This window comes from Larus michahellis, chromosome 3 (assembly GCF_964199755.1).
Source record: "Larus michahellis chromosome 3, bLarMic1.1, whole genome shotgun sequence".
Taxonomy (NCBI): Eukaryota; Metazoa; Chordata; class Aves; order Charadriiformes; family Laridae; genus Larus; species Larus michahellis.
In genome coordinates, this window is record NC_133898.1 from 11,665,377 (window position 1) to 11,807,299 (window position 141,923).

A 141,923-nucleotide genomic window follows, 5' to 3' on the forward strand; every position below is an offset into this window, starting at 1 on the left:
TGGATTTCCTGCTGTTACAGACAGGATACATACATTGAACAGACCCATAGTGACAGTGAAAAACGTGATACTTATGGGAAGAATTTTTGTTAATTTAAAGGAAGCTTCCTGGTTGGTGTCCGTTTCCCAAACCCATGATAACTGAACTGCAATTTATTTCTAAATCTGTATGCTATTAAGCTTTTTTCACTACCTCTTGAACAGCAGGATTTCTCTTTGTTATCACCGTTATTAAGCACTGGGATAATTATTATCTCTTCAAAGAGCAGACGTACAGATCTGATATTACGATCATAACAATGCCATCACAAAACAACCCAAGAAAAATTGGCAGTAAGGAAAGAAAATTACCTTAAAACCCCATTTTTTTTACTTTTTTTATCATTGTCTTGCTGCCAGAGCATTTAGTAGGTAAAACTGAACTATGCCTTGGACGCTTGAGTGAGAAATTCCTTCGAAGAAACAAGCCTTGTATTCTTCACAAGAGGGATTAGCAGTTCCTAAATGCCTGACTAATTTCCTACACACAGTCCATGTTGCTATAAAGGAAACTACAGTACTGCTAAGGCTTCACTGTTACATGCTCCCACTTAACCGCACCAAGACAGAGGTGGTAAGAGAAAGAACGAACTAGACAGAGCGAAAGCTCTGAGCTCGGAGCAGAACAGTTAGGAAGTCAAGTCAATCTGAATCGTTTGCCAGAGCGTGTATCCAGGGATCAGCTATGAAATGTTAAAAAAAAGCCTCACAATCTGGAGGCGCGTCAGTCATCTTCAATGGAGCTATGGATGAATTGGGGGAAGTATCAAGGGTTCAGATGCTGGTAATTTGGGTCAGAGGTGACTCGTGTGCCATTTCCAGCATTAGTACTTGTGCTCTCTGCAACAGCTTCTGCTTTTCTGGCAGCTGCTCTCTGCACGGCCGTGCTCCACATGCATCACCCAGGATGACAGCTTCGGCTCCAGCAGAGATCTCATCAGAGCCACAAGACCTCTTGATACTTTGAGATAATGAGTATTATTAGCGCCAACACCCCGTTTGGGTGACTGTCAGCCTAAACTATAGCACAAAATTGGCTATGCTCGTTTGTTAATTAATTTTGTTTGTAAAATACTCCTCTGAGGGAGAGGGAATAAATGTTACCATTAAGGACTTAAATAGGCTTTCAGATGAAATACCATAACCAGCTGCAGGTCAGCAACAAACCATTCTTTGTTAAGGTGTTTTCCTTTTACAGAGATACAGACTTAACAAGCTGAATAATCTCATCTTTTTAAGGTAGACTGTTAAGGTGGACTACTGCTATGATCAAAAATATCCTATAGGTCATACTAGCAGAAAGGAATTGTAAGGAATAGATTTCGAACTATTCATTATTCTAGTATAGCAATTTCTCAAAAGCCCTGTGAAAAGGGCTACAATATTCTTCTACTTACAGGTAATATTTTATACTTTGACCTGTTACTAATATTTAAAAGTAATAATCTTAAGGAAAAATAAACCCTTTCTGGCCCACACAAGAATTATCAAGCTGAAATCAAGGTCCGTATACACAGAAATCGTAACTGTAATCTTACCTAGGTTATTTAAAAAAAATTAAACAAAATAATTTTAGCAGATTTTTTATTAATATAAGCATTAAAAAAATCAGTATTGTGTGAAATTGCCTCATGATAGATTAAAAAAAAAAAATCTGACATCTCGGTAGAAGCTTGAAATTACAGGGAAAAATTATTCTTTTGCCAAACCATCCTTTGACCTTTAAGCCGTCAGCACACTGTGTTATACTCTTAACTTAGATGACCTTGGAAATTTTGTTACGCAGCAGTATGTAAAAAAATCCTAAAGAATTTCACTATTGTATGACCACCTTAGGAAAAAAGACAGCATTTTATAGGTATATAAAGCTAGCAAGAAAAATCCGCCCAAGGAAGGTATTTAGACACTGGAAAGGAATATACAGGAAACAGCTGCTGATATGGCTGACAGTGGTTCAGAAAAGCCTCAACAAAATGGCCAAATGTATCACTGTAGGTTTTAGCAGAAGAAAAACTAGCTGTCCCAGAAAAATACTTGAATAAAAATTTTTAAATTGGGGTAGATTTGTGTAAAAAATGGTAGGGTAAAAATATCAGAAAATAAGAGAAAAGCAAATAGCTAAGAAATTCAGATTTATTAACATGTGATAGTGGTCACTGTTTTAATTGCTTCTACTTAACAGTGTTTTTCCATTTAGCATAATGGTAGCTATCACCCTGTAACTGTACACATAATAGGAACCTTGGAGTTCCTTCTCAAGATTACTTCTAATAGACTATAGAAAATAACCTAGGTATTGCTATTTTATGCCATTAGCTCATTCAGTAGATGTAATAGAAGTGAAGATGACATGAATGTGCCAGTAATTGTGCGCTACTGAAAACAGCCCTAGCGTTTACTGTGATTCACTAAACCTGCTCTGAACGAATGCATTGGAATTTTGAGGTGCCTTTACAAACCTTTATGGTTTATTTTCCAGAGGTGAACAGGCATAGGTCAGCATTCCAATTTTGTGTTCATCTCCAATTAAATTGAATTCACAATTAAAATGGTATCACCGTGAACCAAACCATCTGGACATAATGCAAACAAAGGGGTCTTACCGTTTACGGTGGCCTCTGAAGGAGGCATGAATGGCAGGCTGTTCCCAGTTTTAGATGGCTCCTGACCCACGCTCTTGCAAGAAGCTTAATCAGGAATGCTATCTAGTAAGTGTAATTACCATTTTTTATTCAGCATTAGTTATTTTTTCTTGACCTTTATTTTTGTCAATTCGTTAGTTAAAATGTTTTAATTTTAGTCTTTTTAATGTAATGATTTAAAAGAATAATTTGTGTTTTCTTGCTCTACAAGCTTGTTGAAGGATTTTCCCAAAGGTAAAATTGGGATTTCTTAAAAGCTTTTAATTGTTTCACTATATTTCATAGAGGAAAAAAGCTGTTGTCAGATGTAAATAATTTGACAAATGACCGGGGTAAAATCACATGTGAAAATTAATAGATAATCTTGAGGGAGGGAGCTCAGAAGAACAGAGATTTGAACAGAAATTATTCTACTACAGTTATATTCTTAGTGCTGTGTATTTTTCATTCTTCCTGTGGGCATAAGTGAGTCCATGTCCACAAACTGAATCTCAAACACAGAAGTGTGCTCCATCCAGTTCATTAGTTACTGACCTTGGGAAGATCCTGAACACCATCTCCAGCTGGTGAGGAATGCCTCTCTAATGAGACACGCTAACATCAAAGGTGATGCAGGGCTCTATGTGAAACGGAAGCTAATAACCTCTGCTGAGCTTATGAATATGGGTTTCATGCCAGCATTGCCCAAGCTACCAGGGTCAAGTGACATCAAGACTGCAAAAACATGGATGAAAGTAGGGAGGCAAGAGCAAGAGTCTGTGGCAAAGGATACGGAGGCAATTGCCAGTAACGTGGTGCTGTGTGAAGCAAAGCAAACTTAATGTCATAATGAAACCGAAGCAACTGGAGTTTGAAGAGGTAAGCAAGTCTCTCACAGGCAATACAAAACCTCTTTTGTTTCGTTAAGGTGAATGGCGAGGGTACGCTGTACTGAAGGAAAATGCTAGAGAAGACAATCAGCTCAACATTTCTGTATATTAGGGATCCAAGATGGCATAGTGCTGCTGATGCAGTTACACTATCTTGCTTTTCTAGCCACCTATCTGCATATACACAGCTAGCTGTAATTGCTGACAATTAGCAGACGGGGCTGCACTCTGCTCTGTGTCAGAGGAAATGCATAGCGTGCCCTATACTTCATCTTTCCGACCCAGTTTGTAAGAAACACTACTCATACTGGCAGGAACTTGTTTGACAGAAGGCATGTCAGCAAGAGCTTTTGCTCCGTCTCACTCCACTGGCCACAACAGAAGTCAGTACCGAAGCTAATGTCCTAGAAAACTGCTGTTCTTGCTGTAATGTTTAAGGCTTGCTTTTATTAAAAACCAATCTATTTTCTTTGTATGCAGCAAATACCAAATGGAAGTTCAAAGACAACATTAGTAGACAGTCTTGTATACCATATGTATATCATATGTGATAGGATATTGTATATTATATATATCATAAACACAGATAAATGTTTTATTGGCTAAGCAGGAAAAGATCTGAATTAATTTAATACTAAGTTCAAATTAATTTCTTTGTAAGACAGTATTTGTCTGATGTTCTCTTAGGACTCTAAGCCTATGGAAATTTTTAGGAATGGCTACTAAATTTAAAAATCAAAATAGATACTTTGCTGTTTACTTCTGATCACATCAGCTGACTTACCACAGTAACATCCTTCCTGCCAGTCCAACTGATTGAAAAGGAACAAAAAGCTGTAAGGCCTCCCTCTTCAGAAGAATAGCAGTATTAAATACAATACTTTCGCCAACTGTTTCACAGTTTAAATCAAATGTAGTTCTTCAAGCAAATTAAGACTTGTCATGTGATATAGTAGGAGCTAAAATCTGGCTCTGCTGTTGCAGTTCTACCCCTGTCAATATACTGTATTGACTTCTCAAGTTGAATATGTATTTTAAAAGTATAGTTAAGTACTTAAAGTTAGAACTTATAATCAAGTAATTGTTTACTTTTAATGACAAAAATTATTATTGGAAGTCACAGCTAGATTTGTGTGAATCTGCTAGCTTGGACTTTTAATTGTAATTCAATTTAAAATGGTGGATTCAATATCCACATGGCTAAAAAGGAATCAGACTGATGTGGATACGTTAGCTAGGCATGGCTAGAAATGGTTCTTGCAGTCAGCATTCTGCCTGACAGGAAATTCTGATGCATTTGCATTGATGCTGATGCAGAGAACTATTCTGCATTGCAGATATCCATACAGGATACTCCTTGTCTGCTGTCACTTATTTCTTCCTACTTGGTATAATTGGACATAAACGGTAAAATGTGTGGGGTCAGTTTAAAAAAAACCAAACAACAAAAACAAAACCACAAACCAACCAACCAAAAAAAAATCCACCAAAACAAGCAAACAAACAATCTTAAATGGACAACTTCTCCCAAGCTTCTGCTGCTTTGTTCTTAAATTTTCACTCAAAATACTCTCATTCTGAGGTTACTTACAGTTCTTGCTCAGAAAGTTCCCTCAAAGTTGATAGGGAATTTTGGTCACATCAGAGCAGATGCAGTAGCAGGGAAGAAATCTTCAAGAATTGCTGTGGAATTTCCACTGCATTATTCATGTTACAGAGGGATTTCCCCTGCTCTCAACTCCTGCTAGTCTACTGTGCTGGTGGGACCTTTGGGAATTCCTAGCCGTACTCAACGATTCAACTGCTCAGTGCCCTTACTCTTCCCTTTATTGCCGCACCTATTCCTGTAGCCTTGGTTTGATAGGGAAACAGGTTTCTGGGAGCAAACACAGGACAAGGAAGATGTCTGTCCTTCTCACTAGCTTGCAGTTTTCACCAGCCACTGTCCTGTCAAGTCAGCCCATATTCAGAAAATTCTAGTTTCGACTGTGCTTTCATAACCCTGCTGTGGATCCCAAGCATCCACACTTGGTTGCTGTTTTGCCCTCTTCTGAAGTTTTATCAGTCCAGGCAAAGGCCTAGCCACCCAGAAGCGCAGATCAGTAGGCAAAAACAGCAGCAAGAGCTTTCTCTGCCACCGCTTTCCTCTGCTTGTGTAGGAGAGGAAGAGAAAACCACCGTCTCCTGCATCAGCTAAAGATGGGCAGATCGTTTATACTCTCCTCCCAAAGCAGTCCCCTCCCTTGGCTCACTGTGGGCAGGGCTGACCAGAAATCTTCTGACAAACTCTGACGAGGTAAATGGGGCCGCACTCAGCTATGCTTTCCTGCTGGCTGCAGACTTAAGGCATCGCTTTCAGTTCTAGTGATTCTTTTCCAATTGTTATTTTGCAACAACGGGCACAGGAAATTATGCTATGAGGAAAAACAAGTTAAAGTGAGATCATGAAGTAATTCTGTAATTTGCAGATCTCGGGTCTAGGCACAGATTGTTTATAACTTCTGTCTCTCCTGTATAGAATCTTTGTGGTACCAAAGGAGGTGCTTTACCTGTAGAAGAACAAACGCTACACTTCAAATAACAATGTTAATCTCTAAATCTGGTCTTTCAGTAGTAGCAGGTCTTTCAGTAGTAGTAGGCCACAAACTGTATTAAATCCTGTCAGGTCTGCTCCAGAGAACGGAGATGCGAAAGAACAGGACTGTTCTCTGTGCAGTTTTCAAATTATAAAAAGGAGAGTATTTTAGTTCCAAAATAATCCTGAATATGCATTCCTAGAATAGTTAAAACTACTAAAACTTAAGTTTAGTAATAAAGTTTCCGCATTTTATTGTTTCAAAGTAAAACAAATGTTCGAACTATCTTATCAGTTCTATTATAGCTAAAATACAGTATTTTACTTTCCAAGGAGAAGATAGAGATATAATTTCAAGCTGAATCATACCATTTAGGAGAGCTGCATATACGCTAATGAAATCTGAAAGCTAGGAGTGTGACCTTTAGGAGGGTGTACAGTGCTGGTATTATGAGTGGAGGAGGAAAGACGGGTTCTTACCATCTCAGGTGGCCCGCTAGTTTGCTAACTGAGGACGTAGTACTGGTTGAAGTGTGCACCTCACTAGACACCTGCGAATCCAGATGCTCCACCATGGGGGCAAAGGAGGGGAGGGAGGAGGATTTCAGTCAGCTCGTGCTTTGAGCCACAAGGAACCACTTGCTATGAGCCTTTTCTACTTCTGGGTCCGTTGATTCAGTGAGCTGGTTCAGGAGAGCCACAACCGGCCAGGCCTGGCTACAGCAGGAGGTACCAACGATGTCCCTACTGGGTGTAGGTATCCTGCCGGTGCCTACAGGATGAATGCTAAAGGCAACTGCACAATCTCTAGCTTGTCCAATTTCTTCTAGCTATTACTATCTTGTAAATGGCTACCCTTTCAGCAATTTGTTCTGATTGACATCCGTGTTAGCTACAAAAACTATATAGTTTCTTCACTGGTCTGGGGGTGGGAGAGGGAACCCAAGCCCAAACTCATATGACTGTTTCTGGATATCTTTTCTGAAATTTTCTCTTGTACTAATATCCAACTCTAATAAGGAACTGTAAATCATTTGAGATAAAAACAGCTCACAATGAATTTCATAAAGGTATTATGCATCATGTATCTAAAATACAATAGCCTTTCTGCAGGAAGAGTGACCAACAGCAATGCTGTGAATGCATACATGGTGCGGGTGAAAGTAAAAAACATCTAAAAACAGTTAATCAAATCTTTATCTCAATGTTACAAAATCTCAGTATAAAATATTTGTCAGGAACTCATGAGCCAGCTGGTGTTATTAACAAGTGACTACTACATGGGCTATCAACTTCTACTAGACAGTCTCTACTTCCTAGAAATTGCTTTCTGCTACAGTCATTACTGCCTAATTAGAGCCCACAAGAAACAAACTGATGAGCCAGGGAAGTTCCATAGTACTGCATGCACAATTGCATATTATATAGTGTTGCCAGATACAGGGAGCTTAGCGGTTGGTTAGTCAGGCTTTTACAAAAATGCTTTTGTAGTTGTCTTTAAGGGCTGGTAGTTTATTGGCAGTTATTTCACCCATGGATCACCAGATTCTTACTCGTATCCACATCTCCGGATTTTTCCCTTGCTCTTTTTTATTTCTTTTGTTTCACAGGAGGACTGTGAGCTCACTCTAAAGATCTGGTTTGGGAGGGAAAGACTGTTTTTTTGCTGAAAACGTATAATTGTGAGACTCAAACCAAAGTCATTTAACTATGCAACTTAGTTTAAAAAAAAAAGTAAATCACTGGAATACAAATTATATACTAATATTTCAAGGTCCATAATTTATTTTTCTAATCTTTTACTTAGATATTGTCTTCAGTTTCACATAGGGGGAAAAGGTCACGACTGGCATTTTTTTCTAATCTCGGACCATTAGGACAAATACTATATCCAGTATGTGGGTTACAAAACCTAATCTGTTTAGCTGTTACTGTGATGTTTTTCAAAAGGACTTAATTTCAGTCACTTTTACCGTACTGTTTTGTGCGTTGTTTTTTTTTTCTTTTACTGTGTGTGTAAAAACTAAAGGTACTGCTCCTGCAATGCAATTTATACTACACGTAGAAGAACCTGGATTTAGTTTGAGATTTCGTAAAATGCTGTGTCAATAAACTACATAATCTATTAATCGGATACGGTCCCGTATGTTAATGCAGTATTTGAGATTTAAAACACAAGTGGCTAGAGATAGCTTAAGGACAATAGCTCAGGCGAGCAAATTGCTTGTCATCGTCTGCTGTTCTGTAACCAGGTCGCCCCCCTTCCCGCTACATCTCTCCAGAAAGCTGGATTTTGTGTCACCGTGGGTGTGTCTGGACTTCACCTCCTCAGGAGGAAAACCTCTCGTCCCCTGAAAGGCAGCAGCCTGCGGCTGGGGTGCGGATTCTGCGATTCATCCCCCATTTTTCCCTTCAAGGGCGTCACCGACTCCTCTTCCCCGCCCTTCTTTTTCCCCCTCTCTCTTTCTTCCCCCACCAGGAGATTTTTTTTTTTCCCCTCAGGGGCACCTTTTTGCCAAGAGGGAATACAAGAGCATCCTCCCCGACACCGCACCCCGGGGGCAGACCTCCCTGTGCCAGGCCCCCCGCCCCGCTCCTCCTCCTCCCGGCGCTGCGGGGCCGCGGCCCCCCGCCTGCCTCAGCCGCCCCCCTCACGCGCCACGGCCGTTAGGGCTCGCGCGCCGCCGTCGCCGCAGCGCCCGTGCGCGCGCCCTGCAGCGGTTCCCCGCTCCGGCCCCGCCCCTTTCTAACTGCGGGGGAGGGGGGAGGAAGGGGCCCGGGCTGGCGGAGGGATCGCCGGCTTCCGCGCGCACTGAGCTGGGGCGGAGGGATCCATACGCTGGAACCGCCCGCCGGAGAGGGAAGGAGGGAGGGGGCGAGTGATGCGGAGCGGCCGGGCTGGCTGATGCGAGGTGGCCGTTATTTGGGAGCGGGGGGTAGGAAGCGGGGCTGGTGCCGCCGCAGCGGCCGGGCGAAGGGCTGAAGCCGGGCGTTAGAGCTGGGGAGGGGGTCGGGGGGGGGAGGGAGCTGAGGGGCGAGCTGAGGGGAGGGGACGGGGGAAGGGCGAGGTTGCGGGGCCAGGCGGCGTGTGCTGGTCCTGTCCCCGTCTCGCCTCGTAGTTCAGTGGAAAAGGGGAAGGGGTGAGAAAAGGGAACTGGTTTAAAATAACCTCTCGTCCCTGGTTCCCCCTCAGTGGGCTGCCCGGGCCGTTGCGGGGGGGGCTGAGGGACTCTTGTATGCAGAAGCAGACGGGGGGGGGGCGGCTCAGCGGTGAGGGGTGGGGGATCTCTGCCCCTGTCTGCCCCCCCTCCTCCGGGTTTGCTTTTGTGGGGAAGGGGCAGGATGAGCTTGCGGAGTTTTACTGGAATTTCTTCCTTGCCGAGGAGCTGCCGCTGCTGAAGCAGATTTTTCCTTCCTTTCTCTCTCTTTTTTTTTTTTTTTTGTCTGATGCAGAATCCCAGTAGCTAGGCAGCCTCCCTCTTTTCTCTCCTTCCTTCCTTCCACCCCTGCGGTATGTAGGAAGGGAGAGGCATCAATGGAAAGGCTGAAATATGCGTAGATGGACGTTCAAATGCATTTTTTCTTGAGAGAGGAAGATAAATCCCAGTTGCCAGTACACTGACTTTTTTGTTGCTGTTGCATTGCTTGGTAAAAATGGGGTTCACTTACTCCGACTAAATCCTTGGAGCGTTTCAGAGAGTTGCTGCAGTGAAGGACTTCTCATATTTTTTGCATCAGAGGAGCTACATTGATGTTAACCATTTTTTTGTAAAATGGAGAACGAAATATTCACACCCCTTCTGGAGCAGTTCATGTCTAGCCCTCTTGTCACCTGGGTAAGCATTCATTTTTCCTCACACATTATTCATTTATTTGCTCATTGTTTGAAGATAAATGCCTTGCTGCAGAGAATGAGGTGGAGTTAGTGTCACGACGGTGATGATTATGTTTTAGGTTAAGACATTTGGACCGTTAGCTGGAGGAAATGGGACCAACCTGGAAGAATATGTGGCGCTAGTGGACGGCGTGTTTCTGAACGAAGTCATGCTGCAAATGTAAGTGTGTGCAAGTTGTGCCTTGCGTTTATTTTTTGCTGTTGTCTCAGTTCTCTTGAACATTTGGCTTTCTTATGAAAGGTCTTTTTTCCCCCTCCACATTGACCTTGGCAAATTTCTTTCTTTTATACTTGAAGTAGTCATGTGGTCAGTTAAGAGGAGGCTTCGGAACATAGCAGATACTCTTTACAGTTTAATGTCTGAGTGATGTATTTGCAGGATGTATAGTGTAATACAGGCTGAATCATGATATATAGAACTTACTGGAAAATGGGATGACTGTAAGTAGCTTCCTGGATTTCCACTGAGAAGCGTAAAGGTTCATTCTACTGTAAGTCATGCTCATAAACAAAATTTTGAATTTGCTTAGCTAATAAGATTCTAATACATATCTTAATTCATATGGCATACAATTTAAGGATCGTATTCAAGTCACATAATGTTGTTGACTGAGCAAATGGACCGTCCTTTAACTCCTTCCACTTTATCTTTCACAGTTCCAAATCAGAGTAGGTAGCAGTTGTGCAGCAAAGCTGGTATTTCAGTTGAGACATAGAATTCTTTCTGGCTGTGAACCACAGAAGAAACACTTTTACATGGTTTTATAAATTGTTTATTGAAAACTCTGATTGTTAGAAAAATTTCTTTATAATTACAGTGTCTTTTTGTTAATCATAGTTTTGACTGGAATGTTGCCCACTGTTGTAATGCTAGAGAGTAACACTTTTGTCACTAGGGGAAAAAAATTCTTCATCCCTTTTTTTCCCGATATTCTAAGTCTTCAGGGAGAAATATGTCTTTTGTTTGTATAGGTATGAAAAAGTGTAGGCTTGTGGATGGCTGGATAGACACATCAGTGTGTGAGCAGCTTGTGATGACAGCTGTTCCTTAGGAACAGTGCTCAGTGGTGGGCATCCTTTTACTCTGTTTATAGCTTTTAGTCATATTTAGTACTTCAAAAGTTTTTAATGTTGGCATTTAAGTTGAATTCATATCCTTTTGAAACCAGTATTTTCTTTGTTGCCTACTTCTGTGAATTCCTAGTATTTACTTCTGTAATATTGAGAAACATGGAAAACTTAATGGAACTGAATTTTTTTAAAAAAAATCTTGAGTGTATTTCTGGCATATTTTAATAAGAGTTTTAAGTGATGCATTCACCAAAGCATACTATTTTTATTTTACAATTTATTTATTTTTCACTTGGATTACATATAAATTAAGTAGCTTGTCAATTATGGCCACGCATTTAAAATGTAGAGCTTCTACTTGGTAAAAATATTTGACAGCTGGAAGGCATATTTAGTACTGAACCTGGAACAAGGTGATTTTGAAGAGTATAATCTTGAAATTAAACTTTCTCAGCAAGTTTTTGGAACATTAACCATATAATTTGATATCCGATACATTATGTGGGATACATGTGTGTTGAAATGGAAAGCTGCAGGGAGGGAACATTCTCATGGTTAAGGCACTGTGTGTAGAATTTGGCTTTGTCTTTGCATGTGCATCTTTGACCCCATACCGTGATTACTGCAGGAGGAGTGATTTCGAGGAGTTGTGTGTGCATGTATAAAAAATACACGTGGGAGATGTAAATTTAAAATAAAATTGGTAGTCAGAACAATTAAAAACTGCCTTAAACTAGAGGTGCGTGTAGGAGGACTGGTGTACAAATAACGTTCATATTACAAATATGTAACTACACTGGAACGTGTATCTTATTTAAAATAACATTTTTGGGGGACTGAAATGTGTTACGATTGATTATTGCTTAGAACTGACGTTTCCAGAACTGTGTTCTGATTTTGGAGCGGTTTTATTTGTTTTGGGTTTTTTGCCAGGATTGAAAGAGGAAAAAATGTTTCATGTTTTGCGGAGATTCTGTCTCTGATGAAGTCACTGTAGAAATCTGTGTTAATTTCTAGTCCTGTTCGCTTTGAATATCCACCTATTAAATCTCTGTCTTCATTTGCAGAAATATTTAAAAGATGCAGCTCCAACTAATCATCAATATTACTTGTTTTCAGTAATTTCCATTTTATTAGTATTTCTCTTTTTTCCTTTCTGTCTTAACTACCATACGAAAAATTTGTATCACATGGCTTCAAAAGCAAAATTTTTTTTTTTTTTTTTTTTTTAAAGCTCTCAATGCCTTACTTCACTTGGGAACTGGAGATCTGTGGTTGGGAGCTAAGGCACTCTGTCACTCTTAGAAGCTATAGACAAATGTTGTTCTTGCGGAAGTCACCAGGAGTGCCATTTGTAGCACCACTAGTTGTTGGTTTGTTGGTTGTGTTTTTTTTTTTTTTTACATGATTTGTGTTATATGGTGCTTGCTTTTTACTCTAGTTCTGAGTTATTTGAGGCTGTTAATGCTTTAGTGTGAGAATACAGCCAGTGTGTCCATGTCAGCCGAGGACTTTGTGATGTGGTGGTATTGTAGGTTAGTTTCTATGCTTGGAAGGCCATTGCAGCATTAGATACTTTAAGGGGTGTTAAAAGCATGAACGAGTGGAGGCTGTTAGAGGTGCTGTGTTCCTGCTTTATGTATACTTTAATACTTACTTTATTGTAGCCAAATGTTGAAAAAACAAATGCCGTGACCATAAAAGTGAGTGTTAATATTGGATTAGGCATGGTTTGTAAACAGTTAGACAATCAAAAAAGTGGCTTTGTTACTTAGAGGTTTTTTGTTCAGTTAAAAAAGAGTTAATCCTGCCCTGCATCAGTGACAAGCGAGAGTTTGTTAATACATTTGTTCCTCCTTGTGCTTGTCTAGACCAAATTTATTTTCAACAATTGTCATGATTCAAACAGAGGAAATAGATGTCAGCATTGGAATAGTTGCAGGATAACGGTACCGAGATGGTTGGGTTTTATCAGCATTGAGTTTATTTGTACCTCATACGTGAGAGACGCTAATTCATTACATTCCTTGTACGTCTTTTGCTTTTGACTTTTTTGATGTTTTAGTACATGTGAAAATTACACAGATTCCATTCAGTGTCAAGTTACATCTCTTCCTTTGCTGGAGGTGCTACAGGCCAATCCAGGCCAATCATCTTCTTTTTTTTTTTTTTTTTTAAATTTTATTTTTAATTAAGGAGAGTTCCAGTGTTGTTATACTAGCTTCTAACTTGAGAGAATGTCTCTTATATCCTGTTTAAATTTAGGTCCAGTTCTTCAAAAGTATTCGGTTACCTGCCTTCTGCTGGGATCAGTCAGTATCTGATAGCTCTGGATAGAAAACCATCTGTCTTTCTAAATCTGAGCCTTTATCTTTGTGTTCTTTGATACAAGAAAGGGGTCATGCTTCTTGGAAATAAATCAGAATGCAAGAGATTGCCGCAGTAGTTCTGCTGTGGCAGGGAAGTGGAGGAACATACCAAGAATAGTTCATACCTTTGCTATACCTCTATAACGTAATACTTCTGACATTATGAAGTGCTCATATACTTGAGTAAAATATGTTGTGTATGCTACTAAAATAAATGAAACAGTATAATTCAGCAGATTAGTCACCTGTAGCACGTCTAAATGCAATTACAGTAAAATAATAAATAATACTTAGTTTTCCTAGAGGTATTTTTCCAGAACCTAACTAACAACACCTCATTCATTTTTATTTTTTTTTTTTAGTCTTAGTGTTGTACTGTTTGTATACTTTTTGGATCCAGAAAGTTCAAAGTATTCTTATAGAAACACTCATTTTCTGACTGTTTTTATTTTAATTTCTGATAGGTCTTGTTCTGTGGTGTTTGTTAATTGAATTCTGATAGGAATGTGTAAGAAATGCTGAAAGTCTTGTAGTACGAACTGTAGTTTCCAAACTGACAGGAGTCTTTACTAGTTCCTTTGAATAAAAATAGACAGCTGCAAGTAATTACAAGATTGGGACTTTCATTACATTTAGCCACCACCATTAATATTTGGTCAAGTAACAAAGACTTGAAACTGTATTTTAGTTTTAATTGCTTTATTTTACTGTGCTTTGTATTTGTGGAAATCGATCTGTTTAAAAGGAACTAGTGGACAAATACTGTATGCAGAATCGGTAATTTATAGAACCAAACTCTGAAGCTGAGTTCATTTATTCCACCATCTGGAGAACCTGCCTCCTTTCATCATGGTGTTGCATTCATAACTTTTGCCTTAATTGAATATATTAATCGATACTATCCATATCAGTTGTTGCATCTAGAAATGCTGAAAACTACTTCAAAGGATGAAGTATTTTACTGTTGTGCTGGATTTTCTCCCTTTTGCTGTTCTCCAACTGTTTTTGCTGATGGGATTCACATGCAGGACTTTCGTGCCAGTAGAATTTTCCAGGTGGACTGGCTGACTGTTTTCTTCCACCGCTCTGGTGGTGTGTGCCTAGAATGTGTAGACTGCTTCATTGACTCCTTTTCTGAGCTCTTAGTTGGTAGTTGTGCGCTTTTTTTCCAAACAGTGGAGCTTGCCAGCCCATACTTCTGGCTTGACTATATCTTTCCCTGAAAACTGGACTCCATCTCTAGTGCTTGAGCCAGCTGCCTGGCTCTGTGAAAGAGTGCAGGAACACACACTCCAATCCAATTTTAACTCTTTCTTGTGAAGAAGACCAAATAGCAAGAGGCAGCTTCAGCCAGTTTCTGGCTGGGAAGGGAAATGGAAAAAATTTTGGGGAAAATTAAATCGGTGAGTTTGGCAGTGAAAATATGAGCACGTATTTTAGAAAAAAGGCAAATGTTATGGAGTGTGCACCTTTCTCACTTTCTTGACGTGAATGGGTTTGATTCACACTTTTCAGACATGCTCTCTCAGGCTTCTACAGATGCAAGGTAGATACTATAGTAGTTTCTGAGAGTTGTTGCTCTTAAGAGTGATTCTGCAGTAGTAGGGCATAGATTTTTCATAAGGAAAGCTGAATTTATAACACCCAGTTTTTTGTAAAGAAGCAAATTCTTTAATAAATGGTCTGGCAGAATGTGCACCATGATCAAGATTGTTGGAATAAAAACCTTTTGATTACAAAAAAGGAAAAGATAGTTCTTATAGTGTAATGATGATTAATTTTAGGCTTGAACATCTGCCTGCCATGGGCCTTGAATTGGGCAAATGAGGTGGACGTAGGCTGATACCTGTATTTCTGAGGTGCTTGGGTTTTTGATAGCTAAAGGGAAAAAAAAGCCTGGCTTGGACATGGAATGTCTAAAATGTTTGATCTTCACTCATGTCTCTGTTTTACTAGGGTTTGTTTGTGCTTTGTACCCTTTTCTACAGTTGATATCCGCTTTCCTTCATCCTGTCTACTCTGATTTATTTCCATGCAGTAAACTATTCTGTGGTTCACTCTTGTTTCTTGCAGTATTTTGAAGATAGGAAGTAAATAATCTAATCTTTCTCTGCATATATACATCCACTTCTTTGCCTCCTTCTTCATGTGCTATCTGCAGTATCTTCCTTTGACTGGCTCATTATTTTGGTATTGTACTACTTACCCCACCCTTCGTCTGGGCTAGTAGCTGGGGCCAGGGACTTAAAGGCTGAGTTAGAAAACATTTCTTAATACATACAGAGGTGCTCTACTGAGTCTACCTACCTGTTCCATAGATAGCAATCCTAGTTGAAAGGTCTAAAATCAAAATAACTCGTTTCAGCATTGAAAATATTCTGGCAAGGAAACAACTGATATTCACTACAGCTTTGCAGTTTTATTTTCAGAGTATTTTGCATTTCACTCTGATTCTACATGCTGTTTCAAAGCACTCCGTGAAAATAATGAAATAGACTTACAAATAGCTTTCCTGGCATATATTCTGTGTTTCATTATCAAGAAAGGTAAGTAAGAGTGTACTGACAAACTGTCTCCTTCTATGACATATCTCAGTTAAGAGTGTTTTATATGTAGAGACACGTGTATGTGACACTGAAGACTGCAGAGCGGAGGTGCCTGAGAGAGGTAATGGAGGAGATAGAGCCACAGTGCAGCACTAGTGCATAGAGCTGCCCTTACACAAGGCAGCTTCAGCTGAAGTCAGAGGACTGTGTGGGGATGCCATGAGTGTCACTTTGAGCCAGAGGAAGACATATCCCGGACTTGCACTAGTGGCCGTGCTGTGTGCTTCAGTGGTTCAGGGATGGTGGTCATGTAGCTCATCTAGGCATCATTTGCCCTTAGCAGCAACCAACGTTGTGCGGTTGGGTGAGCTTTCCAGTTCCAGTCATGGCTGAATGTAATATTCCCTGTGTTGTAAGGAAAGACAATACACAACTGTTTTGCTCTAATTGTTATACCAGAAAAGTCAGTTTGCCCAGGTAGCTGAGATGCATTGAGCCACCCTACAATGCTGCCATAATTGCTCATAGTATAGAGGCAGTAAATTCCAGAGATTTAGGTTAGCTACAAATATCTTACCTGGGCTGATCAGCTTGTGTCTTTCACTGGCAAAACTTTATACTTTCACTGTATTTCTTCAGATTCTATGGGTAGTTTGGGGATCTCTATACCACAAACCTTTGCAAAGTGTTGCCGTGCTCTCATCTTTCTTTCAAAAACTAATCTAGTTAATTGACAAATTGGTTGCTAAGTCAAGTACATCTTAATCCTGTGCTAAATTTGAGAGGCTTACTTCTAGATTTTCCTCATTTGTTTCTTCTCTTAAGAAGGGGCTTTTTAGCTTTGTGTTCTTTCATATGTTCCTCTTATTTTTGGTTCCTCCTCCTTTTTCTCTAAATACCAATTTGTTGCCTGCCTTGTCTTTTGTATGGTAGCACTTTTCCCTATGTAGTAATTATTTAAGGATCAAGACATTTTTTTGAAATGCTGCTTTGTTCGAGCACATTACTTCAGTGGTCAGAGATTATTTGGTAATAACTGTGTGGCAGTCTCTGTTTCTTTGTTTGCTTTGTTTTAGAGTCTGGTATTTATGTTTATGCCTTAAGATGCTCCAAAGAGAAGTGGCCTCTTAGGCAGTTGTTATTATTGAGCAGTATTTACAAAATGCTCCCCCTTTGTTTCATTGGACTAATTGGTGTTAAGGCATTGAATCGAAGCAGGGCTACTCTTGACCCAAACTCGGATGGTGTGCTTACCCATTGGCTCACTCTGAGGAAAAAAGCAAAAATTATCTTATATTGTATTTTTGGATTGGGAAATAGTAAGGGAAGAATTTGTAAGCGGCTTGCACTTATATTCCTGTCTGTTGAGTGAATCTTTGTATCTGTGTTGCAAATTTAGATATACTTAAAAACTTCCTTCCTTTTCTATAGTGATAGAGATGGAGTCCACTTAGGTTTATTACAGAATTTGATCTTATTTGAAGCTGCGGGGAAATATTTGCTCTAGTTTTGTGTGTGTGGTATCTTTGTTTTTCTTAAATAAGCCCTTGGGCAAAGATGCCTGGTGTAATTTCCTGGTAGCTTGGGATATACTTGCTGTATAGAGTATTGTGTATGCCAGACAAAAATAACATGCAGATACTAGTTGATGTGTGATAGAATGTAGACAAATGTCATACTTACAAAGTGCTGTTTTGCATCTTAGGAAGGATATTAATATTAATGTTTTGAGATGAAAAAAATGCACCTCTTTTACAGGCCCTTATGTGTATGCTTATCTTGTAGCTTTGGGTAGTTAGCAGAGGTAAGGTCCTTCATGTACTGCTCTATTTATATCTAAATCAGTAGGGGGTTGTACATGTACTGATGTGCATAAATTTGCAATACGTTTCAGTTAGTGTGCTGAAGCAATGAAGCTGCTCACGTGGATAAAATTTTTACAAGAAATGAAACTTATTTTCTTTGGCAATCCCCTTATATCCAGGAGCCTTGCATTTGAATTTGTCTCATTCCGTGAAATAATCTGTAGACAGGGCTCAGATCTGTAACTTGGAAGTCTAAAAATTGGTACGGAAAAAGATGAAGATGTATATTTTATTGTTATTAAATTACTTATAGAAGGTTTATTGTACTTCATGAGAAAGGGAAATTCTAGAGTCATAGTGTTCTAACCAAAAGTACTAAATGGAAATCTATGTGGCACTATTTTTACAACGTAAGATCTTTCTAGTCACTGAAGCTGCAATGTTCAGGTAACTTTGGTGTCACCTCACTAGGCTGATCTCACATCAGTATTTCCTGCATTTTTTAATACTCAGTGTGCGGAGATGTTTACCTATGGTCAGGCTATTTTGAATCTGAAGTACTAACTAATTATTTTAAAGAATTTATAGACTCATGGAAGTTCAAAGTAAAGAATAAAATGAGTGAGCGTTTTTTCCGAGTCTTCCAAAGGAGAAATTTTTGTGGTGTTATGAGTATCAAATAAAACAAAGTACGTACTGCTGTGGTGTTGGAAGTTGGTTAGGGTAGAAGAGAAATAGTTGTATATACAAACTTAATAATCTCTTAAGAGTTGGTTTTTTTTAAAGCTTAAATAAGACTGCATAAATGTGCATTGATTTTTAAATCTTACTTAAGTTATTTTCACTTATATTAATATTTTAAATATCTTAGAAAGCATGTTAGCTCCACAAATGTCATCTGCTAAGGGCAGTAAGTGTTTATTTGCTCCTTTTCTGTACTGCATGCTGCTTCCTATCTGATAGCTTTTCTGGCCCTATTCTGCTTTTTTTATAACTGTTTCTGATGTTTCTTCCGAATGACTCTGTATGTTTGCAGAATGTTCTTTCCATGGTAGAGTGTAAAAACATTTTCTCACTTTAATGTCCTCTGATGTTTGGTATCAAGTCATGCTGCATCTTGTGATCCAGATCTGTGAGTGCTTACTTACATAAAGCTAATCTTACTGTTGTCACAGGATTATTGTGCGTGTAAACGTTTGCAGTGTTTTAATGGTCAGTTACATTGAGGTGTTAATCATGAAGTCAAATAGTTTTCAGTTACTCTGTTAATTAGTATTGGACTGAATACATCTTAAAATTTAAACTCATTTGAGAAGTAAACATCGACTCTGAGAGGGAAAATAACACACAGTGCTTAAAGTAGAAAGCAAAACTTCAGTATTCATTATCCTCAGTACTTTGTTTCTGTGGTATGTCTGTCATCTTTTCTGCATGTTGTTTGTAGACTGTATGCTCTTGCATCCTGTGCTGCCTTTTTGTTTTAGTTTAACTTGGAAAGCAGTATAGTGCAAGTACTACAGCAGTATAATTCTGCCTTTTCAAACAATATTTGCTACTGGGCCTTTTGCAATTAGAAAAACACCTCAAAACAAACCCAAGCAACCAAACACACAAAAAAAACCCAAACAAGAAGACCCTCGTAAGATATTTAGATTTGTTGAAGTAGTAAAGTATACTTGTCAGACTTCTGGTTCCCGTCTGTGTGCTCAAAAAAAGTTTTGTTTGTGAAGTTTTTTCTTCCAGGAATTCTCAATTATTTAATGCCCAGGAGTGTTTATTTTGTGTGACAGCGTTAAGTGTTCTGTGATGCTCTGAATCCTATAGGTTTTCCTTTCCATCAGTGAAACTTTTCAATTTGGTGGAAACCATCTTACGTTTCGCTAGCTGCAGAGCAGAGGCGGCTCCGTGTTCTCATTCATTGTTGCAGGGAGCTCACCCAAGTTACTCGGTGTGATGAGCAGTGATTCACTGTTTTCAGTCTCTGGTGGAAAGCTGGTTTTCTTTTTTTTTTTTTGACATAGTACCTTTTAGTATGATAGGAAAAGAGTACATCTGATAGTCAAGTTGAACGATAGTAGTAAAGCTGTTTCATACTGTGTGATGATAAAGGCAGCTGTTTCTCTGTAAGTTTGGAAGTTAGAGATTTTTTGGCGCTGTTAATTCAGTGTTGCAAGTTTGTGCTTAGTAAGTGACAGGTGAACTGTTTTATTTCCTCTTGTATTTTCTCCTATGTCTTGCTCACCTGCATGCATCTTCCTTATTACTATTGAGGGAAACGTAAGCTGGCAATATGTGCTCACAGCCCAGAAAGCCAACGCATCTAAAGCAGTGTGGCCAGCAGGGCGAGGGTCAGGATTCTGCGCCTCTGCTCCATGCTGGTGAGACCCAATCTGGGGTGCCGTGTCCAGCTCTGCGGCCCTGAGCACAGGAGAGACATGGACCTGTTGGAGTGGGTCCAATGATGCTGCAGGGGCTGGAGCACCTCTCCTATGGAGACAGGGCTGAGAGAGCTGGGGTTGTTCAGCCTGGAGAAGAGAAGGCTCCAGGGAGACCTTATTGTGGCCTTCCAGTATCTAAAGGGCCCTACAGGAAAGATGGGGACGGACTCTTAATCAGGGAGTGGAGCGATAGGGTGAGGGGTAATGACTCCATGCAGAGCTACAGGCTTGGGGAAGAGTGGCTGGAAAGCTGCCTGTCAGAAAAGGACCTGGGGGTGCTGGTTGACAGCCAGCTGAATATGAGCAAGCAGTGTGCCCAGGTGGCCAAGAAGGCCAACAGCATCCTAGCCTGTGTCAGCACTAGTGTGGCCAGGACGACCAGGGCAGTGATTGTCCCCCTCTACTGGGCACTGGTGAGGCCCCACCTTGAGTGCTGTGTCCAGTTTTGGGCCCCTCACTACAGGAGGGACATTGAGGGGCTGGAGCGTGTCCAGAGAGGGGCAACAGAGCTGGTGAGGGGTCTGGAGCACAAGTCTGGTGAGGAGCGGCTGAGGGAGCTGGGAGTGTTCAGCCTGGAGAAAAGGGGGCTGAGGGGAGACCTTCTCGCTCTCTAGAACTCCCTGAAAGGAGGGGATAGCCAGGGGGGGTTGGTCTCTTCTCCCAAGGAACAGGCGATAGGACAAGAGGAGACGGCCTCAAGTTGCACCAGTGGAGGTTTAGGATGGGTATTAGGAAAAATTTCTATACCAAAAGGATTGTCAAGCATTGGAACAGGCTGCCCAGGGAAGGAGTTGAGTTGCCATCCCTGGAGGTATTTATAAAAGACGGGTAGACATGGTGCTGAGGGACATGGCTTAGTGGTGGTTTTGTCAGTGTTAGGTTAATGGTTGCACTCAATGACCTTACAGGTCTCTTCCCACCTAGATGATTCTATGATTCTAAAAGAGGGAAGTGCAGGGCAGCCAAGGGATCAGGGCCAGCCAGCACGGGTTTAGGAAAGGGAGGTCCTGCTTAACCAACCTGATCTCTTTCTATGACCATGTGACCCACCTTCTGGATGCGGGTAAGGCTGTGGATGTTGTCTGTCTGGACTTTGGTAAGGCCTTTGACACCGTCCCCCGCAGCATTCTCCTGGAGAAGCTGGCGAATCACGGCATAGACAAGTGTACTCTTTGCTGCGTTAAAAACTGGCTGGATGGCTGTGCCCAGAGAGTTGGGATTAATGGGGTGAAATCCTCTTGGCGGCCGGTCACCAGTGGTGTCCCTCAGGGGTCAGTTTTGGGGCTGGTTTTGTTTAATATCTTTATCAATGATCTAGATGAGGGGATTGGGTGCACCCTCAGTAAGTTTGCAGACAACACCAAACTAGGTGGGAGTGTTGATCTGCTGGAGGGTAGGAAGGCTCTACAGAGGGACCTGGACAGGCTGGATTGATGGGCCAAGGCCAACTGTATGAGGTTTAATAAGGCCAAGTGCCGGGTCCTGCATTTTGGTCACAACAACCCCAAGCAACGCTACAGGCTTGGGGCAGAGTGGCTGGAAAGCTGCCCGGCAGAAAAGGACCTGGGCGTGCTGGTGGACGGCCAGCTTAACGTGAGCCAGCAGTGTGCCCAGGTGGCCAAGAGGGCCAACAGCATTCTGGCTTGTATCAGGAATAGCGTGGCCAGCAGGAGCAGGGAAGTGATCGTGCCTCTGTACTCGGCACTGGTGAGGCCTCACCTCAAGTACTGTGTTCAGTTCTGGGCCCCGCTGTACGAGAGGGACATTGAGGTGCTGGAGCGTGTCCAGAGGAGAGCTACCAGGCTGGTGAGGGGTCTGGAGACCAGGTCATATGAGGAGAGGCTGAGGGAGCTGGGCATGTTTAGCTTGGAGAAGAGGAGGCTGAGGGGAGACCTCATTGCCCTCTACAACTACCTGAAAGGAGGGTGTAGAGAGGTGTGTGTTGGCCTCTTCTCCCAGGTGAATAATGACAGGACCAGAGGAAACGGTCTGAAGTTGCGGCAGGGGAGGTTTAGATTAGATATTAGGAAGGATTACTTTACTGAAAGAGCGGTCAAGCACTGGAACAGCCTGCCCAGGGAGGTGGTTGAGTCACCATCCCTAGAGGTGTTTAAGAAACGTCTAGATGTGGCACTTCAGGGCATGCTCTAGTGGCAGAGATTGTAGGTTGTTTGGTTGGACTTGATGATCTCAAAGGTCCTTTCCAATCATGAAGATTCTATGATATAGATTAGGTATTAGGAAGAAATTCTTTGCTGTGAGGGTGGTGAGTCACTGACATAGGTTGCCCAGAGAAGCTGTGGCTGCCCCATCCCTGGAGGTGTTCAAGGCCAGGTTGGATGAAGCTTTGAGTAACCTGATCTGGTGGGAGGTGTCCCTGCCCATGGCAGGGGGGTTGGAACTGGATGGTCTTTGAGGTCCTTTCCAACTCTGACTGTTCTGTGATGGTCCAAAACTGATCAAACAGTACAGTGGTGAAGGCCAATAATCCTTTTGTCCCATATGCAGAGGTGCTTCTGATAACTGCATTGCCTCAATGTACTGCTTTATCTGGTGTTGCTTCAAATTTTTAAAGCAAATTTGAGATGATCAGTTATTCTCCAGTGAAGGCCGTGATTTTACTTTAACTTTCACAGTAAAAGGACACTGTATTAAATTTCTTTGTAGAACACATTTTGTATGTGTTTATTATTTTCTTGCTAATGGTAAATAATGGAAATGCTGCTTTATTATTTGAAATGTATCAAAAAATTATATTATCTGTAATTATTGAAATATTTGGCAGGGAGCAAGAGTGAGCTTCAGTATTCCGATTAAAGGGATTTTGCAAAAAATATAACTTCATTAGACAAGCAACATTTATGTGTAAAAGTGAATACTGTAAGCTAAAACAGGCAGAATAACAGTCAATATTTATTACCCTTTGAGATGTACACTTGTGTAGAATTTTTTCCAAAGTGCTTGTTTCAGCATTTCACTGTACGTAACAAATACATTCAAAGAATGATATATTTAAAATTAGGGTACATTATAATACTAGACTTAATCATTAAGTACCATCAAGGAACAGATGGCAAGAGAGGACACAACTGGTTTGCAGTCTGCATAGATTTAAGCATGAAGCCATTAAGCTATCACATTCCCATTTCTGATAGATTTTGGTCAATGAAAAATTAAAGACACATAATCCCTGATTATATGAGGTCTCAATCTGCAATTCATGACAATGGTAGTATTTCAAAATCACTGAAGTTCTCTCTAATCAGTAGTTTTAAACTAATGCATTATTGGGATAGATGTTCTTGTCTGTTTTTATTGCTATTGAAATTAATGTATCTTGTCGTAAGTAGGTTGCTCTTAAATGTAAAATTGCTTAAGGGTGTCTTTTACTGCTCTGCTTCCCATTGACTTCTAGACAGATTTGCCCTATTTTGCTAGGCTATTTGCCACTGAAGCAGTTCAGTACCTCCACCTAATAAAAGGCACAATTCAGACTTCAGAGCATGTCTTGCCTCTGAAAATGTTTATAGTGTAACTAGCACAGTAACCACTAGAATCTTGTTTTTAAAAGGCTGTTTTTTAAAGCTCTCTTTTACAAAGGTCTATTTTAGAACAGTTTTATTTTCAAAATTACTTTGTTGGCATCTCGTTGTATTCCCAGCAGCATGTACTAGTTTATTCTCATGGTATTGGACCAAATGTGTTCTAATAAGCAGAATTGTTTAGTATTAATAAAAATGTAATTATTATAAAAATTTTCTTGGCCATAAAAATGAAACAATTCAACATATTGATACAAGTAGTTTATTAAAATCTGTAATAAATTAGTTGCCAAAAAAAAAGTAAGCCAATTTAAAGATGTATGCTCTTGAAAGCAATACACTTTTTGGAGATTTATTTTTAGAATTTTATTTTTCTGTATGAAGAACATTTGCACATTATATGTCAGTAGTTTTTGGTGTTAGTTATTTCAAATGCTTGATAAGAAAATTAGTTTGCCTGTTCCTGACTTTGACCAGTCTGACGAAATATAGTTATACGAACAACATATAATGGAAAATGTGTAGCTAACATCGTGTTACGTTATTTCCTCTTTAAGAGGAATGAGTTAGACATCAATACTTAAACTACCTTTCTGAGAAGATGGACTATAGTGACTAAATAAAGAGTATTTAAAACGGTGTTTTGTGGATTAAGGGGACTACTGAGCTTTAAAGTTGGTGGCTTTGAGAGAATGAGGCCTGGTTATCAGCATTGGGAATGAAGGTGGGTTTATTTTTTAAAATAACGAATCTCCTGCTGAAGGAGTAATAGTGGTAACAGTGTGTTGTGCGAGAAGGGATCTGTCAAACCTTTTCCTGGCTGTTCAATATACTTTGCAGGTCAAATCTGACAGTTCAAATATAATCTGAAAGCTAGAAATCAGTGACTGAACATTAAGGAACACTGGTAAACACAAAGCCTCAAGGATTCTTCTACCAAGTGGCCTCCAATTTAAATGTTTAAGTTTGAACATGTGAGTCACTCTAATAGGTAGCCTATTAATATTCTGTGTTTATAAAGTATAATCATATAATGACATAATGTAGTTAGAAAGATTTAAATTACTGTAGTACAGAGATAAAGTCCCATTTGCACTGGAAGGTATTGAGAGCAGGATTTAACTCCCAGAAGAGTTACACACAATTTTTTTCCTAGTAAAAGTCATTCTAGTCATCGCTAACGTGTGTTGATTGAGAGCATCAAAGACAATTTACCTCCTTTGTTTGAAGAATAATGACCCAATACAACAATCTTTACAAAAAAGTGACAAAATCAAAGAAATACAGCTTCCTACTAGCTGTAATGGGTTATTGAGGCTACATGTTTAATTACAGTAAAAATTATTTGTAGAGATTAGTTGCATTAATAATGATATTTAAGTAACTTAATTCTATCAATCGTAAAGAGCAAGGAGTTAAACTTCTTGTTACTGTAATCTGTTTGAAAGTTCTGCAGAAAAATGGTAAGAGAACTTTGGGTTTTAGGTTTCTGTTGGGCCTGTGGCCATAATCTCTTAATTGTTGATAGCCTGCCCTAGCAGAGGATCATATAACTGGACTGTGAATTTTTTTCAACCGGTAAAGATACAGTTCCAGAGCACATCTGTGGCCCAAGTTTTCCCAACAAAATTCACAATCTCAGTGAACTGTTTCCTGCAATTCATGCCAAAAAAAGTTCAATGCCTTCTGTTTTAAGATACAGGAATGAATCATTTTGACTCAAAACAGTGTAACTTTTTTTATCAAAAAAGAAGCCTGGAATTCCCAGAAAATGTAAGGAATGTGTGTCAGCCATTGAGTTGGTCTTGACAGATGAAGATATACACCACATTAGAAGTAAATAAATAAATAAATATATATATATATGGGGAAGAGGGATACATGGGGTGAATTGGTGGAAATAAAGGAATGCTACTTTACTTTCAACAGTAGTGTAAGGTAACAATTAATAAAATCTTTGTTACATATCAACATTAAATTTGACGCAAGACTAATACCACAGAATTTCTGATTATCTTTGTTAATGCATAATTTGTCAGAGTGGATCCACACAGTGTTGGATTTCTAAGGATTAAGAAGGAGAAGATGGAACGTAAGAATGATTTGCTGTAGTACTGTTGACAAAATGTCTGCTAAAGTCTTCTAAAAGTGCTCAATTAGTATCTGTTAGTGCATCATTTGAGAGATGTGAATTATTTATTTTTGTACTGTGAGGAGAAATGCTGGAATTCAGGAGCAAAGTCCAGGTACCGGTATAATGACACCCTGCAGTTCCTGATCTTGTCCAGGTGTTGTGACTTCTGATTTCAAAAGATTATTTTCATGTAATTTAAACAATAAAACAGGAAGCTCACGTGTTGCATCTTTGATGGATGCAGGTCCCAGCAGTAAATATTGTCCTGCAAAACATGAAGATGGCAGTGATGACAAAGATGTGAAATTAAGAATTCGTGTCCTAAGAAATCTTGGGCTCTAATTGTTCATTCTTTTCCCTCCTCCACATGGGTATCTTGGGTCATGACTGTTTCTGCTGCTGTTCAGGAATTTTTCATTTGCGTTAGTTTCCCCTTTGTTGCATTGGGATAGTAATGATTTTTTTGTCTTTAAAAGTGTCTAAAGATTTATGTTTGCATACCTTTATGAAGGCACAGTGCCACGCAAACATTAAAGGTTTTGTTCTTACAAGATCTGTCTAAAGTGTCTAGTACAGCTTTTGAAATGAGAAAGTGTAAGCCTGAGCTTTTATGACATTTGTGTTTTGAATTCTTGTGGTTGCACACTAATTTTTGTGTTGATACTAAAATAAGAGCTATTACGACATCCAGGAAACTCTAGTGCCCTCTGTTTTGGATGCTCTAAAGGGAGATTCATCTGAAATGTATGGCAGTAGAAATGCTGGTGAAGATGATGAAAAAGCCTGGAGATAATCCGACAGTCATTAAGATTAAAGATGAAGATTAAGGTCCCAAATCGGCCTTTTGGAGATATGGATGTAGAAATAGGAGCCTTCAGCTGATCTCTGTATGCCATCAGGTCAGCAGGATTTATCCTGGATTTTCTCCTCTGATTTTAACAAATTTGCATGAATTCAGTTTGGAAAGGAGTTCAGTTCTGCACATCTGCAAAGCATAATAATTTTTAGCCCATTTAGTTCATTTTGCAGCTACAGGTTAACTGAATTAATAAACCCAAGGTGACATCTTAGTCACATAGTTTTGGCTAATGTATTCTAAAATGTACTTGTTTATAGTATTTTTAGAAACATTGTGATGAGCGTTTAGGAATGAGGCAGTTACCAGTGTAAGAACCAGTGTCCTCATTTTCCTACATTTATATTCATATATATGAGAAGGAAGATGCTATGCTTACTGCTTTTCTTTTAAAAATGATTGTGTTGGAGATGCATTTTATATACAATTTGACTTTCCCAGCAGCATGGATTTTTCTGCATTATTTCCATTCATGCTCACAAACCAGGAAGTTCTGGTAGCAATGAAATGAAGAAAAGACATAAATATATATTTTTAAAATTATAACACGCTAAACCCCAAGAAAGCTGTAAAAGGCAAATTAAAGTTTAAGTGACTTGTATTTATATGCACAGCCTTCAGTTTGTGAGCGTCAGTAGCATCTGGCTTTCAGGTTGCAGGTCCCGGGTGTATCTTCCTGCCAAGATAATTGATGCTGACCTGTGACTTGCTCCGTTCATTCTCCTGCTGAGGAGCTCTGTCGCAGTGCACGGCGGTGGATGTGCAGGTCCCCTTCTGCAGGGGCAGATGTACCTGTGTGTCACTGGCAGTACTCTCGGACACCCGAGAAACTGAGGGAAGGCCTGTGACGAGCCTCTGCACGCTGCTTAGAACCCGGGTGATTCACCTGTGGAAAAAGTACCAACGCAGACCTTCCCTGAGGTGTTCCTCTGTAGTGATTGAAACATCATCTGTACCATGCATCGAATAACCACTGCTCTTTTAGATAACACTGTAACACTTGTACTAAAAAATTGAAGAATGAGGTGTTTTGGTTTTTTTTTGGCAATGGCATTTCTTCTTCCTTAGTATTTGGTTGTACTCAGGCCATTTTTGTATTATAGCAAGTTGCTCTCTTTCTGCATTTGATTCTTGAGTATAATCCTTTGCCTGTACCTGTTGTTACTGAATTCTGTTATACTGCTGTCACGCCACTTTTGTGTTTTATCAGGATCATCCTCAAATGCCATAGTGTTCTTTGTAGCTTTTTTTTTTGGTAGGTTTTTTTTTGTTGTTTTTGTGTTTTGTTTTTTTTTTTCCATTCCTCCCAATTTTTGCCAATGGCAGTTCTGGTAAGTGTATTCTGTATTCCCTTGTCTAAATCATTAACGACAATGTTGAACAAAACCAGACCAGCAGGCACACACCCCCTTGCAGGAACCTCCAGTTTGACAGCAAGAAGTTGGTAGTTTCTTGTTTGAGTGCAGTATTCCAGCCAGCTGTGCATTTATATGACAATGACATCATTAAACAATACAATAATACAATTCAGTATCAAAAGTTGCATTGTGCAGCTGTATCAAGTATCTGTGTAAAAGTTAAGAAACTTCGCATTAGCCATCTCTTACGAATTCTCTCAGACTTTTACAGGGTGTTGTGGGGAGTTGCATTGGTTCTGCATTGTTTTCCTTGAAAAATCACAATGAATGATTGTCATACTGCCTTGTATGTGGTTAATAACTTGGTATGTTATGAGGTATTGAAAAAGGGTGACTCATCTGCATTTCCTCTGATCCTTTCTAGTTTGTGAAGGAAAAAGGGATTGATTTCCTCTCTGAAGCCAAGAAAAATCTGGTAGTATGTGAGAGTACATGACAAAAACTCCGATTAATAATCCCTTTGTTGACAGATTTCAGTTGCCTGTAAATAACTTTAAAATAATTTAGTGTGTGTTAGCATGATATATTTCATATTCTTCATTGTTCTAAAAGTTAAAACTCGCATTCTGGTTTTGTCCCTCGTGATATTAAAATAGCATCGTATACTTTTTCAGTGTATAGACATTTGTTAATGTAGCCAGTCTGAATTCCGTTATTCGTAATTGTCTGCATCAGCAAGAATGATTCCCGATGTCTGCAGTGTGTGCTGGAATACTTACATTATAGCTGTGTTCTGCCTTCTGTATCTGTCAGGGATGGGGCTGCTTGTGGAGAAGTGCAGAGCCACAAAAACTTTCCTCTTGTATTCGTTCTCTGGTGGTTGTGATGGGTGCTTCTGATTGTATACTGCATTAATAGCCAAAAAGGGTGCTAATCTGACTAGCTCTATCAGAGACAGATGTTTCAAGTTACTTTTTTCTGCCTTTGGCAGTCACTTCCACAACTCCTTTATTTACTTGCGGAGGGGGGAAAAAAGGCATGGTAACCAAGACAAGAAGTTGTTACGCTAGTACATTAACTATATCATTTGCTGTATAGAGAGCTTTAAAGATTAATGTTCAGTGTGTTTAATTTATTCTTTCTTTTGTTTTGTTTTGCAGTAATCCAAAGTCTGCTAATCAGAGGATAAACAAAAAAGTAAACAACGATGCATCATTAAGGATTCAAAATTTGTCTATTTTGGTGAAACAAATAAAAACTTACTATCAGGTCAGTAATTATTTTGTGTATTATATTTTGCCTAGAATGTTTTTAAGTGTTTTTTTTTATAATTATGCCTTTAAGGGTAACAAAAATAAGATGAATATTTTGAGATACTTGTATTGATGGTCTCGTTTATAAATCTGGTCAAATTTTTTATCCCTATCAAACTTACAGCTACAGTAGTAGTCTGGAAACACTCGTATGTGAATGATGGTCTGCTTATATAATAGGTATTCTGCATGTTTGATTACTTATATAGTACATTAAGCAGCATTGGTTGGTATTTTCTGAATCGAAGCAAGTTTTCTGCCTAAGAGAAATTAATATAATAGGTATTCTGCATGTTCGATTTACTCATATAGTACATTAAGCAGCATTGGTTGGTATTTTCTGAATCGAAGCAAGTTTTCTGCCTATGAGAGAAATTATTACGTGTGCATTTAGTCTGTCAATAGAGTCTTTGTAAGGAAAATGGGATGAAATTGATTGATTTTAGAATTAATTTGATTTTCAGTAGGAAAAAAAACAGTGAGGTGATAACAATTAAATGGGATTTTGTAGTAAATGTGTTGATAGGCTAATTTAGAGCTGTGAAATAGCCGTTGAATTTGTGTGTGTTTTGTGTGGTAAGGAAGAGCTTGTCCTATGCCTTCTAGATGCAGAGCCTGGACAGAGTGGTGTCGAAGTACACATGGACACGCTACAGTAGGACACTGCAGATATCTCCCATGTCCCTAATAGTGTGTCTTCTAGTGTCCTTCCATGCTTCCCTGAACCTTTCTGCCAGGAGAGTCCCGATCTGGGAGAAAATCTCTTGATTTGCCTCTTACAGCAAGTGTGTCATGGCAGAGCCTCTGCTGTTGGATGCTTTTCCTCATGTGTACACACATAGTATACGTTCTCAAAAACTCTACAGTGCAATGAAAATTCCCAGCTGTCACTTACTGCCGTGGTCAACCACCGTACATCTTTTTAGCTAGCGCTTTGTGCGTGGGCGTACTTCACACTGTTCTTTTCTTGGCAGGTACTGTATGTGGGTATAAATGCTGCCTGCTAAGACCGGTATGCTTTTCCGTTTCCTGATGGTAGTCATTTTTGACTGGGCATTAGTGTGTCACAACTGGTGCAACAGAAGGCATAAACACTGACTTTATTTGAATTCAAGTAATTCCCTATGCTTCTCTGGCCATACAGTGTCAGCCTGTTCTAATGCAACAGTGCCAGGCAGAATCATTTGCGTTTTGGTAGTTTACCTTTAGAACCAGAGAATGGTTTGGGTTGGAAGGGACCTTTAAAGGTCATCTAGTCAGACCCCACTGCCATGAGCGGGGACATCTTCAACTAGACCAGGTTTCTCTGAGCCCCATTGAACCTGACCAGGAATGTTCCAGGGATGGGGCATCTACCACCTCTCTGGGCAACCTGTTCCAGTGTTTCACCACCCTCAGCGTAAAACATTTCTTCCTTCTATCTAGTCTAAATCTACTGTCTTCTAATTTAAAGCCATCACCCTTTGTGCTATTGCAACAGGCCCTGCTAAAAAGTTTGTCCCCATCTTTCCTGTAGGCCCCCTTTAAGTACTGAAATGCTGCAGTAAGGTCTCCCTGGAGCCTTCTCTTCTCTAGGCTGAACACCCCCAACTCTCTCAGCCTGTCCTCACAGCAGAGGGGCTCCAGCCCTCTGATCATTTTTGTGGCCTCCTCTGGACCTGCTCCAACAGGCCCATGTCTTTCCTGTGCTGAGGGCTCCAGAGCTGGACACAGTGCCCCAGGTGGGGGTCTCATCATCTTTGTTCTTCTCTAATTACAATTGTGTCTTCTTTTTCCAAGGAAGCTTCTTTACTTCTCTACAGCATCACGAACCTTTAGCTAGGTCCCAAATCAGTCTTTTGAGCCTACGCGTTTCCTGGCAAAGTAAGATTGTGGAATTGTTCTCAGCAGCTGGTCAGAACTGATAGCCCTTTACGTTTTGGTGGACTTGAGAGGTTTAATACAGTGAGCTCCCATGACTCCCATGGGTGCTCTGTCAGCGTCATTTGACACATGATGTGTGAGTCTTTAATAAAATAAATGCTAACAAACTCTAAAAGTTTTGAACACGCGAGGCAGAATTTTGTAAATAGGCTTAGTTTATTTTTGCAGGTTAAACAACAGTTAAAAGAAATAAGTGAATTTTGGGACACATGGGTTCCAGTTTCAGGTTTTTAATAGAAGCAGTAATTTCAAAAGTAAACACAAATTGAGAGCAGTGGCACTGAGCTTACTGATGAAGTTAACACTGTGTGACAGAAAAGGTGGTAGACATCTTTGAAGCAAGGTAGAGGTGTTATAAGAAAAGAGGTAATAGTGTCATTACTCCATAGAGGACACGTTTCTTGGCTACCCCTGCTTGGACTCTGCTTCACAGTAAGAAAAGCTTTATAATAGCATCATGGAATTATTTGAGCTATTACAAAAAAACGCACAATAAAAAAGCCACCAAGCCCCCACTTTTTAAAGCATGTGATTTTCTTTTGTAGTACCTATAAATACTCATTGAATTCCTTATATTTTATCTGTTCTTTACTGATTAAAACCTTCTGTGGTATACTTCATATATTTTTTTTTTTTATTTGAAAATTGTCTGTATCAAGATCTCAGAAGTACAAGAGTCGTAGTTGATTGAAATTCATGATATTTGAGTAGGTCTCTCCTTATAATTTATCTTAGGCATGTACAATGAGAGTATTAATCTAGTCTTTTGAAAATACTTCAGTCTAGTATTAATCAATGCAGATAGAATTTTTCATGTCCTATATTAACTGGTGAGAACTTTCAAGAATAGCTATAGCTAATAGTTTCCACAGGTGTTTTTCAAGTAATACTGTCATTTTTCAAATTTGACATAAAATGAATTGACTTACGTTATGTTTTTAGCTCACAATATGACACCTAGCATGTACCTTTTGGATGTAAAGTAGTGATGGTTCTGGAATACGTTGCTTTTGAGTATGAACATTTTATGTATTAATGAATGAATCTGTCCCTGTGGGCAAGCAAAAAACATGACTCCAGAGCTGCTGATAGGATGGCATCTGCTGTGAATAAACATCTGGGAACAGGAGGAAGACTACTCTGCTTCAGAAGAATTAGGCTCTGTCTAGACTGGGGATTTGACCTGATTACAGCCATTACTGGCTGACAGAAACTATCCATTGATACGATCTATAGAATAGATAGGCCAAGCTGCGGCTCGGGTGTGTGGAACTTACCAAACTAAAACTCTGCCTGATGATGCAAATAGGATTTTGTACCTTTATACTCAGGATTGTCCCAGCATAACTGCGGCAGAAAAACCTGTAATTTTCACAACCACATTTTGGTGAGGCCACCGAGACTATGGACATGAAATAGAGGAAATTGATCTTTTGTAGTATAAATGCAACTTAGAGCCAATAAAATAAACATCTATCAATAAGCTAGTCAGAGAAACGTGAACACTTATAATTTAAAGGAGTTTTGCTACGTTCTGAGACACTGAGGATCTAGTTAGCTTAAAATCCATAAGCCAGCTCATTGCCATGAGAGGATTTTACTACGTTGAGATTTTACTGTGTTGGTCTTGCAAACCAATAAAACAAGGCTTTTATGGAAGTAATTCATACTTGTATGTTTTTTTTAATTGGAGTCCAAATAATTTAAGTATTGAACATGTATGTATGAAGACATGAAAAATTTTAAACTACTCATGTAATACTAATCTCTCTTTAGTGGTGGTTAGCATTTGATGTTTGCTTTCATTCAATACATATGATTTAAATAATATTTTAATTGACTTTTGTAGGAGAGTTTGCAGCAGTTGATCATGATGTCTTTGCCAAATGTATTAATAATTGGCAAAAATCCTTTTTCTGGTAAGTTTATTTTTAACTAAGATGAAAATTTGTATTGGTGTAATAATTTGTATTATTTCACTGGAAATAAAATTCATATAGGATTGAGCTTTTCAAAAGAAGACTGTGTATAAATTCTTTTAGCAAATAAGTGGTTTAATGATGATGAGTAACATTTTCTTTGTTCACACCAAAGGTCCACACTTTACAAATATGTGTGCTGTCCAAACCTCAGCACTGGCTTTCATTAGGATTTATACTGAAACGAAGTGCGTTTTCCAACAACCAATGAGCCACTGATATGACAAAGTATAAGTTTCATGTATTCCCAGCTACTATGCTTTCAACTTTCTTTACCTAAGCCACCCCAAGAAAATTGACAGTTCAATCCATCTCACTTGATCCAACTCTAATCCTTGTTTTTCCCTCCCCCAAACTCTCCTGCTTCTCTTGCATCATTACCTGAAAAATATTGCAGTTACCTTCTTGCTTTCTCCCCTGAACTGACGCTGTCTTCTCCATGCTCCCACCTTCTCTGCTTCCAGCTCTGAGAGTTGCAATTTTCAGACCGAGACAATTAGCCTGTATGGACCCAGCTGACTATCCACAGCCACTTGGGAATCTCTGCACCATGCTCTCAATTCCAGAAGCACGGAGCAGACACACCTGGCCTGCATGGAGCCACTATGGATTGGGCAGAATTTATTTACTTGGGTCTAATGTGTCCCATGTGTTCTACCTCTGATGTTCTAGCACCTCAGCAGAGAGGTTAGGAACTGCTCTAACAGGCTCTGTAGCTTCCCCTGGCTGTTTTTATTTATTTAAGATGTCTTCTATGCCATGCTTCCATGTGTGTGAGACAAGATTTTTGTCATGAGCAAGAAGAACCATCTGTGTTACCTCACTCTTCAATTCCAGGGTTCATAATGTTGATATTTTCCATGTCGCATCTGCATATATCCCATTTATGTAGGTATCTTGATTTAATTTTTTTTTATTTACTTTCTGCTTTTGAATATTGCTGCTTTTGCTTCTGAGGTCACAGCCTTTTAAGTTTTTATATGTGTAGATGCTCTAATCTATGATATGCACCAAGAAGATACTGAGAAAAAATATACCTTAGCAATATCGTCTCATATAGGATGAAATTGTATTAAAAATGCACTACAAAACCTCACAAAGTTAATTTAGTATTGAGTTGTAAACGTGAAAACCTGTGTTTTAATTAATAAGAAAGCTTCTTCCGGTTTTGGGACCTCAGCTCAGTCTATGTAGCTTTTGTGGTTTGGCAACCGGAACCTCTGGTGGTGTACACATTGCTCTCCTGTGAGGACGTTACTGGATTTTTGAGAAAATACAGACTGTATTGTAGCATAGTTGACATATTAAAAATATTTGTTATGTATGGACAATATTCTTGAAGATGTTTCAGATTCCTGCTTCAATTCATCAGGGAGTTTGATCTGAATCAGAAGATAGATCTGTTGCTTTGGGTTCCATCCAGAACCTTTCCCCTGTGAAAGTTAAGACTGCTCTTGCTGGGTCAATTAGAAGAGGACCTCATCTCTACAGGGACTTTTATGCTTTTTTCCTTTGTTGGGCAAGCATAGTGAAATTGGTGACCTTTTGAGAGACTTGCTATGTAAATCTGATTGCATCAAGGCAAGCCCCCGTAGTAAAAGTTGATTCTCTGATAGCGAGTAGGATTTGTCCACTAAAGCTTAGGCTGTAGCTGTGATTTTTTTCATAAGTGTGTCCCAGTTTATTGCCTTTGCACTACTTCGCACTTAAGGAATGATTAGTAAAGAAGTAGCAGAAGATGACAAATTGCAGAAGGCAAGGGCAGATAAGATTTCAGGATGAGAAACGTGTTTGCCTGTGTCAGAGGCAGTTGGCTAATCAAGGGAAATGCAGATAGAATGCTGGAGTTGAGCTTTGGTAAAAAAGAGGTCATCAGAGACTTTATCAAGAAACATTTCAGTTGAGCTAATTGGCAGGAAGCCAGTTTGAGGAGAAAACCGGAGGAGACAAGCTACAGCCTGTGACTGTAAATGTTAAATTACAGAGGAAAAGGAGAAAGGAGATAATGATGAGGTGGATGTTCTTTCACGAGGGAAGGGAGAGGACTGAAACAAGTTCATATTTCTAAGGGAGCAAGCCAGGGGAGGATGGAAGGCTACAGAGGGCATAAAAGTCAGGGATCAGAGTGAGTGCAGGGAAGATCAAAGGATAGGGTAGGGTAGGGTAGCGTAGGGACAAAGTTCATGTAGCAAGTTGGAGGGTGTAGAAAAGAATGATCTATTTCTGTATTTGTGATGGAGAAAAAGGAAGAAAAACAGGCAAGATGGTTGGTAGCAGTGGGAAGCGGAGGTTGTTCAATATTTTGCTGCGTTCTCTTAGGGAATGTGAGGCAGAGATTTGGAAACAACATTCAGGTAGGCTTTTGAAAGCTAGTCAAGAGATGCTGAAGCAGTGAGCAAATAAGCGCTCAAAGAGAAGCTCAGGGATTGCTTAAAAAAACCCCCTAATTAATTTATTGGGCTTAAGTGAATGTAGGATGCAAGACACTGGGATGGATTCCTTCTTTTACAGAATTCTGGTTAACCCTTATTGAATAAGACAGGCAGCCAGGTGGAATTCCCCTTCTGTAGCTGAAGTAGTGTGCTTCTGTTGAAATATGGTCATTGATGTTTTCTGTTTCTATATTAAAGACTTCACAGCTGAAGTTTTTGGGATACAAGAATGTATCAGTGATTAAAGATCTCCCATTTGAGTTCATGTTCTTTTTAACATATCTACTTGACAAACCTCTTTTGAAAAATTTAAACATTGCATGTTCATTGGAATTATATGTATCTGCCTCTAAAAGAAGCAGATTGAGTCAATGTTGAAAAAAGGGCTCTCCAGTTAATATAATGTACAGAGAACTCCTGAAGCTATGAGGAAGGTGGAGAAGCTTAGCATCTGCCTTTAATCTCTGCTTCATGGCAGCAGGCTTGACTCTTTACTGAAAGCTAGTCGGAAGTTACTGAGTGTTCTGTGTCCTTTTAGGTATTTTCTTGATTTCTTTTTGCTTTCCTCTTTTGATCAAGATTACCTCATGTGTAACTCTTTGAGAAGGATTTTACATTTGCTTCACTTACAAAACACTGTAGTGGATCAAATCAGAGGACAATTTTTCAAGTGCTTGTAAGTGAATGGTTACGTCTTTCATATGTGGGGGTTCATCCAAAATAGACTTAGTTGCCCAATGTAGAAGACTGCAAACTGCCACTCTGGAAAGAAGGTTCTGGTTGAGCTTTCTTTCAGATGCTGATAATCATCTCATGATCATTGGACCTCATCTGTGATTACCAACGTAGCCCTTTAAAAAAAGGGACTTCAGTAACTTGGGTCAAGTTCAAGAACGACCGTGCATACCTTAGTCCGTGCTAGACATTCACTGCCGTGTTTGCTCTTGGGACTGAGTCAGTCTGTTTGGGATGGTAGTGGTCACACCAGCTGTGGTGCAGAGCACACTTTTGCAGAATAAAGGTCAGATTTCTAGCCAGACCCAGCATTATTACGTTTGACAGCATAGCTTTTGTCTGGTTAGCTAACAATGGAATAAGCTGTTGGCTGTAATCCAGAGTATATTGCAGAAAGGATGCTATTAGGACCCTTTCATGCCTAGATAGCCCCATGGATGGTGTTTTCTGTTTCAGTAAAGCAAAATGATATATGACCATATAGACTTTAGTTCCAACTAGCCTAAGCTGTTTTGCCATTCCTACAGCATTTGCTTTATGGTTGCTTATATTCTAGATAGAGCATATACTTAGTAGCAGGACGAGGACATTCTGAGTGTAAAAAGTAAGAAACATCCTTACTAATCTGTAAACAGAGTTCTTTAACTTAAGCTTCTTTAGGAGATTAAGATGCTTAAAGCCAGATTTGAAAATACATTTTGATTTTTTAGATGTTTAGATTAGAATATCTAATACAGCTTTATAAAATAGTTTAAAACAACTTGTCCCCTACCTCTTACAGCATAGGGGTGGCACATAATTTAAGCATGTTTGTAAGTATCTTGAGATACCTGAGATTACAGTTGAAAACTTGATTGTAGGTCTCCAAAGCACTTTTGAAAATGTCACCCCTATGTTTTGCTGCACAAAGGGCTGAAATTATGGTTTTTCCATTTGGAACTATTGTGGATGTTAAGCTGTTTGTTAACGATGAAAGTTGGCAGTTAAATGGCAAAAAGGACTAAGCTGAAAGCTGGACAGATGGGGGTTTCTTCATCTTTTTAAGATAGGTTAACATAAATTATATGAAAGTAATGAGAAAACCTGATGTTTTCTGAGGGGTAGGGGAAGAAACTCAAATTACCATTTTACACCTACCATATTTTTGTTCTTGTTTTCTACTTAGAGCCAGGTACTGAAGAAATAAAAAAACTCCTCCTGCTTTTACTTGGTTGTGCGGTTCAGGTAGGTTTGGTATAAGTTTATATCTGTATGAAATTATTTAAGTGTTACCTATCTCTTTTCCTACTATTTTAATACCTGAGGTGGTGTATAATTTTGACCTTCTTTCCTATAGCCGTACGATCGCCTTCCTTGAAAATATGGATATTCTTACAGTTAAAATGGCTACAGCTGTACACTTCTTACATTTTATTGAATGAATATAGCAAACTGTGTATGTAGAATTTCTAATAGTTTATTAATTGCACTAGTGTTACTTCACCTGATACTGTAAAGAAAGGAAGAAAATTTTGATAAGTAGCTAATTTGAGAAACCTCTTTCTTCCCCCTTTTCAGTAGCTGTTTTTTCTTTATAATTTTATTAGTGTTGAAAGTTGTTATAATTACTGTAACATGGCATAAACTAAGGGTTTATCAGTCAGCAGAATTATTGGAAAATAATTTAGCAACGTGATCATTATAATTTCAGATTTATCATGTTTATCTCTTAGAAATAAAAAGGAAGAATGAAAATACTTGTGAATGTTTTTTTATATATGTACCTGTATAAAACAGATACCTTTATTTTTAGTGTCAGAAAAAAGAAGAATTTATTGAAAGAATCCAAGGTCTGGATTTTGACACAAGAGCAGCTGTTGCAGCCCATATTCAAGAGGTACATTATTATTTTTGTGCTTTTAATTTTTTTTGAAGGTAGAATATTGTATTGTAAGAAGAGTAATCGAGCTTTTCAAAAGCAAGTACATGAAATACGTGATTTCTGTAACTATTGTTTTTAGTAAGCAAAAAATGCCTTTCTTTTTTAGCTTGATTCACAGAAAGATTTCACGATCAAGCTCTTTTGGATTACATTGTTAAAACAGTACTAAGGGGCAAATATGTTGCTCCAATAATTTCTTAGAATTACAGGAAATTTAGTGAAATTTTCGTATACGAACTTATTTATAGCATAGAGTTCAAATCCCATGTATGTGATACGTAATGTATATTATGTCATAGTCAGCTTTGGCTTTTTATTTTGCCAGAAGTACAAGTTATTACTTTCAGGTAGATGAGAAACTATTCCATAACATACAATTTAATCTATTTTAAATAATTTTTTCATACCTTTTCTAGAGAATTTAACCCATAGAGTTTCAGCTTTATTTTTTTAGGCTTCCTTTCTACTCTTATAATTTAAAGAGGGTGTTTTTTTTCTCTTCCATTTCATTCCGTGTAGGTGACTCATAATCAGGAAAATGTGTTTGATCTGCAGTGGATGGATGTCATTGTATTGACACAAGAATATGTTGAACCTCTCCTGAAAAATATGGCGTTACATTTAAAAAGACTTATAGATGAGAGAGATGAACACTCAGAGGTACAGATGTGGTTTGTTGCACAAGAGAAATATAAGAAATATTTTGAAAATTATACATCTTTTATAACTATAACCATTTTTATAACTAGTAGTTTAATATATGTTCTGTTAGCATATTTAAGCAAGGATTCCTTACTGCCAGAAAGTTGTTTGAGGTAGTTATGGTGTGCATACTAGTTGTTGAATACTGTGGCAAACTAGAAAAGATAATAGCAGATGATCTTCTTCATGTGACCAGCATCCGAAACAACTTTAAATAACATTCATCTGCTGTTGAAAACAGAAAATCCAAATCTCTATCGGCTGAAGTTTCCAGGAGTCGGTAACCTGTCAGTTTGCAAGCCAGTCACTGAAAGGTGCCTGTTACATTACTGTATCGTATTGTACAGCTTTGAGTGAACTGGAGCAGAAATCGTGCTAGGAGATGAAGTCTTACAAGCTTATCGCGAGGTACAATCGTTGTACTGTGTGCGAATCAAGAAACAGAAATGTATTTAAAAAAAATTGTGAGTTATAAATCATCTTGGTGGTCTCAGATTTGCCCCTCAGTAGAGGGTGGATATGTTCATATTGCAATTATTCCAAATATTCCTTTGACAGTTAGCAACTGTCTTTCCAGTTCACTCCCTTGATGAGAGTAAAACTGAAACTTGACCGTGAGGGGAGCGGATGTGTGGTAATCCTGTTTTGCAATGCAAAGGAAAAGTAACTTTAAAAAACAAGACATCTTCATATTAGGATAACAACTCTATTTATATGATGAAACAGGAATATTGCTATAGGTCTGATGCTTTATGCAGTTGACAAGGATGCTGCTGCTCACTGAAGAACACCAGTTTCTTTAGAGATTTATATTTATGCTCATGTTCAAGGAATTCATGCCATTTCATTATCCATCCGTTTCTAAGCACTGATAATTTTGTGGCAGTGTGCCCAGGTGGCCAAGAGGGCCAACAGCATCCTAGCCTGTGTCAGCACTAGTGTGGCCAGGACGACCAGGGCAGTGATTGTCCCCCTCTACTGGGCACTGGTGAGGCCCCACCTTGAGTGCTGTGTCCAGTTTTGGGCCCCTCACTACAGGAGGGACATTGAGGGGCTGGAGCGTGTCCAGAGAGGGGCAACAGAGCTGGTGAGGGGTCTGGAGCACAAGTCCTGTGAGGAGTGGCTGAGGGAGCGAGGGGTGTTCAGCCTGGAGAAAAGGGGGCTGAGGGGAGACTTTCTCGCTCTCTAGAACTCCCTGAAAGGAGGGGATAGCCAGGGGGGGTCGGTCTCTCTTCTCCCAAGGAACAGGCGATAGGACAAGAGGAGACGGCCTCAAGTTGCGCCAGTGGAGGTTTAGGATGGGTATTAGGAAAAATTTCTATACCAAAAGGGTTATCAAGCATTGGAACAGGCTGCCCAGGGAAGGAGTTGAGTTGCCATCCCTGGAGGTATTTATAAAAGACGGGTAGACATGGTGCTGAGGGACATGGCTTAGTGGTGGTTTTGTCAGTGTTAGGTTAATGGTTGCACTCAATGATCTTACAGGTAATTTTCCAGTCTAAACGATCCTATGTTTCTGTGACTTGGAAGTCCAAATTTGAGTAGTTTTAAGAATAGCCAAATGGTTCTGTTAAATAGCTGTGACTATTTGCTTTAAGTATAGAGGTGAACGTAGGGCTTCTAACTTCTTTTATGGCAAAACTTTTCCATTATTCTTGCTTCATTTCAGTCTTCGATTTGTTAAGGCAGTGAATGATACTAGTTTCTGACATAAAGGGTGCTCTGAATGCAATTCTGTGCCTTTTTTCCTCTCTCTGTTTTTGTTTATTTTTTTTTATTTTTTAATAATTCCTTAGACTATCATCGAGCTCTCAGAAGAACGCGACTGTCTCCGTTTCCTACCTCATGCATCAGCAGCACAGTCACCGTGTGGGTCTCCGGGCATGAAGCGCACTGAAAGCAGGCAGCACCTGTCGGTGGAGCTGGCAGACGCCAAAGCAAAGATCAGAAGGCTGAGGCAAGAGCTGTGAGTACATGCAGATGGCAGAAGTGCGTTAAGAGTCGCAGGCTTTTAAAATTGTGTTGATTTTGCACAAAGTAGGGCAAAACCTAGACGAATTCTTCATTCTTTCAAACTGTAAATTAGTTTTCAATCCTTTTTTTAGTTATTGCACCCCAGGAAACATGTTCTTAGCGTGTAAGCATATTTGTGGACCGCTGTCCAAATACAGCTTTTCATCTGGGTTTGTCTTGATCTGTATTATGAACTATATTGATGTTTTAACCTTAAGCATGCTGAAATCAGTGAACTAGTGCTATGGTAATTTTGTATCTCTTGTGCTCTGAACTTTCTGAAAAAGAAACTATGTTTGAGCGATCAGACCTTGCATTTACTGGCAGGGGTGGTTATTTGTGTTTGAGGAGTAATGTAGTTTGTAAAACGAGTAAATTTTATAGCCTGGGTCAGTTATGGTTTCATACAGTTTCCAACTTGCTACGTTCATCCAGTTAAGGGAGCGCTCTCTGCTCCCCCTGGGGCTGACCCCTTGGCTAAGGGGTATGTTCCCCTCCTTCACCTCACCCAAGTACCATGAAAAACCACTCACATGGTAACAAAGATCTTTCTGTCTTGGTTTTTCATGTTCTAATGAAAATCTTTTTTATTCCTTCTATTTTATGAAGAAAACTGATTCGGTAAGTATCAGTGGGTACTTAGTCTGTCTTCATAGTTTAGGAATAAATCTGGGCAGTAATGAAGAGTTATTTAAAGAGGAAGAATGATAGTAGGCCAGTGGAGAATCTGTTTCTCCCTATAGCAATGTGTAATGCTCTTTTAGCAGAGTGGGGTATGTGCAGTTTAAACTTAAAATGCAAATGTTGGTTCTGAAAAGATTCAATACGTATAGTAACTTGCCTATAGTTTAGAAACAGCACAAATAAAGGTTTTTCATCTCGTGGAGACGGGTAAAATTAAGTTAAAAGTTGAAGGTAGCATAAAGTCACAATTATCAGCTTGCTGGTCTGCTCTTACCAGAGTCTGTTGATCAGATCATCTCTAGCTGGCTGGATTAAGTATCTGGTTGATTTACTCAGAGGATCCCCTTCCCCCACTACATCTCGGTCTTCATGAAGAGCAGAGGACAAAAAGATACGGCTCTTTTTTTCTGATGTCTGTATTATTATGTGTCTACTGAAATGAGCCCGCCCAGGATATTCTATAAACAGCTGCACCAAGAAAATTAGTGAAAAAATTGCTGTTATTAGTTTGATTGACAGTTAATAGATAGCCTAAACAGTGAACACTGGTATGTTCTGTATAATTTAGTACAATCCTCTCTAGTCGGTAGCTGAAGCATGCAATTAGGGCAACAGTGATGGCTCGGAACATTTCACATTTTGCACTCCTATTTGAATTCAATTTGTAAATAAATTTCCTTTACACGTAGCAGTATATTTAAAATACTAGAGTTTATAAATGAACTTCTGTCTGTAGCATTTGCTATTAAATGCTGCATTTATTTGGCAAAATTAGATTTGTTCCAGAGTTGAAAATATTCAGCTTCGAATTTATTTATAATCTAGTTTTGGCAATGAACCTTCATATCTGGTTTAGCATGCACTGCAGCTAATATAATTTCGTACAAAAGATCTGTAAAGATTATTTTTCTTTGCAGCACCATATACCAACAGTTGGATGCAAAACAGCAATTTGAGGCTTATAATATAGAAACTCCAGAACTGGAAATTGCACACCTGGTTTTCTGTATGAAGTCCTGTGTGTTTCTATATAGAAAAACAGTATAGGAACATGAATGTTAATAGAAAATTTGTCGTATCTAACATAATACAGAATACATTTATATTTCTGTATGATTTCTGAACACCCATGTAGAGGGAAAGCTTTGATATTTACTGTGGACAGTGGTGTTGCAGGTGAACCCTTGTATACTTGTAGGCTGTCGATGACCTTTTTGAAACTATGTATGGTTGCAAAAAGGTCATTCATTGTGAGACTGGCTCATTTCTTAAAATAACTGTTCTAGTTTTATTTAAAACAAATTAATTTTTGTAAGTATGATTACTTTTAGATCGTATTGCAGATTTCAGTCCATTAAATTCTCTTATTTCCCCCTTTTTTACTTCTGTTTTGTTTCATACTTGTATTCCAAAATATTAAATTATATAGTAACATGTTTGAATATGCAATATATCTTTCAAGGGTATAACATTTTGGATATGGCAGGCTTTTTCGACCATGAATACTGTTTGTTCTGAAGCGCAGTTGTATTTCGAACATTAGGTATTCTGTGTCTTTGAGTGAATTAAATATTTCCCCTGCACTTACTCATTGTTTAATGAACTAATTTTTTAACAAACTCATTTTTTGAGCATTGAGAAATAATTGTTAGCTGGATGTTAGGAATGAGTCTTGTAAAAATTGTAGTATTCTATGTCAAATTGTTTTTATTACAAATTTCTGAATAGACTAAAGTAGACACTGTGGTGTTTCCATAAAATTAAAATTCATGATGCGTTTCATAAAATTAAGGTTATTAAGCAGTACCTTGTTTTAATGAGCAAAGGCACTTGAAAACCTTAATTATTCTCTGTAAGAAAAAAAAAATTACAAAAATATGAAAGTGTTTTTAAAATTGGATTTACTTGATTTGTGACAGGATGCATCAATGACCATTGTCTGCTTCTCCTGGAAAATATTTGGACCTTCTCAATGTATATTTTCAAATTATTCTAAGTTTACTTTTGGATGTGAATCTCCTGGTACGCATTCATGTGTATTCTCTGGGGTATTTTTTACCAAAAAAAAATCCCTTATCACAAAAGAATCACTTATTATACCTTATACCCTAATGTTTTCTGCCCCACGTAAGCATGAAATCTTAGTGAACGACAGTTTAAAGGACTATGAAAAATCTGACCAAATTAAAAAGATTAGATATAGACTAAAACCTAAAGAATATCTAAAGCATAATGGCATACCTAAGTTTTACAGTCTGATGTCCATGAAATTCTGGGTTAAATAAGGGAAGTCTCATGAATCTCCATGTTTTGTTCTCAAATGAGATGATAATTACCAAGTTTTGTAGTCATGTTTAATTGTGTTGTGTTTTCTCTTTTAAGTGAGGAGAAGACTGAGCAGTTGCTTGACTGTAAACAAGAACTTGAACAGATGGAAGCTGAACTAAAGAGACTTCAGCAAGAGGTATGGGTTTTGTAAATTTAAAATTTAAAAAAAAGTGGACAAAAAAAAAAAAGCTGCCACCACCAGAATGATTTTTCCCCTGCTTTTTTTTGTATTAGAAAGTATATTTTCATGCATTTTTAAATTTTGCAGTCTGAGCATGATCTTATGTAAGTTATTCCTTTATTTGGTGTAGTATGCTGGAAGAATATTCTGAGTTAAGTTAGTATTTCTTCTCTAATTTTTTCCCCACATTCAAGCAATTTATCCCCAACATATCCTGTGAGTGTATGTGCGCTGAATACTTCTCAAAAACAGTGCACTCAAATTTTGTCTGGTTTTCTTTATGTTTTGAAGTCTGAGGGAAAACATATGATTCATTTACTATTAGGATATGAGTGTATAAAATTATTGGGGGTCATTTGAGAATATTATCTGTAGTAGAAAGGTGCTGTTTTGAAATTTACAAATGTGTAAATACCTCTCCTTGAAAAAGGCCAATGCAGTTTTCTTGGAAATACATCATGTGGACTGAACCTCTAAAATACATGGGTTTTTTCTTTACCTTTCTCAGAATTAACTTATGATATCCTTCTGTGGTTTATTTTGTAACCCCAACTGAAATAATGAAGCAGTTGTGTTATCCTTCAGCATGTACTGTCCAGTATTCTTGCCTTTAATTTCCTTGTTTTCATACTTTCTAGAATATGAATTTACTCTCAGATGCCCGTTCTGCCAGAGTGTATAGAGATGAATTAGATGCTCTCCGTGAGAAGGCAATTCGAGTCGACAAGCTTGAAAGTGAAGTCAGCCGGTATAAAGAGAGGCTGCATGATATTGAATTCTACAAAGCTAGAGTGGAGGTACGTTAAGGAAAAAATTACCGAATAACCATCACTTTTTGTTTGCTGTAGCTTTTTCAAAGTAATTTTGATGACTTAAACATTGGGACGCAAAAACACTGTTACAGCTTCTTGCTCTGGGATGTATGATAGTCAGTCTTTTGTGACAAATCACAGGTTTTTCGGTAAGAGTCCCTGTGTCTAATGGCATGTAGTTCCATTTAAGGTCAGCGGTATTCACCATAGCTCTGAGGTAGCAAGATCAGTAGGAGCCTCTGTTTAGGATATATGCTATGTATTGAGAAACCCAAGGAGGAATTAATTAAAAATATGCTATAAATGTAATAATTCCTTTCCCCTTATGTGGGTCTTCTAATAGAAGGCAATTTTCTAAGTCAAGTGTTGAGAGTGGCTATACACATAAATGAGAATAGGACGATGGCATTCCATGGATAAAATATACCAAGGAAAGATGCACTGATACTGACACAGGCCTGGATGGGAACTTGGGAAACTCGTTCAGTCCTTCTGCTTTAGGGAAGGTATTTTTATATATCCATACCACTCCAAATGAATGCTTGGCATTAATTGGTGCTTTAAGACCCAAGTGATGATGTGTCGGCAGTCTGTCATGGCAGCCTTTTTCTTCTCTGAAGAGCGTGGCATGTCAGGTGTCCTCTCTTCTAGCTCTTTGCGCTCTACAGCCCCACAGCATTCTTTATTACAAGGTGTGGGTTTTTTCGTTTCTCTAGGTTCTGTCTTAATTCATATCTTTCTTAAAATTGAGTCCCTAAGACGGTTTCACCAGCTCTGAATAGAGTGGAAAGTCTACTTTTCTCTATGCTTTCTAATATAACAGCTTCTAAGCAACATCTCAACACTGATCTGTGGTGACCTACAGATTTTCTTCCCGCAGAACTGCTGCCTAGACATGATAGAATATCCCCAATATTCTAGTTATCATGTCTGAAAAGTGTCATAATACTAACGATCAGTGATATAGGATCCTCTGGAAAGAGACTTCTTTCTTTGAATGTTTAAAACTTGTAACTTTTTAATGAATGTATACTTCATATGTCACAGCATGAAATAGCTACTACTCATAAAAGCTACTATTGATGAGAGGGGAAAAACTGCAAGGCAAAACCCAAGTCTCTTTAATGTTCAATTGTAGATCCTTCATCCAAAACTTACCAGAAATAAAGCATATCACAGTTCGGTCTGATAGTAAGTCATGGATTGAAAGGAACATCTACATCAGTCTCCAGTCTTTGACAGTGGCCAATAGTAGGTGTTTAGAGGGGAGTAAAGGAACAGGGCAAGCACTTGGTGGTACTTTCCTGTTGTGCTCTCGCAGCCTCCACCAGTCTCTGCTTAGGAAAATCATACTCAGAGGTGGTACCTTTGAGCTTTTTGGCCTTCCCTTGCACGAATTAGATAACTTCTCAACACATGTAAGCCTTTTCGTCTACACAATCATGTAGCAGTAAGCTCCACAATTCAATTACATGGTGTGCGAAGTACTTCTTTTTGTTTGTGTTGAGCCTGACACCTGTATTTTTTTGTTTGATGTCAGCCTTTTGCTTAGCTGTAGTTCATGTATGTGCAATACATCTTTCCAGATCACATCTCAAATCACAGAGATATTTGTTTTGATTGTAATTTTGAACACCTTATTTATTCTTAATGGTTTAAGCACTATTTAATTTCTCTTAAGTTATGTAAAATTGCTGTAAATTTGTCTTTCAAAAAATCTGTTACAGCTTCCAAATGAATGTTTTGGCATTAGAGTAATGTTTCTAAAACTAGTTATGATGTGTATCAAAGTTTGTATGAATAAGGAAATACTTTTGTTGTGATTTTTTTTTTTTTTTGTTGCTTATTTCTTGCAGGAATTAAAGGAAGACAATCAAGTGTTGCTAGAAACAAAGACAATGTTGGAAGATCAATTAGAGGGGACCCGAGCCCGTTCTGATAAATTACATGAGTTAGAAAAAGAGAATCTACAATTAAAAGCTAAATTACATGATATGGAGATGGTAAGTATAAATGGAGAATGGCAAAGACAACTGATATACATTGAATTTTAGTTCTGTTTTTAACAAAATAAGAACTTACAGTGAAAATGGTGTGGCAGAGGGGGAAGGTAATGTCTTGATTTTGTAAAACTTTCCAGATACGGTTTCCTGCAGTAGCTTTGGTTCTGCCTAGGGAAGGAAAAATTGCAAAGGCAGTACTCTTTTTAAGGCAGTACAGTGTTTAATTGGACAGCTAAAATATGATAAGAAATAGAGACTCATTAATAAGAATGATAAGATCAATTTTTTTTTAATGTGAAGGTAGTCTGTTGTCACTAAATACTTAGATAAAAGAGGTTATTTTAACTAGTTCTTCCCCAAAACCTAAATATTCTAAAATAGAAAGTCATGATTTCCCTGGGTGCTTTGTGTTTTCTTTTAGTTTTCCTTAAGGGGTGACAGATTATTATCTTCTGATTACTTTCATTTGCTGCAAAATATCGAGAGCTGCAGCTGTAACTCATTCCTGTTAAAGTAGCATGGGTAGGGAAAAGGGTTTATAAAGAGCCGGGCAAGACACTCTTGTCACGGACCCAGTCCTGTTACAGCTTTTCGCGTCAAAGTAGTCTTATGATAGTTTAGAGAAGGTAAAATTTTGCTTCTTTGTCCATTTCTTTTTCTGTGTGTGCTACCAAGCTGTGCTTATTGTGCGTACTTTCTTTCCTGATGTTCTGAGAAGTGAACTTTGAAAAAGAATAAGTAGTCATTACCATAGGTTATGATGAGAAGAGGTTCTTCTCTGCGTATTTTTCTTTACTGCTTGTTACACTTTTCTAATTTTTCCGTTATTTTGCCTGTTCTTCCCTGTGTCTCACTATGTATTAGCAAATCAGAAAAAGCGCTTGGCATTTCTCTGTGGCATACTAGATACTCAAATATTTTGCGTGTGTTGAGACATATTTTTTTTAAAAGTTACATGTGAAATAATTTTTAAGGAGCGTGATATGGACAGAAAGAAGATTGAGGAACTCATGGAGGAAAATATGACTCTAGAAATGGCTCAGAAACAAAGTATGGATGAATCATTGCATCTTGGCTGGGAACTTGAACAGATAAATAGGACTACTGAACTTTCTGAAGGTAAACATAATAATACTTGCAAACTGATAAAACAGAAAAATTGAAAGCTCAGAGGCTGGGCAGCATTAGGAAATTACAGCTCCTGACTTCTAAAGTACAGTGTCTTTTGTCCTCCGGAGAGATGCACCAGTTTGAGTGTTACATTTGTGTTTGTTTTTGTTGTGTTTGTGTTTTTCACACAGGCCTTGGAGATATATCCTACATTAAAAGTCTCGTTCTTGTGATTCTTGTTCACTTAATCAGAGGTGTAAAACCTATAAATACCTTGGACTTACACCGTATTGCCATTCGAACGTCTATATCGTGTAGTCGCAGATCATGAGTCTTCTTGTTTACTGTTCTTAAGAAAGGTTTGTCAAGGCTCCTCAGAGTAATTGTTTGCAGAGACAACTACAGTAAAAACTTTGACTCTTCCAGTATAGCATACTTGGTCATTCACTGCATCCCATACAAAAGATTTGTGGAAATTTCAAGATACGTCCTCAGTTGCAGGAAACAAATCTCTGCTGTGATTGGGAAATGTAGGATGAGTAGGACATCTCTTTTTATGCATCTGCAGTGTTGTCTGTCGAGTAAGGAGGATGGGTCATTAATTCTAACTAGCTCTATTCACCCAGGAGGTATTGGAGGACTGTCAAAGGCTTCTAAATCCTCTTAAGTCTAAAAATGCAAAGTCCAAGAACTCCAGGTACGAGTAACCTTTTTTTTTTTTTTTTAATGGTGTTTTTCTCTTACAGTGCCACAGAAGTCACTTGGTCATGAAGTAAATGAACTGACATCAAGCAGATTACTGAAGCTGGAAATGGAAAACCAAAGTCTGCTAAAGACAGTGGAAGAACTACAGAGTGCAGTGGGTTCTGTAGAAGGCAGTAGTTCAAGGATTCTGAAAATGGAAAAAGAAAACCAAAGACTTAGCAAAAAGGTAATCATCACTGTATGTTTGCATTGTGTATGAGTTGCCTAATGTTCCTTACCATCTTCTTCCTAAAGGGCAATTTTATGAGTTGCTGTTATTTTGGGTGAAGTATTACTAGGGTCTAAATGGTGTTATGGTGTTTGTAAGTTTACGGTAAAAAAGAAAACCACCTCAGAGAGGTTTTTCTCTTGTTTAGTTATGCTTTTTTATTGATGTAAGAATGTGACCATTTTATTCAGAAAGGTCTTTTATCAGTGAGGGGAAAAAAAAAATCAATGTGTTAATACTGGGGACATAATGAGTAATGAAAGTGTTTTTATGATACCTGAGAACGTTATTTTAATTTTTGTAATTATTCAGCAGGGGAAAGGATGTGTACATAGAGATAGCAGCTAGTCTTCACCTAAGCAGAAAACTTGGTCACGTCCTCCATAACTGAGAGAAGATGGGACGAGGAATTGATGGGCAAGTGAGGAGGAGTTTGCCAGATTTATCTGTGCTGATCTGCAATATTTTACTCCCCAAATCACGTATATCAAATACATATGAGGACTAATTACAGTGGAGTGAAATGTCTAAAGTTTCTGAAATATTTGCTGAAGTAAAAGCTATGTTAGAGAGACCATTCTTAGAGATGAGTGGGTAAGAGATAATTAAAAAAAGTAAATTGAAGAAATCCCTTCTGTATTCCATACTTCCGTACTCTTTTTGATTTCTTAACAACATGGTATTTCTTGCAGCAGCCTGTGTGCTGCTTTGAATTTCTGTACAGTACCAGAAAGGCAGCGAGGAGGGTACAACAGAAAGGAACAGGTATAAGAAGCAAGCAACAGTAGGTCCTTGTGGTTGTCTGATACTGTTCTTACCACTTTGGATGTCTGGCAACATGTCCTTTTTCTCACTTGCCCCTAAAAACGATGTTCTGAACAGTGATCACTTCAGCAAAAAGCGTGAAGTTGAAAAAAGTGAATCTGAAAAATCTGAATCCTGTATACGCAGTCTGCTGCCACCAGGACACGCTTTCTCTTAAACCGCTAGGATCGAGTCTTAACAGATACAAGATACAGTGACTACAGGAGCTCCCAGTGCCCACTGGGCAGATGATGGGCAAGTTTGGTTCCCAGAGGGGGGCTGACTGCATCCCTGCCGGGGTGTCGGAGCCAGTTACTCCTCCTCTGCAAAAACCAGTGAAAGTGCCAATATCCCTGTAAAACATGCATTGGCCTGCTAAGCAAGGGTCCAGGAAAATCTGAATGTGAGAGGAAGAGGCAGAGGGAAGCAAAGGACCGCCCAAGCATTGGTATTCTCTTCCACAGAGAAGGATTTAATTCAGGTCCTGGCCTAGTTGATGCCATGCGTTTTGCATATTTCCGATCAACAAATTGCTTCACTGAGGAACAAATTTCATTCTGCTACCTTTTTGTGATTTTTATTTCTCAGTACTATTTAGCACCAACTTAACGTATAGTTCAGATAATTTGCTTCTAAACGTATTCCCCCTGCCAGGGGTCAGAGTTATGTCTGGATTCCTCTAGGACTGGGGAATGTGGACGGAGTTCACATAGTATGTAAACCTTCCAGCAGATGATTGTTTGAAAATACAGTGTGTTGCTTCCAAATAACTAATTATACCTTAGATGTGAGAGAAAAATCACACTCAGTCATTTTCACTCATAAATAGTTTTGCTGTGGGGTGACATTAAGAGAGTTGGACCCATTTGACAAAACAAACTTGTATATTTAGTTCCCAAGGAATCATCATGAGCATCTCTTGAACTAGTTAAATAAGATCAAACAATATTTGACCCTTGTAAGTTAAAAAGGGACTTGGAGGAGCGGTATAAATCTCACTGAAATGGAATTTTAAAAGAAAAAAAGATGCTTGGGAAAATATCCAGAGCCTAATAAAATCTGACCAATTTTTTTTTATGCCACAGTACTTTATGGATGTGATCTGAGCCAGGGAGAAAATTCTGGCAGAAGTAAACTTATTCCTAGAAGAGATGAATTTTTTCAGATAAAGAATAGAAAATTCCATTTTATTCTTTCCTTTAATCTTCTTTATTCATTTCTAGAAGGCAACCTTTAATTCAGCTAAGAGTAATACTATTGTCATTTTCAAGTAAGTTTTAAAAAATTTGTTTCTTCTTCCATAGCTTGAAGAGCTAGAGAATGAAATTAGCCAAGAGAAACAAAATCTTCAGAACAGTCAAAATTTAAGTAAAGATTTGATGAAAGAAAAAGCACAGCTTGAAAAGATGCTTGAAACTCTTCGAGAAAACTCTGAGCGACAGGTGAGTAGCAGAATCAAAAGTCTTAGTGCTGCATTGTACTGTACTGTTCTCCTTTTGTACTTTTTTGCAGGCATAAAGGGATTGTAAATGTTGCAGATTTGCTAAAAGGACAATTCTGCAGCAAAATAGCTTGTCTAAGACCTGCTGCCAGGGAGAGGCGTGACTCATTTTTAGCTGAGGCTTTACTGTTAGTTTTAGAACTTTTTAGTGTTTTGTAATGTTTCCATGGCTTTCATGGGCTGTGCATTTGCTATAGCTGCTTAGAGGGCGTAGCTCAGCCAAAACAGAAAATAGGGAACTTTTGGAGGTAAGCCAGACACCTCTCAATGGAGGAAAGCAGGTTCCAGACAGCTGGGCAGTGTTTGAAGTAATGTCGGAGTATTAATGAGAATTACAGCAGCCTGTCCCTGGAAGGGACCTGACGGAGACCAGAATAGCAGAGCCGCTCTGCTGCTGACTCTCTTCCTCCTGTGTCGCTCACAGTCTTTTGTATCTGCGGTAGCAGCCATCGTATCCAGCTCCATAATGTTCCCTTCTACTAGAATGTTTTCTGTCTGTGACTTGTAGGTGGATAGCAGAATTTATTTTTGATTTCCAGAAACTGGCATCTGGGTCTTTATGAAAGATTTGAGCTGTGTTTGGGAGGGTACTGAACGTCACCAGTGTATCGTACCTAATGGGGGCTGACACCTTCTAAAGGGCTCTGCAGAGGACCTGTGGAAGGCAACCACTAGGAAACAAGAATTACGGAAACTTCTGGAAATCCCATATTTAGTAATCAAGTCCTTCAGAATTAGAACTGTAGTTGTCTTTTATAAATTCCACTGATACTTGTTGGTGAGATTGACTTTTTTTTTTAAGTTTAATTTAAAAGTATGGTATTTTGGAATACAGAATATTGTATTTCAAAAATCCTGAAAATTTTTAAAGTCACAGTTTAATCTGTAAATGAAATTCCAGACTTAAAAAAGAAAGAAAGGAAAAAAAAAAAGCTTGAATTGAAACTTTACTTTCATTTAAAGAGAACATTTGGGATAATTTTAAAGAAAATATGTCAGTTTGTCTAGTTTAAAAGTGTTCATTGTTACAATAATTGATTTATATCTTGTGTTAGAAGTGTACTCTAGGGAAAAAAGGAGTAAAACTTTCTGGACTAATTCATAACTCCCAATTCAACCATCAGGGATATGTATGTTGTTTTAAATGTGTTAGAGTAGGACTCACATTTCAGTGTGACTATTTCTGCTTAAAAATAATATACTTATGCTGCTAACCCGTCACAGCTCCTCTTTCATGTTTTTTACAAATCCTGTGCTGAAACTTACCGGAGTCGACTATACAAGGTTCATTTGATTTAATCAAAAATTATGGAGGTATTGATCATGATTTTCTGTTAAGTTTGGATCGTAGAAGCAGAATTCATGGAAAGTATTTGTGCGTGTTCAGTAACATGCCCGATTATGTAAAGAAGTGTTACAGAGTTGTGTTTTTAGGCACTTGTTAATTAGTTTGTCACTAATCGTTTCAGAACATTTTGTTATTGCTGGGAACCGAGCTGTAGATCTTGTAATTAATAGTTACATTCAGACTTAAATATGAAAGAACAGTCTGTAATTTTCCCAGTCTGTTTTCCATTGGAACTAGCACTTTTGCTTTTCTCCAAAACAGTTTATTGTTGAAACATCCCTTATGCTATGTTATTAGTGTGTTCTCAAATATTGATCTAAAAGTTTTCTGGGTTTTGATGTCTACTGTTACATACCCAAATAATTTAAAATGATTTGGAGTAACTGAAAAAGTCAAGAAATACTAAAAATTAAGATGTAAATGCTGCCTTTATCCTTGAAGCAGATCTGGGAATATGTTACCTAAGAAAATAATTCAGTTCTAATACGATTTAATTTCCCTGGAAGCTGTTTTGGAACAGCATGTCCAAGGGTTCTTTTTAACTCAAAAATAAATGTAACTTTGTGTTTCTTCCCAAAATGTTACTGACTGTGATCAGGATGCCCTCATATTCCACAGATCACCTCTATTTTTCCCAAGTGAAATAAAGAGACTTTTGCGACCCCACACCTTCCCCTGTCTCCAGTTTGGTTTAAAACTTGACTGCACTTCTGTTCTTTGTGGACACACGTCTCTGGAAATTACAGAGTTTAAGAAAAATAATCTAAATCTGGGTAAACACAAATGAAAATGAAATGAAGCTATGAAATAGAGATTTGTTCTGGTTTGTTTATGCTTCATTAGTTTTATTGTTATGTTATCTACTAATACCCAAGAGGAAGATATCTGAAGATTCACTTTAACTTATTTTGTTGTCAAACTTCCACCTGTGTATGTATACAATGTTTGTAATGCTGCAACTAAATACCAGTAGAGGAAGAGAAATTTTTCTGAAACTGAAAATAGAAGAGAAATGTGATGTAATCTTATTATGTTAGTAGCTTTCAGTTTATATGTGGAAGTAATTACTTGTTGGCCTGTCGCTCACCAGAGTTTACAATTTTTCCCCCCAAATTAGATTAAACTATTAGAACAAGAAAATGAACATTTGAATCAAACTGTAGCTTCTCTGAGACAACGCTCACAAATCAGTGCTGAAGCGAGAATGAAAGAAATTGAAAAAGAAAATAAAATCCTTCATGAGTCTATTAAAGAGACCAGTAGCAAGTTAAATAAGAGTGAATTTGAAAAAAAGCAAGTCAGGAAAGAACTGGAACACTATAAAGAGAAAGGGGAGAGAGCAGAAGAACTTGAGAATGAGCTGCATCGTCTGGAGAAGGAAAATGAATTATTACAGAAAAAAATTACTAACTTAAAAATTACTTGTGAGAAGATCGAGGCCTTAGAACAAGAAAACTCAGACCTGGAAATGGAAAACAGAAAACTCAAAAAAACTTTGGATAGTCTAAAAAATCTCACTTTTCAATTAGAATCCTTAGAAAAGGAGAATTCACAACTTGATGAAGAAAATTTGGAATTAAGAAGAACAATTGAATCCTTGAAGTGTACAAGTATTAAAGTGGCGCAATTACAACTAGAAAATAAGGAACTGGAGAGTGAAAAGGAGCAACTTAAAAAGAGCCTTGAACTCATGAAAGCCTCGTTTAAGAAAACTGAACGCTTGGAAGTCAGCTACCAAGGCCTAGACACGGAAAACCAGAGGCTACAGAAAGCCCTTGAAAACAGCAATAAGAAGATTCAGCAATTAGAAAGTGAATTACAGGATTTAGAGACTGAAAATCAGACTCTGCAAAAGAACTTAGAGGAGTTAAAAATCTCTAGTAAGCGCCTAGAGCAATTGGAAAAGGAGAATAAGTTGTTAGAACAAGAGACTTCTCAACTGGAAAAAGATAAGAAACAGCTAGAAAAAGAAAATAAAAGGCTTCGACAACAAGCAGAAATTAAAGATAGTACTTTAGAAGAAAACAATGTAAAAATCAGTAATCTGGAAAAGGAAAATAAATCTCTATTTAAAGAAATAGTCGTATATAAAGAGTCATGTGTACGCCTGAAAGAACTAGAAAAAGAAAATAAAGAACTTGTCAAAAGAGCTACCATTGATAAGAAAACCCTTGTCACTTTACGAGAGGTAAACAGAAATTAATTACCATTCCTGTCATAATCTGTTTGTAATGTAGAGAAATTATAGCTGTATTTTTGAAAAAAGTTTGTATTTTTTATGCTTTAATCTGTATACTATTAGCATCTCTAATGGTTACAATAGGGAAAGTGTTAGATAATCAAACTGAATAATAGAACCATATTGCACTTAATTCGGTAAAGTTGCTTAGAGACTGTCACGGAGCCTTTGTTACATGAACATTGTTCAGATTCTTCATGTTAGCATTTGTTCTGGCTGAAGTGTTTCCCCTTCGCCATAATGTTCTAGACGAAATTTGAAAGGGAAGCTCTACAGAAAGGAAGAGAGTAAGCAGTGAAATCCTGTTATAATTACAACATAATGTCTGATAGAGCTGAAGGCTAGCAATTGGAAGGACAGGAGGGTTGACATTGAGTTATTCAAGTCATGTAGTGATAAAGGACTCTTGCCTCAGTGCTTCTAGAATTAAGACTACATTATTTGTATGATAATACTGGCGGTAATTTTTTTCCGTGTAAGGACTTGGTGAATGAAAAATTGAAGACTCAACAAATGAACAATGATCTGGAAAAACTTGCCCACGAACTTGAAAAAATAGGCTTAAACAAAGAGCGTCTCTTGCACGATGAACAGAGCAGCGATGACAGGTGAGAATGGCAAGGCCTACCTGGAAGAGTGTAGAGATTTGGGGTTTTTTAGGCATAAAGTGGTTTTACAGGCTGGTTTTGTGCGTACTCTTTGATTTTTAAGGCACACTAATAGACCCAAAATGGAACTTGCTGTTCTTTGAAATTAAAAGGTAGTTGATGTGCTTTTACGTTCAGCTGTCTGTGAAAGTGAGTCACCACTCTTCGTTACTAAGACATTTCTTGAAGTATGTCAGTAGATACAGTTAATGCAAAATGGAAGTGGTTTATGTTCTAGTTAGCAGCAGGAACAGCAGCAGTAAAAGATAGTAGGCCCAAAGTGTGTTTTTTTTTTTTTTTCCTTTTTGACTGCTTGACTGATAGAAATGTTTTTTATGCTTTTGTCACATAGTGGTTACCTTAAACTGTCTCTATCTTTCCTTACAACTGTTTCCGTCTGATTTTTCCTACCAAAAGGAAGCCGTTTGCAGTCCCACTCGCGCTGGTGTGGAAGCATCCAGTGCTTGAGCGTCTCCAAAACTCTGCAGTGGCTCTGTTGCTCTACCACACCTGCCGTTACAAAGCAGCTGCTATCCTGACATCTGTTTCCTCTACTGTGTGTTGTGTTCTGTCTTATCCTGCAGGGATTTAGGGAAAATTTGTGACAGGAGAAAAGCAGACTCGTATGGGCTTCTAGCCAGTCTGTCTTTCACGAGGCTATTCAGTTGTGCTTTTTATAAAACAAAAAAAAAAAGAAAAAAGAAAAGAAAAGCTGCTGTCGTGATCTGTTATTACAATTGATTGTCATGAACACGTAGATTGATTTTGGGCCTTTCTGCATCAAGAGAAAACCAAACAATTTTTATTTTTTTTTTCTTCAGTTTCCCTTTCTTGCTGCCAGTGCTCTGTTACTGGGGCGGTGCCAGAATCCTGTAGGGAGAATCTGTTACCACCTCTTGTTTTCTGCTGCTGTCTTTCATCTACCTTTCTCAGCTCACAGATGAGGAGTTCTTCTGTCAAGAAAAGTCCTCAGAACATTGACTGGTGTGATTTCTTCTGATTTAAGCGTTACTGTGTAGCACAGAGTGCACAGTATGCATTTGGTTTGTCCTTAGGTGAATATACCATGCAAAGAAAAACCAGTCCTTGATCTGAGTTGAAGCTTAAACTGCTTAGATGAAGAAGTCCAGACTGAGAACCACTTTTCTAAATGATGTAGGTTCCAAGTGGTTGGGCTGAGTGCTCCTGCAAAGGGAGAGAATATTGCTCTGTAAAGATGCTTTTGCAAATTACACTACGTGAAAATATTTGAGTCTACTTCTGCTTTCCAGACAATGGCACTTGTCCTTCACAAAGATCAGAAGATCAAATGTTGTAGGTTCACTTGTCATAGGTTAGTTGGTTTGTGACATAATATGACTTATAACTTTGGAACATATAATAGTAGTGTTTCCTTCGCATTTTACTGAGTGATGTTATATGGGATCTATAAATTATAATTTGGAAGAAAATTTGGAGTTACATGTCTCTGTGGAATGTAGAGTTTAATCCAGCTTTCATTAAATTATAATCTGTAAATGAACTTTTAACATACTTCTGGCACCTATCGTGACCCGTTTCATTTCTTCCTTTGCTTCCAGGTTAGTTGTGTGTGGGAATTAAACAAATGAGTTCATTTTCTTTTCATTTTCCCCCACGTCCCCGTAGTTCTCTTCTAGTGGGTATTCTTTTTCAAGGAGTCCCTGTGCATTTTTTGCTATGTATGTATTATATATTAAGAGCACAGCCCAGGGAGCAGGCTGAAGCATTGCACACTGGTTGACCTGCACTTGGCAAATGCCTACTGCTGGCATTATATCTCTTGTAATTTGGAGCTACTCAGCTGCACTGCCGTAAGAACAGCTCGTGCTTAATTCTTTGCAGATTGCCTTGCAGTAGGAGATAATGCCTGTCTAGAAAGGTGTTCACAGCAAACTTGACTGTCCAGCACTGACCGTGTGAAAGCAGCATAAATGCAGGTGGAATATTTGATGGTACAAGATATTTGGGTGTCAGACTGGGTATGAGGTGCCTATTCAGGCTGATCTAGGGGGAGGTATGCTGTAAGCATTACATCTTGAAGCTTACCCAGAAAGTTATCTAAAGCCTAGCTCAGAGCTCAGGCTGGTGGCTGAATAGTTTTAGATGTGAAGGAATTTGGGCTATGCTGCTGTTTTGAGCTTCTTCCCAAACTTCTTGTAGAACAGGAGAGGTTGTGAATGGGCAATATTTGTTTTCAAAGTGGGGAACGTTGGTTGGTTTGAAATTTTGGTCTGCCGCTATCCTGCCTTTCTGTTATTCTCAACTTTTTCATTCATCCAAAAGGTACCCGGATTTCTTTCCTTATATTGTTATGTAGGTGAGGCATTAGCAATTATTTCTTCAGGCCTGTAGAAAGCTAGGTTCATTATGGCCAAAATTGCTTCTCTGATCTTGATGATAGAAATTAAAAATGCGCAGTTTTTCTCTCCCTGGTTGGAGAGAGCTGCTTGCGTTTTCTGTTGAATGTTCTTGGTAGCACTTGAGATTCTTTCTGTTGGGGCCTAAACTGACCATGTTTGATGAGTTAACTTTGAAGTTTTTTCCGTCTCCTGTTGCCTTTCAAATGGCAGTCTTTAGACAAACAGGCTTATGGATTTTGACCCTGAGTCTGAAATACACAGATCTCGAAGATATTTGAAAATTTGTACCATCTTGCATTATTTAGGCGTTCAGAAGGAAACTGGATATTTGGTCTCCAAAGATGGTCACTAAGACTTCATTGCTTTCTACATAATCGTATAACTTCCCAGTAACAGAAATTCCTATTTGTAGCTGAATATGTTTTTCAACTCAAGAAGATGAAACGCCATCTATTCTACTAGTAATAGACTGCCTACTGTTTCTTAAGTCCCCAAGAATTACTTGTCATACCTTAAAATCTAGGATTCTTATCCTACTACACGATGCTACTGGACAGCTTTCTACTTATTAATTCTCTTACCCTTGGTCTTCTGCTCCAGTTCCTGACTCGATCTAATGCTGTTCCTTCAGGAGTCTCTTGCAGTCTATTTCCGTTCCCTAAACTGATGGATTCTTCAGCAGTCAAGATTAAAAACTGGGATATTACTGGTTTGTTTTCGTTTTTCCTACTGTGTGGAGAAGTGGGATGTTTTCCAGATTCAGAGCACGTGTACAATGACTGAACTGCTTAAAGTGATTAACGAGTGTGGTTTTCAGTATTTTCTAAAAAGGAGACACTGTTCTAAACGGATATATTCTAAATCTGACCGCTTCTCTCCCAAGTATGCGGTTTGGGTTTTTTAGGTGCCCTACAATATTGTAATTATGGTAAAAAATGGAAGGTTTACAAGTCGGGAGTGGTAACAGTCTTAAAATATCAGCAGCTGGGCTGAGTGAGCAATTTGCACATTCATACATCAAATGAGCATGCACCTGCAAAGTACTGTGTTCCATCTCCTTCCCTCGTGCCTCCTCTTTGTGAGCTGGCAGGAAGTGGAAATTGATGAAAATCTTGCTCTCCAAATACTTCACTTTCTAATTTAGTCCAGGTCCCTGCTGGATTCGCTGGAGCGGAGCCAGAAGGAAGTGCTGTCATCACACACACGCTAATGATCCAAATAAAGTCAGCGCCCTACTGCTGTGGCTGAACATGCCTTTTTGTATGTCTGATGTTTTACAGAAATGGTTTTCACTACCATCTTCTGTTTGTTTTAGACATAGGACTTGATGCTAATACTGAGGTGTCTTTGTGCTTTTGAATAGAGTCAGCATTCAAGCATTTTTGAATGTAGCTATGAGGCTACTGTGTCAGAATGTTTTGCAATTCAAATACCTCAGATAATTTTTTGAAATACAGACTTTTTGTGTGTGATGTCATTCATCAGTAGGTACAAGCTTCTGGAGTCAAAATTAGAATCTACACTTAAGAAGTCTCTCGAAATAAAAGAAGAAAAAATTGCTGCTTTGGAAGCTCGTTTAGAAGAATCAACAAATTTAAACCAGCAACTCCGTCAGGAACTTAAAACAGTAAGGAAAATGACACTTTTTCTGTAAGATTAAATTACTCCTATACCAGCTATTGTTATTTCTACGCTTGACCTTTTGTGTAAGACAGCAAAAGATGGGCATTGTTCGGGTAATATAAAACAGGACAAACGTATGACTGCTTTTTGAGACTGCGATAATACGGGCCCAGTGTTGAAATAACATGAAAAGTTGTGGAGTTTATTCATTGGTCATTCAGAATGTCGGGTGTGTAAATAATTTCAAGTTGATTTGATTTGGAATGCCGAAAGTAGTAGTTTTCAGTTACATTTTCTGATCTACCTTGAACAGCCTGAATGGGCTGGTTAAGAAAAACCAAAACATACAGTCTCCTTGGTTGTAGGACTTTATATGTTGGGGAATACAGTTAAAAGCACTGAAATAAAAGAGGAAATAAAGGTCTCTTTCTGCTAGAGATGTGTTTGCTAGGGTTGAGCTATCCATATTCATAAAGAATTTGTACATCATCTCTCCAAACATATACAAAAAGCAAATTTACAAATAGAGTAACACAGCAATTTCTGTTCTTTGAAAAGCGGTACGGTCATGTAATAAATTAGGATGTAGAAAATGGAAAATTCCAAACCTAATGCGAGTTGTCCTAAATAATTTCAGGTGAAAAAGAACTACGAAGCTCTCAAGCAAAGACAAGAAGAGGAAAGGATGGTTCAGAATTCTCCTCCAAGAAGTGGAGAAGAAAATCAATCTGTCAATAAGTGGGAGAAAGAAAATCAGGAAACTACTAGAGAATTACTGAAAGTTAAAGATAGATTAATTGAAGTAGAAAGGAACGTAAGATGTGTTTTTTAATATTATTCTGATTTTAATTATTTGTTGTGCGCTGTTTCAGTAATATGAATGAGAGTATTGTTAAGAAGGTATGCAATTTATCACCTCATTTACGTACCAAGCAGAATCTGAATTAAATATAGTTTGTGACGCAGCTGGATTCTGCTCTGACAGATGCACTTGACCAGCCTTTAAAAGGAAATGTGGAAACCCAAATTTGCCCTTTTGAATCCACAGATATCTCTTAAATCCCTCTTATATAATCCTTATTTACATGAGTCATGGAGATTTCTCTACTGTTTTTCCATAGGCACAATATTAGTTACCGAATTTTTTCAATCTTAACCAGTGATGACAATATTACGGTGTGTTACTTTTATATAAGGTGATTTACAGTTTTGTTCCACCCTGTAAATCTCTGTGAAGTCATTCTGCTTTGTTTCTTTTGGAGAAATGTTTGTATGTTTGTTTTTTTTCTTGAAGTTCAGTAAGTAGCTGTGAACTCAACTTATCTTTTTTTAATGTTCAAAGAATGCTACACTGCAGGCAGAGAAGCAAGCACTGAAGACACAATTAAAGCAACTTGAGACACAGAACAGCAATCTGCAGGCTCAGATTCTTGCACTTCAGAGACAGACTGTTTCTCTACAGGAACAAAATACAACTCTACAAACTCAAAATGCCAAGCTGCAGGTAATATTTTCCTATTTGGCTTTGAAAAATAATATTTATTCAAAAGTTTTTTTCAAATGAAAGCTTTAAAGTGAATGGCAATAATGTATTGTAAGTCACATTTCGCTTCTGGTACAGACATGGAAAAGAAAGGAATGCAAATAATCTGCACTAAGGGTAGCCAAATAATACTTTGTTTGCTGATGAATAATAACATTTCTAGAAGTTGGTTTAAATCCTTTGCTTGTCCAACTTAAACTCTTGACTTTATACTTAGGAGTAGAGTAGATTCTCTCATCCAGTTGTCTAAGATAATTTTTTAAATTTCTTTACTTCCTAATTAGGTCAGGGAAATAATGTGTTCAAAGAGACTCTAATAAATTTAGTATTTTGTCTATTTTTATAAATAGAGGTTAAAAAAAAAAAAGCCATACCTAAGAGGAAAATCAAGCTGTTATTAAGTACAGAAGACTTGAGAAAAAAAAAACACAAACCCTTGAAAACCACATAAATATGTGAAGAATGAATTCAAATAATTCAGAGGCAAAAAAAAGGTAATGTGTGACCATGGAAATTATAAAAATGGTTGCCCACGGAATCTTGCAGCTCTTATGGCCAACATTCAGATGTCATTCTTCATACTTTAACAGAGTCATTAAATATATCTGTCTTTTTTTCTCCACTAAATTAAATATTCTTGTTAATGGATCTAATGCTTTTTGGAGATCTAAGAATCAAAACTATTTAAAGAGGGGAATACAAAGTCCACAATTCAGCAGAAATAGTAAACAATGTCAGAAATGATGGAGGGCGAATGGAAGTCGGAGTGAAGGAGCCTTTAAATGAGTAAACAAATAATGCATTTTGTGAATGCCTCAGGTCATCTCCCTGTCTCTTTCTGGAAAGCAGAACACAGTTGTACCACAGATGCACTTTCCATCGACCACATTGAAATCTAATCAGTGCACAGTACTCCCCTGTGTGGCTGGCCAGACTGTCAACAAAACAGAACATTGGTGCACGCACTGTGTCTCTTCTAGTCCTTAAAAATTAGTGGACGTGGGCATGGAAATACACCATTTTAAACACATGAGGCTACTGTATCTCTGGGATTCAGAACTCTCTGAGTATTTTGTAATACCATTTGTCAAAAAACCCAGGAATGTCTGTGTAGTTCCTTTTTTGCGTCGTGAATTGCACAACAGCACAGGCCTTTCGTTTCTGATAAACCTGTAGAATTAATTAACTGCAGATATTTGAAAGTATTGAGGCAGTGAGTTGGGAAGAGGAAGTGTTTTCTGCCTTTGACTTTTTATTTTTATTGGTGGTGAGCCTCACCAAGCAACCAAGCAATGTCATTTTTGTTGCAGGGGGTGACTGAATGATGTTGCTCATAGCTTCAGGCAAGTTGCGTGACAACTCTATATCAACTATAAATCAAAATGAAAGGTGAAATATGCTCATGAAAATGAGTTATTAACTATTAGCTAAACTTGAAGTGCCAATTAAGCTGATCTACGTGGACTATATCAAAACTTCTTAAGCAACTGTAATTCTGCTATTCCTTCTGATACCCATAAGGAACGTACAGGAGAAAGTATGTCTTAAAGGATAACTGGGAATTCTGAACTAAATCAAACTGGGGGTTCAGCCTGGGAAGTTCCACAGCATACGCTTGCCATCAGACGTTACTTCATTGCCAATGAAAGGTTCAGCTTTCTCATCTGTAACAAAGAATGCTGCAGTTCCAACAGAAAGGGATTTGTTCCTTAGTAACAGCGTGCACTGGAGTGATAGATTTTTTCCTTAAATAGATACCCTGTGGGTATTAGAAGCCTCAGTAATTTGTGGGTTTCATCTCTTGAACAGGAAAGAGAAGGAAGCTATCCTAAGACAGGTCAGACGACAAGCATGTTAGCTATTGTCAATTCTTCAAGATATCCCAGGATTATAGATTAGGTTGATCTTTCCAGAGGTACACGAAGTAAAGTGGTTTTGTTGTTTGGTTTTTTTCATCTGTCTAATGTTGAAGGCATTACTGTATTAATGGACATTAATGTTGTTCTGAGGTAGTCATCGGAGAAATTGTACTCTTCTACAAGAAGAGTACTTTCCACCAGATCTCAGAACACGTACGTAAAGTGATCAGCTGACATTACTGGTGTTGGAAGAGAACCATGAATGGCAGTTCCTCTGTAAAACAGAATATGGGTAGTTCCTTCCAGGTGCAGTTTTCTTTCCCGTTCTCTCTGTTCAATGGATGCTACTGTTTGAAGTCTCATTGTAAAGGATATACGGTACAATAAGGATTTTATGGTGACAATAGAGATTCTGTACAATAAAGATTATTATTTTTTTTTAAATCTATGCTGTTATGAAAGTTCCTTTTTTTGTAGTCATATCCTGGATTTGGCTTCTGTGATACGAGGATGACTGGCGATCCATTTCTCTAATATATTTTGATACTAGAGCTGTCAATGCTCAGAGGAAAATGTGCCTCTCATCTAGATAGCACTTTAACAGGCATTTGAAGGTAGATAATAAGTTGCTTCCCTCCATGTCAATTTAAGCATATGCTTAAGTGCTTTCTTGCAATACTGCCATGAAAATATTCTTGGAATACTTTCAATTGTCTAAAATTGTCTAAAGGGATACAAGAACACAAGTGTTCCCATTAAAGGTTGTCAGGTAATGGAATAACAAGAAGATTGCTAAGATGCCAAGGGTTAAACTCAAGAAATCTTTTGGTAGGGGGAGATAGACAAGATAATCCGGACTATGAAATTAATTTGCAACTCTTGTCACATGTTTATGACTGCAGGTTGAAAATTCCACCCTTAATTCTCAAAGCACATCTCTTATGAATCAGAATGCACAACTGTTGATCCAGCAGTCTACTTTAGAAAATGAGAACGAATGTGTACTCAAGGAGCGTGAGGATCTGAAATCATTGTATGATTCACTTCTCAAAGATCATGAGAAATTGGAACACCTGCATGAACGCCAAGCTTCCGAGTATGAATCTCTGATTGCTAAACATGGAAGTCTTAAATCTGCACACAAAAATCTGGAGGTGGAGCATAAGGACTTAGAAGATAGGTAAATACTAATATGCATGAGTAAAATTAGAGTCTGCAATTCCTGACCAAAAGGCAAAAAATGCTTTATATGAATAAAATTAGTATTACTTAAATATAACATTAAGATCTTAAAACTTTGAAAGATCACCCATTCAAAAAATATCCATATTTTCTTGTCATTCCAAAAAAAAAAGAAATATGATTTTTGTTTGCAGGTACAATCAGTTGCTGAAACAGAAAGTGCAGCTGGAAGAACTGGAGAAAGTACTCAAGATAGAACAGGAGAAAATGCTGCAGCAAAATGAAAAACATGAAAGTGTAGCAGCAGAGTGTAAAAAACTTCGTGATGAAAATGAAAGGTAAAGAAAAAGTCTGATACATGTATTAGTAGAGCTCTGAGCAATTGCCAGTACAGTCTCTCACATTTCTTAATATCTGATGCTGCAATTCAGGACACTTGTGATCCATACCTTATAGCAACTCCATTCTATTGGTCTGCAATACAGTCATTTTAGAAAAACTGAACAAGATTAAAAAAAAAACCAACCCACAAAAAATAAGTATTATATCCTGAGGATACTGAATTCTACATAGTGTCTTGAGGAGTGTCCAGCCGAGCACTGTGCAGTATGGCTGTGAGCTGTAGAGGGAGCAAGCCACTCTGCATGACGTGCTGAAGAGGCGAGATAAGTGAGGTTAATGACGGTAGAAATGTAGTACTAGAAATGCGGTGGGTGGCGAAGCCCTGCATGACCCGGCAGCAGAGGTATAGCTTGCTGTAAGTAGTCGGGTTTAATAGTAGTATTTACATAGCATGATACTTCCACCCTCCAGCAGAGGCATTAAGACTTGTTCATCTGTCAAAGAGGCTCACAATTAAATGCCTCCTACCTTTGGCATTGTGTGAGCAGGATTAGTAGGAACCGGAGGTTGTTTTTAGACAGGGACATGGCAGGGCCTGGTAGGGACAACGTGAGCCCAAGAGTCAATATATGCAACCTCGGTGATTGCCAGTTTAGGCCGTTCCTATTTCCTTGCTATTTTATGTTGGCAAGAAATTCTAGCCGTTTTGCAAGATTCTTGTCTCTTGGAAAAGTGGCATCTTTAAACTAGTTGTGATGTCTTCATTTAGAAATCTTGCTTTATTTTTAAACATATAGGGAACCTGGAGTGTTTGGCTTAAAGGCAGAATGCATACCTAAGAAAACTAGACTAAGAGATGACTTACCTACAGTAGGAGATACTAGGAAATTTTTGTATGTATTATATGGAGTAGTATAGAGCCCTGAAAATTTCATGCTTCAGAGGGAATGTGGGTCATGAATACGTTTCCTTCCATCTGCGTGTATTCTTTTTTGGTGTCTTTTAATTCCAGGCTTACTCATGCATACAGTCAGCTCTTGAGAGAGAATGAAGTTCTCCAAACTGATCATAAGAATTTAAAAACATTATTGAACAATTCCAAACTAGAACAAACCCGATTAGAAGCTGAGTTTTCTAAACTCAAAGAACAGTACCAACAACTGGATATTACATCAACAAAACTAAATAATCAATGTGAGGTATGTGAGAATTATGCTATTTCTTCATGACTGGTATCACTGTAATATTTATATAAGTGTATTTGTAGATTCATAAAATCATATGAAGTCCTTGAGAATTAGTCATTTGGTTTATAGATAATGAAGCGGGTCTGAAGACAAATTAATTTGCCTATTGTACAGGCAATACAAAAATGTGGGCTTATTTTTTTGGTAAACTGTTTTAAATTATTTAAAGTATCAGAGGCTTTTATCAATTGAGTCATGACTTACTTAAGTTTTCTGTTTAATTTGACTATCAGACTCCTTTAAGACCTAAGTTTTCTTGATAATCTCATTATCTGTGTGTAAAATATGCTCACATATATATGCATGTACCATTTCATATGTTTTAACAGCTGCTTAGCCAGCTTAAAGGAAATCTGGAGGAGGAAAACAGACATCTACTAGATCAAATTCAGACACTAATGCTACAGAATAGAACATTACTTGAGCAGAATATGGAAAGCAAGGATCTCTTCCATGTAGAGCAAAGGCAGTACATGTGAGTTTTTAAAACAATGGAATTACTGTGATTAGGGCAGTTACACTAATACCTTTTTATTAAAAAAAAAAAAAACAAAAAACAACAAACAAACAAAAAACCAAAACCAGCTTCTGTTTTATATAGAAATTAATGTGTGTGCTACTTCTGAAATGCTTAAAATAAAAATATAAATTATATGTGAAAAGCAGATAACACAAACTATGAACGTTATATTTTTGGATCTAAAGGATCACTGAACTGTGTTTATTACTGATGACGAAAATGAGGAATAGAAATGTTATTTATTCCTCATTCTTCTACAAGCAGTGTTCCTAGGTTTCTTTGTAATCTGTAAACTTTTTTTAGTGAATTCGAGAAGAGGAAATGTGATCATCTAAATGGTTCTGTTGGAGCCTACATGTACTTTATTATTATTTAAAAAGGGGGGAAAGTCTGTTGTGTGATAAAGGTAAATGGAATTTTTTTCAATTTTATATCATAACATTAAATGTAAGACTACTTGTTTGCTGTGTCTCTTTCTTAATTTTTCAATAAGAAACAAGAATTATATAAGAATCCCTCATGAAAAGTGACAGCTTTGAGATAACAGATATCCAAAGGAACATGCTACTCGCACGCTATATATACATTTTTGAAGCATACATTATCATCAATTTCTGTTTGCAGTGACAAGCTAAATGAATTAAGGCGACAGAAGGAGAAATTGGAGGAGAAGATAATGGATCAGTATAAATTTTATGAACCATCTCCACCAAGAAGGTAATGATGAACATGATATAAAAATAAACACAAATCTAAACCATGACATACCTATTCTGTTCCAGCTGAAAATCAAGATTTTGTTAAACTTCAGGGGAGCAGAATTATGTCTGTGTTCTTGCATACTAATTAGGAAAAGTCTGAAGGCATATGTATTATGAATGCAATAAATGTATTGTATTCTTGATAACAGAAGGGGCAACTGGATTACTCTTAAAATGAGGAAGCTGATAAAATCTAAGAAGGATGTTAATCGAGAACGTTTGAAGTCCGTGACCCTCACGCCTACCCGTTCAGAATCCAGTGAAGGATTTCTTCAGCTGCCCCACCAGGACAGTCAGGATAGTTCCTCTGTGGGCTCAAACTCTCTTGAAGATGGCCAGACCTTGGGGACCAAAAAGAGTAGTAGTGAGTACTGCAGAACATTTTTTCCCTTGAATAATCCTTCGCTAAATATCTTTTTGATGTGATTACAAATTAAGACGTGCTCAGAGAAGGCTGTGTGTTTTGGAGGATTTTTAAAGATAATTTTTTAAAGTCTTTAGGAACAAAGCCTGAATTAATTTATTAATGACAGATTTATACTAACCTCTTGCAAACTCCTTGAGTGTTTGGCCAGGAACTAGTTCTTAGCATTTCTGTAGCTCTAAATGTAAATGTTAAAATACATTTACAGTGCTTGGGTAAGATGAAGCAAGCACGGCTACTGGGTCAGACGAGCAGAATTTTGGGTAGCATGTCAGATGCCACTACCAGTGCCCTATTTTGTTTCTCCCTCTTGTCCCAGCATGAATCCTTCCCCCTGTCTTGGAAGTGCTTTCCAAGCTGTGGCTGTGCTAACATCCTTTAGTTGCCAAAAAGATCTTCTCTCTGAAGGTGTTTGTCCAGCATCTCACAAAACCAACGGTGTAGTACTTTGATAATATTTAAATATGCAATAGGAAGCGTTAATGCAAAGACATAACTCGTTAGAAAGATGTGAATTGTTATTGATCCTAAAGATTAGAGTTAAGTGGCTGAGAGGGAGACTGAGGAGGGTACAGAGGTGTGAATAGATCAAATATTCCAGACACAACTTGCTAACCTTGAAGAGCCTGAGAGCCATCATTTTAGGATGCCCACAGTATGAAAGGCCAGATTCTGTGCAGTATGTACATTCAATATCTATATTTTTTTTATTGTCTGCTCTTGGCATGAATCATAAAATGCCCAATTTCTCAACACTTGAGAGATAATATTACAGCCAAGTTATCAGGTTGTGATGTTTCTATTTAATAATTACGCACCAAAAGCATTTTGGCTATGCATGTAAAAGCATCAGAATACACATGTATTGACGTTCACTTAACATCTTTGCCATACTTTTTTAAAATTTCGTGTCTTGGGTTTCAAAAGACAGCAGATCCATATTCTGAGTTTTGTGCCAGCTATGAATTTGCTCCGTTAGAAACTATTAAAGTCATTATGATGTATTTTTTTCTTCTGTGCTTATTGCAGAACCTTAGTCAAAGTTAAAAACATCTAAAAATACTATTTCAGGAAAACTTAAAGTCAGATTTGTGAGTAGTTTTTTTAATAACTGAAGAAAATAGTAAGTTTGAGGGTACGTTTTATCACTTTTGGTGCTAACGTGTCAGTTTGTGAAGCTTAGTGTTTTCCAGACTGAGGGTCTGTTAAGGTTCGAAACAGGTACTTTTGACTTTTTAAAAAGGCAGCTGTTGCTTTTCCATATAAACTGGGAGTCTTGTGGAATCCAGCCGTGACTGGAGCTGCAGTGGATGTGTTTGCGAGTGCGTTAGTTGGAATCACGAGTGTGCACGCTTCGGTTCAGACCATCTGCATCTGTGTCAGCGATTTCATCTTCTGGAAGGCTCTTTTATGTGACAGTTTTCTTTGCATGATACTTGGGACCTTGTAGCGTGCAGTTACCCTCCTGGTGGAGCCATGGCTGAAGTTACGGTGGCTGATCCTCAAAAGAGGTTTGAAGTTGTTCAGACCTCATTAATTTTCTACTCCATGGACCTTGTTCATGTTCCCCTTAATCCCAGTGTATTTATCCACGTACTGGAAGGGCTGATCTAATTCTAGATTCTAAACTTCCTCCAGTACACACGTCGCCATGGAAACCACAGTTTTTGATAGAATTTGGATGAATTACGTGCCAGTTCAATGCTGACAATCTTACTGAGACAGTTTGCATCTCACAAAATTAAGAGAATAGCTCAATGTGAGAAGTACCAGTAATGGTGCAGGTTTTGCAGTATATTTCTTCTGCTTTTAGAATGACTGTAAATCCTAAATATCATGATATTGTGACTCCTTTCTTTTCTGTAAAAAGCGGCTTGGCAGTAGCGGCTTCCTCTGAAAGAAGCCTCAAGAATGAGAAAACCTGCAAGCTGCCGCTTGGCCATGCAAATACTCAGGTACTGCAGCTTCCCACACCGGCTGAAGGCAGTTCTGGGCAAGCTGTGTTCCACCCTGATCTGCTGTGTCCAGGCGTGGCGGTGGTTCTGGAGGGAACTGCTGAGGTGAGATGTCCTGCCTGTCCTTCAGAAGGCAGGAAGAAGGCAGCTTACGTTCTCCAAACTGCGGTCACAAGCACGTATCAGGGGTGCTCTCAAAAGCTGGAGGACAGAGTATCTGACATAAAGCAATCTTTGAGATGTATAGGTTTCCTACCCCATATACCCTGTCAGAGAAAGCTGTCAGATATTGATTCCAAAAGGAATCATCCTGCTGCTACCACTACTGATAAATAGATTGGCAATGTGAAATCTGTAGATTTTCTTCTTTTGAAGGGTGTGATGGAGACTGTTTTCCTAATACAGGACGCTTTCTAATGCAAGTGTTTCCAGGAGACCTGTTCCCTTACAAAGACAGGTGATCTTGGCGCAAACCTCGGGTTGCCCCGTTCTGTGGAGAAAGCAGCACCTGAGGTCTGAGAGTGCTGGAAGCACCGCTCCGGCTCTGGCGGCCCTCTGGAGAGGGGGGGTGCTGGTATGGCTGCAGCACGAGTTATCCCGCAGGCACTGCGGGTACTGCGTGCTCCTCTGCCTCCAGAGCTTCCCCTTTGCTTTCCGTGTCTGTGGTCAGTGCCTGAATCGGGTGAGTCCGTAGGTCTGACGTCTGCTTTGTGCAGAGACCTTCTTCTTGGGGGATTCTGAGCGTCTGCTTGGGAGACCCAAGACAGACAAGTGGAATTTTTTATTTTTTTTTTTTTTTTCTGTGGAGAAAACCAGATTACTTTTGCTAGCTTCCACTTCAAGTCTTTGAGATTATTAACAACATCTCAAGGAATTAAGGCTATTATTAGTAAGCCGGTCATCTTTAAATAGTAGTACCAGTAGCAGACACATTCTGTCGTAGTGGAAGTGAACGGTATATTGGGCTCCATTTTCTATTGCCAAAACATTTCGAGGATGTCTGCCTAACACGTTCTTGCATGCGTGAACAATACGGTTTGAGGATTTTAATACTATCCATACGGAATTCCCCAGAGTGTTACTGGCAAACAGTAGGAGGATTACAAGATTGGAGATTTCCCGATCAGTGGAGGAATTCTGCAGTACTCATCATTCATTCTCAGCTCAGAAAGCAAGAATGTGTTTATAGAACACTGAAAAGAGAAAGAAAAGTTAATGAATCATAACTAGAGTTCTTTGAGTACATGATTACTGATGCCAAAATAGTCCTCCTGCCATTCTGTTTTTAAAGTTCATTGGAATGAAGGTGTAAAGAGCTAGAGCAGCCTAAGGTAAACTTTGTGGTGTCCTGTTTGTTTCTGCTGCTGTTCACTGTTTTTTGCGGGACATTTCTTTAGTTGTATTCTATGCAGAAAGTACTTATGTAGTCTCTCAAGGAGGTTGCGTTTTACCAAAGGACAGGCTTTGGTGTATGATTTCCAGGACGTCGGTAGTTGCAGTGAAGTCTTCTGTTTGGTACAGTTGCCGAGAGCCATGAATCTGTCCTTTTGGAGGTGATCTGTGTTAACGAACAAGAATCACAGATGACTCAAATGATTCTTGAACATCCTCTGGTTACTTTTTAATAAGATTAGGGTGGACGCTTTTAATTAAGAGGGATCAGTTATCTTGTCTATAAAGGATTATAGAAGTTACAGAAGACTCATGTTACGCCATGATGACAAAAAGTAGGAATAGAACAGAATTCCCTCTCTGGTTGGGTGGCATTTGTGCTAAAACTGATCGGTTATTTACCTGTTAGGAAACTAGTTTGATGCTCTGCCTCCTATTCCTTTGGAGGGATCTGTTCAAAGCTATGTACTTTTATATACAGACTTTTATGTACAGAACTTACACCTTTATAGCCAGACAACATGCATGTCTCCTTTGTGAGAGGGTTAGCAGCCTCTCTGCTTTTTTTGAGACAGACAGCATCTATGTTTATGTTGGTTTTGGCTTATTTCCTCAGGATCTACAAGACGAGGAGTGCTTTATTGATCTGAAAAAAATCAGACCAAATCCCAAAACTGGTTATTTTGAAGTACCTACAAGTGTATGTACAAAACAAAAAATATCTGTATGCCTACGTAGTGAATTATTCAAAGGTGAAATTGTACTTAGTGTACTCCGGTCTTACGTAGGTAGCATGTGCGCCTTTCTTTTCTCCCTGCTCTCCCCTGCCCCACAGCATAAGCACCTGGCACAGGAGGGCGTTTGCTGTTCCTCTCCGGTCACGACAGAGTTATATTCTGCAACTGTGTGAACTCTTGTGTTTGTTTTTGACACTTACGGCTGTGCCGATCGTGCATTTGCTGGAAGTTGTAAAATGTATCACATTGCAAATGTCTTACTGTAAGCGCAAACACAGAATAGCATGATGGAAAGGGAGATGCATTTCTCGGTCGAGGCAGTTCACGTGCACTGGTGGATGCGCACGTATAGATGCACTGCTGTTTGAAATAGAAGGCGCTGCCTAACAAGCTTCTGGCTGAGCGGAAAACCAAGGCAAATGACAAAGCATGTGTCCCAAAAGCGACTTCAGAGAGATAAAATAAGCAGATCTTGGGCTGATCAACTGGACTATGCTGCTTTCATATCTGCATAAATAAGAACTTTTTGGTAATTTCATTATGCGTTTCTTTCTGGGTCTTTACATGCCCGTTGTTTGCATGTGGCTCCTGTGCGCTTGGCAGTCACGGACATGTTTATCTGCCAGTAACGGGTTACTAATGCGGAACACTTGAATCTAAGGGCAAGATTAACTTGTGACTTCCCCCTCCCCCATCTCTTCGTACTAGCTGTAATTTTAACTCTTTTTCCTGAGATTATGTATCTCAATTTTTCTCTTAAGCCTCCCAAAACATTACAGCAACGCTCACATTTGGATTTTCTTTTGGTATTTTTTTTTTTTAAATCTTCGGTATTTTTCAGCTAAAAAATATGGTGTATACCATTCTAGACAATAAGTCTTGATTTTATTTTTCTTATTAGAGATTTGAAATGGATTATTTCAGTAGAAAGTTAAAGTGACTGCACGCAAACAGTAGCTTGAACATAAGGTCCCTGTAATTTTTCTACAGGACAGTAGGTGACCAAAATTATTGAGCACAAAATGGAACAAATGAAGACTGATAATAGATAGTGTCCTACCAGAGAGGCAGGGCAAAACATTACAAAAGTTATTAATCTCAAAAAATAGTGATGTGAACATATTTTAAAGTAGAAGTTGTACTTAGAGTTGCTTTCAGTTTTAAGCTTTTTTTTGTTTTAAGCTTGACATTTTTATGTTCAAGAAATGCTATTTTTCACAGGAAGAACTACATAATCTGTAATCGTCTAATTTCTGTAATCGTCTGCAAAGAAGTTACATTTATTTTTTTCAAGAGCTCGGCAGTTAGACCTCTGAAACTGTATTACACTCTTCACCATTGTTTTCAGTGCATTTCTGAGTATATGAAAGTGTTCATAGTGTAGTTTCCATATTTCAGTGTAGTTTTCATATTTCATTATCACACAGAAACACGAGTGGTAGTTTTTAGCATAGCATACATAGCTTAAACTCAGACATTCATTTCTGTCCTTAGTTTCAACATTTAACTTCCATCTGTTCTTCTCCCTTTTTTTCTTTCATCTCCCTGTTTCCGTTTTTCCTCATGCTATGACATAAAAGTGGTTGCACTGAAAAGACTGCCCTTTTTGAGGAACAGACCGAAGGAAAAAGACAAAATGAAGGCCTTCTACCGTCGCTCCATGTGTAAGACTTTATGACAGTTCAGCTTCTTTTAAATGGCTACACTGGCTTCCATTACTAATTTTTCACTAACCTCTCCCTGGACTGCGCTGTATTTTTCCTCCTATTTTGCAATGTGCAAGTCCTGCTACAATACAAGGAGCTGGAGCTTTTTCTTTTTTCTCTTTTCTTTTTTTTTTTTTTTTAAAACCTTGGCACTGAATGCTTTATATATGTGCACATGTGCGCGTGCGCACACACACCTACACGCGTACCTGCACATGCACATACATATATATATATATATTCAGTGCATTGTAATCGCATACATTTGTATACAGTTGTCTATATACACACGTGTCTGTGTATATAAATTTACAGTGCACTGTGTTAACATAAATAGTTCTAAATTACACATTTCGTAAGCCTTTTGTTAAGAAATCACTGTAATTTTTTTGTTCAAAGAAAGTGTAGAAAAAATAGTGCAAGGCTATATGGTGGTCTGTCACTCTTCAAGTACTCATCAGTTGTTGTTGCCAACATGTTGTGTTGATTTATTTTATTTTTTTTTTAACAAGGGGTGGACAGTTTCCTCTAGTTTTGTGAAGTAAAGGTGAATATCATCAGATGTCATCTTTTTCAGATCCTTTTGTTTGTTACTATATAAAATACAGTATCCCTGCAGTAACCTGCACTGTACAAGGATCCCGTATCATTGTTGACATTATATTGTATTAGCACCTTTGCTCACTTTATCCTTATTCATTCCATTTTATCACTGCAAACCGCATATCACAGCTTCTAACACACATATATTACATATCATTGCAGCGCAAGCATGGCGGTTATACTTGATAAAATCAGTTTTTAGAACCATACTGAGCTGAAAGAAGTCTCTGACTTATAACACTTCTCATTCATTGAGCTGATTGCATGTCGTAACATGGATGACCTCGTGTTTATATCTCCCAGTATTCAATGCGCTTTAATGCTTAGAAAACTGTCAAATGTTTTGCAATACAAAATAAGAACCAGAAGCAAATACATTGACCATGCTGATCATTTGCTTTCATTTGCATCCCAGCCATGAATGACCTGGTGCAGTCCATGGTCCTGGCAGGAGGACAATGGACAGGTAGTTCTGAGCATCTGGAGGGTCCTGATGATATATCTGCGGGTAAAAGGAGGAAGGAATTGGGAGCTATGGCCTTCTCTACTACAGCTATCAACTTTGCAACTGTCAACTCTTCGACAGGCTTCAGATCCAAGCAGTTACTAAATAATAAAGGTATAGGTAGGAGCTTTTTGCACCGCGATGTGACTATGTGTAACAGCAATTTCATGTAAATATTGGTTTTACTTACATTTTAAGTTTTTCAGCAAAAAGCAACCTCAATAATTGAGTTGCAGTGCTAAGATGCTGAGTAGGTTTATTAACTGCAGTTATAAAATGCTTCAGGATTTTTCCTACAGAATGTTACCTAAGTAAAAATGGATTGGTTTGAAAAATATTTTAGTGTATTTTACAGATTATACATATTTCAATAACCTTTTCGTTTTATTTTATTTTACATCTCGTTTTATGTCTCTGTGTATAGATACTACATCCTTTGAAGATGTAAGTCCGCAAGGTATTAGTGATGATTCTAGTACAGGATCGAGAGTTCATGGTAAGAGGTGAACTTTAATTAAATGAATTAAGGATAAATTATGTGAATGTTAACAAAGTTTGCAAAAAAAAAAAAAGTGAATGGCATCGTTATAAGTGAGCATGCTTTCTGTGATTTGCATATCTCTTGAATGTATAGTATCATTTCTTCAGATTATTGTTTTCTTTCTTAACTACTACATCAGATAGATGTTCTGTATCTCTAGTAGAAAGTATCTGCGAAGTGCATCTGAACAGGATCAAAACATTTTCCCTTGTAAAAACTTCCTGAAGTTAATAGTAAAATAAAAGAAATTACAATTTCAATCCTAAAAGACATAATCTAAATCTGGCCTGATTTTTCAGTGTTTATTGTTCAGTGAAACCTAAATTTGTCTTGTACTGTATTTTATAAAATCATGACGTGTCTTCAAGCAAAACTACAAAGTGAAAGCTATCATAGATTATTTAGAAGTGAAGTTTTAACTCTTATATAAATACTTAAATTAGTATGAGCAAGAAACATTTTTGAAGGTGGTAACGGTGCATTTCCCTTGTATTGGATAGGAGTACAGGACATTATCTGTGCAGATGCTCTTGCTCCTCCTGTTCGTGGCATTTCAGCAATGTGCAAGGTTCCTTGTCAAATCTGTTGTAAGTGACCTAATCACGAGCAGCCTCCTGCATGCCCATCCTTTCGTCTGTAAAATCCTGGTTTCCCACTAACCAGTCGGTTTCAATTCTAAATGTACACTCTATTTCTCTTTTCCTCTCCCTTGTACCTCACTATTCCTGTAGTGCCCTTTTCTAAAGTGTCCTCTTGGACTGCCTGGAAATCCCTTCGCTTTCTGATCTGTAAGAAACCACTTTGTTGACAATGGGCATGCTCAGCCTGTGACATAGTGCATGATTCCTGCCTCTGAGCATTCTGTGATCAGAATGTAAAGGTACCGTGTCATCTGCTACAATTTTGTTCATCACGCTGTCTCCTAATTTTCCATTTAGCTTCCAGACCAGCCAGCCTTGATAGTGGCAGAACATCCACTAGCAATAGCAATAACAATGCTTCACTCCATGAAGTCAAAGGTATGCTGTTGGTGAATTTGCATACATGCTTCATTTCCGTTATTTGCTCTGTAAGATCATCTATATAGCTTAAAAAAACAAAACCAAAAGCAATTCTCACAACACACCACAGCATGTTTTTCTTAAGCATTTTATAGCCTTCATTCCCCACATTAGGAAAGGATGCAAGTATTAAATAGAACTTAGTTTTGTAATAAACATTAAAAGGGTGATATTAGTATGTAAGTTACAAAGTATTTTAAACCAAACCTAACCGAAGTAACGATGTTAAAAAATAAGAATTCCCTCCAAATTACTTTAAAATCACTTATTTTTCAGCAGAGAAGTTGCTCCATTTTTTTTTCTCCTAGCATCCTACCACGTGCGCACTGCTGCTGTAACGCTGTATCGTGTACGACACAAATTGGACAAACTGGCATATGTAATACCATCCTGTAAATTTTTATATTCTGTTTTTAAAAGATTAATACCGTTTTCCTGAATTCATCAATATTCTCTAAATTTCATACATTACGAGCCTTGATCTGTTTTTGTTTATAATGGCCATTGTACGTTCTCGGCTAGAACGCTGCCTGCTCAAGACTTCATTTTATATTCATGGCTATTAAACAGTATCTGTTTGTTTGGAAATTTATTGATGAATGCTAGCTTAAGATCTTTATTAGTTTTATTTTCTGTCTGTTGGATTATTCCCTTCTGTAAAAGATGCTTTTAAGTGCTCCTTGCCCCAGTTTCTATACAGTATTAGAAATTTCTGCTGTAAACAATTTATCTTTCTTCAAACTTAATTTCATTTCTGAGGAGGAACATGAAGTAGGAAATACTTGATTATTCATCAGTATTTTTTACGCAAATCACGATTATTGAAAAAATAAAGGAACTGGTGTTGTGGAATCTATTTTGTGTTTAATGCCATGTGCTTCCTTAAGGTCACAGTTGTAATAAACTAGAAGTAACGGCAGAAACTGTTGGAGACGCAGCATTCCTAAATAGTTCTTGTTGAAGAACTATGTTGAAGAAAATATTTTCTTTCTATTCCATCCTTTGTATTTCATTTAATGTAAAACTCATTAATAGTATATTAGCGCGTGTGCCTCGCAGTGATGCTGAACAAGAGTGGAGGCGTATCTTTAGCCTCTTGGAACATACTGTTATGTAGATGGAGGCCCAGATGATAAGTGAAAGTGGCTTTTTATTCAAAAGCTATCATGTCATGTTTGAAGAGCTGTAAGAGGTAAGTCAGGGGAGCGCAATGGTAGTAATACTATATGTGGTTTGACTGAAAAAAGGACAACTGGATTTTTTTACAACTTTAAATAGAATTATTATTAACTCAATCAGATCATATTCCAGATTTGCGTAAGGTTATACTGCTTAACAGCTTTGATATTATTTTTCTTATTAAATACTTAGTACCGTTTGCCCCAAAAGCAGGTGCAGTTCACAATCAGAGCAGGCCGCAGAGTCACAGCAGCGGCGAGTTTAGTCTGGCGCACGACCACGAGGCTTGGTCCAGCAGCAGCAGCAGCCCTGTCCAGTATCTGAAAGGACAGGGGAGGTCTAGTCCCGTGCTCCAGCAAAGAACACCCGAGACACTGGACAGCCGTGGAAAACACATCAAAAGCGGCTCTCCCGGGAGCGAAGTTGTTACCCTGCAACAGTTTTTAGAAGAAAGCAACAAGAGTACCTCAAGCGAGGTTAGTTTAAAAAAAATATTTTAACCACGTATTATCTCTTCAATGGGCACAGGATTAATAGAAGACTTACAGTGAGTAGAATAGCTGTAAAACGTTGTGGAGGTACTGGTTATGCCTGCATTAAGAAGTAGTGTGGACTGTATCCTCATAAACTGTACTTGCTGTATTACACACAAAATCATTTGGAATTTTGCAGCCGGACCCTTTCTGGGTTACTGAATTAGGTAAGACAGTCAATCTGTACTGCACAAAATTGCCCGGTGCACTGATGCGCGGCACACTCATCGCAGTTGAGACGGAAGGCTGTGAACTCCCAGTAAGTTTACTCCTCCTTGCACTTACCTTCAGTAGTGGCTGTTGTCAGATGTGTTACGTCAACAGGAAGGAAGATGCTTTACTTCATTCCCTGAGGAGAGAGTCCTGTCTGCTTCAGTTGTGTCTTTTTGACTTGACTGGGGAAAAAAACTGGCCTTGGAGCTTGTTGAAATCTGAGAGGAATAAGACAAAGAGAATGTTTCTCTAAATCGGTGACGGTTTGTTAGAAGCCCTAAATCACCTTGTCTCTGCTAGTGTTCTAATTTCTTCATCGCTGGTTCTTGAGTAGATGTGTCCTAAGCCTAGAAGTGCTCTAGAATCATAGAACCATAGAATGTGTTGGGTTGGAAGGCACCTCTAAAGGTCATCTAGTCCAGCCCCCCTGCAGTAAGCAGGGATATCTTTAACTAGATCAGATCTCCCTAAAGAATAGCCAAGAGGAAGCCGAAAGCTTATGGGTAGGAATTAGAGACCGAGGCAACAGGGGGAATCTTGTGGTCGGTGTCTACTACAGGCTGCCCGATCAAGGCTTTATCCTCTAGGATAAAGGAAGCCAGCTACTGTGACGAGGCCCTCTCAAGAGTAAGGATCAGACTCCATCTGTTTTTAACAATACAACTGAAATTGAAAAATACGCATTCACGGCTGAATTGATCGGGGTGGTCTGGGGTAGTGACTTGAGTCTGGACTAAGTTTCTGGATTTTTTGTTAGATACTTCAAATGATCTCTCACCCGTGGTCTCTCTGACGAGGGTTTTTGGGTTTTAAGCATTAGAGAATACTCTTCTGGCAATAGAAATAAAAGAAACCACCTGAGTCATGGAGTCTAGTTCACTGCTGTTCATGAATCACAGAATCTCTTTTGTAGCATCACCGAATCATTCTAGTTGGAAGGGTATTTAAGAGATCTCTTTCCAGGCTTCTGCCAGAGCATTTCCTTAATGCTCTTAGGTTAATTCTTTCCAAATTGTTTCTCTTACCATTTTGAAAAAGACTGAAGTCTCTCTCTGCTGAGTCTGTGAATAGTATTCACCTAAACTTCTTTTCTAGCTCTGAAGTCTTTTCTCCAAAAAGAGACATTTGAGAGCTGCCCAGTCCAAATTTGGGCACCAAGGATGCCTAAAGGTTATGTGCTTTATGTTGCTTTCTGAGATCTTTTGTCTTTGAGTGTGTACAGAATTTAAGCTTTGAGCTCTGGATGATCAGTCTAAGTTAAGTAATAGTCCGTGTGAAAGTGCATAGGAAGATGAGTGATTGCATGAGTGATGGTGGAGCGCAAGGGAGTGAGAAGATGAACTGGAAGTCTTGATCATCTGATTTGCTGAGTTAATCAGTATTACAGGAACTAATTACAGATAGTTATGGTCTGTCTGACGCCTCGTTTTCAAAGTACTTGCTTGTAAGCTGTACAGAAGACTTGTGAGTATGTGCCGTAGATGTTTAACACTGCTTTTAGGTCTGAGAAATTAAAAAAAAAAAAAAGGCAAACACTTTTTAGAACTGTTTTTCATTTATGTCCACAAAGATTGCTTAAGAAAAAGGTCAAAATTACAGTTTATAAATTGGTAAGATGCTTCATGTTTCTGACAGATGAAATCTGCAAGTGAAGAGAACCTTTTAGATGAAGTAATGAAAAGCTTATCTGAGTCTGCGGAGCTGACGGGAAAGGAAAAGCTAAGAAAACAGCCATCTGCCGGTTGTGGTATTGTGAGATCATTAAGTGTGAAAAACACAATCGATTTCTCCGATGGACGAGCCATTAAAGCAGAACAACTTGTAAGGCCCAGCCTTCGTAAAACCGACGATACCTACTTCACCAGCTCTCCAATAAAATTTACATCAGGCGCTCAAGGGAGGGCCAGATCAGTTAAAGACAAGATACAAGCATCTGTATCACAACGACAATCAAGAGATTGCAACCCATACGCTACCTTACCTCGGGCGAGCAGCGTGATTTCTACAGCTGAAGGAACTACTCGGAGGACAAGCATTCATGATTTTTTGTCTAAGGACAGTAGGCAACCTGTATCAGTTGACCCAGCACCATCTGCCCCTGACAGAAGTGTCCCATCGACCTCTAGTGAGTACTCAGCACACCAGTTATCCTCTCATTTTTTTCACTGCGTGGCTTACCGAGTAGATTGTGTCCCACAGAGCAATGCAGCTAATACAGTTAAACCACGTAACTTAGGATGTAACCCTGATGTGCCTACGACCTCGAGGATGGAAAGGTCAGATTTCCATGAGAGAACTTTGCTAAGCACAAATGTGTTTAATGATAAAGCCAGTATATCTGGTAATAATGACAGCACAGGATTGTTTACTGTGGCTCAGCCATTTTTATCCCTTAACACTGAATTAGTTAGTAATATAAGTGGATTGCCTCAAAGATCGCCAGCAAAAAAACCTGATCAGGCAAATCTGTCAGCATTTAGACCAGTACCGAAAAATCAAGACCAGCCTTCTGCTAATCAGAAATCCGATCACAGTGACCCACGGTCAGTTCCCACTAGTGAATTTGTCCCTCCCACCTGTGTAAACACTGGCAAGGCTGAACCCCTGCTGCTGGTTTCTGAAGATAATAAAACTGTGTGGTATGAGTATGGCTGTGTATGATAAGGAAGCGGTGTTGTTAAATATACACATATATATATATATATGAAGAGAGAGAGAGAGCGCCTAATATGCCATATAGGTGTTCTCAGCGTCCACTGGATATAGAGAGAATTTCAGTACAACAAAAAAATAATTTTGTGTTAGATCTGTTGGTTGTTGGTTTCTAGGAACGATGGCATAGGGCTCAGTTGTGTACTCTGGCATGTTTGAATGTAAAAGTGTAACCTCACCAAAGTTTGCATGAAACATTAATTGCACTGTATATATTTTGCATGCCTTTAAAAGTCTTTATAATGCAAGCTATATTTTTTTGTCATGCGTTACAAATATTTTGTTTTTTTCCTGTACATTACTGAATGCATGTTAAACCAATCGCATGCTGCATCACCAAAAGTGGCACAGTGAACAACATAACTTTCCGGTACAGAGACGATACTTTTCAGTTGTGCTCGCGCTTTCAGATTTATCAGTAACACGTTGATTATGTATTTTGAGTAAAAATACTTCCCCCCCCCCTTTTTTTTTCAAAACAAGATACTAACGAAAAGACACATTAGAGATATTTCAGCATCTTACTGTTTTCCTTTATGCCGTGTCCTGGCATAAATGCACTTTGCACAAGGAACAACTTATAGCCCAATAGTTCAGTGCCTCTGGTTTGCACACTAAATATGAATTACTGTTCATAGTTACTAAAATATTTGAACATTGATAAATACAAAGACCATTCATAATCCTAAACATAAATGATAATTCTTATGAAGAGGTAATAAATAGTCACATGATGCACAGCACTTGTGATATAAAAATGACCCTTTCCACCTTTTCCCTTTTGTATGCTTTGTCTTTCCACATCTGGTGTACAAGTGAAGTGTGTGCTTTTATTAGGAGTCAAGTAACAGAGTTATATGAGACTCCTTGTGATGTATGGTAATAAAAACCTGTATTGATGACGGTGGAAATTCATTTTTTCTTAACAGAAGTAACACTAATATAAGATAAAACAAGATATGTAACAAAGTAACAGAAAAACTGTTAAATTAGCACAGTTAAATAAAAGAAAAAACAACAAAAAGAAATGCTTGCAAAGTTATGGGAGTATAGGAATGCTTAAGCAAGTAACTCATTAAATCCCAGATGACCAGCTAAAGAGAAATGTTGAAAACTAATTACTTAACATGCCGCCATCTCTGCAGTTGTCTGAAACTTCTCAATGGTAAATATAAACAGAGTTTAAAATTGTATCGTTCTTAAACTAGAATTACATGAGGCTTTAGACATTAGCACTTTCTTGCAAGAAGAAATAGTTACTGACAGTTATTGTAGGCCAAAATTACGTAAGCTATAAAAAACCTGAATGAAAATATATCTAGGGAAAAAATATTTAAAATTGAAAATAAATATTGAAAATAATGAATGTCATATTCTGATTTTTACAACTGAATTTATTTCGCCGGAGGTTTTGTGGCAGTCGTGTTGCTGCTCTGTGCGTTGAAGTTAGTGTGTAAGTAGTGCTGCAGATACCCAGCTCCTCAAGGGAGCGTGGCAGACATCCTATACGTTAGTCTTCACCGTCTCCATTTCGTACAGGAGAATTGTTAATTCCAGAGCTCCGGCTACATTTCGAGGTGGGGAAAATGAGCAAGGGGAGAAGATTGGATGTTTCAAAGATATTCTGTGGAGGGTAAAATTACTGTTTCCACATGTCAAGCTGCCGATGACCATGTCTACAGGCATGTGTTATTATTGGGCTGATAAATTTCTCACTTCTCTTCGATGTTGTTCACAGCATGCTGGTAGTTATTGCAGTATTCCCTCTAGAATTGTCTTACCATTTAAAAAAAACAACCAAACCCAAATTTGAAATATAGTCTTAATCACACGCATTTACTTTCATGCAGCAAGATCAGTGTTCTGATCTTGGGTCCTGTCATTTGACTTCATTTCCATTAATCTGTAGATGTGCTGGAATTAGCTTTGAGATGAACAGTGCTGTTAGCTGAAGTGATGTGTGCGTAATACATTTTGCAAGTCATTTAAGGAATTAGAGAACAAAATCTTACCTCTGAGAGTACTTAGTATAAATTTGTACTGTGCTACCAGTATCTGTATTTTTCTGAACTGATGGCCAGCCTGTGTCTTGCAGCGAGGGTGCTCGTTAGGATCAGAACAAGGTCTGTAGCTAGAGGTAGTATCTTCTGTTCAGATCAGCTGCTGCTGTTGGGACAAACCAGAGTGGCTTTCAGGCACGCCATGGCCTTGTTTGCCAACCTTGTCTCGCTTAGGTCCTTACACGGTCACAGCTCAACAAATACCAGTACTGTCTGCAGATATGTCTATTAGGAACTCTCCGGCATGACCGCCGAGTCCCAGTCGTAATCACGAGCAGGGCCAAGATCTAAGGACAACTTTGAAAGGTTCCCCCTGTACAGTGAAGTTAAAGCTTGCTATCAAGGCAACAAAATACATGGGTTTTTTTCTAGCCACTACCCATGGGGCACTTCAGTTTGCATAGTTTTATTTCTCTCCACAGCACTAAGCTTTCGCATCCAAACCAAAGCTGATAGTGAATACTCGTGTCTGATTTTTTAATGCCTTTTTAGCCTGTGTTTTACCTTGCTCCATTGGGGGGGCAGCATTAAAATAGCTTCTCTCTTAAGCCCAAAGGGCTTCAGAATAACCGAGTGTCTTTGAATATGAGTGTCTCAGGTCCTCTGTGGGAGTTATAGACTAACCTTGGCTGGCTCAAGCTACTATTTTGCATTGTTTTATAAATTTGTAATGAATTACATTTCACTTCTGAGGATAATAATTTTTTGTGCCCCTATTTTTGCTCCATTGAGTTCAGCTGGAGCAGCAAAAGTATGCTACTTTTTAATGTCTCTGAAAATAAATTGTCAACATTTGTTCATTATATATGAAAGAAAAGAAATGTTTTCACGTACAGAAGGATTATTTTTTCCTCCACCTTTTTGATCTTTATGCTTTAACAATAGACATGTCATGGATGTCTCTTTTGGTCTGCGAAATTCCTTTCAGACTTGGTCACTGCTGCTCCCCCGCCATTCACGTGGCTGGGTCCTTGGACCCTGCTGCCTTTAAAAGCTATGTTAGGGTTTTGCATGGCAATTATAAACACTAAATACATGACTGCTGACCAACAAAGGTTTTGTTGTTCAGGCTCAATAATTTGCTTGCAGTTAAAGGTTTGCTTGGTGCTTTGCTTTAAGCGGATAGTAAATTAAGATGCTGCATTTTGCATGTCCAGGCTGTTGCATGCAAAGATAATTTTCTGTTCTGCAGATCAAATTTTTGGCATTTCTGCCAATGTGTAGCAAGTAAAAAAAAAAAAAAAAATAAAAAAAAAAAAAATGCAAAGATGATGACGTTCTCTGCTGGGTTCAGTCAGCCTTGGTTACATCTGATTATTTTTTTCCTCTTCATACAGGCAGAAGTTTAGGGTTAGTGTATATAAAAGTTAAATATATCTGATTGTGGCTTTGAAAATAATACCTGGTTATTCTAAATGCTAAGATGAATTTTAATGAGTCTAGTTGAGTAGGCATTTCCAGTGAGTTTCTTCTATCCCTCTCCTCTGTCCTTTCCTCAAAAAAAAAAAAAAAAAAGCGTTTATGTATTCTTTTGCTCTACTAATAAGTAGAATATATTTTAATGCATGAGGGTTTTTTTTTCGTGTCCTGATAAACACAATGAATAATGTTAAATGCTTTTCTCTGCAGATGTGGAAGCTATCCCAGAAAGCAGAAATTCAAAAAGCAGGTCTAGGGAGCAACAAAGCTCCTAATTCTATTACCCACTACATGAGATGTGGGCCAAGTGGTGAGTTTCCTGCCCAAAATGTAAATGAGATTAATTTCATTTACAACAAACTAACAGCATTACATATAAGAACAAGTGCACATTGCATTAACCAGATGTAAATACTGCTTGCTTAACTGGCTTCTATCTTGCTTATTAAGCCAGAACAGGTTGTTTTACAGCAGTTATTTTGCCTGCATAGGCAGGGAACGTCGTCCCATTTAGTGTTTTGCCTGTAAAAAATTACGTTTCCTTTAATTTTTCAAATCTCTTGAAGAAGTTCAAAGAAATCGCATTAAGAAGTAATATTGAAGTCAGTTCTTAGAAAGGGACAGATAAATCTAAAAGAATAGTTTAACAAAACACATAAAGTATTCTAAACTATAAGGAAACTGCCTTTTTATAAAGCTTGTCTTTGGCATTCTGTCCTTCTCTTGACTTCATTAAAACATCTTTGATGCATGCTATTAGTGCTGTTAGTTCTGTTAGTGACTTAACTCTGTATTTTATACTTCGCACTTTAAGCTTTTCTTATTGTTCTTTTCTCTTTCTACCTTCCAACTGATCACAGAGAGAAAAGTGTCCTTCAGTATCTCAGTATGAAGCCTTTATATCTGAAGTAACAAGACAGCGACTGTAGGAATCATTAATAAAAATTAAGGGAATTTTTTACATTCTTCGTGACTAGAGCAGGCGAGAAATAAAAACCTACCTACCTTCCTTCCTTCCTTGAATCAAGGAGCTCTACTGGAGTCTACTGCCGAAAACCTGTAGATGGTCTTAGGAATTATTGCACATTGCACTGTTAAGATCTACTGAATAAAGGACAGTTCTCATCTCCCTAAGGACCAAGAATTTTAAGGTCTCAAGAATTACTCCAGGAAAAAAAAAACTTCTTTCATCCTCTGTTTATGAAATTAGCCACTGATTTGCTTAAGCTTCTGCTAATAATTAGCCAAAAACCCCCATAACGAGCAGTTTATATTTACTTCTGTAAATCTAAAATGAATGCTGTAGAATTTTGTTGAAATTGACTGTATATACAGATACAAAAACCTCACAGCTTACTGGCACTTCACTGCCTTATTTGGCTAGCATAATCTGCATGAAATTGCTCTTTAAAAAGTTTATGCTGATTTTTGTTGCATACTGCAAGAGAAAAATCTGTTTACATATACGGAAAAGTTCGGTAACTAATGAAAGTGGGAGTCATGGGATAATCGTATTATATAGAAATTGTTTGTCATTTGTGTTTTTCACATTCCCAAGTTATTCTGCAGATATATGTTAAGATGTGTCTGACAGGAAATTGTCAGGTATGATTTTTCTATAACTTTTATTTTAATATAAGGCTGTTTCCAACAAATGACATTTCCAGGATAAGACTGTCTTAGGATGTTTGTGTATTGACTGTTTGGGTTGGTTGGTTTTTTTTTTTTTTTTTTTTTTTTTATTGTTTGTCTTTTGACATGAGCGGATTGTGGCTTAGGAGGTTTCTTGATGGCAAAAAGAAATGTAAATAGTATCATATGCATTTTACAATCAGTTCCCCTTAAAGGTTATCTTTTATTAGTAAGATACATTTTTTTCATTACTGATTTATATTAAAGTCAACAAATGTTATTGGTACATTCAGTGGTTGCATACATTCGTTGTCTTGAAAGCATTTAGAGAGCTCAAAGGAAGCGTACATGAATTTATAAGCAGAACCAAAACGAGTTATCTTACTTGCATTGTATTACAGATCACCCGGCACACTTGAACCTCTGTTCCAAAGGGTTCAGTTACCTGTGTGACCTCCCAGTGTCCCACCTCCTCCTGCTTTGTTCTGCAGGCTCACGGCTTTTAAGCAGGTGTATGGCCTCGCACTGCCGGGGCAGTTGGAACAATCGTTTTTCCCTGGAGAGAGAATGCAGTTCAACAGACTCAAAAGCTTACTGGCAGGTCGTTTTTCCATTTCCTTGCCGTTTTGTCGAAAAGTGGGGGAAAAGAGGAAAGTTCAGTAAGCTTTAGAAAGGGAGACTGTGACTTCCTTCTGAAATACTTTTTAGGATAAAATGTGCTAAAAGATCTAGATCTAAGCAGAATGTTTTGGTTTTACAATATAAGCACTTCTTTTTCAGCCCGGGATTGTTTTCACAGAGAATTTAAACATTTTGTTTTTTTTTTTTATCTTAAGTGAAAATAGGACCAATTTTGCAGCTCTCCACCATATAGAATTCCCATTCTTCCTCTGAATACATTCCTGGTATTTCATTAAAATCATTGGTTTATTTTGATGAGCAGCTCACACTAGCCTTCATTTCTGGTCCCTTAGTCTCAGTGTTGAGACTGTCACCGATTTCGGTGGAAGTGCAGAGCATTGGCATAGATTAGCAATGCGGGGAGCGATCTGAAGCCCGGTACGCTCCTGAAATCCAGCCCCGCAGCGGTTTTGTGGGCAGCCTGAGCTCAGATGCATCTGGGATCGTTTCCCACACTGTAATGGATACCGCAGTGTTTTTGAGGAGGATTTGGGGCATCCCAAGCCAAGCAGTGAGAGCTGTGAGATGGGTCTGGTTGTGACTGGGTTCTCCTGACTCTCTTGGACAACAGAGGAACTGATGCATTTTAAACTATTAAACCCTAATAGTTTAGTACCGTTACTATTTTTAGAATGTGTGTGTCTTGAATTAACAGATTTACACTGCAGTGCCAAACACGGTTTTATATTGATGGAATTGGAGCGGTTGTGTGTGCTGAGGTGGGTTCTCTGTGGCCCTGGGAATGGGGCAGGAGTAGGGTATTACTGTGATGGCGCGGGCACTTCTCTGGGCACGCGTAACCCACCCTCGCCGCATCTCCTGAATTCTTACTTATTAGCTCAGATCTCTTCTGTGTTCAGTAAATTGCCTGAGATTACACATCACAGCTTCTGCACTTGCTTTTTTCTGTATTATTACACCTTCTTGAAGCATCTCTGCAATCATAGCCGGGGTGCAGTTACAAACTTTTCAGATGCTGTTTGACTGATAACGTGTATTAGAAATGAACCCCCTCATCCAAAACCTGAAGCAAAGTTTCTGTGTGTGAGAGAATCAGTGGGAGTTTGGGGCAGAACCCACCCTGTGGGTCAGAGCCCAGTGCGGGTCAGGTTTGTGCGCCGGAGCCCGGCTAGTGCCCCTCTGCGCCACCGTCAGCGGGATTTTACTCACTTTATCTGCATCAGCAGCAAGACCAGAGAGGAATTTTGGGTTCCACTTGCTACATTTGCCAAAAGCAGCTCCAGGGATACGTCTGCATTCCAGAGATCAGAATCTGGTTCTCCCAGCAGTTTTCTTTTGCAAAGATGTTTCAGAGCTGAAGAGCAGTCAGGAGGTTCTCTGTGCTCTGATGCTTTTTAAATCATTTTCCTTTCTTAATATTCCCAGTCTGTGCCCTTAAAATTAAAATAAAAGCATAAATTCAGTTTGGGGACTGGTTCACGTGTTCTGAAACACGCACTCCCCGGGGAAGAACACGGCAGCTGTGGAAGAGCCTGCGACGACAGCGTACACACGGCTTTTTACTGCAAGAGTTGCCAAATCTGACACTGCTAGTTCTGGGTGACAAAGAGGTTGTAGTACTATACAATGTATAATTTTTATTTACTTTTTATGATAGTCTGCTGAGGATTTAGTAACATTCCCAACACCTATTATTTCTAAACTTTTTCCAAGACATGATGCAGCCTTGACAAAGGAGCTCATGTATGATTTTTAGAGTTAGATGATAATGTATATGTAAATAATGCTTTGATATTAATAAAACTGCCTTAAAGGAATGTACCTAGGTGTGAAACAAAACTTAAAAAGCTCTTATTTAAAACTGTAATTTCCTTTACATATTGATTTTTTTAATGTTTGCCATTGTATACATTTATTAATGATGTTATTAAAATGCCAAACCAAATAATTTTCATTCTTATTTTGTGTGTACGTTTATACACACGCTTTCTGGAAGCTGCTGTTGCTGGCAGGATGTGGTGTTCCGTGGTGGCACTGTGGGCAGTGGGTGATGTGTTCGGTATTTCTTCAGAAGGAAACTGATAAAACCGTAGCAGACTTCTTCTGGACAGCGTGGTGTTTGTTTTGTGTTGTTTATTTGTGTAGACCTGTACAGCTTTTACCTATACACTATTTTCATGATTTTTTTTTAAAAAGACACTAATTTCATAAGTAAATACAAAAAGAACCATTATAGGTCTGCCAAATGTAGTATTTGAAGCTTTGATTTTGCTTGGTGGTTATCTTTGCCAAGACCAGTCTCAGAATCTCTTCTGGGTACAAAGGTAGTACAGATGTTTAATATTCAGGAAGCACAGTAAGCTGCTATTGTGCACGTTTCTTTAAAACAATTTTTCAAATTTAAAGTTTTCTGGATCTAAAAACCTTGACTAGTCAAATTTAGGGGTTTCTTTAAGTGATAAATGATTTTTGGGCACCACAAAGAAGAAACCTTAAGGGGGGGGGTGGAGTGAGTGGCAGGCAGAGGGTAAGATAAGTTTTACTTGTGAAGACAGGTAAGACTGTATCTTAGTTTCTAGCTAATTTAGTAACTCATTTGTCAATCCAGAGTTCACTAATCAACCCAGTATTCCTAAACACCAGATGTTCCTTTCCGTCTTTTATTTAACAACAAATACAAAGTCACATGTACCTGGACATCTTTCTAGTGACTCTTCCTATTAGTTCCACATTTTTAGGTAAATTCTTTCCTGTTTGAGACGACTGTCCGGACAGCTGGGGTTGGTTTGGCTCTTTCTAAGGCAGAAGGGAGAATTTACACTGCTGTATCAGGATGTATTCTGTCGTTAAGGTCACGTCTCAGAACAGGTGCCAAATCCTTCAGAAATGAAAGAAACCATGGTAAGGATCTTTGTGAACTCACTTGCCTTGCCCTAGAAGATGCTTTTTCTTTCTCTAGTTAATGGTAATTGTTAATTCTGTAGAAGATTTTACTTTCTTAATAAGAAAAAACCCAACCCAACACAAAAATGTTGATGTTCTCATAGAACTATCTCAGCCATATAGAATGAAACTAAGTCAAATTGGCTAATTTTTGCTTTGTTTTTCTTTTGAAGTGTTTCCCTTTATCGTTGTTAGTGTTGCATCCTTTAGCGTGATGCAGTAGCAAATAGTCAGCTAAGATTGCAAGTCCTTTTGTGTATTTTTTTTCTTCACTCTTCTGTATTCTTTATTTCCATCCTGTCTCAAACTTATGTTCATGCTATTGCTTGCCTTTAGGCATAGTCTGCACATGACATTTTTGTTAGGCTATGTTCAAAAGCCCTTTTCCCCACCATCTTCAGATTTTATCCCTCACTTTCACAGCCCCCATCTCTGGGTTTTGTGTGGGCACTCGCTGGCGCAGTTCCCATACTGCACTTCATGGAGTTTCTGCTGCTCCTGTCTTCAACAGAAAATGTGTTTGAAGGGGGCTTTATTCTTGTAGGCAGCAGAGGAGAAAGAATTAGATTAGAAGTTTAATGTTGAGAATGTACTGGTCTTGTTCTTGTGATAGTACTAAATATATGTTCTCTACCGAAAGCCAAATCGGCCTCCCCTCAACCTCTTAAGCGCAGGGGTGTTTGTACCTGCAGTCCCCTTCTGCCGAAGGGAGAAGCTCCAGCACAGCTGCTCGTTGTACCCTTCTCCCCGTTCCTGTGGGTGCTGCCCAACAGCGCGGGGGGGCAAAGATGTGCCTCCTCCAGGGGTTCGTGAACCTGTAGAAATTGTGCACAAAAGTTAATACAGTTCCAGGTTTATTAAAGTTCCTCCCAGGCATCACCTGCTGAGGAACATGCAGTGACACTGTTCCCTGGAGCTATTCTGCCGGGAGGGAGGCAGGTAGGTACTGGGCTCTCCCCCTGCCCTCCCTCGCATTTTGCTGGTGATGGGGAGGGGCTCCAGGGACACGGCTCCACACAGGCCTGTTACCAGAAGGGTTAATTATTTCACCAAGGGGAAGATACCGTGAAAGTGAAAATGCAACTAAAAACCTAGACAATCAAATGCGTTTTCTGTAGGGTAGCTAAGTTGGGTTTTTTTCTAGGTAAAAATAATAAAGCAATGTGTAGTAGGGGATAAATGGGTAAGGTACACGATTTAGACATCTCTGTCCTGTGTGTATTGACAAGTATTTTATAACTTTTAAGTTAATTTGTTATTTCTTAATGATGTTAAGTTTAAACCTTCAAGGCCAGTACCACACATGGAAAGTTCCAGTTTTAACCGTTTTATTAATAAACAGTATAATATTATTCAAGTAATGCTTTTTCTACTTATTGGTTACTTAATGGTAGATTGCAAACGTGTCTTGTCTTTTTAAGAATATTCTGTTAAACTTTTAATAACCCGAAGACAGTATTTTTTTTTCTCACCAGATTATACAATATAAACTTGCACAATTGAAAAAATAAAGGAGTAAGCCTTTTTTTCCCAAATTTTATTTGTAATGAGACTTTTCACCAGTTTTGCTCTAGAAAATCTATGCCTAGTACTAGAAAAGTAAATTTTGTCTACTTAATGTCTTCATCAAAATGTACGATGATGGGATCATGGCCTGTTGATCTCACGAACTTCAAGAAGTCGTCGGGGCTTAAGCCCATGGTTGCAGAATTTGTCATTGGATGAAAGTACACCTTTTCATGGCCACCTTCCAGAAAGCCAGCATCCAGCACAAACCTCACGTCTCCCTGGTCACAGAAGAGGGCCAGGGGTGTTGCACAGCCCTGGCCCACTTTTAGCTTTTCCAGCATGGCGTTTTCATCGGCAAATCGTAGGTTTCCACTTCCGACACCCAGTTTTTTAGCAAGATCATTTAAATTGACTTGCCTGTTGTGCAAAACAGTCACCAGCCAAAATCCTTTCTTCTTTTTGTCTTTAAGAAACAGGTTTTTACTGTGACCACCTTTCATATGTTGGACATGGGGCATCATTTCTTCAACAGTGAACACCTGGAAAATACAATCAGGGTAGTGTGAGACTCTATTTCCCATTAGACTTTTAGTTGTGTACTGTCAGGTATCTTTTGTTAAATACTTAGAAAACCCGGAATGTTATACTGAGCCTCAAAACTGTACCCTTTTACAAAGACATTTTAAAGGAACACGAATAAAATGTGACGTACAGCTCCTGCCTGCTTTCTCAATCATTTCTGTTGCAAGAATATCACACTTTAAAAATGCAAGAACGCAGCCCTGACAACACCTTTTTGCACATCCACCCCAGGCAGGCTGGAACAATGTGGTGCGTCCACTTTTAACTGCGACTGAGAGAAAGTTCGGAAAGCAGCCTAGATGCTGGCGACTTTGTGGTGAGGAAGTATGCGGGCCATAGCTCCGGGAACTGAGGGGAAAAGGGGACTCGGGGGGACAGAGGGCCAAGAACCCATCAGCTGCGCTCAAAATGGCACAAAAACATTCTCTCAGGCCCAGCGCCTGCAGGTCCAGTTGGCGATAAATCCCATTTTTGTAGTTATGCTAAAAAAACACACGCAAGGCCTAAAACTGCCCTGTAGCCTGCTCTGCCCCGTTGGTACGTATAATTTTATTTCCGGATTTAAGAAGGACCCGGAAGATGTCGAGGCCCACCGGGTGAGGCGGCCGCCCCTACCTGGGGGTGCTCGGCGGTGACGGCGGCGATGCCCAGCTCCCGCAGCCGCTGCGCCAAGGCCTCCCGCAGCTCCGGCGCCGCCGCCATCGCCCACCCGCTCCGCCGGGGCCGGGGGCGGGCGAGGGGGCGGGAGCGCCGCCGTCACCGCCCCTTCCGCCAGGCAGCGCCTCAACGTGGTGGCGGGACGGGCCCGCGCCGGGCGGCGGTTTGCGAGCTGTACGTGGGGTGCGTTTGCAGTAAGTTTCGATCAGGACAAAAAGCCCCAGAGCTTCAGCCCCGGGCACTGGGGTTCCGTGTTTGTTCACGCAGCCTGGCTCTCCCCTCGTCAAATCGCCGCGTTAGAACAGCGCGTTGCTTGGACATACCCCAGGTTTCCGCATCCTGTGTGAAGTACGTTTGGTTTCAAAACAGGTATTTGTCTCAAAATAGACATGTATCAAATTTCTCTTACACGTGCTTACTGTAATTTCAGGTGCTAGCTTGTTGCCCGCGTACAGTTTAGCTAAAAATGTTGCTGCTGAGTAAGGAAGTTAATTCAAAGCCAGAAAAACCAAGGTAAACTTCTTAGTTAATGGTACACGCTAAACAATGAGAACTACATAATCAAATGTTTGGGTTTTTTTAAAGGCAACCAATAATAGTCAAGAATTGCAACTAAGGGACAACGCCAAGCATCAACAGCCGTATAGTTAAGCAGAAAATGTTCCAACAATCCAAACCATCGTCCTGACCCAGGACATCAGAAATTACTTGTTTTCAGTTTGCCCCTCAGAAGAGCAAGCAACCTATTATAAAGCTTTAAATTAAACCGGCATGAATCTATGGTGAAGAGACGTGGATATAATACAATCCCCCACTGACTCCCAGAGCCTTGCATCAGCGCAGGGAAAGATTTCCAGGCAGCATCCAACAGAAAATCAACTCAAAACGCAGATTTGCAGTAAACGCTGCAGACTGTTTTGCATGCTACATTTATCTTCCAGGCGCCGATATTTAAGCTTTTTTACTATGATTTATTTTTGAGATTATTTTTCCCATTTTACCTGTGGAGAAACCCTCGAGGGCCCAGCGCATTTTTGGATATCAGTTAGTACCAGGCGCATTCCTCAGCCTTTGAAATACAGGACACACCTTTTTTGGCCAATACTTGGCATAAATGACCAAATACTCACCGAAGCGAGATACCGAGAGCAGCAAAAGACATGGATGCCGCCTCTCGTGAGCATGTAGAAAACCCCCTGTATGAACTACCGCAAGGCCCGCGTTATGGGCAAAGTGTGTGCGATAGTGCAGACGTATGCCGAGGAAATTACCGTTGTTACTGGTAACGCAGTTTGCGACCGTCTGATGGAGACGGGGAGCTGTCACAAGCGGGCCCCAAGGCTGAAGGATGTCACAGGATGGATGCCACTTGGGTTTCACAAACGGCATTGACGAGGGAACATTAAGGATTTTTCGAAAACCACTTGCCAAGCTTCCTCTTAGATGTTTTTTGTCCTCGCTTACTAAGTGACATTATTATAGAGATGCCAAATTAGAGAGAGCTTTAAAAAAATCGGCTATGTTAAAGCCTGAGATTGGAGGCGGGTGGGAGGACGTTGCCAAGAAAAGCGACTATCGCCCGGTAGACAGAAGAAGGCCAAATTTAACTGCGTCTATACATTTAAAGGCCCGGAAGCCGCCGCCCCGCCCGGTGCGGGCACCTCCCGCCCCCTGTGAGGGGAGGCCCCGCCCCCGCCCCGGCCGACGACCGTTGGGACCCGCGCGCGCCACCGCCCGCCACTGCGCCTGCGCCGTGCCCGCGTGCCCCCCTCCCCTCCGCGCCCGCGCAGAGCGCGGGCGGGCCGGCGCCAGGCAGGGAGCGGGAGCGGGGCTCGTCAGGGCGGGGGGCGTCGGGGACGGGCACGGGCACGGGCACGGGCACGGGCACGGGCACGGGCACGGGTCGCGGGTGGTTGGTGCCTGGCAGCCTGCGTCGATGCGGTGTAGTCCTGCTCGCCGCAAGGTGAGGCGGTTCCTGAGGCGGCTGGCGGCGTTGGTGCCCCCGGCGGGGAGCGCGGGTTGTTTTGCCGTAGTGGCCACAACGATGAGCGTTGTCCGGCCTCGCCTGGCCCTTACGTCAGCTCTCCCTGTGTGCAGCCTCCTGTCGCAGCTGCTGAGGCTTCCTTGCCTCTACCGATTCTGCCCCGTTACAGTTTTCTGTCGTAGAAGTTGGTTTTGGTGGGTTAGTTTGCCATCTGCTCGCTTCCTGCAGGTTTCCGGATACAGGAGGGTTTTTAAAGGGAGCGCGGGCATTCTGAGAGGAATTGATGGCATCTCAGTCGTTCGGAGCTGCTCGGGAGATCGTACAAAGCCACCTGTGAGAGAAGTCACAGAAGGTAGAGAGAATGGCATCGCTGAGCAGAAGGACAAAATGGGCAGCTCTGAACATGGAGAAAAGTTTGAATAGGAGACTTTTGTGCTGGAGAGTTAGCAAAATGACTCAAAGTTAAGATGGTTAAAACAAGATGTGAGATGATCTGACAGAAGCGTCTTGGAAAGCTTAGTTGCTAAGCTGGGACTTAGCCTCAAAGGACATCTCGGTCCATGTGTCAACACTGGTATTACTACAGTGCTGCAGTCTTTTAGTGGTGGTGTATGCTCATGTAAGTGGCATTTTGCAAATGTGTTTTACTGGCTTAGAGAGGTAGGTGGCACCTGGATAACTCTATCAGTGTAGCACGAGGAGTGCAAACGTTTTTTTTTTTTTTTTTTTTTTCCAGGTAGCATCAAAGAATCTGAAATGGGGACTTTAAAAATTTAGATTAAAGATCAGTGGAAATGGGTGAAAGATTTGTAAGCTGTGGCGATGTTAGTAGAGATTTGTGTGTCTGCAGTGGGACAGTGGAGAAAGGTGAAGCGCTTGAGGAAACTGAAAAAGTGGAACAGTTACTAAATAGTTCAACTTCTTCGGCATTAAAAAGCCTGTTTTGAAACAATAACATTTGTGCCTTGTGTTCCTATCCGTATTATCATATGAAAGAGTATCTTTCAGCTTTGAGACTGATTTCAATGTGTCCTTTGTGTTTTCAGTGAGGAAATGAATCGAGGGTTGATACTGAAGTTTGAAAATCTGGTCCAGTTACGTGGTGCCTGCCGGCAGCTGTGTACTCTCTCCTACAGAAAAGTTAACAGAGCACAATGGAAGCCTGTGCAGTCATCTGCGCACCCCGTGTGGTCTGTTCTTCTGTATCCACAGTTCTGGCAAAAAGACAAATTAATCAGTATTGCCTTATTGCAACACAGACATCTAGCTACAAAGGAGGTAACTAACGAAATCCAATAATCTCTGGTTTTCTGTGAAATTTCAAAATAAAAGAGCTCAGTTTGAACATTTTAATTACCGAAAAAAGAGCTTTATTAACAAATACAGAGAAGTTGTTATAAATTTGTGAGACAAAATGTACTTTATGTATGTCTGCATTGTGACTCCCTCTCCAATACTGACTTAAAGTGCTTATACCAGCAGCACCATGAGTCTTGCAGAGGCAGGCGGAAATTATCACAAGCAAAAATGAAAATTATTTTGTTGATTTTTTCCCCCCCCCTTGTTTAGAACAATTGGAAGCGAAAAAAGATTTGTGTAGTATGCTATACATTTTAAATATCCAGTATGATGCGCCAAGTCATTCATTTATTGTAATTCCTTAGTGTTGTAGTAAAAAAGATGTGTTTACATCATATGGATTGAGACCATTGTATTTTTAATGTTGTTTTTATTGTTTCTGAGTTTATGCCAGCTGTGTGTTCCTATATCCATGCCTAATTCCATGTAGGAGATAAAAAAGAAGAAAAAGAAGGTACCACTGACAAAAGGTGAAGTGGAGATAAGGCAGAAGATGACTGTTGAGGAACTTGCACGAGCTATGGGTAAAGACATAGGTGAGAGCCTGCTCTGTTGTTTGAGACTGAATGAAACACGACAGTTAAAATCTTATCATGCCGCTTTCTTGAGTGGTAAAGGCAAAGATGTCTATGATGGCATTAGTTAGTGGTTGCTAATCCCTCCCTCAGCAAGGTAGATTGTACCCATACCAAAGAAAATGTTGGTAAACACAATGGCAGGCTAAAGAGAAAAAAAAGCTGGGCCATCCGAATTGCCGGTCAGACATTTCAATAAGAAGAAGCCAGGACTCCCTTCTGTCTCCGTCAGTAGGCTGCTCTTTATGACTGAGTTCCCTAACTGCTAAATTATTCTGGAAGGAAAAAAGTTACACCCTGGTTTGTTGAAGCTGGACCCCTGTGGCTAAAGAGAGAAGGCGTGAAAGAGCTTCAGCCCATAATCCAACCCTTAGGTACTCACCTGGGAGCAGGAGTCTTGGATTCAGGAACAATAGGTATTCCATTAAAACAGTAATTTAATTAACAGGGAGCAGGCAGGACTTGTCTGGAAGCACTCCCCTCTTTAGGCGATTGCCCTAACAACTGGGTTACAGGAGCAAGCTGTTGCCTTTAATCCCGTGAACCATTCCTGGTTGTGTAGTGGCTCAGCTTGACCAGTTTTCAGTGGTGTTTTTTAGGGGTTGTTAGCATGTTTCGACTATTGACGTGAAATAATTTCATACCTGTATAATTCTGATATCTTTTTTTGTAGTTGGGTGCTTTTTCTGGCAAACCTCTCTCGGCAATGAGGAGAGAAACAGAAAAGTCTATCATGTCTTGCTGTATATTTCTGAGATAGATTTGTAATGATACTTAGGTCAACATGTGGCAATTTTTGACTGCTGCAGTATGTTCTGTATTTCTACTACCAAAAAAGGTGGCACATGAACTGATTTATCAAATTTCCCTCCTCCTCGAATTACTTCTTAGCTATTTGGTTTAGGTGAGTTTCGGTAGTTTTGTTAGTGGGAAAGTAGGCTATGAAAAACCAAGTGAAAAATAAGATTGTAGCATGTAATGAGGCAGTCGTTTTCGGTAAACCTTTCTGAATCAAGTTCTTCTCTGCAAGTATGTAGTGTAATAACTTTTAGATAAATCAAACTGAAGTAAAAATGCTTGGTGAATGAACATCAGCATAATATAAACTACTAATGAAAAAGTCTTAAACTGTGTGAAGTATGGGGGTTTTGTTTTTTTTTTTTTTTTGTCCTATGTGTTTTTGTGTATGTAATTGTTAAATGCCTTTGTCTTTTCTTCAGATCATATTTATGAAGTGTTGCTATACACAGACATTGACCTTGATTCCCTAGAACCAGATTCCATCTTATATGAAGACCATATCAAGCTAATTGTTAAAAAATCAGGAATGAAGTATAAATCAGCAAAACTGAAAGAAGAAAAAGAAAGAGAAAACACAGATGCTGTGAAAAGGTAAGCTGTGAACTGTTCTTTTTGGCCCTTCTTATCCTGTTTGTTTCTGCAAATGTTTTTCATATGCTGTGTTTTCTTTGTTCTGATGGTATGTTGATAATATCTGATATAGTTGCAATCTGATAATATTTAAAAGGTAAAGTTTACTATTTTGGTTTCTTTAGCCATAAAACTGATACTCCAGTTTGGTTTAGGTGAGCTTTTTCTGTGCTGTTTCTGAAGAAAAGCTAATTCTTCTTTGATACATTGAATTGCTGTATTAACCGATGCGGCAGTAAGACTAAGAGGGCTAGCTGTGTGGTGTAGCTAGGATTTGCGATCGCGGTGGCAAGAAGCTCGGCTCACCTGTTCATCAGTGGGTTCTGGTAAATGGCTCTTCGTTAGCCATAATGGGCATGCATTTTTGGCGTTTCCAAAACACGTTTCGGTTTCAATTGTAGGCCCCCTGCAGACCCAGCGGTACTAACCCCACGGCCCCCAGTGGTTACAATCTTGGGCCACGTCGATCATGGGAAAACAACCTTACTCGACAGTCTACGAAAAACTCAGGTGGCGTCGATGGAAGCAGGAGGCATCACCCAGCACATCGGTGCTTTTCTGGGTATGGCCCAAGTGGATGTGCATGTCTATTAAACAGTTTACTCTCCGTCTTACATAATGGGCTGACTTGCTGCCGGTTTATTGGGGGAAAACGTTGTGATATAAACAGTTTACATGTAAGCAGTGAAGTAGGAAATGGTGACTTGTGATAACTGTCAGTAACTATGTGGATGGAACTTTGAAGTGGATTGTCTGTGCAGTTGAAATTATATTTAGACTGTTTTGGATTATAAAAGATCCCAGGACACTCTTTCCTGAGGAGTTAAAAGCACCTTTGAGTTCCATGCTAACCATTATGCGTCTGCCTAAAATATGTCATTATTATTAAAAAAGTTCTTAAAGGAGTGATGCTTGATTTATAATAGGTAAAATAAAGCTATATGAAATGTTGATTTTAAAATATACCGTATACGCTTTTTCACAGTGCACTTGCCTTCTGGGGAAAAGATAACTTTTCTCGATACTCCTGGACACGCAGCTTTTTCAGCCATGCGAGCAAGAGGTACCCATGTTACTGACATCGTTGTACTGGTTGTAGCGGCAGAAGATGGAGTGATGCAACAAACTATAGAATCCATTCAACATGCTAAAAATGCAGGAGGTATGGTGTTTAACTTGTTAATATTACATTTTGAAGTGAGTGGCAAGCTCAGTACACAGTTAATATAGAAGGTGGATGTTACTATGCCATTCAAATAACGAGAGCTTTGCAAACGTTTATTTACCTCTCAAAAGAAACTCCTCAAACTGGAATCCACAGAAATTGGGAAGTTGTTGTTGTAGTCACCTTCCTTCTCCCCTGGGAAGGTGTTTGAAGATATACTGAATGTTGCAGTAGTACCTAAAGAAAAATAAAATACCAATATTTCGCAGGACTTGCGGGTTTGCCAGAAAAGCACTCATAGGGGTGGGTGGGGGGTTTATTGCTGGTTTTTTTTTTTTCCCTTCCCTACTGGGATAACTCCTCCAGCTCCTTCATGGTAGCTCGGATCTCGATGTCTGCTTGATAGGCACCAAGTGAGGTGGTTTGTTCTAAGTGATCATAACTTACTCCAACCTTGTATTGAATTGCGCTAGTAGCGGCAAGTTGTGGTTAGGTTGGTAATGAGTTTTTTTTGTTCTCTTTGTAGTTCCTCTTATACTCGCCATTAATAAATGTGACAAACCTGAAGCAGATCCTGAAAGAGTAAAGAAGGAATTGCTGGCTTACGATGTGGTCTGTGAAGAGTTTGGAGGTGAAGTTCAAGCTGTAAATATTTCTGCACTCAAGGTAAAGCATTGGAAAAAATGATGGTGTTCGTGGGTGTCTAATATGTGCATACAGCTGCATTTTTCCAGCTGTAGCTGGAAAATAAAATGCTTATCCTCCTGGTATTCGACACCTTACCATAAGCTAAGTGCTGCTGACTCTCACCAGAGTTATTTGAAACATGCTCCTGTCATATTTTGAAGCTCAGACCTTCAGTGAGCGATAGTATCTAATTTTTCTTCTGTAAATTTAGTGTCTGTTTCATCCTAATTGCTGTTTCCTCATATATTTGCTCATTGTATGAAATCAGTGAAGAATCAAGGTTGGTGATAATGCTACGCATGAAGAGAAAAATTCAAACAAGGGTAAATAAATATTTTCCTAACATGTGGCTAGTCACAGGAACGTAGGTTTGTAGTGATCTGACAAGACTTAGCATCTTGTCCTTGCTAAAAACTTAACTAAAATCTGAACTTTAGTTTTGTGGTGGCCAAAGCATCTTTGTCCAAACTGATGCAGCAGTATCTTAGCCTTATTGCTATCTTTCTAAATGCACCCCAAGTAATTTTCTAAAATTTCATGCAAGTTAAGACAGTTTGAAGGTCTTAACGCTTTGCTTTACTTACACTTTACCCTTACACTTTAAAATAGGCATACATAAAAATGGGTTCTCCATTCACCTCTGTAGCACCTGTTGTTGCCCTAATTCCCGTAGATCCGGATCTGCTGACTGACAGCAAGCTCATTGTATCTATTCTAACAATAAAATGTAATTAGAACAAAGGGGAAAAAAAAAAAACAACAAAAAACCAGACCAACATTTTTGTCTCATTGATATCCTGGAGTCTTGACTGGGTGGTAGATGTCACCGGGTTTCAATTTGGCTGTTTAGGTGTTTTGTTTGGGTTTGTGTTTTTTTTTGTTTTTTTTTGTTTTTTTTTTAATTTGCATTCCTAATACACTTGTAGCAGAATATTGCAAGGTCTTTTTCTGCATACTTAATTCCGATGCTATGAATAGGGAACAAGGAAACTGTCCTTCCTAACGTTCCATGCGTTCTGGACCGGCTGTGCAGCAGTCTTAGGAGTTCATTACTTTAGCGCCCTCTTGCCTCGAAGGCAAAGGGATCTGTGCTGTTGGACTGCGTTGTGTTGTTAGAAGTTCTGAATTAAATGAGGGAATTTGGCACTAAGATTTTAACTTCTGATCTTACTTTGATTGAGCACTTCCTTTATTCTATATATATATTTTTTTTATGTATGTTTTTTACAGGGTGAAAACCTGATGGTTTTAGCAGAAGCGACGGTTGCTTTAGCAGAGATGTTAGAACTGAAGGCGGATCCCACAGGTCTGGTAGAGGGGACCGTGATCGAGTCTCGCAAAGACAAAGGGAAAGGGTAAGTAGTCTGCCGCCTTTACAACTTTAATGGAGCAATTTGTAACAACACGAAATAATGTTCAGGTGGTTTGTACCTCAATATTTATGTTTAAAGTGAACTTTTTGTTGTTGTTGTTGTTAGATAAAACTGTAACAGTTTCTTTGTAGTGTTTGTAACTAAAGCATTGAAATGTTACTCTACAGCATGATAGCCAGAAAAAGAAGTATAAACTGATAGGGCAAAATTCCTCATACCACTGAAATAAAGCCCTGTGAGCACAGGGAATAGTTTAAAATGCTAAAACAGACTTTTTTTTTAAATGTCATTAAAAAGTAGGAATGATGAAGTGGACAGTCATAATACATATATAGTTTTTAGCAAATTGTGTGTGACATGACATTTTATTCTTTAAAATATTTTAATCCTTTTGCAGGTTCTCTGTAGACAAGGTGTGTTTGCCCTCTTTAAAAATGAACTGAATTCTAGAAGGTTGTTGGGGTTTGGGGTTATTTTGGAGGGGGGAGTCACTTAATGTGTTAAATCAGTGCGTTGCTGACTTCACACATGCCAAGTTTTGTACTAATGTGCAGAAATGAAACGAGTACAGTACAGGTTTTGGGCTTTTTGCAAGTCACTTCAAAACTTTATTAGCACCCTAATAAAATGTGTCACAGGAATATTCTGTTCGTGACTGATCATAAGTACATTCTGTTTTGTGTTTGCTTACCTATGCTGACTGTGAAAACAGGGAGAAGTGTCACTTTAATTTTGTCTGTTATTTTTTTTCCTCTGCTCGTCACTAGGCCAGTTACCACAGCCATCATCCAAAGAGGAACTCTGAGAAAAGGCTGTGTTCTGGTTGCAGGGAAGACCTGGGCAAAAGTGCGTTTCATGTTTGATGAGAATGGCAAAGTTGTCAATGCAGCCTCTCCAGGCATCCCAGTGGAAATCATGGGCTGGAAGGAAGTCCCTTCGGCAGGAGATGAAATCCTTGAAGTAGAATCTGAGGTACAGAAAGAATTGTTTAATGGAAAACTTCTACTCAGAAAGGTGGCTGGGAAGGAGCTGAGTAGAAAACAAGTGATAGCTTTCATTCCAAATAACCTGGATAATCTGATGACAGACGAAGGCCGAGCATGGGTATGAAGAGACCCGAGCTAGGTGTTCTTTAAGAGGGATGAGGATTTTCATATGGCCTCTTTGATCTCCACTGCCCCCACCTCTCTCCTGCCGGACTGTCCTCTCCTCATCTCCATGCATCCAGATTAACCTGCTTTACAATCACACACCGAAAGCAGGCTGCCTCTGGAATTAAAGACGAGTCACCTTTGGTTTGTGCTTTTGCTTCTCCTGGTCATCCTGCTTTCCTCCATGCTTTGTTCACACTATTGCTTCTGATGATATTTTCTAACCTATTCCCTTTCTAAAGGCACAGGAGACTCTTTCTCTTATATGACCACACTGTCATCCTGCCTGGAGAACAATCTAGTACTTAATGATATCAGTGTTTTTATTTTAGAGCGAAAGAACTAGTTTCTGACAAAATAATATGTATAAAATATAACTTGAAATAGGTGTTGTGAGAGCTGGACAAATACCACATGAAAGAATGAGCAATAATTTACTCTTCTGCAGTGCAGAGATGCCATAAAAATCAGCCTTGAGTCATGTTGTTGTAGCCCAGCGAGGAAGCTGTTGTGCTCATTCTCTGCCGTGCTTGCAGTGAAATCTATTGTTAAATGTGAAAGAAAATGAATGAGCCTGTAGAGAAGATGAAGGATGGAACTGCGTTAACGTGGAGTTTTCTGATGCAATGCTTTGAAAGGTGATGTTTCTGTCTCTCCCTGCCCAGCAAAGGGCTCATGAAGTTGTGGCTTGGAGAACCTACGTGGAGCAACAGGAGAGGATGAAAAGGGATGTGGAAGTTATTGAAGCAAAGCAGAAGGAGCACAGGATGGAATACGAGAAGAAGCAACAGAAGCTGGCCCATCTGACCTGGAGACAGAGGAAGGCGGTGCTGTACAAGGCCAATAAGCATCTCATGTTTTCAAAGCCGAAAGAAAGAACAGAGATGGACAAAAATGTACTATCGGTAATTGTTAAAGGTGCTGTCCTGTTCTGTTCTTGTGCTTCTCAAATGCTCAGTCTGAAGCATAGCTCTAAGCTGGTAACAAAATTCCTGTTACCAGAAGTTTGGTCGATTTAAAACTGAGCACATTATTGAACTTCTGTCAGTACGAGGAGGGGCTTCAGCAAACATCCAGTGGTCAGAAGAATGTGCTTCCGGCAGGGCCAGAGCAACAGGAAAATCTAGGAGCCCACCTCCCTTACCCAGGAACTCCTGAGTAAAACCCATACAAATGCCTCTCTCTATATATATAAACTAAAACCATACATTAAAAAAAAAAATACAAGCTATATGAGCGGCAGCACTGCTTCAGCAAAATGGAGGACAAGAGCAATTATGTATTTGTTAAAGTGTGACAGGAGGAACTCGGTTTGACCTCACATTTAGTGATACATGTTAGATGTGTTTTAACATACTACTGAACATACAGTAAGAATGATAGAGATGTCAAAAGGCTTCATGTGGCATAGTGTGGAGTTGTCATTCCCTTGGTTCTGCCTCAGTGTTTCTTTGACGTATGCAAAGTCAGCAGTAGGTCTGTTTATACGCACAGGTGATGTGGATGGATCTGTCGAAGCTATTCTGAACATTCTGGACAGCTACGACGCCGACGATGAATGTAAATTGGATATTATTCACTTTGGAATGGGAGATATCAGTGAAACTGATATAAGTCTTGCTGAAGCATTTAACGGTGAGTGTGTTTAAAAATCAGTTTACAGTTAGTACAAACTCTTTATTGAAATGAGTAGGTCTCGTTCTAGTTTTTTCAAAATAACAATTAGCAGCGTCAATAAGGTAAATGTATATGTATCTTAAAAATGTTCCCTTTAACATCAAACAGTAGTGCAGGCAGGGAGGGCTAGAAATCTCACGGAAAAGGGAGGACTCTGACAAGCCATTGCCGATAGTTGAATTGTTAAACTCTTGACTCTTGGCTCAGGTTGCTTTGTGATACTCAAACAGCAAAGCTAGAAAAGTCGATGACAAACAAATTGGAAGGACTGTGTCAGTACTTGTTCCCCTTTCGTGCCCCGCAATTCCCACCTGCTGGAGAGGGTGTGGGGTTGTTGGACCTGCCATGGTCCGCAGCTGGATGAGACTGATTTAGCGTTCACTTCCAGCCTAACTTGGACAGCCAAGCTGTTTTTCCAGCACAAAAATGGGATGTCCCTGTCCCTGCACGTAAGCTCTGGTGAGCTGTGTGTGAGCGTTAGTTTCTGCCTTGGTGTCTTCAGTCCTGTCATCAGGGCGCTTTCTCTTTCCAACCATTTGCTTTGATATGAGGTTAGTAGCAGTTGATGTGCAATTGCAGAAGTAAATGGTCCCTCCGTAAAAGGGAAGTGACAGTAAAACACTGCTTCTTGCATTGCTGGCTGCTAATTACAACCCGTGCCACAAGTTCAGTATCACGGGATAGACACAGCAGACGCTTTCACTTACTGTTTAAAGAGTGATCTCTCGCAGCCATCACCTGCCTGTTGTTTTATTTATCAGGTGTGGTATTTGGATTCAGCGTGAAAGCCAATGACAGTATTAAACAGCTGGCTGCTAAAAAGGGAATAAAAATTAAACTTCACAATATCATCTACAAACTTATTGAAGACTTGAAAGATGAGCTAAACAGCAGACTGCCCCCGACCGTGGTGGAGAATACAATTGGTGAGTTGCCATCCACTGCTAATTTTTTGCTTTGCAATGTGGCCTAAAATTTATTTGCCAATGAAGTGTTCCTATTGTATCAAATATTTGATAATCCGTAGCTGCTTTTCTGTTTCAAAGCTTGCTAAGTGGAAGAGTGTAGCTTGTTCACACTTACTGCCAGTTTGTTATTCTCGTGTACTGCATACTTTGCGTTTTTCTTTTAGGGGAAGCTTCCGTTCTTGACATCTTCTCTGTAACAGTGGGAAAAAACAAAATTCCAGTAGCTGGATGCAGAGTACAGAAGGGGCTGCTAGACAAAAAAATGAAATTTAAGTTGCTCCGTAACGGGGATGTTATCTGGAAAGGTAAGTTGTAATTTCCACAAAGCATGTACTTGCATTTGGAATTAGATGCTGCTGTTTCCCTGTGAAGTTAGTGTATGCAGCCAGTCGCAGGGCAATCCCATGTGGTGTTTAAGAGGGAGTTGCTACAACTAGAGAAAAGCTGCAAAATGCACCTGTACTGTTGCTGAAAAGGACTGATGTCTGACTGTCCTTAGCTGCAAGTGCTCACAATCTCTCAGTTTTCTTGCTTTCGTTTTGTAGCTACAAGCCGAAACATTAATTCTGTAAAAAGCTCAAACCAAACCCCTTCTATGCTGTGATATTAATGGGCGCTCTTTCTTGGGCACGCTTTCCCTTTGTAGGATCTTTGTCATCACTGAAGCATCACAAAGATGATGTCCCGGTAATAAAAACGGGTATGGATTGTGGATTGAGTTTAGACAAGTATATAGAATTCAATATTGGAGATGAAATTATCTGTTATGAAGAAAAAGAGGTTCAACAGACAACTTCTTGGGATCCAGGATTTTAAAATACACTTGAATACGTGAACACTAAAGGACATGTATTGTTCCTGGCTGGCCTCCAACTTTTAACATTAAATGAATTTTCAGAGATTCACATGGCTTCTGTGTATCTGATGTTTATATAACCTTGTTCTGCTTTTAGATCTTGTTGAGCAACCAGCTTACCTCATTGGATAAACTACAACAATTAATTGCAAGCACTTGGAGGGTGTAAAACCTTCACGGTATATGTATTTTTTACAAACTAGCTGAGACATCTTTCTCCCCCCGTGCCACTATACAATTTTTCAGTATTTAGCCTGCATTTTGTTAGCAGGACTCTTACTACCCTTTTCTCCACTGTTGACCCACTGGTAGACATGACTTTGGACCTCTTCATCTCCTATTTTTCCAGAGCAGACCGGTACTGCATACTCCTCTCACACTTAAAGAGACCCCTTCTAAGGTTATCTAGAATGTTGGGGTGTTTTTCCTCTGCCATTGCTACCCATTATCTCCTTGAAAGGAGACTTAACCAAAGCCACTCTTCAAAAGAAGCTGCTGCTTCTTTTCATCCTAGTTGGCAGTCAGCATGCAAAGTTTCACAGATTTTTCTCACTTATCAGCAAAGAGGAAATACAGTGCCATAGGAAGCAGAAATAAATCTTTAAACCGTACAGAACTTCAGATTTTTATTGTCTAGTACATTTACTTGTCTTCTGGTTTATTGAAGCAGTATGTCAGACAGCACTTGCCACAATAGTGTCTGTCAAAGTGACTAGCCATGAAGACTCCAGCTCCACACTCCTCAGAGGGGCACTCCCGGCGCAGACGACTGATCTTGCCGTTCTCATCCACCTGGGAAGAGCAAAGAAGCAACATCTCATATGTATACTCACCACCTTTTAGCAGCGATGATAATTTTGAGTATTTTTATTTGGCAAAGTGGTTTCCATTACAGTTACTACATCAAACTTCTTGAAGCAAAGTTTGGAAGTGCCCAATCGCAACAGTCAGTTCTCTTCTAACAGGTGGGATACTTGCAAATAGAAGGACTTTAAATATGCCAGGCTACGTGCAGAGTATACATGCAGAGTAGTTAACGGGCTTCGTGGCCTTCCTGGTGAGAGCTAAGTTCTCATCAAGTTTTGCCTAGAGTTACTTCTACATACCTTATAGTACTTAAGCACTGCAAGCTTAACCTTCTTTCTCTTATGCTTGTTCTTCTTGGGAGTGGTGTAAGACTTCTTCTTTCTCTTCTTGGCACCACCACGAAGTCTCAGCACAAGGTGGAGAGTTGATTCCTATTTGTAAAGCACATGAAATGGGCTCAAAATGCTTTCTCAAGACAAGAGTTGCAGAGTTTTTCTTTTATTTACCGAAAGTAGGTAGCAAGCTCCAGGTAACGAGCAAAGCTCTAAATGGATTTTTTGCTATTAAGCCTGCAAATGAACAGGCTCCAGAAAGCAGTGGGCTGCTGCATCCCAAACCACAAAAGGTTCAGTTGCTATAAAATCCGTTGTGACTGTATTCCTCAGTTACAGCTGCAATTGCAGAATAGTTTCACAATGTAACTAAGACAAACAGACAGCTATTTGTTGCTGGCCTCGCTGTCAGGTTAATCTGGCAGAAGCAAGCAGGATATTTTCACATTGGCCCCCTAAAGCAGCTCAGCACAGAGGGCCAGGGCTGGCAGAAGGGAAGCACTGAAAATGGAAGCTGTTAGACATGTTTTTTTCTGTCTGTAATTATAGATTGGGCTGCAGCGACGATCTGTTGTAGTCCTGGCATCAGTCAGGAGTTCTGCCCAACCCAAATCAACCGATCTTGTTGAATCTATTTGATGCGTTTCTTAGGCTCAGCAGCAAAGGTCTGTGCCAGCCATTGGGTAGCGCAACACCCCGTTCAGCTTTTCCTACTCACTTTTTGAATATTGTAGTCAGACAGCGTGCGTCCATCTTCTAGCTGCTTGCCAGCAAAAATGAGTCGCTGCTGATCAGGAGGAATACCTAATGGTGACATAAACCGAGATTAAATGAGGAGTGGGGTCTATGACATTCTATAATAAAACAAGAGGCTGCTGCAGACAGTCGCGTCTGCATAAAACACACATCAGTCACAGGGAGAAGAGAACAATAAACGCATCCTGAACTTACCTTCCTTATCCTGGATCTTAGCTTTTACATTTTCGATAGTATCCGAAGGCTCAACCTAATATGAAACAAAACAACGGGAATCAAAACGCACTTCGCCTCGTGATTAGCCCAGAAAAGCGGCAGCAGCGTGAGGAGCTGCAGGCACACCACCGCGCCGCGCGGGCCTTGCGGGGCCCCGGGCCCGGGCGGCGGCGGCGCCTTTCCCCGCGCATCCGGACGCCTCGGTGCTCCAGAAGGCCCCGGCCCGGCGGCAGCCGCACCTCAGGACCGCACGGACGGCCCGAGGAGGGCGGGCGCGGCCCGGCCCTTCGCCGGCTGGACGGGCAGCGCTCCCACCTCCCCGGCGCCATGAGGGGTCGGCGGCGGCTCACCTCGAGGGTGATGGTTTTCCCCGTGAGGGTCTTGACGAAGATCTGCATGGCGAAGCCGGCACCGGCGGGGGAGAGGCGGGGGGAATGCGGCGGCCAGAGCCCGGCGTGCGGCCGCGGAGCGAGGGCTCACCCCGACCTGCTGCTGGCGCAATGGCGGCGGCCCGAAAGACCGCGGCGCCCGCCCGCACGGGGTTTCACCCGCGCCGGAGGAGGGGCGGGCGGCGCGGCCGGACTACGTCTCCCAGAGCGCCCCGCCGCCGCCGCCGCACTGGGGCATGCTGGGAGCTGTAGTCCCGCCGCGGGCGGAAGGGGGCGCGGCGGCTCCCAGAGCGCAGCGCGGCGGCTCCCAGAGCGCAGCGCGGGGGGGGGAGGGCCTCGGGGCCTCTGGGCCTCGGGAGCGCGCCGCGGCGGCGGCTTCGTCCCGGCCTGTCTGAACAGAGGGGTGTCGGCTGGCACCGCTCTGGCTCGTCCATCTCTCGTAGGCTTTGAGGTTTGTGGGAGGAAGGGGGAGGGAGATTTAGCCTCTGCGTAGAAAAGGCGCCAGCCGCTGCGCCGAACCGTCGGGCGGGAGCGGGAGGCTCGCGGTGCTCCCCCCCGGCCTGTTTGAGCGGGACAGGCGATTTACGGAGAGCCTGCGAACATCTCTATCGACGGGGACGAGAACGTGGGTCGTGCTGAACGAGGGCCTTCTGAAGAGTCTGACATTATATACGTTACATACGTGTGGGACAAGGTAACATATATTTGAAGTAAATGACCAACGAACAGTAATTGATAACTGGTTTGCTGCTGCGTTGTCTTCCGGGGAAAAGGGTATAAGCAGGCCGACTGTGACCTCGTGGTGTAGTTACAGACACCAAGAGCTGGTGCATTTTCAGCTGGTTTTTGTGCCCCTGTGTACGCTGCAGTCAGACAGAAGCCACTGCGATGAATCTGCACTACCAGGAGCTAGAGTAGGGTTCATCCTCGATAACCAGTTTTCTTAACTTTGTGGCAGTTTTGAAGTGATAAATCGTTTTAAAGCTGTCCTAAAACAGGAGAAAGTCTACATAACTAAAAAGACCCAGGAAGTCTATCCCCTGTGCCCTGTATTAGCGTCAACGGCTCTTCAGTCTGGCTGAAAGGTTGTTGCTGAAGCTCCTGAAGGACTCGTGCCGGCCTGGTTGTGTCTGCCGTTTTCAGGTGCTGACTGAAATGGGAGATGCCAAGAATAAATAAAGATTCTTAGTTTTCCAGATGGATAAGAACAAGGGTTACAGGGTCTATATTTAAATCCTGAGGTGGACGGGTATTTTAAGACATCAAAATGAACAACCCCTGCTCCTTTGCTTTTCCACACCTGTAAGTGCTAAGGACATTGAATGACCCTCTAGAGAAAATGCCTTCTGTTACATGGAAATGGTTGCTACGGCCGTGCAGTGCTGGGGCTGACGGCGTTTGGGGGACTCCAGTGTCACCGGGGCAGCGATGATGCAGCGGAGGAGCAGGTGAGTGGGGGATGTGGGGGTTACGTGGGGTTCCCCCCAAAAGAGGTGGGTCACAGCCCCAAAATGTCTGAAAATTCCTGTGGGGGGACCAAAAAATAATAAAACCTGTAAATATGGGCATGAGCCGTCGAAACAGAGAAAAATCTCTCATTTTTATGTATATTGAAAAATAAAATTCATTTCTCTATATAAACGGAGCTCAAAATAAAAGCCTGAGATTTATTTGTAAAGTGCTATTCAAGTGTCGAAATATACGTCTAAACAGACAGCTAGTCTAATTAGACATTCTATATAATAAGTGTTAATATATAAGTCTAAATAGTTCTAACTTGTACCAGATATTCTATAGAAATCTAAATAGATAATATGTATTCTCTAAGTGTGTGTATGAGTATGCGTAAATAGATACAGCAGTGTAAATGTCTATGCCATATGAGGTTTCTAAAATGCAAAGAAACGCTGTTTGCAGAAAGGATTTAGAAACTCGCCCTCCCCTCTAGTCTCTCTTGAAGCCGTCAAAGCGCTTTCTAAAGCTGCCCCTTCCCCCTTCTGCTTTTCCCATCCCGATTTGGGGCCGGTTCTCCCAAAGCAGGGACTTTTCGCCCCCCGCAGGGCTGCGCACAGCAAGCGGCAGCTGCCGCCACGGCACAGAAATACCCCGAACCCTCTGATTCTGGGTCTGTGCTGGGGGACCCACCCCCTAATTTTGGGGGGAAAATATCCCAATTTGGGTCTCCCGGGAAAGCTAAATCCACCTGGACTTGTGCAGCTGGAAAGGAGAAAAAAACCCCACACGTTTTCATGCAGGAAAGCAAAAGTCACCGATTTTTATGTTGTGGATAAGGTGCCCCCCCGCCTCCCTCCCTGGTTCCCGGCGGACCTGCCGCTGTCAAGCCCCGGCCCTTGTGCCCCGCGGGGAGCGATGCGGCGTCCCTGGGGCTCGTTCTGGGGGGAAAACCCCTGTTCCGCAGCTTTTTGGTGCAGAAGCGCTGGCCGTCGCCGCGTGGGCTGCGAGCGCGGACGGGGCAGAGGGATGGGAGCCCGGTAGGGGGTTCCGGTCCCCGGCCGGACTGAAGCGGGCTGAGGGCGGTTACCGCTCATCGCCCTGATGAGCGCTGAGAGCGGGGTAACGGCGGGGGTGCTGCCGCCCGGCGGCCGGAGGCTGGTCTTGCAGGCGGGGAACCGCGCATGCGCCGTGCCACCCCTCCCTTACCGACCGCGCCCCCGGCAGCTTTAGCCACGCCTCTGGCCTGTCTGGCCACACCCCCTTGCCCTCCTATTGGTCGGATCGCCTCGCCGGGGGTGGGGCGCGGAGGGGATTGACGGCGGTGACGGGCCAATGGAGCGACGTTGCCCAAGACGGGGGCGGGGTCGGGCGGGAGGCGGCCAATGGCGCGCGACATGGGCGGGCGGGGCATGGGCGCTCCGGAAGCGGAGGGGGCCGGGGGAAGATGGCGGCCGTCTCGAAACTGGAGCCGCGTGGTCCGGGCAGACAGCGGGGCCCGGCGGGTGGACAGCGGGGCCCCCGCGAGCACGCTGGTGAGGCGGCTGGACCGCGTGAAGGTGAGCGGGGGTCGGCGGGGGGCCCCTAAGGCTGCCACGTGGCGGCCACGAGGGGTGATGGGGGGGCGGATGGGAGGGCCCTGTGCGGGGCTGCGCGAGCGGGGGGCCTGAGCGGGGGGCGTTGTCGGGTCGGAGGCGGGTAGCTGGGCCCGGCTCCCCGCGGGGTCCCTTCGGGCTGGGGGGTTTGGGGTGCGGTGCCGGCGATGCCGGAGAAACAAAGCCTGTAACGGCGGTGAGAAAGCGGCGCGCTGGTGCCGCCCCCCGCAGTTCCCCAGTGCTCCCCACAAAGTGCCCGTGGGTCCTGGGGGTGTCGGGCTGTGGGGTGGCTGCGCTCCCTCAGCGTCGCCCAGCGGGGCTGCAGAGGGGCGAGGAAGCTGGGGGGGGGCTGGTTTGGGGCCCGACAGGGAGCGAGTGTCCGGCTGGCAAAGGGGCTCATGCGGCTGGTTTTGGGGCTGAGAAAGAGAGGGGGTCGTGTGGCCTTGGGCTCAGGAAGGGGGCTGGAGATGAAATCCCCGCCAGGCCTCCTCTCTCTGCGCGGAGAGTCCGTCCTGGTCCCACTCCTGAGGGGAGGAGGTGGGCTGGGGGTCCCCGGGCTCGTCCCCCTTGGCTGGGTGTGACAAACAGGCTCATTTCTCACCTCCTCTTTTCCCAGGGTCACCTTCTGCGGCACGGCGAGAGAATCCTGCGCGGCTGATTCCACTCGCGGCTCAGGTCACGGCACCCCTGGGTCTGGGGGAGTGGGGAGACACGCCTGTGAGTTCAGGGGCGCTACAGATACTCCTCGTCAAAGCCACAGAGAAGCTGTTGAGGAGTTGCAGTGAACAGAGCGTGCCTCCTGCCTGAGCAGGTTCTTTGGTAGTTAGGAATGGTTTCCTTTGGGGTCAAAGGCTGAACTTTCAGCTAGGATAAATTAAGAGCCGCCTGCTACCTTCATTAGGGTCAAGTGTTTCACTTTTGTGTGTTCCTACTGGTTCCAGGGGAAAGTGGGAAATAGCCTTTTCTTTGCCTACGCGTAACTCCATTTGGGCTAGTCTGTGGTGTCAGTCTAGTTCATGTTTGAGCACCAGGGTGCCAGTAGAAACGTACCAACTGAAACGTGACGGAAGCCGATGCGTTGCTTGATTTTTATTCTTTTTTGTTATTATTATTGCATGATTGTGGAGGGTGTGTTTTTCTGTGGCTCAGTCCACATTGTTCCTTGGAGCCTTCAGTCTATGACTTTTAAGCAAAAAAAAGTTTGTCGTTCCAGAAGAGGACTGGTCCTTCCTAGGACTGAGGTGTAGACTCGGAGGGTCTCTTAAGTACGCGGTCAGAATGAAAGCCAAACTTCACTGGATGTTGCTGCTGTCGGTCTTCCCTTTTGCTAATGTCCCCACAGCTTCCTCATGGGTGGGAGCTCTGAATCATCCTTGATTTTTTTTTTTTTCAGTCTCTAACATGTTTTTTTGTGTCCCCAGGAAGAGGCTACATTTAAAAGTTCATTAGTTTCCTCCTGACCGTGCCAGTGACTAAAACTGAGTTATGATTTTTGAAACAGAAAAATGACACCGCTCTTAGAGATCCGGGCTATTTCTGAACATGTTTTCGTCACGTGCAAATGTCCTCGGGATGGAGATCGCCTGCGCTTGGTGCTCTGACGAGATGATACACTGAGACAGGGAAGAGCTCCGGCAGCCAGAAAAGACACAAGGTCCTGGGGTTTTTGTCTGTCTGTTTTCTGGGGTGGGGGTGCGTGTGCTTTTAAAAACAGAGTGCACTGTTGACCTCAGGTGGCAGCCTGCTGAGCTCTCTTGCTGCCTGACCTCTCCTTTCCTTTGTCACTCCTCTTTCGTGGCTGCAGCTTTCGTTTGGATAATTTTAGACGAGCTATGAAGTGACTCGCCTGTGTAAAAGTGCTTGCTGGCGATACCGGGAAGGACCATAAGGTCCTTGTAGTGTGGACTTTGAAGTTAATGTGAAGGCTTTGTCAGCTCTCCTTCTACGGTTTTTGTACGAAATAGTTTAAGAAAACACTAAAAAGAGTATAAGGTCTGTTCTGGAGCATGTTACACCCATGCAAGGCTTACTTTCCTCCATTTATTTTCTCTTCCTGAAAGCAGAGTCTTCTCTTTCTGTGTGTGTACTGTTAAGTGATGCCGTGAAAAAAACTGTGTACTAAAAGGGGGAAGAAACTGTTCGTAAGAGTTCAGATGTTCGGGAGAAGCAGACTCTGTGTTCACGATAAAAGCTTTATGCTTTTTCATCAATAAGTCTTTAGGATATCCTATAGCGGGAGTCGAGAAACCTTACTGAGATACTGGCATCTGTCCTAAAGGCGATCGAGGTCAAAGGAGAGACGTGGACGAACTGGGACAAAGCGGCGTCTCGCTTCTGCACGTTTTCCAGGCGTTCCCACGAAACGCCAGCAGCATCGTAACTAGTGACGGCGAGTCCTGATGTAGCTTTGGTGAGTTGTTGCTTCCACCATGTCCTTTGTCCATAACCTACAGTGCGTCATTTTGATGTCGGTTGGAAAGAGATTTTTGGAAACGGAAACGTTTCTCGCTCAAAGCAGTTGCCTTTTTATGAAGTTCCCATCAGAGCGGGTCCTCGGAGATGAAGCGCTGGGCAGCAGGAGTCATGAGCACCGAGACTTTGCGCTCTCTTTGCACTTCTTTGCCGGCGTTTGTGTTCTCGGTTGTTACAGTTGAGACCTCATAAAACCCCATTTCTCCGCGTGTTCAGTACAGCCAAAAGCATTTGCCCATCTGCCGGCGCTTTTTGGTAGCCTGACGGATTGCGGCACTGGGGATTTGATTTTTCCCCCACCCTTGAGAGTAAAGCCATTTCGGGGGGATCTCTTATCTTGCTGATTTTTCTATGCTAAATGAAACTTTAAAAAAAAAAAAAGCTAGAGTTGTGTAACTTAGAACTGACTTGTGTTGTTTAAACTGCTGCTGCCGAATAGCTGTGGCGTATGTTTTATAAGGCGTACTGAAGCAGTTAGGTATTTGTTATCCCCTGAAGTTCTGCATTTCTGTCTGGCTTTCAGTGGTGTGTTTTTTCTGGCAGCCCGGGGAGTTGCCTGAGAGCGGACAGAAAGGAAAAATTATTCCCTGTGCGGGGAGAAAAAAAAAAAATCTTTTTGGGGGGGGTGTGTGTGTGTGTGAATTGCCCAGGAAAGCGTGGAGCCCCAAGGTTTTTGGGGCGATGAAAGCGCTGCCAAGGGACAGCGAGGACAAGCCACGGCTTTGCCTCCTGGCACCTTTGGTGTGGGAGCAGGCGCTGGAGGTTTGATGTTTTTGTCCCAGCCCTGGGAGAGTGAAATAAGGTGTTTTTGAGGATGAAGTTGCCAGGAAAGCGACTTAACAGCCCCAGGCTACCTGGGAAAGTGGCTCTAGTGCAACTAAATCTGCCAGTGAGTCAAAAAAGTCAGGGTTGTCAAAAAAATGCAAAGATCTAGTAACCCATATCAACAGCTGTGCCAGAGATGGTGCCGAATACTTTTTCCTCCACTCGGCTGTAGTCTTTGCAAACCTTCGCGAAAGAAGGAAGCTTTACATTCCTACCCAGCTTTGTGCTCAAAGCTTTTTTTTTTTTTTTTTTCTCCCCTCTCTCTCAGCAGAATGTCAACTGCCAGCATTTCTCCATGTGGTGTTGTGCCGTGACAGTGCAGGACAGACGGAAAGGATCCGGAGTGCTCTGCGAGTATGAGGTATGTCTGCGATGTGTGTCCGCTTTTTTCTTAAGCGTGGCCTTTGAAGTTAACAGGAAGGCTTTGTCAGCTCTACTTCTATAGCTTTTGAATGAAATATTTTAAGAAAACACTAAAAATAACATAAGGTCTGTTCCGGAGCATGTTGTGCGGCCAAAAGCATTTGCCCATCTGATGGTGCTTTTTGGTAGCCTGATGGATTGTGGCACCGGGGATTTGATTTCCCCCACGACCCTCAAAAGTAAAACCATTTGGGGGTTTTATGTTGCTGATTTTTCTATGCAAAATTAAACTTAAAAAACAAAAAAAGGTAACGTTGTATAATTTACCCACTGACTCGCATTGTTTAAAGCGCAACTGCCCAATAGCTATAGCATACAATTTATGGGGCGGAGTGAAGCAGTTAGGTGTCGGTTCTAAAGGTTTAAAAAGAGGCGACTGAATGTTACCGGGTTTCCCCCGCTATTATGACAGAGTGCTCTGAAGTGCTTCTATTTCTGTCTGGCTTTCAGCGTCGTGTTTCCCTGGCAGCCCGGTAGCATCCCTGTCGAGCAGTGCCGCTGGCCAGACGTCCCTCCTCCTTGTGTAACACCCAAAAAAACCTGCGGTCAAATGATAACCGTGTGTTTTGGAGAGGGGTAGTTTAATGGTATCAGTTCACAGCCGTGCAAGTTGAACTAGTGCCACAAGAAAGTCAAATACTTTTATTAGAGTATTTTTAATGAGCGTATGTAAATGTAGGCACACCTTTTCAGCACGGAGCGAACGACCAGGCTTTGTTCTTTATTGCTCCCTTGGCTCTTCAGGGTTTGACCCCTCCGTCTCGGCTGCATCGACCCTGTGAACGAGGTGACCGGCAGCAGCAGCGCCGTTACCAAAGGCAGGCCTCTGCTTTGTTTCTGAAATAGTTGTTTCTTACTAACCCTTATTGTGTGAGAAAATAGCTAATTACCGACTTTATTACTGTGTAAAAATAGTTAGTCACTGAGCTGATGTTACAGATAGTGATAGTGAGGAGACAACCAGAAGTAGTTAATCACTTCAAGGTTCTTCTATATGTCAAGTATGTACTCTTACACCAATTAGGATGGAGTTAGGGCTGCTTCAAAGAACATCCTTATTATCTTCAAGAAGTTGGCAAACTTACAGCAAACATTTACTGTCCTGAGATGACTCAACACCTTAAAAGGATAATGTGAGGAAGGGCCTCCTTACCCAAACGACCACGGGGAAGCTCACGCTTGTGCAGAAGTGTTTTGCCGCCACAGCAAAATTTGATACGCGTGTGCAAAAAGACTATTCAGTCATCCTGATGAATAGGCAAGCCTAGGTGGAGTTATGGATTAGGTAGGTGGAATTATGAGAATATTTTGTGTATAAATAGTGGGTGAATATGCCTGGTAAGGTGTGCTAGACTGTGGTTTTTCCCCCTAGCACCTGATGTCTAATAAAGCACTATCTCCTCTCTGAACTACCTTCGGTTTCAAGGGCTTTTATTTCAGGTCACAGCACCAGGGCCGTAGCTGCGGCGGTGGCTCCGTCAGCGTGGATTCTGGTTACGGCCCAGCCCGGTCCTGCCGCCCCGCACGCAGGGTGACGGATCTCCGGGCGGCCGCGCTGGGAGGAAGGGGCCAGGCATTTTTCAGCGCGGGCCAGAGGGTTTGCCGTCACACTAAGAACGTGTTCCAAATGGCATCGGTTAGCCTTAATCCTGACTTCAGGAGTTGGGCTGGCGCTGGCTTTTGCAGGCTGTGCTGTGTTTGGAGCTGAGGCGTTTCCCCAGAATCCTCCTGTAGCTCCTGTCCTGTCCCTCGGCCTGAGGGAATGCCTCTGTTCTCTTCTGCGCGACTTTCCCAGCACACTGAAGTCTAACGGGGGATTTCTGTTTTCCAGGTGCCTTGTTGGCATCACGCGCTGCTCCAGAGACGCCCCAGCCCAGGTTTGCAGCCGGTGGCGGAGACCCCCTGAGGAGAAGGGGCCAGCCCTGGGTCTGGGCGTTGTGTTCCTTTTTTGGGGGGGAAGAGAAGGGTGTCTGTGTGTGTCTGGGGGTGATGACGTCATTGGGGGCACCCCCATGTCACCGGGGCAGTGACGATGCGGCGGAGGAGCAGGTGAGCAGGGGATGGGGGGGGTTATGTGAGGGTCTCAGCCCCAAAACGTTGGAAAATTCTTGGGATGCGTTAAAAAATGTGAAAACCTGTAACTACGGGCGTGAGGCATTGAACTAGAGAACGATTCTCATTTATGTATGAGAAATACGTATATTGAGAAACAATACTAATTTATGTATGTAAAATAAGTTCACAATAAAAACCTCTGTCTCTAAGGATTCCATGGTTCTGTGTTTCTGCGTCATATAAAAGATCCCTGAACATAAAAATACTTTAAAAATGTATTTATAAGAAGATAAATATGTAAAATAGGGGAGGGGGCGCTCCCGCCCGGCGGCTGAAGGCGGGTCCTGCGGGGGCGGGGGGGGGGGGGAGCGGCGCGTGCGCGGCTTCGCGGAGGCCAGTCCGGCGCGTGTCGCGACAAAGCCGCGGCCGGAGGGCGAACCAGGACCGCCGGGACTCCGGCGAGCTCCCCGCCGCCTGGAGCGCGATCGGTGCCGCCCGCCCGGCCTCGAGAGCGGCCGTCGGCGCTCCAGTATCGGCTCTTAGGCGTTACCGCGCCCCCGGCAGTGCCCGGCAGTTTTCCGGCTGTGCATCTCCATGGCCCCGCCCTCCTCCAGGACCCCGGAAGTGCCCCCGCAGTCCTCCGACGCGCATCTCTATGGCAGTTCAGTCCTCCAGGATCCTCTCAGTCATCCGACACGCGTCTCTATGGCACTTTAGTCCTCCAGGAGCCCCTCAGTCCTCCGACGCGCGTCTCTATGGCACTTTAGTCCTCCAGGACCCCGGAAGTGCCCCCTCAGTCCTCCGACGCGCGTCTCCATGGCACTTTAGTCCTCCAGGACCCCGGAAGTGCCCTCTCAGTCCTCCGACGCGCGTCTCTATGGCACTTTAGTCCTCCAGGAGCCCCTCAGTCCTCCGACGCGCGTCTCTATGGCACTTTAGTCCTCCAGGACCCCGGAAGTGCCCCCTCAGTCCTCCAACCTGCATCTCTATGGCACTTTAGTCCTCCAGGACCCCGGAAGTGCCCCCTCAGTCCTCCGACGAGCATCTCTATGGCACTTTAGTCCTCCAGGAGCCCCTCAGTCCTCCGACGCGCGTCTCTATGGCACTTTAGTCCTCCAGGAGCCCCTCAGTCCTCCGACGCGCGTCTCTATGGCACTTTAGTCCTCCAGGAGCCCCTCAGTCCTCCGATGCGCGTCTCTATGGCACTTTAGTCCTCCAGGACCCCGGAAGTGCCCCCTCAGTCCTCCGACGAGCATCTCTATGGCACTTTAGTCCTCCAGGAGCCCCTCAGTCCTCTGACGTGCGTCTCTATGGCACTTTAGTCCTCCAAGAGCCCGTCAGTCCTCCGACACGCGTCTCTATAGCACTTTAGTCCTCCAGGAGCCCGTAAATGCTCTTCAGTCTTCTGGAAATCACATGCCTCCAGCACTCTTACAAAACCACAAAGCACGATTAACATTTAACCACAAAAATATCTGAAGATCACAAAAATAAAGCTGCAGAACTCTCTTCTCCACAGCAACAACTCGACAGAAATCAAACAAAAGTGTGAGAGAATCACCAGAAGCGAGTCCCAAATGGAAATAAAAAGGGGTGGTGCTTTCCCTGCTGGGAATTTAAGTCAGGAGAAAAGGAACTGCTGCTCCTGTGGCTGCCTTCACGTCTCCTGGGGGTTGGCCCCGCCCTTTCCCAGGGGATTGTGGGAAGGGTGGTGGGCGGGGCCTGAAGGCAGTGGGCGGGGCCTGGGGTACATGAGCCCCAGCCTGGGCTCAGGAGCTCATTCTGCTGCTGGGCTCCTCTGGGGTTGGAGCTCTGTGGTCTCTTTGGTAAAGTGCGGCTTTGGAGCTTGTTGAACTGTTTAGGCAGGTCTGTTTTAACATTGAGACTAGTATGGATAAGAAATTAGAGGTAAGGCTTTTCAATGTAAGGCTTGATGCCATATATAGTAGAAAATGGACTCATATGTTAATTCGTTTTGTTTTTTTTTTTTTTTTTTCTCAGATCAGTGGTTTTGCAATGAGTGTTCAGTGTGGCTAGGTGGTTTAATAGTATGTCTCTCCTTTTTTATATTCTCGGTGCTGTGTGTTTTACTGTAATTCCTGACTTTATTGAAGATGGAATTCTGTTTTTCTCTAGTTTTGTGCTACACGCTGTAAGCAGGTTTTTTTTTTTTTTTTTACCCTTAATTGGGCCAGTTACAAGATTATTGAGTAGGAGTTAGGGTGAATGTCTTATATGTGTTTATATATGGGATTTTAGCGCTTTGAGGAAGCAGCAGGGATGTAAGGCATATTGCCTTTCAGGGTATGCAACAGCTCATTGTGTTCCCCGATGGTGTGCAGAGTATCACAGTGGCCCTAGAGCCTTTGCGGCTTGCAGCAGGCCCCTAGTAGGTCAGGTCAGGGCTTCACTGACTTTGTGGGTCTGTAGCAGAGCCCGGAGTCTGTAGGAAGACACAAGATAGGAGATGACCACTGAACACAGGGCAGGGCTCAGAAGACCAGCTCCCGAGGAGCGACTGATACAGGGGGTTCAAGCCAGCCAACGGAGGGCAGGAGCTGTTGGGAGGAAGTGGTGTTTTTTTCCTGATGGCTCAGGAGAAGAGAAAGGGTTTCTAAAGTTTTGGCGCTGGAGGATGGCTGGGAAAGGGAGATGGGTTCATGATTTTGTCTTGGACAGGTTTTGCAGTTGGGTTTGGGTGTTGATGGGGTCTGGTCTGTTCTAGTGTCTCACATTTGAGGTGAGCCAGACAGTCGCGAGGAGGAGCACGGAACTGGTGATTTCACAGAAATGCAATGGTAACGTTGTGTTTCTTGGTATCTTAAGTGCCGTGAATGGTTGTTGCTGCAGCTTTGGCCTCCAGAATTGGTGTGGAGCAGGCGAGCAGAACGCCACGGCGTTTGGGAGGCTGAGGGTTGTTGTGGAGGAGGTTGGCATCTCCTCTCAAGATGCTTATTGCTTGTGCTGTGGTTGCTTTGGGGATTCATGGGGGTTTTTTCCTGTTGCAGAGGAAGAGGAGGAGCTTGGTGACTGCAGGAAGATATCAGATGGCTGTTTTTTGTGGATTGCATCAAGGACGGATTCCGACCCCCGGCCATCTGAAAGATAAGTTGAGAGACTGGCGCCCGAGAGGGGCCAAGGGGATGAGGTTGACAGTTGCAAAAAGGGCCCATTGAAGTTAGCGTAGCAGCGAGGGCTGTCCTGGAGCACAGTCCCCTTTGGCCAGGTCAAGGATGTGGCTTACTGATCAGTGTGATGCTCGCGCATCCCGGGCAGGGCAGTTCCACTCTGTGTCTGTTGTCATGTCATTCGTGTGGTCTGTGTTCTGTGTCTTAGACCTTTCTCAGGTCTTGAGGTCATCTTTTAAGCTCCAGGAGCACGGCATAGTGCCTCAGGCGCCATCCCTAGGGTCTCAAATGCCTGCACCTGTGGGCATAGCACCAATCATCTGCCGCTCTTCTTGTGTCACACGCTCAAAGCGTAGATTGGTCTTGCAGGGAAGAAGTCCCAGTTGTGGAAGTGGGCCATTTGGAAACTTCTGAGATGCATCATTATGTTCTTAGGTCTTGAAGCCAGGCTTCCGATACATATGTCGTCTCCGTTTTGAGAGTCACTGCTTGTCTTGGCCCATGTTGTTTTACCCATTTCCTGGGGCTTCCCTAGAGCCTCCTCACGTCACCATCAGGGGCATGCAGGCCTTCTTCCCCAAGGGTGACTTCCATTTAGGTGCGTTCTTCTTGATGAGATTTTTTTTTCATAAGTGTCACTTTTCTTGCTGAGAGTTTTCCCTCATTTTGGAGGCACATTGTTTGTAGTGTTGGTCTGTGCTTGTGTGTGTTGGGCTTGGAGCTGCTCTGCCTGGTCACGTAGAGTCAGGGGTAGGGGGAAGAGCAGCAAGAGTCTATGGGTAATACATTGATCTAACGATACTGTTGAGGCAAAGGTGGTACAGTCAACTCCCATCAAGTAGCCATCAGCGGGTGGTGTGGGCAGCTCTTTAATTAAGGTGGTTTTTTTTTGGGATGAACAGAGCTATGTGGGAGAGGCTGTTCAGCAGTAGTGAAGCAGACTGCATCTCCAAGATGTCAAGGCTGTTTTGTGTGGGGCTTGAAGTTAATGGGGTTTTTAATGTTAAGCTGTAGTTACAGCCCAGGTGGTATTTCTAAATAGGAAGAAGAATTTTGGTGTTCTGAAGGTATTGATCTGCATCCAGCTGACTGGTTTGATATAGTTTTATCAGATGCATGAGGGACAAGCTGTGCAGAGCAACCTAGGGGAGCAGAGGGGAGCATCGTAACAAAGGGGGTCAGTGGGCAGTATTAAAGTGAAGATGGGATGTGTGGATCTATGACTGCGTTATGGTAACATATTTTTTCAGTTTGGAGCTCGAAGCGATGCTGGATTTGGCCACCAGGGCTGACTAGGGCAAGGTAAGCGATGGGCTGAAGTTGCAAGTATTTTTTCAGGTGTTGTATTGTGGGTCAAGCTTTAAGCAACCCGTTTGATGTGGATTTTACAGGTGGCGCACAAGCCTCTAGGCGGCAACCCAACCTGATGGAGGATGGGCCAGCAAGGTGTCAAGGTAAAGGGGTGGGATAAGGGAATCGGTGCACGCACCTACAGATTTGGGCAGTATCTCAGCATGTACTGTTTTGCTTGGGTTTTTGTAGGTGCAACACCTAGGCTCAGAGAGGTGATGCTACATGCCGATAAGGGATTCAAACAGGTGAGGTCGTTGTAGGTATGGTCGGTGTATAGCAGCAGAATACTACGTGGCAGCTCAGTGGAGTGCTTGTCTTTGGTTTTCAGGTACGTGCGGGCGGCCTATGGAACCGGACGAGCATTTGGGGTGAGCAGGGTAGTAGAGAGCAGGTGCACAGGGCTGGCGATTACTTTAAGTGCAATGATAACTTTCTGTGTCTCAGTCTCTTAGATGCCGCAACCAAAGATAGCCTGTGGGGGGCGGTGAAAACGGAATGTTGGTGAGGAGGGTTCTAAACACGCTCAAGTGACTTAGAGGTCACTCTAAGGGTGGGGTGTAGGAAAACGTTTGTATCTTAAGTGGTGTTCAGTCTTCTGTGCTTAACAAGTAGAACACCCATTGACTTATAAGAGGCCTGTTGTAGACTCAGAAGCACCCTAAGGAACACGCTTGAGACCCCTGCTCTGCCGTGGGAAAGGTCGAAGCACAGTGGTAAACTCTACCTGCGTCAATCCCCGACAGACCAGTGAAAACAGGGTGCTTGGCAATCCGCTAGCATCGACTGAGCTCTGCAGCACCTACAGTGTTGCTTGTGTGCCTTTGCCCCGGTGCCGCTTTTGGAATTCCTCTGTTGGCGACTTAACAAAAGTACATTTATTCTTTGCAGTTCTTCTGTTGTTTTGTGGTTGTTAATGTGTCCTGCCTCTGCCAGCTCAGACACAGCTGCAGCATCTGATTTTGGAATTTGCACAGTGCAAGTGAGCAGAAGGCAAGAGCCTTCAGAGGAGCGGGTTGTTGGAGGAAGGGTCTGTGTTGCCTGATGCATTGCTGACTGACTGCACTGCTGCGTGTGGACTCTTTTGTAGATGATGAAGAACCTGACGACCGAAGGATTCATCCCGTTGGCTGATTGTGGTTTTCCTTGTTGAGGATGGAGTCAGACTCCCCGCTCTCCGAAAGATAAGTTGAGGGACCAGCGCTGGAGCGGGGTCAGGGGAGGGAGGGGACAAGGTTGGCAATTGCAGGGAGGGATTTTAAAGTCAGCGTAGAGCAGAGGCGTTTCCAGGAGCGGTCCCCTTGGGGCAGGTAAAGGGAGCAGGTTAGTCTTCGGCATGATGCTAGGTTGTGCTGGGCAGGGCGGTTCCAGCCTGTGTCTGTTGTTGTGTCATTGGTGTGGTCTGTCTTCTGTGTCTTAGACCTTCCCAGATTCTCCATGTCCCTATTGCCCTTTGTGCTGAAGGACAACAGCATGCACCTCAGTCGCAGCCCCCAGGGTCTCAAATGTCTGTCCATATTGGCAGAGCATCAACCGGGCAATGCTTTTCTTGTTGCATTACAAGCTTAAATGGTGGATCGCTCTTGAGTCTGGGAAGTTTCCAGTTGGTCCTCTTTTGCAGAGTTGTTCCCGGTTATGTGAGCAGTTCTACTCTCTAAGCAGTCCATTTTCAGGGACTTCTGGGATTTCTGTGGTGCGTCGCTACGTTCTTAGGTCTTGGAGCCAGGCTTCCTGCGCACACATCTTCTCATTTTGGAGAGTCTCTTCTTATCACGGACTGTGACGTTCTACGCTTGGTTTCAGGGAGTTCCGTAGAGCCTCTTCACATCACCATCATGGACCTGCAGGTCTTCTTGCCTGATGGTGACGTCTGTCCTGGTGTCATTCTTCTTGCGGAGAGCATTCTCTCATCTCTGCGGCGCATTGTTTGTAGTATTCTGTGTAGTGTTGGTCTGTGCTTGTGTGTGTGTTTGGCTCGGAGCCGCCCTGCCCAGGGATGTAGAGTCAGGGGTAGGCTGAACAGCGGTAAGAGTCTATGGTTACTGTGTGGATCTGCCTAGACTGAGGCCAGGGCAGTACAGTCGCCTCAGCTGGAGTGGACATCAGCACATTGGATGGATGTGACTTACAGTAATGTTTTATGGGGAAGAGCAGAGCTCTGTGGGAGGGGCTGTTCAGCAGTACTGAAGGAGACCGCATTTCAAAGATGTTAAGGTTGCTTTGTGTGGGCCTTAAATTCAGTGGGTTTTTTAATGGTAGGCTGTAGTTGGAGCTGAGATTGTATCTCTAAATTGGAACAAGACTGGTATTACAGAGGTATCGCTCTGCATTCATGTTATTAGTTTGATATTGTTTTATCAGATGCACGAGGGACAAGCTATATCGGGCAATGTAGGAGAGACGAGTGGCACGCGGTAAGAAGGTGGGCCGGCACGTGATCTGAGAGGGGTGATGTGCCCGGTGGCTCTATGACTACACTACAGTATCCTATTTTTTCAATTTGAAGCAATGGGCGATATTCGATATGGGCACAGGGGAGGAGTGGGGCAAGGTGAGTAGCGGCGGGTGGGGATGAAGTCACAGTTCTCTTTCAGGTGTTGTATTGTGGGTGAAGTTCTAAAAGTCCCTTGGTTCTGCCTTACAGGGGGTGTGCCAGCCTCAAGGCGGCAGCCCCACAGTACGGACACCAGGTGGACCAGCAGACAAGGTGAAGGAGTGGGCTATAAGAATTATTGCAGTCAGGCTGAGGTTTTTGGCAGTATCTCAGCTTGTGCCTTCTGTTTGGGTGGTTTTTTTGGTCAGGTGCGGCACGCAGGCTGAGAGGGGCACAGCCACATGGGGATGAGCGGGCCAAAAGGTGAGGCAGATGTGGGCCATGTCAGTGTCTCATAGTGAAGTAGTATACGGCAACTTGTTTAAGAATTTACTGTTTGGTTTTGTAGGAGCTCTGCAAGCCACCTTTTGGAATCGGATGAGCATTTGAGGTGAGCCGGGGCAGTAGCAAGGAGGATCATGGGGCCAGTCATTACTCACAACCGCAACACTAATTTTGGTACCTAACGCTAATTTCTTGGTATCTCAGGTGCTAGAAGCTGCGATGGCCACAGTGTCAGACTCTGCAACGTGCTGGTGAGCAGAATGCCATTGTGCTTTTGAGGAAGGGGGAGTTGTGGAAGAGGTCGGTGTTGACCTCTGTGATACTTCTTGCTGGCACTGTTTAGCATGGTTGGTTTTTTGTTTTATTTATTATTTCAGGTGATGAAGAGGAACCTGGTGACTGCAAGAATGTCCCAGGTAGCTGATGCATCATTCTTTTGTTGACAGCGGCTTTGGACCCCCGGCCCTCTGAAAGCTAAGTGGAGGGGCCAGGGCTAGGGAAGGCCCTGGAGGAAGCGGATGTGGTTGACAATTGCAGGGAGGGGTTTTAAAGTTAGCGTAGGGCAGAGGGATGTCCAGGTCCCCTTTGGGCAGCTAAAGGGAGCGGGTTAGTCTTTGACACGATGCTAGGTTGTGCCGGGCAGGGCGGTTCCAGCCTGTGTCTGTTGTGTAGTTTGTGTTGCGTCTTCTGTGTCTTAAACCTTTGAGTCTCGGTGTCCTCTTAACACCCAAGGAGCATGGCACGCGCCTTGGGCACCATCCGTAGAAGTCTCAAATGTCTGTGTTCAGGTGCTGATTTTCTTGAGTTACAAGCTTAAAGCGTGGATCGGTCTTCTGCGATGGAAAACTCTGAATGGTTCTCACTTGCGGTTTTGTTCCCAGCTGCACGAGCAGTTCTGCTTTCTAGCAGTCCATTTTCAGGGACTGGGTTTTCAGCCCTGCATCCTTAAGTTCTTAGGTCTTGAAGCCAGGCTTCCCGGGCCTACATCTTCTCAGTTTTGATAGCTGTTTCTTGTCATGGGCTATGATCTACACATTTTCTGGGGCTTCCACAGAGCCCCCTCAAGTCACCGTTACAGTCCTGCAGGTCGTCTTGCCCGATAATGACTTCTGTTCAGGTGTCACCCTTCTTGCTGAGAGTTTTCTCTCATCTTTGAGGCGTGTTGTTCATAGCGTTCCATGTATCGTCAGTTTGTGCGTGTGTGTTGGCTTGGAGCTGCCCTGCCTGGGGGCGTAGCATCAGGGGTAGCTGCAGTAGCGATGAGAATCTACTGTTAATATGTGGATCTCCCTAGACCGGGGAACTACAGGCCAGTCAGTCTGACCTCGGTGCCTGGGAAGGTCATGGAACAGATCCTCCTCAGTGCCATTACACAGCACATGCAGGAGAACAGGGTGATCAGGCCCAGTCAGCATGGGTTTGTGAAGGGCAGGTCATGCCTATCAAACCTAATATCCTTCTATGATAAGGTGACCCACTTAGTGGATGAGGGAAAAGCTGTGGATGTTATCTACTTGGATTTTTGCAAAGCTTTTGACACTGTTTCCCACAGCATTCTCCTGGAGAAACTGGCTGCTCATGGCCTGGACAGGTGTACTCTTCGCTGGGTAAAAAACTGGCTGGATGGCCGTGCCCAGAGAGTGGTGGTAAATGGAGTTAAATCCAGTTGGTGTCCAGTCACAAGTGGTGTCCCCCAGGGTTCGGTGCTGGGGCCGGTTCTCTTTAATATCTTTATCAATGATCTGGATGAAGGGATTGAATGCACCCTCAGTAAGTTCGCAGATGACACTAAACTGGGCGGGCGTGTTGATCTGCTTGAGGGTAGGTTGGCTCTGCAGAGGGATCTGGACAGGCTGGACCGATGGGCTGAGACCAATGGTATGAGGTTCAACAAGGCCAAGTGCCGGGTCCTGCACTTGGGTCACAACAACCCCATGCAGCGCTACAGGATTGGGGCAGAATGGCTTGAAAGCAGCCCGACAGAAAAGGACTTGGGAGTGTTGGTTGACAGCCGGCTGAATATGAGCCAGCAGTGTGCCCAGGTGGCCAAGAAGGCCAACAGCATCCTAGCCTGTATCAGGAATAGTGTGGTGAGCCGGACTAGGGAAGTGATCATCCCCCTATACTCGGCACTGGTGAGGCCCCACCTCGAGTACTGCGTTCAGTTTTGGGCCCCTCGCTACAAGAGGGACATTGAGGTGTTGGAGCGTGTCCAGAGAAGGGCTACAAAGCTGGTGAGGGGCCTGGAGGACAAACCTTATGAAGAACGACTGAGGGAGCTGGGGTTGTTTAGCCTGGAAAAGAGGAGGCTGAGGGGAGACCTTATCACCCTCTACAACTACCTGAAAGGAGGTTGTAGAGAGATGGGGGCTGACCTCTTCTCCCTGGTGACAAGTGATAGGACGAGGGGAAACGGGTTCAAGTTACGTCAGGGGAGGTTTAGATTAGATATTAGGAGACATTTTTTCACTGAAAGGGTTATTAAACATTGGAATAGGCTGCCCAGGGAGGTGGTGGATTCACCATCTCTGGAGGTGTTTAAAAAAAGGGTAGATGGGGCACTGAGGGACATGGTTTAGAAGTGGCTCTTGTCAGGGTAGGCTAAAGGTTGGACTCGATGATCTTAAAGGTCCCTTCCAACCTCAACAATTCTATGATTCTATGATTCTATGTTGAGGCAAAGGTGGTACAGCTGTTCCAGAAGGAGTAGCCATCAGCAGGTTGTGTGGACAGTGGTTTCATTAGTGGTTTTTGGGAAGCGCGGAGCGATATGGGAAGGGCGGTTCAGCAGTATCGGAGGAGTTGGCATCTCAAAAGTTAAGTCCATTTTGTGTGGGTCCTCATGTTTGTGGGTATTCTTCTTACTGGCAGGCTGTCTTTGCACTCTAGATGGTATGAAGTAGAAACAAAACCTTTGGAATTAAGCTCTCATTCTGTATCCGGGTCATGTGTTTCATATTGTTTTTTTCAGATGCAGAGGGACCGCATCCTGCCTGCAGTCTTAGGTGGAGTTTTCGCATTTCTCAGGAAAGCAGCAGGGACGTAAGGTTCTTTCAGGATGTGGGGCACCTTGTCGCCTTCCCCCACGGTGCACAGAGTGCTGCCGTGTCCCTGGAGCCTTCATGGCTTGAGGCAGGGCCCTGGTGTAGGTCGGGTCAGGGCTTCACTGACTCTGTGGGTCTGTAGCAGAGCCTGGAGTCTGTGGGAAGACAGAAGATAGGAGTTGATGGCAGAATGCAGGGAGAGGCTCGGTAGAGTTGCTCCTGAGGAGCGTCTGACGCCGGGGGTTCAGGCTGGCAAACGGAGAGTGGGAGCTGTGGGGAAGAAGTGGGGCTCCTTCCCTGATGGCTCAGGGAGAAGAGAAGGGGTTTCTAAAGTTTTGGCACCGGGGCATGGCTAGGAAAGCATGGCATGTTCACGAGTCTTTCTCAGACAGGTTTTGCAGTTGGGTTTGGGTGTTGACAGAGCCTGGTGTGTTCTAGGCTCTGGCATTTGAGGCGAGCTGGATAGCATCGAGGAGCACAGGAGTGGTGATTTGGTGGAAGCGCAATGGTGATGTTGTGTTTCTTGGTATCTTCGGTGCCGTGAATAACTGTTGCTGCAGCGTCAGACTGGAATTGGCGCTGAGCGGGCGAGCAGAATGCCTTGGCGTTCATGAGGCTGAGGGTGGTGTGGAAGAGGTTGGTATATCCTCTCAGGATGCTTATTGCTGGTGCTGTGGCTGCTTTTGGGATAACTTTTTTCTCTTTTCCTTTTGCAGAGGAAGAGGAGGAACCTGGTGACCACAGGAATGTATTGGATGACTGTTTTCTGTGGACTGCCTCAAGGATGGATTTGGACTCCCGTCTCTCAACAAGGTAAGTTGAGAGACTGGTGCCCGAGATGGGACAAGGTTGAGAATTGCAAAAAGGTGTCTTTGAAGTTGGCATAGGGGAGAGGTTTGTCCTGGACCACAGTCTCCTTTAGGCAGGTCAAGGATGCGGCTTACTGTTTGGCATTCCCGGGCAGGGCGGTTCCAGCCTGTGTCTGTTGTCGTGTTATTGGTGTGGTCCATGTTCTGTGTCTTAGACCTTTCTTGGGGCTCTAGGGACACGGCGTGGCGCCTTGGGCACCCTCCCTAGGGTCTGGAACGCCCACACCCGTGGGCACAGCACCATTTGGCTGCCGCTCTTCTTACGTTAGAAGCTTAAAGCTTGCATTGTTCTTGCGTCTTGGAAGTTTCTGGACGGCCCACTTCTGTGACTGGGGCTTCTTCCCTATGTCATTACGTTCTTAGGTCTTGAGGCCAGGCTTCCTGCGCATACATCTTATTAGTCTTGACAGTCCCTTATCACAGAGGATGATGTTCTGCACTCTGTTTCAGGGGCTTCCTTAGAGCCTCTTCACATCACCACCATGGTCCTGCAGGTCTTCTTGTCCGACCGTGTCTTCGGTGCAGGTGTCATCCTTCTTGCTGAGAGTTTTCTCTCATCCTTGAGGCGCGTTGTTTTTAGTGTTCTGTGTAGTGTCAGTCTGTCATTGTGTGTGTGTGTGTGTGTGTGTCTGGCTCGGAGCCCCCCTGCTGAGGTGTGTAGAGTACAGGGCAGGCAGAATAGTGATGAGAGTCTATAGTTAATGTGTGGATCTGTCGAGACTGAGGTAAAGGTTGGGTAGTCATCTGGAATTGATTAGCTCTCAGTAGGTTGGGTGTGTGGGTGTTTCATTAGTGGGTGTTGGCATAAGCAGAGCCAAGTCAGAGAGGCTGTTCATGGTTAGCGAAGGAGTTAATATCTCAAAGGTGTTCAGGCTGTTTTGTGTGGGGTGTAATTTTGTGGGCTTATTTTTTTTTTTTTTTGATGGCAGGCTGTAGTTGGATCCAGTTGAACAGTGTTCCGAAGTAGAAACAAGACCTTTGGAATTAAGCTATCGCTCTGCATCAGGGCAATGTTTGACTTATTTTTTTTTTTCTCTTTTTAGATGCAGAGAGATGAGATGTGCAGGTTGACGCAGGGGAGCCGAGAGTAGTGCTGTACAGAGGTGGCATGGCATGTGGTATTAAAGGGAAGATGTGACTGGTGCCTCTATGAATACAATTGGATACTTTTTTTTTTTTATGTGAGGTTGCATAGCCATGTGCGAATGTGCTGGTCTGAGGTACGACAGAACCAGTTTTCCTTTCAGTAATTTTACTTTTCAGGTAAATCTTTTCCAACTAACTGAACTGTCTGAAGATAATGATGTATTTTTCAGGTAGTATCTACTTCCAGAGCGCCAAGATATTATATTTACACTTAATGCCAAGGGATACCATGCAGAGAGGCTGTTGCTTATACTTACTGCTATAACAGTGCAGCTCAGCTGACTTTTATGTATGCCCCATCGGAAGCGGAAAAGCATAGAGGGGTCGGACACATGGTGAAGAGCGGACAGGACCGGTGACCCAAATCCGACTGATGGAGTATTTCGTCCCATCCTCATCATGCTCAGTATAAAAGCTTCAGGGATCGAAGGGGTTGGTACCTTTCCTTCAACAGCCAGCGTCCAAGGACTCCTCTGTCCGTTTGTCATGCTTTCATCCCGATCCATGCGTTTGTGCCATGGGATCCGGACTCCAGTTTCCATCCATTGCTGACTCTAGTCTCAGACTTTGCTTGTGCCTGCCAGTAAAGCGATGGCCATCCTGGGAGCTTGATACCGCATTGTATGTATATATTTTATCTGTTTTACTGTTTTCTTGTTACCATTGTCTTTCCTCGGTATTACTTCTCTGTTTATATTTAATTAGAGTTCAGTTTCTTTTTCAGTCCCTAAGTCTCCCTCAGATTCTCTTCTTCCTTGGGAGAGAAATTAAAACAGAGCGTATGTCACTGCTCAGCCTAAGCCACCCCAGAAAAGATGGATAGGACCCTGGAGTGGACTCGGATGAGGAGAGCAGCAAACCCAAGCCTTGGTTCTTTCTCAGCTGCTGCATTACAGGCAGCGCACAAGCCTTTGCTTGCACTCTGTCCGTCGGTCCTATCTGCCTAGTTCTGGCAGAAGTCGGGTAATACGTGGGGTCTCGATAGAAGTGACATATGACCCCCCCCACCATTGTGGGGTTTCTTTTAGAAGGAAACTAAAGGACATGGTGATTTGAATAAAAAAAATGGTTATCGGGCTTAATGATCGACTCTTTTGTGCAGACTCAGAGGACATCTCTGTGTTTCTGTCTGTGCCCTGCAGAAGTTTAATTAAGTTTACTTACCTACTGTGCCCCGTTGCTGACACAATTGACGTAGTTGTAATAAAAGAGGACGTATTGTCATTTCCTCTAAGGGTTGCTTTCTCCATTTTGGTGTTTTGCATGCTGTACTTTTCAGGCCTGTGAGGAAAGGAGCAGCTGCTCTTCTGGCAGACTCTATGCCTTCTGGTGGTCAGCCTGGCCCCTTTCCCAGGTGCTGGTGGGAAAGGTGGTGGGAGGGGCCCGTGGCATATAACCCACAGCCTCTGCTGGGGCAGCTCATTCCGCCGCCAGGCGTCTCCAGGGTCGGAGCTCTGGGTCCTTCAGTTGATTGGAGCTTTGGAGCTGGCTCAGCTCCTGGGGCGGGGATGTTATCCCACTTAGAGAATCGCAGGTAAGAAGCTGGAGGTGGTAAGACCTTGAGGACCAGGTGAGGGTTGTCAGCACATACAGTAGAGAGTGGTCTTGTATGCTGCTTCTCTTCCTTGTGTTTTTTCAGGTCAGTCATGTTGTAATGAGCGTTTTGGGGGCAGTGAGTTGGTTTAAGGATATGTTTTTTTCTTTTTCAGGCATGGCGCACTTTCCTGGAATCCCTGACTGTGTTGAAATGGAACTTTATTTGTGTTTGGTTTTTTTTCCACTGGCTTTGCTGTATCCCAGGTAAGATGCCCATAGCATTTGTCTCAATGAGGGAGATGATGAGATCACTTCGCAGGGACTGGGTGAGCATCCTGTCTGCAGCCGTAGATAGAGTTTTTGGATTTGTCAGGAAAGGAAGAGGGATGTAAGGTATAATGTCTTTCAGGGTGTGGGGCGCCTTGTTGCCTTCCCCCATGGTGCGCAGGGCACCACCGTGTCCCTGGAGCCTTCACAGCTTGCGACAGGCCTCTAGTGTAGGTCAGGTCAGGGCTTTGCTGACTCGGTGGGTCTGTAGCAGAGCCCAGAGTCCGTGGGAACACAGAAGATAGGAGTTGATGGTGTGGTGGTTTGGCAGAAGTGCAGTGCTAATGTTGTGTTTCTTGGTCTCTTAGGTACCATAAATAACTATCACTGCTGCCTCGGACTCCAGAATCGGCGTGGAGCGGGCAAGCAGAATGCCATGGCGTTCGGGAGGCTGAGGGTGTTGTGGAAGAGGTTGGCATCTCCTCTGAGGATGCTTATGGCTGGTGCTGTGACTCCCTCTGGGATTACTTTTTTCTTTTCCTTTTGCAGAGGGAAGAGGAGGGACCTGGTGACAGCAGGAATGTATTGGATGGCTGGTTCTGTGGACTGCATCGAGGAAGGATTCAGATGCCCGGCCCTCCGAAAGCTAAGTTGAGAGTCAGGCACTGGAGAGGGGCGGAGGTGGACAATTGCCAAATGGGGTCTTTGATGTTAGCATTGTCGGGGGGGGGTGGGGGGTGGGCTGTGCTGGGGCACAGTCTCCTTTAGGCAGGTAAAAGATGTTGCTTACTGTTCGGCATGGTGCTAGTACATCCTGTGCGGGGCAGTTCCAGCCTGTGCGTGTTGTCGTGTCATTCACATGGTCCGTGTTTTGCATCTGAGCCCTTTCTTGGGTCTCGAGATCATCTTTAAGGTCCAGGAGCATGACATGGGGCGCCAGGCATCATCCTTACGGTCTTGAATGCTCGGACCCCTGGGTGTAGCACCATTCGGCTGCCACTCTTCTTGCATTAGAAACTTAATGCGTGCATTGGTCTTGCATCTCAGAAGTTTCCGCACGGCCCGCTTCCAGGACTAGGACTTCTTCCCTGCATTGCTACGTTCTTAGGTCTTGAAGGCAGGCTTCCTGCATGTTCGTCTTGTTGGGCTCGACAGTCCCTTCTTATTATGGACCGCCACGTTCTACACTTTGTTTCGGGGGCTTCCGTAGAGCGTCTTCACATCGACATCATCGCGATCCCCCAGATTTTCTTGCACGATGGTGACTTTGGTCCCGTTGTCATCTTTCTTGCTGAGAGTTTTCTCTCGTCTTTGAGCTGCATCGTTCGTAGCGTTCTGTGTAGTGTCTGTCTGCAACCGTGAGTGTTTGGCTCGGGGCTGCCCTGCCCGGGTGTGTAGCATCCAGGGTGGGCGGAATCGTGTGGAGAGTCTCTATGTATTATATGAATCTCTGTAGATCGGGGCAAAGGTGTTAGAGTCATCTCAGGGTAGCCATTAGGAGGTGGTGTGGACAGCTCTTGCATTTTTGTTGTTTGGGAAGAGCAGAGGCATGTTGGAAAGGCAATACAGCAGTAGTGGAGAAGAGTTCATGTGGAAGAGGGTAAGACTGCTTTTTTTGCAGATTTAATTTCTTTTGTCATTTTCTTCGTGTAAGGTTGTATTTGGACCTTAGATGGTATTTGTAAAAAGGTGCAAGACTTTGTTATTATGACCCTATTGCTCTGCCTCAAGGTAATTGCTCTGCTGCTGTTCTTGCAGATGCAGCGGGACAAGCTGAGTAGTCCTAGCAAATGAGGCGCTTGTGGACCTGTTGGTGTCTAATAGCAAAGTACTACGTTGCAGCTCAGTGGAGTGTTTGTCTTTGGTTTTGCAGGTGCTGCGCGCCTCTGGAGCTGGACAAGTGTTGGAGGTGTGCTGGGTAGTAGAGAGGTAGCGAGTGGGGGTGGTGGTTTCCCGTAAGCTCAACAATAATATTGTGTGTTTAGGTGTCTTATGTGCCAGAACCGGAGAGCGCTGCAAAGTCTGAATCTGGAATCTGTGTGGAGCAGGTGAGCGGAAAGGTACGGTGCATCTGATGTGGGGGATATTGCAGTACAAGTTAGAGTTGACAGATGCGATGGTGCCCGATGGCACCGTTTTGTGGAAATTGGGGTTCCCTTGTTTGTTTTTGCAGATGGTGAAGAGGAAACTCAGCGACTCCGGGATGAATCGATTTGATACATGGTAATTATTTTTTCTTGTTGAGCAGGGCTCCAGAGTCCCGACCCTCAGAAAGGGGAGTTGAGGTACCGGCAGTGGAGCTTCCTGGGGCAGGGGAGGGGACAGGGTTGGAAATAGCAGCGAGGCATTTAAAAGTGAGCGCAGTGCTCCAGGCTGTCCAGGAGCGGTGCCCTTTGGGCACGCAAGCAGCGCGGTAATTGTCCTGACCACATGTGACACTATCTTGCGTGGTACTGCCTTGTATTGTGCTTTGTCTGGAATTGGATCGCTCTGTAGTTTTCTCGTCTGCAGTCTCGGGCGGCGTAGCATGGTAACGCCTGTATTCTGTTACGTCTTGCGCTGTATTGCTCGGTCATCGTCTTGACTGCAATCTGAGTCTGTCACGTTGTACCGTTCCCTACATTGTTACTTTGATGGATTGTTCTGCATCTGACTGTATTGCGTTGCTGGGCTCTGCGTTGTTTTTGAATTGCATTGCTCTGTAACTGTCTCGACTGCTGTCTGAGACTGTCTCACGTTGTCTGGTTATGTATTTTTTGTTTTGTGTTGTATTGCATATTTGAAATAGCATTGCATTGCCTGGCTCCGTATCGGTTTTGCATCGTAGCGCCCCGTAATTATCTCGACTGCCAGGTTGGACTGCGTTGCGTTGTATAGTTCTGTATTTTGTTTGGCATTGCATCAGTCTGTACTTTAAAGTGTATCACTTTGCCTGCCCATATCTCGGTTTTGCGTCATATCGCTTTGTCATTGTCTTGATTGCCGTCTGAGACGATCAGGCACGGTAGCCTTCCATATTTTGTTGTGAATCGCGTTGTGTATTTGAAATTCTATTGCCTCACCTGGCCATGTTTTGGTTTTGCAGCGTATCGCTTTGTCATTGTCTTGACAGCCATTCGATATATTCTGTCGTCGTACCGCACGGTATTGTGGATTGTTTTATCGGGTCGGTCTTCCTTTGACCGCATATTCTCTTGTTCTGCCCTGTATTGTGGTACGTCTTGAATCGTTTCGGTCTGTCACTGTTTTGACTGTCACGTGAGACACTCTGGCATTGTATCCTTAAGTATTTTGTTTTGTATTTGAAGGTTGTGTATTTGAAACTGTATTGCATTGCTTGGCGCTATTTAGGTTTTGCATCGCATCACTCTGTAGTTCCCTTAAGCGCCATCGGAAACAATCTCCCACGGTATTGTTCCATATGTTGTTTCTTTAACGGATTGTTTTCTATGTGCCTGTATATTGCATTGTCGGGCAGGGCGTTGTTTTTGCATTATATCACTCTGTAATTTCCCTGATAGCCATCTGGGATGGTTTTGCAGGGTACCGCCCCGTATCGTGTTTCATCTTGCATTGTATTGCCCTGTAATCATCTTGACCACCATCTCAGGCCGTGTGCCATTGTAATCATTTTATTGCAGGTTTTTTGATTCGTCGTTCTTAAGTTACCCTATGTATTTTATCGTATTGCTTTGTATTGTGTTAGGTCTTGCGTGGTATTGCTCCGTATGTGTCTTGACTGCCATCTGAGACCGTGGAGTTGTACCGTTCGATACGTTGTTTCCGGAACGGATTGTTCTGTATCTGACCATATATTGCATTGCCGGGCAGCGTGTTGTTTTTGCATTATGTCGCTCAGTAATGTCCTAGACTGCCATTTGAGATGGTCTTGCGTCGTATGCCTAAGAACTTGGTTCCGTATTATATTCTTGTGTATTTGAGACAGTATTGCTCTGCCTGGCCCAGTATCGGTTTCGCATTGTGTTGCCCCGTCACGCTCTTGACTGCTATGTAATCTATTCTGGCATCGTACCGCTCTGTATTGTGGGTTTTTTAAGCGGTTGTTTTTTGACTGTGTAATGCCTTGTACAACCCTGTATTGTGTTACGTCTTGCATTGTATTGCCCCATTTTAGTCTTGACTGCCTTCTGATCTCTTCTGGTATTATGCTTCAACGTATTCTGGGTTTTTTAATCGGTTGTTCTTGATTTGGCTGCATATTGCCTTGTTACCGCCTCATATTCTGTTGCGTCTTGCATTGAATTTCTCTGTCACTGTCTTGACGGTCATGTTAAACATTCTGTCCTAGGACTGCACTGTATTGTGACTTCTTTAATGGGTTGTTGTTTCTTTGACTGTGTATTGCCTGGTAGTGCCCCGTATCGAGTTACATCTTGCCTTCTATTGCTCTGTCACTGTGTTGACTGACCTCTGATATATTCTAGCGTTGTATGGCACTGTACTGTCAACTCTTTCATTGGTTGTTCTTTATTTGATTGTATGTTGCCTTGTTACTGCCCTGTGTAATGTTAGGTCTTGCATTGTATTGCCCTGTCATTGTCTTGCCAGTTATGTTAGAGTCTCCAGCACTGTATTGTGCAATTTCTAACTGGTTGTTCGTTATTTGACCGCTGTTGCGAGGTGACCCCCCTTTTTCCCCCCTTTTTCGCCCAGGCTGCTGCTCAAGCTATAACAACGAGCGCGAGTCGCTACGAGTGGCACTTGAACTTTGTGGGATGGCTGGCAACAGAGTCAAAACACTCTAAGTCAGTTAGCTTGCTATATAACTAGCGGACAGACCAAGAGCCCTTCGAGCTCTCTTGCAAGGCACTAGCCTGTTCGCCAGCATCTCCCCTGGAGTGGGGACACTCCCTTAAGGTTCTGCTCTTGGAGGCTGAGAGATGCCTTGCCGTAACAGATTCTGGGTAAGGGTTGCCCAAGGCTGGGGCAAGGATGGGATCCAGCCACACCTAGACTCCTCTCGGAGAAGGAGTTTAGAAAGCAAGGGGGTCCTTTCCGAGCCTCGTGACTCAAGGGGAGGGTCTCCCTGACAGCTCGTCTGACCCTGGCCCCTAGGCAGTACATAACCCGGGGTACATGGCCGTGGAATCTGGTGAAGCGCTGTCACGTGCACTGCTACCTTTGTTGAATCCCTGCGTGTGTGTGTGTTTCTAAATGTTTCTCCCCTTCTCTCTTAGGAGTGAAGTGAATCGCTCTGCCCGCCACAACTGCATATTGCCTTGTCCGGCCCCGTGTGGTGTCACGTCTTGCGTTGTATGGCTCTGTTGTTGTCTTGACTGTCACCTGATCTATTCTGCCGTTGTAGGCCACCGTCTTGTCACTTCCTTCATCAGCTGTTTTTTATTTGACGGTGTATTGCATTGTACTGCCATGTACGCCGTCACGCTGTCTCGCATTGTATTGTCCTGTCATTGTCGGGTTTGTGAGTTTAGACTTTGTGTTTAAAACTCTCACAGTCCACTACAGTCCAAAAATTGGCTGTTGTTTATTGAACTGTGTGTCTGTTAAACAATTCCCAATCCCGTGCAGTCCTAGAATTGTCTGCTGTTTATTTGAGCGGGTATTGGCTTGTGCTGACCCGTATAGTGCTATGTCTGGTGTTGGATTACCCCGTCATTGTTTGGATTGTCATTTCAGCCATTGTGTTAAAAAATTCTCAAGACCGTGCAGTTCTGGACTCGTTTTCTTTTTATTTCACCGTTTATCGGATTGTAGTGCTCGGGATACTGTTAGGTCTTGCATTGTATTGCTCTGGACCCGTCTCGATTGATATCTGATATGTCCTCTCATTGAAGCGTGCTGTCTTGTCAGTTTTGTAATGGGTTGTTCTCTGACTGCATATTGCATTCTACCGCCGCTATAATCACAGAATCACAGAATCTTAGTGGTTGGAAGGGACCTCTGAGATCATCAAGTCCAACCACAAAAAAAAAAAAACCAACAACAACAAAAAAACCCACACCAACACCCACCTACTAAACTCCACACCCACAACCCAACACCCCACCACAAACCAATAATCTTGGGCACTAGATCGTGCCCTGAAGAGCCATGTCTACACGTTTCTTAAATACCTCCAGCGATGGTGACTCCACCACCTCCCCGGGTAGGCCGTTCCAGCGCCTGACCACTCTTTCAGTAAAGTAATTCTTCCTAATATCTAATCTAAATCTCCCTTGCCGCAGCTTCGTACCATTTCCTCTGGTTCTGTCGTTATTCCCTTGGGAGAAGAGGCCAACCCCTGCCTCTCTACAGTTTCCTTTCAGGTAGTTGTAGAGGGCAATGACGTCTCCCCTCAGCCTCCTCTTCTCCAAACTAAGCATGCCCAGCTCCCTCAGCCTCTCCTCATAGGACTTGTTCTCCAGACCCCTCACCAGCTTGGTGGCTCTCCTCTGGACACGCTCCAGCACTTCAATGTCTTTCCTGTAGTGAGGGGCCCAAAACTGAACACAGTACTTGAGGTGAGGCCTCACCAGTGCCGAGTACAGAGGCACGATGACTTCCCTACTCCTGCTGGCCACGCTATTCCTGATACAAGCCAGGATGCCATTGGCCCTCTTGGCCACCTGGGCACACTGCTGGCTCATGTTAAGCTGGCCGTTCACCAGCACCCCCAGGTCCTTTTCTGCCGGGCAGCTTTCGAGCCACTCTTCCCCAAGCCTGTAGCGTTGCCCGGGGTTGTTGTGACGAAAATGAAGGACCCGGCACTTGGCCTTATTAAACCTCATCCCATTGGCCTTGGCCCATTGATCCAGCCTGTCCAGGTCCCTCTGTAGAGCCTTCCTACCCTCAAGCAGATCAACACTCCCACCTAGTTTGGTGTCATCCGCAAACTTACTGAGGGTGCATTCAATCCCCTTGTCTAGATCATCAGTAAAGATATTGAACAAGACTGGCCCCAAAACTGACCCCTGGGGGACACCACTGGTGACCGGCCGCCAACCAGATTTTGCACCATTAATCACAACTTGCTGGGCACGGCCATCCAGCCAGTTTTTTCTCCAGCAGAGGGTACACTCGTCTATGCCACGATTCTCCAGTTTCTCCAGGAGAATGCCGTGGGGGACGGTGTCGAAGGCCTTACCAAAGTCCAGGTAGACAACGTCCACAGCCTTCCCCTCATCGAGAAAGCGGGTCACATGGTCATAGAAAGAGATCAAGTTGGTCAGGCAGGACCTCCCTTTCATAAACCCATGCTGGCTGGCCCTGATCCCTTGGCTGCCCTGCACTTGCCTTGAGAGCTCACTCAGGATGATCCTCTCCATGATCTTTCCCGGTACCGAGGTCAGGCTGACGGGCCTGTAGCTTCCGGGATCCTCCTTCCGGCCCTTCTTGTAGATGGGCGTCACATTGGCCACCCTCCAGTCATCCGGCACCTCTCCTGTTGACCAGGATTGTTGATAGATAACGGAGAGAGGCTTGGTGAGCTCTCTTGCCAGCTCCCTGAGAACCTTTGGGTGAATCCCGTCTGGCCCCATAGACTTATGCGTGTCCAGGTGCATAAGCAAATCATTAACTACTTCCTCCTGGATTACAGGGGGGTTGTCCTGTTCTCCATTCTTATCTTCCAGACCAAGAAGCTGACCACCCTGGGGGTAGCTGGTCTGACTATTAAAGACAGAGGCAAAGGCGGCATTAAGTATCTCAGCCTTCTCCTCGTCCTTGGTTGCAAGGTTTCCCCCCACATCCAGTAAGGGATGGACATTCTCTGTCACTCTCTTTTTGTTGATGTATTTATAGAAACTTTTTTTGTTGTCCCTTATGTTAATTGCCAGGTTGAGTTCCAGCTGGGCTTTTGCCTTCCTGATTTTTTCTCTGTATGACCTAACACGATCTCTGTACTCCTCCTGAGTTGCCTGTCCCCTCTTCCAAAGGTGGTAAACCTTCCTTTTTTCCTTAAGTCCCATCAAGAGCTCTTTGTTCATCCAGGCCGGCCATTTTCCCCGCCCTTTAATTTTGCGCCTCATGGGGACAGCCTGCTCCTGGGCCTTTAGGATTTCCCTCTTGAAGAGCGTCCAGCCTTCCTGGGCTCCTTTGTCTCTCAGGACTACCTCCCACGGGACTCTCCCAACCAGGGTTCTGAACAGGCTAAAGTCTGCCCACCGGAAGTCCAAGATGGAGGTTTTGTTAACCCCCTTCCTTACGTCACTATGGATGGAAAACTTAACCATTTCATGGTCACTAAGCCCAAGACGGCCTCCGACCTCCACATCCCCCACTAGCCCTTCTTTGTTTGTGAACAGTAGGTCTAGCAAGGCAACTCCCCTGGTAGGCTCACCTACCATTTGTGTCAGGAAGTTATCCTCCATACACTCGAGGAACCTCCTAGCCTGCCTGCTCTCTGCTGTGTTATATTTCCAGCAGATGTCTGGTACGTTGAAGTCCCCAACTAGAACAAGGGCTGGCGTTTGCGAGACTGCAGTCAGCCGCTTATAGAATACCTCATCAACCTGCTCATCCTGGTTGGGTGGTCTATAGCAAACTCCCAGCAAAAAGTCACCTTTGTTAGCCTTCCCTTTCACCCTTACCCATAAACACTCAACTTCTTCATCGACGGCTCGAGCCGTATTAATTATTAATTAATTAATTAATTTAATACAGCTCGAGCCGTATTAAAGCAAGTCTGTGACAGAATTTGTTGCCGAACCGTTCTTTACAGTCGGAGGCTAAGACTGGATCCAGCCGCACCTAGACTCCTCCCTGAGAAGGAGTTTAGGAAGCAAGGGCTTCCGGTCTGAATGTCACTGCTCGGCAGGAGGGTCTTCTCGGCTGTTCTTCAACACCCCCCAACGCTGTTCTTCAACACCCCCCAACGCTGTTCTTCAACACCCCCCAACGCTGTTCTTCAACACCCCCCAACGCTGTTCTTCAACACCCCCCAACGCTGTTCTTCAACACCCCCCAACGCTGTTCTTCAACACCCCCCAACGCTGTTCTTCAACACCCCCCAACGCTGTTCTTCTGTCCTCTCCTCCTTATAGCCGTGCAGCTATTAGTTCCCTGGCCTCCGAGGCAACGTTTACTCAGTCTGGATCCCCTCCAGATTTAATCATCACGTTCCCTGTCGCTTTTCTGTCTCTCCGGCTCCGTCGGGACTTTTCTTCTCCCGGTCGCGATGCCCCTCGGGAGTTTCCCGGCGACCGGCATGCATCTCGTAGCATTTTAGGTGGGTCCGTCTTTGAGATGTAGTGCACTCATTTGTTTCTCTGTGCTACCTAGGATTCCCGTATTTCGTCTCCAGCCACCCGGGAACATGCGTACTCCCCTCAGACGATCATCCGAGTTCCTCCTAGTCCTCCGCCCAGCCTTCTTTTGTCTATCAGCACCCCTCGATGCCCCTTTTTTCACCCTCACCAAGCCTCCCGAGACCTTTCTGGAACTCCACAGCTCCTCATAGCATTTTATCTCCCTTTCTGTCTCTCTTGTTCTATCAGAGCCTCCCGTGCTTCTTTGCTGCGTGGCGCCCCTTCATCTTTCTCTCTACCATCGAGGGCGTCTCCATGGAGTTCCGCTCTCACTCCTTCGTCTGTAGTTTGTCCGTACCTCTTCCTGAGGCTCCTAAAGCCTTGCTGCGTGTCCGAGCCTTTTTTTCCTACCCTACCCCCTCAGAACGCCTGCGCTTTTTAAAGCCTTGTCTTCCGAGTCCTTTCTTATACTCCACGGCAGTCTTCAGCTCCCTTTCGATTTTGTTCTTTTTGTGCTCTCCAGAGCGCCCTTAACTTCTTCTTTGATGCTTAGGATGCCTTTATTCTGTCCCCTGACGTCATCTGTACTTTGTCAAAATTCCCCTCAGAGTTCTGTCTTGTTATCTGTGAGGCTTATTCGGTCTCTCAGGCGGGGACTCGTCCGCTACCATCGCCGAGCTCTCGCAAGATATCCCTTAAGCGCCAGAACCTCATTTTAGCTCTGGAGCGCACTTTGCACCCCTTCTTTCCCTTCAGAACCCTTCCCAAGTTTGCAACGGTTAATGCCATCAGTCTTCCTGTTCTTTCTTGCTTTTGGTGCGCCTGAAGTCGGTCCCCTGAGGACAATCGTACTTTGCTCGATGCCCTGTTGATCTCATCGCATCCCAAGATCTGTTTAGTTTCTCTGGCTCCTTCAGGACCTCTCTAATCTATGCGATAACGCGTCTTGTTCTGCGAGAACCTTTTCCAAAGTCATCTATGTGCTCTAGAGCCTTGTGTTTGGTTTCTGTGGTATAATATTTTTCTACTTTGTATTGGGTTTCCTAAAGATGTCTACCATAGTCTCAGATCTCCTCTTAGCCTTCATCTACTTGTATCCATATGTCCACTATGATGATTTTTGCTGCCTTTTACAATTTGTTTTTCTTCTAGCTACTTAGATGTTAATTAGGGTGCTTTATGGAGGTTCAGGAAATACGTGACTTGTATTTCCATGCTTTTTTGTTGCTTTCTGTATGTTGGGACTCAAGTAGCGCTGTTGAGTAAAAAGTCAAAGAGAGATTATCAACATGACTTTAAATTGCCAGCAATTTACAGTAAATACCGTATTTCACAGAGGAACATGTTTTGGAGAAAGTTTTCTTACAGAATCTGATTCCGTTTTGTTACTCACTCCCATCCACAAAGGGCTTCTGGCAGAAGTTCAGTAGTGCACGCGGTCTCGCTAGAAATAAGGAATGACCCCATGATAATATATCGTGTTTGGGATTGTATTTTTTCCTTTTTGAAGGACACTTAAGTACCTAAATTGAAATGATAATGTTATCATTGCATTGAATGAACTACTTTGCTATAGAGATTAGTCTGATGTTTATTTTTTTCCTATCTACATCCCGTAAAAAAATAATTTAATTGCTTACCTGGACACATCATTGATGCAATAGATGTAGCTGCAAGCGCTGTCACGTGCACTGCTACCTT

At 42.0% G+C, this 141,923-nt stretch overlaps 4 protein-coding genes across 37 annotated transcripts; 2 read left to right on the forward strand and 2 right to left on the reverse strand.

The window, feature by feature from the left end:
- The first annotated feature begins 8,867 nt into the window (after positions 1–8,867).
- CCDC88A (coiled-coil domain containing 88A) lies at positions 8,868–85,456 on the forward strand. 23 transcript variants are annotated; one of them, XM_074578586.1, is made up of 35 exons: positions 8,868–9,037; positions 9,579–9,961; positions 10,080–10,180; positions 29,300–29,408; positions 33,225–33,294; positions 37,687–37,745; positions 38,314–38,397; positions 38,962–39,102; positions 40,941–41,110; positions 44,224–44,305; positions 44,989–45,147; positions 47,019–47,165; positions 48,140–48,284; positions 49,022–49,206; positions 51,357–51,494; positions 54,019–55,089; positions 55,621–55,748; positions 59,654–59,795; positions 60,429–60,605; positions 61,134–61,295; positions 64,096–64,373; positions 64,570–64,713; positions 65,730–65,916; positions 66,294–66,439; positions 67,109–67,201; positions 67,395–67,609; positions 73,334–73,417; positions 74,478–74,687; positions 74,992–75,063; positions 75,609–75,695; positions 76,047–76,127; positions 77,559–77,824; positions 79,730–80,219; positions 84,496–84,595; positions 85,146–85,456. In XM_074578586.1, the coding sequence occupies exons 2-34, from the start codon at positions 9,899–9,901 to the stop codon at positions 84,558–84,560; spliced, it is 5,751 nt and encodes a 1,916-aa protein (XP_074434687.1). In that variant the 5' UTR covers positions 8,868–9,037; positions 9,579–9,898; the 3' UTR covers positions 84,561–84,595; positions 85,146–85,456. The 23 variants fall into 23 exon arrangements, with proteins under 23 accessions (XP_074434687.1, XP_074434690.1, XP_074434688.1 ...); XM_074578589.1 differs by lacking the exon at positions 75,609–75,695 and adding an exon at positions 75,840–75,896 and having other exon boundaries at positions 77,562–77,824; XM_074578587.1 differs by having other exon boundaries at positions 74,478–74,681; positions 77,562–77,824.
- Positions 85,457–90,813: 5,357 nt separating this feature from the next.
- On the reverse strand, positions 90,814–92,363 carry LOC141740248 (prolyl-tRNA synthetase associated domain-containing protein 1-like). Its single transcript, XM_074578593.1, has 2 exons — positions 92,209–92,363; positions 90,814–91,550 (listed from the first exon to the last, which is right to left on the reverse strand). Exons 1-2 carry the CDS (start codon positions 92,293–92,295, stop codon positions 91,113–91,115), a joined length of 525 nt encoding a protein of 174 aa, XP_074434694.1. The 5' UTR covers positions 92,296–92,363; the 3' UTR covers positions 90,814–91,112.
- Positions 92,364–93,995: 1,632 nt separating this feature from the next.
- MTIF2 (mitochondrial translational initiation factor 2) lies at positions 93,996–105,525 on the forward strand. Of its 12 annotated transcripts, none has more exons than XM_074578601.1 (15): positions 94,024–94,062; positions 94,463–94,586; positions 95,281–95,512; positions 95,988–96,129; positions 97,389–97,560; positions 98,001–98,161; positions 98,585–98,761; positions 99,291–99,430; positions 100,682–100,806; positions 101,592–101,796; positions 102,641–102,893; positions 103,470–103,610; positions 104,414–104,578; positions 104,785–104,925; positions 105,267–105,525. In XM_074578601.1, exons 4-15 carry the CDS (start codon positions 96,087–96,089, stop codon positions 105,434–105,436), a joined length of 1,893 nt encoding a protein of 630 aa, XP_074434702.1. In that variant the 5' UTR covers positions 94,024–94,062; positions 94,463–94,586; positions 95,281–95,512; positions 95,988–96,086; the 3' UTR covers positions 105,437–105,525. The 12 variants fall into 12 exon arrangements, with proteins under 12 accessions (XP_074434698.1, XP_074434702.1, XP_074434706.1 ...); XM_074578594.1 differs by having other exon boundaries at positions 94,029–94,062; positions 94,463–94,853; positions 96,024–96,129; XM_074578595.1 differs by having other exon boundaries at positions 94,033–94,062; positions 96,024–96,129.
- A 545-nt stretch (positions 105,526–106,070) lies between these two features.
- On the reverse strand, positions 106,071–108,170 carry RPS27A (ribosomal protein S27a). The gene is made up of 5 exons (XM_074578607.1): positions 107,938–108,170; positions 107,567–107,621; positions 107,334–107,419; positions 106,583–106,714; positions 106,071–106,268 (listed from the first exon to the last, which is right to left on the reverse strand). Exons 1-5 carry the CDS (start codon positions 107,983–107,985, stop codon positions 106,119–106,121), a joined length of 471 nt encoding a protein of 156 aa, XP_074434708.1. The 5' UTR covers positions 107,986–108,170; the 3' UTR covers positions 106,071–106,118.
- Between the last annotated feature and the right edge of the window lie 33,753 nt (positions 108,171–141,923).

What these genes read in the sequence shown, in the direction of transcription:
- CCDC88A (XM_074578568.1), top strand. Translation starts at nt 9,899, where the DNA reads ATGGAGAACGAAATATTCACACCCCTTCTGGAGCAGTTCATGTCTAGC. An exon ending in TAATTGAAGTAGAAAGGAAC is followed by an intron (nt 60,606 to 61,133) that starts GTAAGATGTGTT and finishes TAATGTTCAAAG; the next exon opens with AATGCTACACTGCAGGCAGA. An exon ending in CTTCTACCGTCGCTCCATGT is followed by an intron (nt 73,418 to 74,477) that starts GTAAGACTTTAT and finishes TTTGCATCCCAG; the next exon opens with CCATGAATGACCTGGTGCAG.
- LOC141740248 (XM_074578593.1), bottom strand. Translation starts at nt 92,295, where the DNA reads ATGGCGGCGGCGCCGGAGCTGCGGGAGGCCTTGGCGCAGCGGCTGCGG. An exon ending in TCACCGCCGAGCACCCCCAG is followed by an intron (nt 91,551 to 92,208) that starts GTAGGGGCGGCC and finishes TGTATTTTCCAG; the next exon opens with GTGTTCACTGTTGAAGAAAT.
- MTIF2 (XM_074578594.1), top strand. An exon ending in AGCTATGGGTAAAGACATAG is followed by an intron (nt 96,130 to 97,388) that starts GTGAGAGCCTGC and finishes TCTTTTCTTCAG; the next exon opens with ATCATATTTATGAAGTGTTG. An exon ending in CGCAAAGACAAAGGGAAAGG is followed by an intron (nt 100,807 to 101,591) that starts GTAAGTAGTCTG and finishes GCTCGTCACTAG; the next exon opens with GCCAGTTACCACAGCCATCA.
- RPS27A (XM_074578607.1), bottom strand. Translation starts at nt 107,985, where the DNA reads ATGCAGATCTTCGTCAAGACCCTCACGGGGAAAACCATCACCCTCGAG. An exon ending in TAAGATCCAGGATAAGGAAG is followed by an intron (nt 107,420 to 107,566) that starts GTAAGTTCAGGA and finishes TGTCACCATTAG; the next exon opens with GTATTCCTCCTGATCAGCAG. An exon ending in CAGTGCTTAAGTACTATAAG is followed by an intron (nt 106,269 to 106,582) that starts GTATGTAGAAGT and finishes TGCTCTTCCCAG; the next exon opens with GTGGATGAGAACGGCAAGAT.